Genomic DNA, 144,179 nt, shown 5'->3' with positions numbered 1-144,179 from the left:
GGTCACAGTGGTAAACAAGTTTATTTAAGTCTTTCAAGGTACTGTTATCTCCATGCTCCTTGCCCCAGTCCTCACCCCACGTGGTGAGTGTGGTTGTGTAATGATATGTTGGGAGGAAGCATGTGTGGGGGTAACGGAAGAGAGAGAAAGAGAGAGAAATCAATCTATATAATTCTTTATTGAAAATGAGTGCTCTTAAAACTGGTTTAAATGCTTTATTCTTCTGTGGTTTTTTGATGCAAGTGAATAATGAAAACCTTCCAAGTTATTGCCAAGATCACACAACATTTATCTCTGAAGTTTTCCCAAGGCCACAACAAGAAGGCGATCAGAACACCAATATTACAGGGTGCCACTCTCATGGAAGGTCTTAGACTTCAATTGGGGAAACGTCCATTGCTGGTTCACCAGATCAGTACTAGCTCCAGGATAGAAAAGGAGGAAGATCAAGGTCAAGCAGGGCCAAACGAGCAAACTGCCTGGAAGGGAATTTCCTTCCTTTCAGAAAAGTGGGCACTTAAGGTAGAGATACATGACTATAAAACAGTGTGGATCTAGTATTTGATCCTCAACTTCTACAGCTCAAGGATTTTAGTGGTCACCTGCCCCAGATGACGAGGAGGCCCACATTTATACCAAAAGCAAGCACCCTCACTACCTTGTAGGTCAGCTGAGAGCAGGGAGAACGTTCCAGCTATCTTCACACCACACCCATAGCCAAAAGAGTTCCTTCAAAAGAGCTCAAGCAGCATGGCTTGAATTGATAATCCAGAGAAAGTCCAATAATTTCCCAGGAAAATTTTTGCTTTAAAGCAGACAGGTTGTTTGTGTTTTTGGTTTTTTGTTTCTTATCCATGCTAGGAGACACCAAGAAATTGAATTTAAATTCAAAGGTTGCTTGGTAAATATGGAATCAGAGAAATGGAAATCGCATGGCCTCAAGAGATGATATTTTCACCCAACTATGCAGCCTAGTGAGTCATTCCTCTCCACTGAAGGGTTATGTTTGCCGATTTAATCACATATTTGTGTTCTCTAGTGAAGTTACCCTCTTTCTTTTGAATGCCATTCTTTCCCTGGAAACACATTCATTCTCACCCCACTTTTTTTTCTGGATTCCATAAAAATTCTATTATTTGTATTTATTATCACTAAGCTTCCCATTTTTATTTCATCATTTTTTCCCCGAGTCTTTTAGAACATTTTCCCAACTAACTTGTTGATTTTTTGAAGTCTAGCTTAGGGCCTTTCCTGCCTCATCTGCCCTGCTGACATTTTCAGGGACTTCAATATCTGATTCAATTTTATATACACGACCATCACAGGTAGGGCAATGGATTATGTTCTGGAGTGTACATAAACATTTATGAGATATGGTCCTTGTTTTCTCCATGTCACGTCAATGTGGCATTGACGAGTCTGTTTGACGACTTCAGTCAGGGAGTAGGGAGCCCTTGCCCATGGGCTCTGGAACAAGGACTGCTTGGATTCATGCCCTGCCCTGTCACTTGCTTATTTGAGCATCACTTACTCAACTCCTTTGTGACTGTTCTTTCTACTCTGTAAGGTCCTAGTGACAGCTAACTGAGTTCATATGATTAAATTTCTTGCAATAATCCCTGGTAAACAAACAAAAACAATGTGCTTGCGAGTTTTATGCTCTGCTTTCTCAGCTGCTAAAACCTTTACTTCTACTTCTTTTCAACTACCTATAGACACAGAGACACTTTGTATTTATTATTGTGTGGGTGGTCTTCTTTGTCTCTTCATTTTCTGACACTGTTGTCCATAATTCTGACATTGTTGGGTAATATTTGCCTTGTGTCCATTCACTCATTCATCCATTTATGAAACGAGTCTTTGTTGTGTAACTTTGTTGTGCAACCTCTCGATGCCAGGCTCTTTTAACATTAGAGATTCAAAGATAAACAAGATAGGAATAAAGCACCTAGCCTCATGAAGCCCTTAGAGAAGAGAGAGGTTTATACAAAGGAAACAATAAATAGGCTAATTACCCAAAATATGTGATACAAGAGCTATGGAAAAAAATGAAGAGGATGCTGTGGTAACTATCAGAGCAGGAACATCACTTGTGAACACACGTTTGTAATGCATTGTAAGGTGGGAGGGGTGGCAGCAATCTACTAATGGAAGAGCTTGGAGGCCATGTTTAGGAGTTTGGATTTTGATCTAATCAAAACCATATTCTCAGTATGGTCTCTATATTGAGAGGAGAACAGATGGTAGGGGCAAAAAATGAAAATCAGAGTCCATCAGGAGGTCACTTCCATTGTCAAGGCTGTTTAGATGATGAGAGGTAAAAATTTTAAGATCTATTTTGGAGGGAAAGCAGACAGTACACCTTCCAAGTAGATGTATGAGCACCATGGCAGGAGAGGCTGCTATCTCAGTGAACCAAGAAGTGAGGCAGGCGGATGAGAGATTGCCTGGGGTGGAATAAGGGGTGCTTGGAACCAATTTATTTATTGAAATTATATAATAAATTAATTAAGAGAAAAAAATTAGATCTTGAATTTAAATCCACTAACGAGTGATGATACATGATCAAAAAGGTGGTTTCCCGACAGAATTAAAAAGTAGGTAATGTTTGTCCTTGGCTTCACAATCCAGACTTCAAAAATATTATCAATAATTTTTGAGGGCTTACTATACACTAAGTGCCTTTCAACTGTCTTCTCATTTAATTCTAAATGCCTACAGGCATTTACTATGATTATGCTGAATTTTATAGATGAAGCCAAACTGAATCTCAGTAAAAAATCTTTTCCAATATGATGGAACCAGGGGCAACACAGCTAGAACCAAACCCAGGCAGCCTGAGGTCCTAACCACTAAATAGAAACAGTAAATAGAACCGCTATTTTATACCATTCATGATATCTCTGTCTTTCTCTCTCTTTCTCCCCCCATCCCCTTTTATCCCCCCTCCCCCACCAAACACACACACACACACATACACACACACACACACACACCCCTCTCTTTACAATAAAAAATCTTTCCTTGGGAAGAATCTGTTACTCTCAGTCTTTCCAAACCCACTAATGACCTACAGAGTTTTGATGAATTACATCTTTCATTTCAATAGCACAATCACTAATTGTGAATATCAAGCTTGAGCAAGGCAGTAGAAAGATACTTCTCAGGGAGACAGAGCAGCCGTACTGGTGCCTCTGATAGCACATCATAGCCAGCACTGTGGATAAATGTGGCCTAAGCCAGGAAAGGATAAATGATACATGATTTGGAAGAAATAAATGACAGGAGTGTTAAAATGTTTTAGGGCATGGGACATTCAAATAAATGCTATTGGATGATTTATTTTCCAAAAGGTGTTATATTCTCTGCTGAAACACACCTATGTGTCTGCCAGAAATGTGGCTGTAAAAAATCTATGTGTATAAAATATTTACACTGTAGTGAGCTGACCTCAACCTTTCATTTACCAAAGCCACTGCCTTAGCTCCAAGAACACATTTCCAACTTCCTCCTAGACTTCAACACTTGGCTGTCCCACAGCTATCTCAAGCTCATTACCTTCTCTCCAGATGTTTAATATTTGAACTCTCAGTTAATGCATCATTACAGTCGTCACCAATCCTATAAACTTCGGAGTTTTCATAATTGCCTCCTTTACCCTCTCTCAGTCCAACCCAATGCAATAGCAAATGCAGGAATTTATTCTCCCTAATCATCTCACACATCTACCCATCTTTGCCATCTGCATTGTGACTCACGCAGTCTGAGTCTTTAATGTGTCTCAAGTGCAATATCTTAGCCCAGGTTTTCTAAGAATCAGAGTTTAAGGCAAAGCAAAAACATGAACATTTTATTGAGGAGAAGGATAAGGAGCAAGGAGAAGAGGAGGTTGGGAAAAAAGAAAAGCAAATACAAGATGATCTGTTATGGAACTGGCACAGCTTCTCAAAGAAATCCAGGGAATTTTTCATTGCGTGAGGCAGAATGAAAACATTGCTGGGAAGGATCTATGGGAAAGGATAAGAAAGGCAAGCAGAATCTTCCATCTTTTTCACTGGCCAAAGTCCACTTCTTGGACTTTAACTTTCCCACACTTCCATCTTGATTACTGGATCAGTCTGGACAGTCACTAGAGAAGTTGGAATCTCTAAGTATCCACTCAGTAGGACTAACACTACAGCTACTGTGATGCCCCCATTGCAATAGGTGGCATGACATTTATGAGGAAGCTCAGACCTCATCTCCTGGGGAAGGTGTAAGCAATTGGTGGTGATAAGAACTAAGGCAGTCAAGATTGCAGCAGTGCATGATTTGACCTGTTCCTCAAACCCACCTGGACAGAAAGTGAGGTAACTCACCAAGGTTGTGGTGATGAAACAAGCTGATACGAGGACACAACTGACCAAGTATGATAAAGCTCACTCAGTGCAGCTCAGTTCTGCTTCCATCCTCTAATAATATATGATCTTACATGTAAACAAGGTATCCTCACTTCTTCCCCCAGAGGGATGTACAAATCTGGTTTTATCCAAGGTTGTGCCAGTTGCCATCTCTTAGAACAACTTGAAGAAGTTAACATCCCAAGCTACATTCCCAGCTGCTTTGGCCAATCCTATAGCCATATTTATGTATCATACCTCTCTTCTCTCTCCATTTCAATTTTTTTCTTCCTTGACCAGAACTCTAGCTGGTCTGTATCTCTTATCAAGTGGGTGACCAAGACCTTCCTTCTGAAAGGGACTGAGCTCTAATTTCCTTGTCCTTATCCTTGTCCTTGGGTTGTGGTTGCTACGATTGCCCATTCACAATTATAGGGCACACAAGCACCAAGGAAAGGCTCAATAAATCCCCTCAGTTCTACACATGTTCCTTCCTGCTCTCATGCGTAGTAGAAGCTCTGGACCCTAAGAATAGTTAGAGTCAATCACCCTGCCCTATAGAATAATCCTTTTTTTTTTTTGCCTGATGGTCTACTGCATAGAAACCACATAGGAGCCAAGCAGTGTTTATAGATTTCAGTTTTAACCCCACAAAGCCTAAATTTTCTAGGATAAGAGGTAAGTGTGAGAATGAAAGTGTCATTAAAATAAACAAATCCTATTCCTATCCTTTCATTCTTCATCCTAAATATTTTTGCTATCAGGGACATGGCTCCACCTACTTGTAGGCACAACAAATAGACTGGCCTTCCTCCTCAAATATTGCCCCTAAGCTATTGTCCTAAATATGCCTTCAACAGGCTATGCCATATTTTATCAAGTTTCCTACTTGTGAATTATGAGGAACACACATGGATATCTGGGGAGTGAGCCAAATATTGTACCTCCCTTACAAAAAAAAATATATCTCTTAGTCCAAGGCAATATCTTGTGGGATGTTGTGTCAGTGGATAAACCTTTTGGTAAAGGACTGGAATGTAATGCCAGTATTGGTACTGCAGGGAAGAAAAATAATCCCAGTATTTTAGTTTCCTATTGCAGCTATCATGAATCACCACAATTAGTGACCTGCAACACAGACTAATATCTTACAGGTTTGAAGATCAGAAGTCCAACATGGATTTCACTGGTCTAAGATCAAGGTATTGGCAAGGTGCATTCCTTTCCGAAGGCTCTAGGGAGGAATCTGTTTTCTTGACTTTTCCACTTTCTAGAGGCTTCCAACATTCTTTCGCTCATGGTCCCCTTCTTCTATTTTCCAAGCCATCAATGTTGAGCTGAGGCCTTTTCACACTGCCATCTTTCTGGTTCTTTTGCCCACATCTAAGCACCGAATTAGCATTGGGCTCATCTAGAAAATCCAGGATAATCTCTCTATCTTAAGGTCAGCTCATGAGAAACTTTAATTCCATCTGCAATTCTAATTCCCGTTTACCATGTAAGCTAACATATTCATAGGTTTCAGGAATTAGGACATAGACATGTCTGGAGCGGGGGAGTATCGCTCTATCTGCCAAACCCACAACCAGAATAATGCATAAAATTGTCTTTTACGTAGCACAAGAATGCTCATATATTGAAAAATTCATATGCTTCAAACTGTGACCAGTTCTGGTAAGGATGATTCACTGTCTTCTCCAAAATGGAAGGCGTTCAATGTAATTGACCTGTGATCATGTGGCTGGGCCCCCAAAATGGTGGCTTATAAGGGGCGCCAGTCATAGCTGCTGCCAAATTGTACATTTCACCGTGTTAGTTGCTAGATTGCCTTGGTAAGTGGAAGACTCTACTGTTGAGCTCATCTGAAGAGTCCATTGCTGCCACCATGGTCACTCTATTTATAGGTCTATTAGAGAAATACTGGAGTATCAAGGCAGTGCTAGATGAAAGTCACAGTATAGCACAACTAATCCACCTTGTATTTACATCCTCTGCTATTATAGCGTGAACCAATGGTACATGGAGACTTGGGCTTTGCGGGCAACTGTCCGGGGGGCCAGGTAACACCACCCAAAGTAAATGGGAAACAACACCCATAGTATTTTGGCCAAATAAAGACAGAAGATGGGGAAGAATTGGCAGATCAACTGTTTTCCATTTATTTTTTTTTAAGACTTTAATTATTTATTTGACAGACAGAGATCATAAGCAAGCAGAGAGGCAGGTGGGGGGGTGGGGCAGGCTCCCTGCTGAGCAGAGAGGCTGATGCAGGGCTCCATCCCAGGACCTCAGGATCATGACCCAAGCTGAAGGCAGAGGCTTTAACCCATTGAGCCACCCAGGCGCCCCTGCTTTCTGTTTTTTTTTTTTTTTTTAAGACTTTATTTATTTATTTGACAGACAGAGAGATCACAAGTAGGCAGAGAGACAGACAGAGAGAGAGGGGGAAGCAGGCTCCCTGTTGAATAGAGAGCCCAATGCGGGACTCAATCCCAGGACCTGGGAACATGACCTGAGCCGAAGGCAGAGGCTTAACCCACTGAGCCACCCAGGCGCCCCTACTTTCTGTTTTTGACAAGTTCTGAGTAGAGCTGCTATTCAGCCTTGCCAGTTAGCTGTGGGGTTTTGGTTTTTTGTTAGACACTATAACCAGCTCACCTTACATTTGCTTAGTTTCGTCTCCTGCTTCACTTTCCTTTTCCTTCGCTCCTACTTTCCCAGGCTCTCATGCCTCATCTCCACCCGCTCCTCCCCCCAAAATGAAACACCAGCATGCATATTTTGCCTCAGTTTCTGAGACAAGCTAGCTCAGCTAGATGAGGGGTAATATGAGGTAGCAGACTTGGAATAGGATTTTGCTATAGAATTGCCCACTGGTCTGAAGTGTACTTATGAGGATCCCTAGATGCTGGTAGTTTCCGAGTTCTTAAAGCTTATTCCTGGTTAACTGGAAAAAGAATACATATGCAAGAAATGTCTGTCATACTTGAGGCATTCATAATGATGAGGATTGTTATGTAGGCTAGTGATTTCTGAGGGCATTGGAGGCCTGAATAAAAGAAAATGATAGGCGTAGGCACCTACTTACCAAGTTAAAACACACTGTTAAAGCCACAGACAGCTTGAAAGGAGGTCTGTATCTCACACAGCTATGAAGGGTATGCCGGGGGCTGACATTGCTCCAGAGGAGACCCAGTCAACTGGTGATGTTAGGAGATGAAATGACTGATTGTGACTGTCAAAGAGGTTCATGAGCCTGCTTAGTGACACTGCTGGGTCAGTTCAGGCCAGGGAGAGAAGCAAATAGTAGAGGTTGGGTTTGGGGACAGATGGAGCCAGGGGGATCTGGGCTGATGCATAAGCTGGGTCTAGTACAATAACCATAATATCAGCCTCCAATGGCCTCCCTTCAAGTCCATCCTTCTGGTCAGAACTGTTTTTGCCAAAACATGTCAATCTCCTACAAGTTTTTCTGAAATGTTAAAACTTTACATGCCTAGAAGCCTATTCAGGTCATTTTCCTAATCTATCTACCTTCCTTAATCTCTTCCCCCCAACTCTACTCTGCTCCCCTTTTCCTATCTTTGAATGCAAGAACTGTTCTTCCTCCTCCCTGGAGTTTCCCCCCAATCTGCCTAGTCTGATGGACTGCAAGTTTGTGATCAAAGCGGCTAACAAATGGTAGTTTTTCAGTAAAACCTTCTAAGACATCCAGACAAAAGAAGTGACTTCCTCTTCTGCATTTCCCAAATACTTAACATGGACCTTAAGGCCCAAGTCCGAGACACCGATTCAGAAAATGCAGCTGTGATGTAGTAGAGAGGGCACAGGACCTGAGTGGTCTGGGTTAGAGGTTATATTCATTTGCCAGAGCTACCAAAACTAGTACCACCAACTGGGTAGCTTAAACAACAGAAAGTTATTTTCTTGTAGCTCCAGAAGCTTGAAGTCCAAAAATCAAAGTGTCGGCAGGGTTGGTTCCTTCTGAGAACTCTGAGGAAGAATCTGTGCTATGCCTCGTCCCTTGTTTTTAGTGGTTTGCTGTCCGTCTTTGGAATTCCTTGGCTGATAGAGGCATCACCCCTAATTTTTGACTTTATCTTCACATAGCGATTAACCTGTATATGTGTGTCTGCTCCCAGTTTTCCCTCTTTTATAAGGACTCCAGTCATAGCAGATTAAGGGGCCCATCCTATTCCAGTATGACCTCATCTCCACTTAACTAATTACATCTGCAACAACCCTATTTCCAAATAAGGTCACATTCTGAAGTACTAGGAGTTAGGACTGCAGGATATGAATGAAGGCAGGAGTGTAGGGGCAGGGAGTAGGGAGATACAATTCAACCTGTAATCCCAGAATTCCAGTGACTCTGGAGAAGTCTCATAAATTTTCTGGGCGTCATTCCACTTATCAGTAAAACACAGATAATAATACAGTTATAAAGCCTAGATGCAAAGAAGATCAGTAACTATGTTTTGGAGCTGCTAGGTAGAAGAGCAGAGAAAGAGAAGGGATTAAAACACAAGAAGTTTTGCCTAACTTAGATAACAGTGTCTGTCACTGAACAATTTGCTATATTAGAGTAGAACCTGGGGTTAAAATGTTGGTCAGCATATAGAATAGAGCGAGAGTAGAGAGTAGTAAGTTCTCCATTCATACCTCGTTTTTCTTTAAATGGTGAGAGAAGAGAGAGCAAAAGCTAGAGCCAGCAAGGAAGAAAATTAGAACATATTACGTGATCTTTCTAGGCCTGTTTCCACATCTAAAAAAATGCTTATCTCCTCCAGGTATGAAAAGAGCACCATGAGTAGTAAGCTAGCTATCTCTGGAAATGGGTTAGTGGATAGAGATTAGCATCATTTATTTGAATGTATGTGTTGTTCTACTTCCTCCTCATGCTTCCTTTTCCTTTTTTCATACATATCTTTCATCATACAAGTACTGAATTCAGATTTTCTGTCTGTATCCACAAATACTCTGCCATACTCCTAAATATTTTCCCTAAGATATATATGTATATAAAATATTTCTTTATAAAATGTTTATTATGCAAGTGGGAAACAAAAAAATCTTTAGGGTCAAATCATTCTCAGAAATCACTGGCATTGAAAATAATTTGCATTCATTAATTGATACTGTTGGAAAATTGTATAGTAGAATCCCTAACAAAGGCATTTTGCATTATTCACCAACGTGTAAATGAGGCTGTCAATCTCATTACACAATAAATAAGAAGGTTATAATGGTTTTGCATAGTTGCAACTATTAATGCTTTTAGCAGAGACTGCCTCATCTTAATTTAAATATTTAGAAGACCCTCAAACACACACACATCTACACACACACATACGCACACACACACACACACACACACACACACACAGAAGGAGACAGTAAGAAAGTGAGAGCAAGAGGGATTCTTCCATCAGTCATCTGGCAGATAACAACTCAACATCTCTCCTATCTCTCCCATCTTCTGCCTGGGATTTTCACGTCTCTCAATATCAACTCTGTGCAGCACTCAGTTTTATCTTTTGTAACTGGTATTTATGGTCTTATGTTATGCAGACTGCTGTGAGTGTAACTAATCCAAACCAGAGTCCCTCTACTCAAGGCTCAGCAAACCAATAAAAACTGACACTGAGCTTTGGCGATGAACAGAGATAGGCTATTTCTTGCTGTGGCGCCACCCAGGAGAAGGGGAGCTAATGCTCGAAAGTCCCCAACTCTCTGATGACTTGCAAGTGAGTTTTTTTTTTTAAAGATTTTATTTTATTTATTTGACAGAGAGAAATCACAAGTAGATGGAGAGGCAGGCAGAGAGAGAAGGAAGCAGGCTCCCTGCTGAGCAGAGAGCCCGATGCGGGACTCGATCCCAGGACCCTGAGATCATGACCTGAGCCGAAGGCAGCAGCTTAACCCACTGGGCCACCTAGGCGCCCCATGCAAGTGAGTTTTTGAGGGCAAAATTTGGGGCAGAGATCTTCTGAAAAGGTGGAACCCATTGATTGGGGGCCCGTCAGGTTATATAAGCAGATGCTCTGGTGCTCCTTTGTCTGGTCCCTAGAGGGCTTTTCCACCTCAGTAGACCTGGAATCCGAACAATATCTCCATCCTTTAGATTCAAGATTTCATTAGGTACCTCTGGTGACTCTATCTTTAGGGCAGTGTTGATGAACACCTTGGAAGCTAGTGGAGTTCCATTCCTATAGGTTCCTTGATTGATCCATTTGTGCCTGGATGATGTGATCTCTAGGGTTCATTCTTTCATCTAAGCTGACAAGACGGACATTGGTGAGAAAAAAAGACCTGAAATTGAGTACAATAAGAGTCTCATAATCAAACAGATTGAAGCATACATGTACATGAATAACAATAATGCAAAACAGAAGACACGATAGAAATCAGTTACAGTGTGGGCTCAAGTAGGGAAGGATCTCCCGTAGACGGGGCTGAGGGAGGAGCAAGAACAGCGCAGAGGAGTGTCAGTAGACGGCTATCCACGAGGAGCAAAGTTTTTGAAAAAGACAAAGGCAATAAAGGAGTCAAACTTGGCTAAAGTTGAGCCTCTTTATGAAGTGGGAAGAGACAAAGTTGTGTAGTTGAAACGTATAAAAATGCCATTTTTTATGAAGATTTTATATATTTATTTGACAGACAGAGATCACAAGTAGGCAGAGAGGCAGGCAGAGAGAGGGGGGGGAAGCAGGCTCCCTGCTGAGCAGAGAGCCTGATGTGGGGCTGGATCCCAGGACCCTGGGATCATGACCTGAGCCGAAGGCAGAGGCTTAACCCACTGAGCCACCCAGGTGCCCCAAAATGCTTTTTTTTTTTTTTTTTAGTCAAAATTGCATGTTACCGTCAAACTGTAGAAGATCTTAAAAGCCCAAATAAGGAGACTGGGTTTAGTTTCTTAAAAAATCAGCGACCTTGGAGAGGAGGACATAAATGGTCAATATTCTGAGAAAAAATGCACTTGATAATGACGAGCTCAGGCTGAAAATAGGAAGAGCAGGTAGGAAGCCCTTGAAATGCTGAGTGCTAAGTTCCCAAGCCTCCAGCAGACCTCATACCATTCAATAAGTATCTCCTCTTTCTTACATCTACGTCCTATTCCCCTATTTAATCAACATCCTTGACCGATTCCTTTGGCTTCCTGCCTATCCCTGTCCAGTCATAGGCTTCTTGCCTCTCCATCTGGATAAGTGAAGCCCGGCTCAGCAGGGAGATGGGGTCAGTCAGTCTAAAACTGTAATCACATTTATCCTGATGCTTACTCCATTTAACCATAATATTTGTTCGCATGTCTCTTTCTTTTCCATGTGACCATGCTCTTCTGAAAGTCAGTCATAACTCCCTGTCTGTGTGCCTAGAACCTAGCAGGAAGATAGGCACACACCAGCTACTCGATAAATATTAGTTCAGTCAGCCCAATACCCACCGTATTGACTCAGGGGGAAAAAAGTTCTTATTGTATTAAAATTTTCCCTGACCTCCTAGTCAACATTCTGACTCACGTGTGCTTTGTAAGCCCAGGGCCCAGGTTTTTGGGGATACCCCTAATCTAAGATATTATAAGTATCTAAAGTAATAAAATATAATCTAATCCCTATGAAATGTTTCACAGAGCCTTATTAATGCATTTGATAAGTTTTCCTTAGGGTTTGTCATGCAGCGTTCTGGTCATATATAGACGTCAATAAGTATTTGTATATTGATTAATTAGAAAAGCATTTTAGAAATATTGATGACCAGTCCCTCAGAACCATCTTGTGAAATTAATCTACCATGTAGTCTTACTATGTGAGACACCATAATAGGTGCCAAGGGGACCTTGGATGGTCTGAGGAATGTACCAGAATCCCAAAAGAAGTTCTTATGGCATCAGCTTGTTTGTACCTCTAACCAAATAAAACTTGAAAACTGACCTGATGAGGTGATCTAAAAGTCTCTTTAGACTCATAATTTTCCAAGCTCATTATACAATTTCACATTAGAGCTTTCAGCTCTTTAGATCAAAAAGTAATAGACCAAAAACAAACTAAGAGTATAAGCAATATTTAGACCATTGTAGGAAAACTCATCCCCCTCTCAACTAATTGACTGAACCAAAAAGCCTAATTAGTGCCACAATCACTTTATCCTGGAAAGCATTCACTGTACATTAGAACAATCTAATGTTAACCAACATTGTACATTAAACCTAGATCATGTTCACTAGCAAGGAAATCATTTTTAATGGAAAGAATTCAGTTTTAATGTTCTGTAATGGGCCATTTATTAGTATACAAGAGGGTCAGAAGAACTAATTAGAGACTATTTGAGCAAGTGTAAGTAATATGGTTTTCCCAGGTTGCCAATTGGGATTCCAAATCCCAGAGCAGAATACTTACATGCAGATATAATATCAGATTTTACATGCCTGTGGGATTATTTGAGTGCCCCAAAGCTCACTTTAAATGCCAGGTTGTGAAAATTTGCTTCAGTAAAGCAAGTTTAAGTCACATTTGTCCTTTTGATTTTTATGGGATCTGAGCAGCTAAAAGCCTACTTACTTTTTTTTTTTTTAAATTAGGTTCATGGCATTCTTTTTTCATTTTATGTACTTCAGTATATAAACACAGAAAAGCAAGATCTTTTCTGTTTTTTTTACACAGTCCAACATTCATGACAATAATTATCTGAATTGCTCAATTCCCACTATGTTGCTGTTTGCATGCAACACACTTTACCAGCATTTCCTCAATGTGAAGCCCTCCTAACAGTTTCTTTTTTCAGCAGTTGTGAGAAAAGCTGTCTGAGGAGAGGGAGTAATTTTGGAATTTGATAGCAAGGCCCCCGAGGATATGAAAACTTGCTCAAAATGCATTGTACAACTGCCTTAGGCAAGTAAGGTATACCCAAGCTATGAACATCTGGCTTGCAACTATTATTTACATAATGAACTGATTCTTTCCCACCCTCAGTATTTACCTCAGGATCCTCTGCTCTCTCCCTCAGGGAGTGTTCCAGAACGCAGCTGAGCCATCCTACACCAATCTGGGCCAGCTGGTAGCCAGCATGGCCCCTACTGCCTTATCTCCTTCTTCAAGATCAACCACATACTTCACTCCTCATGCTTTTCCTTTATGACCTGCACTTTCATTGTTTCCATATAAGGTATTTTCTTTTCCTGAATGTACAAATTTCTCCTTGAATCAACAACCAAAACTCTTTTCCTTCTTTTTTTTTTTTTTTTTTTTAAGCATTCTGTACTGATTACCTCTTTACTTGCTCTGTTTTATTTTGGATCAAGATTAAAACCTCTATAAAACAAAAAGGCATAAAAGTCAGGCTTATGATAAAGTTACACAAAAGAAGTGTGCTGGGTGCCTGCATGGCTCAGTCGTTAAGCATCTGCCCTCCGCTCAGGTCATGATCCCAGGGTCCTGGGATGGAGCCCTATGTCAGGTTCCCTGCTCGGTGGGAAACCTGCTTCTCCCTCCCTCTCCCACTCCCTTCTTGTGTTCCTTCTCTTGCTGTGTCTCTCTCTCTCTGTGTGTAAAAACAAAAACAAAAAATTGTGTTTACCTAAACTTAAAAACAAATTAAGAACAGGAACCAAAATTATTCCCCAGATTAATCTATAAGAACAATGGAATCTACAAATGCAATGGAACAAGATGACAATCTGATTCTGAAGGTAAGATAGAATAGCAAAGAAACAAGACTTTTCAAGGTAATCTTCTATTAGAAGAGGAGGAGAAGAAGATTTGTCCTATCTAACACCAACACTTCTATTAAAGTTATAATAGGAACATGTGGCAATTTCATGGGATTATATAAGTGAAATAATGGAAAAGAGAGTTCTTAAAATAATCCCACACAAATAACACGAAGCAGGAATTACAGATTGGGGAGAATAATCGTTATTAAATCAGTGGGTCTAGGACAATTCATTATCTACATGGAAATTAATTAAATTTGATTCTTAACCCATATCATATCCAGAAATCAGTTACTAGTTGTAGATTTAAGGAAAATATTAAAGGTAAACCTATGGAAATTATAGAATAAAATATAGAACACCTTTGCAACCTCAGAGTCCAGAGATTTCTTAAATGATACTAAAACGGTCACCAAAACTTTTCCTTTCTTTTTTTTTTTTTTTAAACCATTCTTTACCGATTACCTCTTTACTTGCTCTATTTGATTTTGAATCAAGATTATAACCTCTATAAGGGGCACCTGGGTGGCTCAGTGGGTTAAAGCCTCTGCCTTCAGCTCGGTCATGATCTCAGGGTCCTGGGATCCAGCCCCCCATCAGGCTCTCTGCTCAGCAGGGATCCTGCTTCCTCCTCTCTCTCTGCCTGCCTCTCTGCCTACTTGTGATCTCTCTCTCTGTCAAGTGAATAAATAAAATCTTTATTAAAAAAAAAGATTATAACCTCTATAAAACAAAAAAGCATAAAAGTCAGGCTTATGATAGTAAAAGATTGGCATATTGCTACAGTGAATCGAAAAACTTGAATTCATCCAAAGACATAAGGAATTAAAAAGAAAAATCACAGAGGGGTGCCTGGGTGGCTCAGTCAGTGAAGCGGCTGACTTTTGAGTAGGGGCAGAGTCTCGATCTCAGCATCCCGAGAGCGAGCTCCTACTTGGGCTCCGTGCTCTTGTGCAGTCAGCGGGGAATTCTTTCTCTCTTCCTCTCCTCCACCTCTGCTCCTCCCTGCGTGCTCTCTCTCTTTAAAACAAATAAGTAAATAAAATCTTAAAAAAAAAAAAAAAAAAAAGGAAGACAAATCACAGAACAGGAGACTCTCCCTACACGCTTTTAACAAAAGGTTTTATGTAGAATCAATAAGCAAAAGACAACATGATAGAAAAATCAGCAGACACATGAATGCGCATTGCGCAGCAAAGGTAAATAGCCCCAAGCCTGTGCAAAGATGCTTGTCCTTGGAGCGGTTCGGTTCGGGGGAAGGCTCAGTTGGATAAGCAGGTTAAGTGTCTGCTTTTGGGGCTCAGGGTTCCTGGTCAGTATCTCACGGTAGGGGGAGGGGGCATAGAGCCCCCTATAGGGCTTCCTGCTCAGCGGGAAGTCTGCTTCTCTTTCTCTCTCTCTGCCCCTCCCCCTGCTTTTGCTCCTGTGCGTACTCTGTCTCTCTCTCTCAAGTACAGTGTTTAAAAAAAATTCCTATCCTCACTGATACTCAGAAAAATGTACATTAAGATCTCAGGAAAAAAGTGAATAATTGATTTTGTGAAAATTAAAATGATGATAAATTAAAAAATTAAAATTTAATCAAAAACAAAGTGAGAATCTCCAGCACACTGCTGGTGATGATTTAAATTGTTACAGCCACTTAGGAAAAAGTTTATTCTCACAGTGCTAAGGAAAATTGAACATAGACATAGCTTATAATTCATCCATTCTATTCCTAAATATATATACCACGGTCTGAATGTTTGTGTCTCCCCCCACATTCATATGTTGAAACCTAATTCCCAAGGTGATAATATTAGGAGGCAGGTGATTTAGGTCATGAGTCTGGAACCCTCAGTGATCAGTACCCTTATAAAAGGAACTAGAAAAATCTCCCTTGCCCCTTCTGCCATCTGAGGACCCAGAGGAAAGGTGGCCATCACGAAGCAGGGTCCTCATCAGACACTGACTCTCTTGTCACCTTGATCTTGGATTTTCCATCATCCAGAACTGTGAGAAATAAATGTTAGTCTATTAGCCACCCAGATGACAATAATTTTGTTATAGTAGCCCAAACAGGCTAAGACATAACATACATTGGAGGAACTCTTATCTTTGAGAAAGAAGACACACATATATAAGGATATTCTTAGTAGCCCCAAATGGGAAATGATTTAAATGTCCTTCAACAGGATAAACCATGGTGTATTCACATGATAAGACATAGGAATGAACACTAATGAATTACTAGCATATGCATCAGATGAGGCCATTGGCCCAAGGACACTTGTCCCGGAATACTGTCCATGTCCTCAGGGTTGGGACAAGATTACCAGTATTATACCCATACTCCAGCACTTAGGAAAGGGGAAGAAGGTGCAGAGACAGCAATTTCCTCTAAGGAAGTGACTGGGAAGTCACAGACATCACTTCTAATCACGCTACTAAGAACTTAGTCATATGAGCATACAGTGGCTGCAGAGAGACTGGAAAACATAATCTCTAGCTAGGCAGCCAAGTGCCCTTTTAAATTTGGGTGAAAGTTCTATTCTTACAGAAAAGAAAGGGAGTAATGTGATATTTCAGATAGAGCTATATAGCCTGTGTATAAACTCTACCCAATCCCATTCCCTCTACCCTCGCTCTGAACTTTAACTCTATCCCAAAATTCTTGTTATCATTCCCATTCCTATGTATGCATCCATGACAATAACTTTTTTTTTTTTAGTTTTTAAACTAAATATGCATGGTGTCACACTGGATATATATTTTGCACATTTTCCCCATTCATCCTTAAATTCTTGAGGTTTTTTTTCCTTGTTACTACATGTAGTTCTAGTTTGCTCAATTTACCTGCTGTATAATGTTCATATGTGAATGTAATACAAGCTCTTTATTAATTCTCCTGTTGGTGAAAATTAGGTGGCTTCCCATGTTTCTCCCAAGTCCAGAGCTCAGAAAAAAAGGTGTTAGAGATGGTCCAACTTGGGGATAACCACACTCTGAGCTATCTGCTGTGTCAGTACTATGAAAATTAAGAAGGTGGAGCATATTCAGGAAAAGGAAAACTTGCTTTTAATCTCCTTCATGGGCACTTTTTCTTCCTCATTTTCTTAAATGATAGTTGCCCTCAAAGTTTTGTCCTCTTATTGTTCGATAATCTCCCCTGATATAATATTGTCTGCTCCAGTGAATCCAAGTATATAGACAGCCTTTGCAGGATTTCAGACTTTCTCACCTCTTAGAACATCTCGGAACTCCTTCCTTCCCTCCTTGTTCTTCCCTTCCCTCTGCCTCCCTCTCAAACCACCCCCCACGCCCCCACAATACACCAATAGGGAGCAGTTCAGCTCCCTACCCCCACCTTATTTAAATCTATCGAATTTTGGGACTTCTGGGTGGCTCAGTGGGTTAAAGCCTCTGCCTTCGGCTCAGGTCATGATCCCAGGACTCATGATCCCGGAGTCCTGGGATCGAGCCCCACTTCAGGCTCTCTGCTCAGCAGGCAGCCTGCTTCCTCCTCTCTCTCTCTGCCTGCCTCTCTGCCTACTTGTGATCTCTGTCTGTCAAACAAATAAATAAAATCTTTAAAAAATTTTCTTAATTTATCTAATTTTTCAGAGTGGGGCATATTTAATAGTTTTTTTTTATTTTTTATTTTTTTTAAAGATTTTATTTATTTATTTGAGAGAGAGAGAGACAGTGAGAGAGAGCATGAGCGAGGAGAAGGTCAGAGAGTGAAGCAGACTCCCCATGGAGCTGGGAGCCTGATGTGGGACTCGATCCCGGGACTCCAGGATCACGCCCTGAGCCGAAGGCAGTCATCCAACCAACTGAGCCACCCAGGCGTCCCAGAGTGGGGCATATTTAAAAGCTAAAATAATAATACAATTTGAAAAACTGTATATGGCGGCTTTATTAAGTTCTTGACAAAGACTCTCTGTTCCTCTAGCCTGAGTGTGTTTGCTGTTATTTGTGGCAAATAACAACTCTTTGGGTGGAGGGGCTGGGCAGGGAGGAGTGGAAATGGAGTGGTCATGTTTCTACCTACACACGTGAGGGTATCTATTTGTGACATCCTCCTTTGTGCGTGCATGTAGGAACACTTGCTTTATGTGTCTCCTCTAAGCATGAATTAGCACTAATTGGTTTATATACCTGTTGTGTGTTTCAGCCACTTTCACTCTATGAATCATGGACTTGAATGTAGTTGACAGAGGTAGCACTAATTAATTAATGCTACTTTATTTTGCATACCTAGAGTAGGGTCTTGTATATTAATGCAGATTTATGTAAAAATAACCAAATTAATACTGCTGTGACATTTCTTTTAATGGGATCAGAGCTTATTTCTAGATAGAAACAAGTTAAAGTAAACATCTGCCTCTAGGAACTATTTTTCTTCAGCCAGGGCTGATTTTGATCTGTCTCACAGAGTTATTTAAGGGGAAAAAGTTAGAAAACCTCTTTAAATATAACATGCAACTTAAATGCTAAGGCAGCAAAAAAACTTTTTTTGGGTGGGAAAACAAATCAGAGAGCAAAAAAAGGATGGATTCTCTTTACTGAATCATAACTTAGCTTGAAACACAATCTAGGAATCCTTGACACCACCAGGTTTTTTATAGCTCATATACTAAATACCACAATCCACTCAGCAGTTCATCCTCTCCAGGGTGTCCTATAGGACCTCAGTCAAACTGACTTCCTACAGTCTTGGCCCAGACTCCTGAGAAATCCATCTGGTAATGTTAAGGCGGGACACTCCTGCTGGGCTCCATACCACACCCACCTCAAGAGTCCAAAGAATCCATCATCTTTTACTTATGCAACAAAGTAAGATATATAGTAACACAAAACAAATAATAAAGCTTCACATACATCAAAAATCACCCTGGAGGATGATGGACACTTTGGAGACAGGATCCAGTTAATTGGCATAATGCTTCCTTCTTTCACTTTTTGCTCAACACTCCTGTGCACCCCCAAAACAGCATACACATGCATCACACACACATACACACACACACACACACGCTTTCTTCAAGACCTTAGTTAATATTATTGACCGGTTGATTGTAAATAAGGGGAGGGAAGGGCCTCCAGAACATATGAGATGACTTTTTATAAAGATTCATGTACTTACTATTGATGCAAACCGACAAGATTGAGATGCCCCAAATAATATTTGAGGATATAAAAGATACACTGGAAAAAAGTTTAAAGGGATTTGTTGGTGAAGAGGAAACTATTAAGGGATGTGATGAATCATGAAGTGGATAATATTAGCAGTAGCAGTAGTATTTTAAACTTATATGGAACTTTCGATTTAATGACATTTGTGGTAATTTATTAATAATTAAACATAAGCTGTACCTTGATTTTCTAACTCTATAAAATAGATTTTAAATTTATCCCAGGTAAATTTATCTACTTTTTCCAACACATCCTCGTTGATTTATGTAGTAGAATAGTTTTCTTAGCAAGACTATGGGAAGGGAGAAAGAAATAAAAATTTTATTGAGTATCTACCATGATACACCACACATGTTATTTCATTTAATCCCCACAACAATCATCTGAGTATTATTTTACCATTCCCAATTTTTAAATGAGAAATCAGAGATTTAGAAAGGCAAATAACATTTTTAATGTTTCACTAGAAGGTAGAAGAATTGGGATTTGAATGAAAGTCCATCTGGTTTCAAATTCCAGCAAGCTCCCTTTCCCCTGTCTTAAACTCCTCCCTAGTGAATGTAGTATGTAACTGTGAAGAGATTTTCATGGGAAAATTCTCCCCCATGACCATAACCTAATTTCAAGAATTATTTTAATGGAGGAAACTGACATCAAGTCTCATAGCAAAGCCTGCTAGTAGCGAAAACCTTCGGAGAAATTCTTTGGAATACTGATACCTATAGGGAGTTAGGCAACAGCTTTGCATCCTACTACTAAGTCATTCTCAGACTAAAGCTTTCACTGAGATGTGGCTGATTGCAAGTGACTTCCAAACCCAAACAAGCATTTTAGGTCTATTTAATAGATCAATACAGCAATTCACTCCCAGGCCCCTGAAATCATTTGTTTGGACCTGATGTCTATGTAGTCAGATTGAGGTGTACACATTAGCATGTGCAGGGAATTACACAAATAACTTGCATTGAAAGATGTTAAACCAATTTAGATTGTGTGAAGGAGGCAGTATTTAACTCATTTCCAAGTGACTGGGATTAAATGGGTCATTATAAAGGCGATGCCTTCAATGAGCATCACAAAGGAAAATAAACCTTTTGGTCAAAAGATACACTCTATCATGTTCAGATGCAACCTAGCAGAGGCTAGAGAGAAAAAAGTTAAGAAAACCTAATATAAGTTGAAGGGTTTTTTTTTCTTCTTCTTTTCCTCCTTCTTTTTAATCATTTCTATTTGAGAGTGAAAGACTCTCCCAAGGGAAATAGCAGAGGACCTGTTGCTTGATTCGCTTAAACTCACTGGACAAAACACCAGAGGGGAATAATTTTGCCTTAATTCCCCAGAGGAATGGGGCTATGCGGAACTAATAATAATTTTCCATCTCTAATTTTGATGACACAAAAACCAGAGTTATGTGCTTATTTGATCTAGTGTTGGATTGGATTTTAGCGGCAACATTTCATACCAACTGAAGTCTGTTAATTATGTGTGCTGGGACCCCAGCCAAAAAACTATTACAATAGTCTGAAGGGAATAAAGTAAAAAGTTTTAACATGGATCCTTCCATGAGGAACAGAGAATTGGCAGTAGAAGGAAAATTTCATTACAGCTGAGGTGTGACTCATTTGTCAGGTGTCGAAGTAAAAGAAGATTCTCCATGAGAGAAACAAAAGAGATTCCTTTGAAAAGAGAGTTAAAAGGAAGTCCTTTGCCAATCAATGAATGAGCTTGCCCATAGATGTAATGCTGATAGGAGTGAAGCCATATAAACACTCATTCATTTATTCTGTCATTCAATAAACAGTTGTCTTATCAGCAAGTGCTTTGCCAGATGCTGTCAATTTAAAGAGGAGTAAGACTCCATCCATGTCTTCAAGAGAGGACAAACTGGAGAAAGGAGATATAAATAGATAGTAATAATGTAATATCTTCAAGAACAGTGAAATAGAAGCACAGAGAAAGAGCATGTCACTTGCCATTGACCGAAGCATAGGGACATCTTCCTAGAGGACGGGAAAGCTGAAATCTATCTGGAAATGTGAAGAAAACTTAGCCAACTGGAGAGGATAGTGTTGACAAAATAGGAAACTTCATGGGCCAAAGGAAAGAAAGGCCATAGTTGTGTTAGGAACTGTGAGTAGTTCGATGTTGAAGCAGAAAGATCCCTGAATGGAGAAGTAGAGACCAGAATATGGTGAGCAAAGTGAGTCTTCTTAAGGAGCAAGGGCTTCATCCTAGAGAGTGGCCCGGTAAAGAGGAGACAATGGCAGCTAAACAGAGAAGGGACTGTAATGTCACCGAAGTAGAGACAGGGTAATCAATAGGAAATCTCTTACAATAACTATGCCAAGGGATAATAAAGGCAGACTAAGTGACACTACGGATAAAAAAGAGGAGACAATCTGAGAAATATCTGAAGGTGAAATGGAAGCAGCTTGATGACTGAATGGGTGTGGTAGATAGTGAAGGAGGAGAAAGACCCAAACCACAGAAGTTTAAATGAGAAAGGGTTAGGGGAAAAATGAAAGGTAATTATGCTTAGCCACAGGGCCAGGACATAAGCTAAGAAGAAAACATAATAAAGACGTGTAGGGAGAGACTATCTGAGTAAACCTGATAAAGCATGCCATTTCCCTGGGCTAATGTCTCCATTTTTACTTGTAGTATTTGCATTGATGACATTGAAGGGATTCTGAGCAAGAATCCCCCAAATCTGGGTTATTTTGACCTGAAGTTTCAAATGGAGATCTTGTGGTATTAAGAGAAACTTTTGTCCCTCTTTCCTACCTAGAGGAATATAAATTGGAGGTCTTTTCCAGATTTAGAATTATTACCAGAGATAAATTTATCAGAGTGACCCATCTGTATGGCTGAGTGAATATCTAATCACCAAACATCTGCTCTTCTTATCGCCCTGTGAATTGCCCTCCTCCCCCTTTGAAGCCCAAGGCCCTTATCCCATTCCTTAGTACAGGATGGCATATATACCTCATTTTGCCTTTCTGTTTTGAATCCCTAATGGAAGTAGCATTCCCATACACATGAAAACAAATTTGATTTTTTTTTTCTGTTAGTCTGTCTCATGTGAACTTAATTCTTAGACAAGCTGGAAGAATCTTTGAAGGGTAAATGAAAAATTTTTCTCCCCAACGCCATCTAAAACACACCCAGGTTTCTTATATTTGTGTTCTGGTGTTTGTTTTGCTTGGTTTTGTTTTGTTTTGTTTCACTAGGTAACATATATCTGTATGCTACATATAAAAGTGCCTAAGCACATTTTGGTTGATTGAATTTGAATCTCAATCTGCTAGTACTTACTGTTCCATGCCTTCTTTAAAGTCAGATGCCAAGCTAGTTCTGCAATGCTCTTTTAGGCCCATTATTTCCTTCTCTTTTCTTTGTTTTTCTATCAGTGTCTCCAACAGACTGAGACACACTGAAAGTTTCTATCCAATCTGATTATCCTGTAGCACAACTCTGATATGAATCAGCATTTTCATTATATAAATCTCAATTTTCAGTTCAAACTCCCTGTGTTTAAGGCATTACATTTGGAAACTCTGACTCATTCAGAGTTTACCTGTAAGTATGAGCTCGAAAAATGATAAAAATCAGAACATAATTCTGGTAGCTATTTGAACAGATGGAATATCAACATGGCCTTTCTATTCTAATTTTTACTAATCTGCCCTGACATATAGATTTTTTCATTCATTTAACAAGTATTTTTTTGAGCACTACTTTGAGGTCATGAGATGTTTCCATGGGTGGTAGGGTGGGGTGGAAATAGCAAAGCATCCTGCTATTATGGGACTTAATTCTTCAATAGGGAAATATTCAGTTAAATGTGTGTATGTGCGCGCACATGTGTGTGCACATTCACACACATGTTTGTGTGGTATCTGTGCAGATGGATGGATGGATGGATGAATAGTTTAAAAACTTGGGCAGTGTAAGGTTTATTGGGCTGAGGGTATTTCTAGGATGTTGGACCTGCAGTGTTAAAACAGGAAAAATCCCAAGCAAACCAGGACAAGTTGGTCACCCTAATGTGTGAGTGGGGAAACAGAAAGCAATTTTAAAGAGGAAGCGCTGTGCATGCTTACTTGAGAAGGTATCTGAGCAAAGTCTTGTTGGAAGTAAGGAAGTTAGACATATGGATATCTAGGGGAAAAGCTTTATAGACTGGAGAAAAAGCTGAGGAAAGGGCCCTACACTGGTGACATGTTGGTGTTTACAGACACAGTGAAAATATGTATCATGAACAGACTATGTCTATAAGGTAAAAAATGTCTGTAAGGCAACAAAATTAAAAGAGTGAGGATTGAGCCAGAAGAGCAATATTCAAATCTAGGATCTACTGCTTCTTAATACTCTGATACTGGACATCTTCAAACTCGCTAGAGGAATATTTATACATTTTTAGAAATATAAAAACAATAAATGTTAGTGATCAGACAAAATCACATTTGTGCTGAATCAACTAAATGAACTTGGACTCAAAATTCACTGTAGCTGTTTTTTAATCCCCTTTGAGTCATTTAGACTCTGTCAGTATAAATAAACCCAACATGAAACCAATAGTATAATTTTTCTTCTACATATTTCTGCCTTTGCTTAATAATAAAATATAGGTGTGGAAATCTCAAAACCTTCAATAAATGTTTGGTATGATCATAATAACCCCAGCTTTAACCTGTACGAAGACTAAGGCAGTATTTCACTCACACACACACACACACACACACACACCCCTAGAAACTTGCATTTTCTCATCATTTTAGTTCTTGTTGACAGCTTACCTGGATAATTCACATTGAAGAAAATCTTTCACTGAGAAGGACTTTATATGAATTAGCACTATTGTTTTCAGTAAACCATGCAATTATATTAAATTTCATACTCATTTTGCATTTTGTGGACAGCATTTACCTGTTCAGCTAGAGTAAATACTTCAAATAAAACTAGATTGACTAGAAAGATCCCAAGTCTTTCCTTCCTGGTCATTTTCTACCCAAGGATACATTTTGGCCTAACATGAACCAAATCACAACACAAGTCTCTTTCTTTTCATTTTTTACCACATCCTAAGCAATTCCTCCAAGGACTTCCTCAGAGTTCTCTGCAGATGGGAAAGGCAATTCACAATGCAATAAAATTTATAGCTCATAAAATTATGAATAAGCCAAACGTTAAAAAAGAAAAGTTAAACTAGGTTTAAAATGATTTTTATAATATCAGCCACATGAATTGACACAGAAAATGAATTGCAAATGTAAGGGAAGGCAACAACTAAATGTTCTGTGCTCTCTGGGTGTTAAATGGAGACTGTCAGCACAGCACAAAGAGATTCAGGAAATAGTCATTGATTTCTCTCAGTAGAGGTGGCCAAAGTATGGCCCAAAGTAGATTCTTTAAAGCGAATTAACTGGGTATGACTATCGGTACACAAGCCAAAAAAAGAGGAGGTATTTGGAAATTAGGCAATGAAATGAAATGAGTCAACCCAAATCAGCTGTGTGGCTATTTTTGTTAAAAACATTAAAAATACAAGCAAATAAAGAATTAAACAATCTAAAGGTTTCTTTCTCTCAGTACTGGAAGTTCTTTTTAAAAAGAAATATTAGAATACTTAACAATCTCAGAATAACCTCAGTCTTTCACTTCACTAACATTCTTACCATGAATACCCTTGGCAACAAAGACATCAGTATCTAGAAGGATGGCTGATGAAAGCAGGTATTATCAATATCTGATCCAGACTTGTCAAGCCCCTCACAAGGAAGTGTCCTTGGTGGTTTTTTCTTCCTATACTAACACCTTTCCTGGATCACTTCATCCATTCTCTTCACTTTAAATGACAATCTATACATTGATGATTCCCAAATCAACATCATTAATAGCTCATGTTTTTGTGCCCAGGCCCATATTTCCTCCATTGATATCCGAGTGTTTCTCAGGAACTTTAACCATATGCCTATATTCAAGCTCAATATCTGGCCCCAACCTGCTCTTTCTTCCATATTTTCTATCCCAGTCAAACATCATTCACCCAAATGTGTGTGGGCACCCAGGAAAGAGGGAGTGAAGTCACCTTTTTTGCATCCTTCTGGAACCAGTATCGCTGGCCCATTCCAACCAGTCAGCATTTTGGGCATCAATACAAAGACCTGTCTTTTGAGTTACTCCTCCTGTCCATCTCTATCATTACTTGTTCATTCCATGCTTTTCTCCTACTTGGCTCTGTATCACTGGGGTCTGCCATCTGAAAACTCTGTTTCTGAAGCTCCCTTACCAATTGGCTTCTGCTTCAGCTTGATTGGGGTGAGTGGCACATGTGAAAATAGAAGGCCTAGAAGAGGGGGAGGACCAGGTTATTCCCAGCCACACAGTGACCCAAATATTCCAGGTTTATCAGACGTCAGGGTTTTGCTCATACTCTGGATAGGATTCTTTTTCACCATTTCCACAAGGCAAGTTCCTATTTTGTTCAGGCCCAGCTCAAATATCAACAGTTTCCTGGCTTCCTATATAAGCATCTTATACAGGCATCAAGTAACATGCCCTGAGCACTTTTAAACACCTTTGGTATAGCACTTAATGTACCGATGAAATTGGTTCCTCATCAAAGATATTAAGTCACATTTTATCTCTTATCTAACTTGACATTTGACAATCAGTTCTTTTTACTCTATTGTGAAATCCCTCCCCTGCCACCACTCCCATTTTCTTCCTATATTTCAATTACACAACTCTTTTTCTGTCTTAAATATTAAAATTCTCCAAGATGTTCTGTATTGCCTTTGTTTTTCTCTCCCCATCCTTCTTGAATTGCATCAATCACTTTTATGTTTCCCTCTAGCATCAGTAAATAGATGACTCAATCTATATCTCTGATCCATGTTTGCCTCCACAACTTCAGATACAAAGATACTGGATATCTCTTTCTGTATGATCCATAGGCTTCTCCAAAGCATCATAACAAACTTAGTTCATTATTTTCTGCAAACCCATCAAGTTTCCCACCACAAAGTCCCTCCACCAAACTGTCTCAGGAAATATCATTGTGAAATTTCTCCAGCCAGAAGCCTGGGAATCAACATTGATTTCTCCTCCCCCAGCACAAATATTTAAATCAACCAGAAATATTTGCAAATTTTCACTTTTTAATGACTCACTAATGTGCACCCTGTTTTCTATCCCCATCAAAATACCCTTAAACAGACACATGAAAAGATGTTCACTGTCACCAGTCATCAGAGAATTGTAAATTAAAACTACAATGAGATATCACCTTACACCTGTTCGAATGGCTAGAATAAAAAAGACAAGAAAAAAACAAGTGTTGTCGAGGATCTGGAGGAAAAGGAACCCTTGTGCACTACTGGTGGGAATGTAAACTGATGCAGCCACAGTGGAAAATAGTAGGAAGATTTCTTTAAAAATTAAAAATGGAGGGATACCTGGGTGGCTCAGTTGGTTGGACTACTGCCTTCGGGTGGGGGGATGGATGGATGAAATAGATAAAGGAGATTAAGAGTACACTAGTGATGAGCACTGAGTAATGTATAGAAATATGGAATCATTATATTGTACTCCCGAAACAAATATAAACTGTATTTTTAATAATACTTCAATACGAAAAACGAAGTCTTGGAGATCCCAAAACACACTGTCATGGGTTGGAATGGGGACAGGGAGAATTTTCCACACTGAATGTTTCCACTGCGGTATCTCTCCAGTAGGTCTGGAGGAAATGAAGCTCTTTCCTCACTGAACATACACTGTAGTCCTCCAAAAGTATGTGCAGGTGCTCCCTAGGGCTCAGTAATGGTGAGTTTGCCTGCCCTCTGCTGGCTTTCAGGCTAAGCACAGAGCACTCAGAATTCAGTATTTCTGTGGACATGCGCCCTCTGCCTTCTATACAGGGAAGTGCAGGATGCTCTGGGTTCACCAGAGGTAGATATGCACCTCCCCACACGCAGCCACTAATACTAATATGTATTTAATATCAAAAGAAGAAAAACAATATGCTGAAATGAAAAGCACATTTTGTATAAATAGATGTTTTAATAATACCCTTAAATAGACTCTCATCACTTATCACCAAGATTGCTTCTCTACTAACCAGTTTCTATGGCCTCCTGTCCATTCTTCCTACTGTTGCTGGAAAAATGTTCCCCATTGCTCCCTAGAATATAGTTCAGACTCCATCAATACATAGGTGGAAACTTTTTATGACATTCTACTAATTACAGAATAAAATCTATATTCTTTATCATGACTAAAGACTCTCCACAATTTCACCCCATCTAATTTATCTTTCACCACCCCTTCTTTTCACTGTGCTCTAGTATTATCAAAATATCTGCAGTTCTCAAACTCTCTCTTTGGTTTCACATATTATTTCCTGTGGCTCACTCCTCCCTCTTCCCAGAATGCACCTCCCTTCTTTCTTTCTTTCTTTTTAAAGATTTTATTTATTTATTTGACAGAGAGCACAAGTAGGCAGAGAGGCAGGCAGAGAGAGAGGGGGAAGCAGGCTCCCTGCTGAGCAGAGAGCTTGATGTGGGGCTCCATCCCAGGACCCTGAGATCATGACCTGAGCCAAAGGCAGAGGCTTTAACCCACTGAGCCACCCAGGCACCCCATTTCCCTTCTTTCTTGGCCTGGATAACCCCTTGCTCTTCATTGAGATTTCATCCAAGCATACCTCTTCCAGAGAGCTTTTTGTATATAGTCACATTAAAGTGTATTTTATCTGTTATCCCATAGTGTCCTGTGCATACATCTATGAGAACAGTTGTCACTGTTTTCTAATTTTATTTTTATTTCAAACTCAACCATCAGACTGAATTCCTTGAAGGCTAGATCTGTGTCTTTTTCTCTGAGTCCTCTCTACTTATTATAGTTTTTTTTAACACAAACAAATATTAAATAAATATTTCTTGGTTGAATTAAGTAATCTAGTCATAGTGACATATATATCTATATATATATATTAGATATTCTATATATACATATGGAATATGTATATATGGAATATATATGGATATATATGGAATATATATGGATATATATGGAATATATACATATGGAATATATATGGAATAAATACATATGGAATATCTAAATGTAAACTTATTGGGGGAAATTGAAAGTTAACGATCAGCTCTTACTCACCTTTGAATCCCTAGCATCAAGCAAAATGCAAGAAGTATTCAATATATGTTACATACAACAAGTATTCAACAATTGTTAAATTTTTATTGGTCCTAAAGGCTCTAGACTGAGTTGATTTGGTGCCTGAGTTCACTGGAAAACCATGCCAGTCCTCTGCTCTGTTGTGCTATGCCAAATTTTTGAGTAAGTTAGCCTGTCACTCTGTCCTTTGAGGACCTATGTTAAGCAAACATTGTGAAAACCTTAAAAAGTTTGGTCTTTGTTCTCTTGGAATCTTATAATCTAAATGTATACATAGTTGCATGTAAGAGTTTAATACCAGAGTCCATAATATGGACAAGACACACATGATCTTACTGTTCCTATAAAATAGTTCAACACTCTCCTTGCCCTCCATGGATTCACAGATAACATTGTTCCCTTTTGTGGATGCAGTTTTACAATACAAAAACTTTTCTACAATCCATATCAAGAGCTAGGAAATGAGTCAGAAAAAGACATCTCACTCTGTGAGATAACTCGCTCTAATTTCCTCATTAGTGAAAACGACATCATCATAAAGAATATCTGCCAACAATCTGATATAAAAATGTACATGCATCATGAAAAATAATTGCTGTTCAATTACTACTGAATTATAAAGCCGTCGTACAGGTGCAATAATGCAAGAGCTTTGAAAGTATGAAAAACTGCTTAGCTTAGGTAATTACATGTGTTCGAACAAAGTCCCCAGAATAAAATTTGCAGAGTTTGAAAAAACAATAAAATCAGAACCAAAGTGCTATTTATAGCTATATATTTTTAAATTTTCTGGGTTTTTTTCCTCTTGTATAAATTTTGAAAGGCCAGGGATAATAATTTTTAACTCTGGGGTCCAGAGAAAGAGAGCGATGCCATAGCTCTTCCTTTGCCTTCCACCTTCCCCACTTCTCAAATTGGATCCACAGGGACTGTACTATGAAGATAGAAATCTAGCCATAACCAAGGTAATTGTATCTTTTAAAATAGTTAAATCTTACTTATGCCCTCTGCATAGTTTACATATACAAAAGGAAAAATTTATAGGAAGACAATTCCATTACTATTGTGAAAGGGATATATTTCTTGTAAATTTCCAAGGTCTTTAGCAAGGGAAATTAGAATCAGAGAACCAGAAAGGGACTTAAATCTCATCTACCCCAAGGCCCTTAGTCAATACTTAAGAAAACAGAGGTCCTAAAAATTTTATTGTACACATTTGTGTAGATAGTAGAAGAACTGGATCTAAAAGAATTTCTACAATATTATAGATCTGATTAAGCATAAGCTCTATTGTTCCAGGTCAGTTTCTAATTTTCAAAATACTCAAACTTCAAAGCCCTAAGACATATTTTTACCCAGCTGCAATGTTATAAAAATAAAATTAGACTGGCAGCAAAGGACATGAATTTATGGCAGGACAGGCTATTAATTAGTTAAAATAGCTTAGGCTAGTCATTTCACCTCTCAGACCTACCATTGTAAAACACTGTGAAGCAAGGAGCTTGGCCAAAATGCCCTCTTCCAGATCTAAAATTATATAATTTTGAAATTAGAGGATAGTTGACCTAAAATTATGAGTGTCTGAAAGGAGATAACCCCAGTCCTCTCTGTGTATCCACCATCTCCAGTCCTCCCCCACCAAGGGTAAAACGTCTTCCTTAAGGGGGCCATCATTTCTTTAAAGCCCATCTGGTCTGTTAACTTATGGCCAAGCTCATATTCTAAGCAAATGATTGGTTTAAGGGCTGGGTGGGGAGGTCGAGGGGGCTTTAACATTCATCATTATTTTAAGTTTTCAAGACCAGTGCTATATAAGTTAGTTATTTCCTCCTGCATATTTCCCCAAAATTGGTGTAGGCAAAACCCAAATCTGAGATGAATGACAGGGAATTTAGTTTCGCCTTCTTGTTGATTAACATAGTACGTGATCCAACTGCTTTCATTTTTCTTTTAATGAAAATATAATCTAGAGTTAAAATAACAGCCACATTGTTTAGTTTACTCCAAGAAATAAGTGGAAGTGACTCAAAGAAATTAAAACTAAATTAAATTCATATTTTGTAATTGATTTTAAAACAACTAAACATATCCATTTTCCTATTTTAATAAAAACTAACTTTTTCTTTAAAAAAAGATTATTGTTGTTCTACAGCTTATGTTTAGCATTGGCTACAGTCTCCTACAGCCTCCTTTAGGCCCCGTCTTTGGGGTGGCATAGGGGCCCCCAAATTCTCATGAAATGTGAATTAAGAGGTGATTAACTAGAAAGCAATGTTCTAAGCTTTCTTTGCTTTGGGAATGTTTAATATTGTTACACAAAGTTTCATTGGAAGATACATTTCACTGGGGCTCAAAGCAGGAAGTAACTCTTTCCATATGCACAAAGAAAGCAAATTTGATACCCCTCCTTCTTGGCCTATTGAATATGCTGTTTGGGGCCTCAAACTCTGATCTGTCATATAGTAAATCAGCTTCCTTTACTCCAGATCCCTTCCGTTGTGCTGCGTAACACCTCTATCCACCAAGATATCTATACTAGAAAACTGTCCATCATCCTGAATGCCCTTAGTTCTTCATGCCACACATCCAAGGAACACTAAAGCTTTGTGTCTGATTTTCTATCAAATCCTATACGTTTTTCTATTTATAATTTTTGTCTAAATTACTATATTTGTTCTCTAGGGGGTGGTGGTAAGAAAAGAAGATTCTAGAAATTATTGGGTCTTGCCAGTACCTCTTCACTCATGCCCATATTTCTGATCTTGAGTAGGGGGGGGGAATGATTTGATGTCAAAAACTTTAGTCCTTTATCCTTGCTTTTGGTAGAAATTCATTCTACTCAAATTCTGGCATACAGAAGAAAGATGACTTCGAGAACTGGTCAAAATTCCGCCTCATAAAGTCATTTAAGATCTGTTTTGTTTTTTTGTTTTTTTTTTTTTAATCTTTTCAGCTTCAGCACTCATATCTCCCCAAATCCTGTAGCTCCCTGATCCAGACCTTCTGAATCTGCTCCTGCCTCAAAGCATTAGAAAAAGCTTCTTAGGTCCTTCAAGAGTAGGCATTCTGTATTACAGGGACCCTGCTCTGTGAGGAGAACCCTCCCCTTACATATTTTCCCCAAGCTCAATTCTTTCCCTCAAAAGAACCCAAGCAGAGTTATTGCTTCAATGGGAACACTTCTGTGAACTTGCTGAGGTTGGGATAGAATCTCTGCTGTATGCTCTGAGGCCCTTTCTTTTCCCTCCATCATGGCGCACAGCTCACTGGACCATAGTTCTTGCTGGATTGTTGATATTCCTTTCTACATCGTAAGCCCCAGGAAACCAAGTCTGGTATTTTGTCCTTATGGGATCTTCAGGGCCTGGCTTCTACTGCGTGCTTAATAAATATTTGGTCAGAGTCAGATAAGGTCCTGGTATATAGGAATGCTTCCCTTCATAACATCCCAAAGACATCTCATCCTAAACCATTCTTTCATTTATTCATTCAGGAAGTCAATTACACATTTATCCATTCAAAATGTTTAAATATATAGGCTTCCAGTGGATTTTACCCAGTTATTAGAGTCAAGATCCTCGTAGCAGACTGGGAAAAACTAAAGGAATAACACTCCTTGCAGAACTCTGATGGAATCAAGGTTGTGTCTGAATATGGCAAACGGAACAGCCGCCCTCCGCCCTTGGACACGTGCTGAAACAACGAGTACATTCCAGGCAGTGTGCTCGGCCGTGGGGGTGGAAGGATAAGTAGGAAACTGCTCCTGTTCTCCACTCTCTCACAGTCAGTGAGGAGAAGAGTTCTGCAAGCTAATTAATATAACGTAACACATGTATTAAAAGAGAGAGAGAGAGAGAAAGAGGTACAGTGTTTAAGAGCACAGAAAAGACTATCTGAGAATCAGAGCCGCCTTGACTGAGGATGTGATGCTTCTATTGAGTTTTAAGGAATGAAAAGAGGCTCCCTGAGTGGAAAAGCGTTCCAGGCAGAAGCGACAGCATGTGGAAAGCATGAGAAGATAAAAGAGCATAGCCTAGTCATGAAAGTGTGAGCATGTCATCCAGCGCCATGGCAGACTGGCAAGGGAAAGTTCTCGTCACAAGGCGGCATGTTGATCATCAGAGGCCTTATGTGCCTGCAAAGGATTTTTAATTTAATCTCTTAGTCTAAAGGAGTTGTTCACAGACTTTAAGCATGGGAGCAAATGGATCAACCCCCCCCCCAAAAAAAAGGAAAAAAAAGTTTCTGAAGGGTTTAGGGAGAATTACATAGAAGATTGTTTCTCAATATCTTGAAAATGGAAATGATTTTAGGTGATACATAGTTTGGACATTAAATAATATAGAATTTTGTGGGGGGGGAGTGATTTTTTTATATAGTATCTTTCCATATTTTTATTATATAAAAGAAAAAGCGTCTGTTAAGTGTAGGCTCTGGAGTCAGAGCACCTAGGTTGAAGTCTCTGATCTATAATTAATTATCTTGAATAAGTTAATTTATTCTGTGCCTCAGTTTCCATAACTGTAAGACAGGATTCATGAAAATAGCATTTACATCATCAAATGGTTTCAAAGATAAATGAATTAATTCTTAGAATGGAGCCTGACCAAAAGAGCACTTAATAAATGTTAGCTATTATTTTTAATTAGGATTATTATATTTATTTTTACCATCTATTATGGCAACTGATGCCATTTACAGTAATAACTTAAAATGTCCTGTTAAATAGACTTACTCGATTTTAAAGAACAATTTGTTCTAAATAATACTACTAAGGAAATAATATAACATGAAAAAATCAGGACAGGCAGAGGGACAAGAGAGCCCACAGGCATGGCAAATAGGTGAAAATAAATGTACACATGATTGAGGTTGAGATCAGAGGAAGCCATACTGGAGACCGTGAAAAAGGAAGAAATGTGAAAAGTTCAAATTTATATCAGAGTAGAAAAGGTGAAGAAGAAAAAGATGGATTTGTGAAATATTTAGAAGATTGAATTGACAGTATTTCCCTGCTCTCAAAGTCTAAATAGTACCTGGCATGTGGTAAGAACTCAATAAATATTTTCTGTGAAAAGGTAGACAAAATAGGTAAGGAAACAATAAAGAAAAAATCTAAGACATCTCGTGGTTTTCCAGTTTGAATGTTTGGGTAGATGGTGATGTTAAAGAAGGTAGAGCAAGAGGAGGAGGACCTGGAAAGAAGATGACGAGTTAGCATAGGCTGTGATGAGATTGAGTTTTTCAACAGAAATCTAGACGGAGATGTCCATCAGTTTATCAGAAACTCAGGACAAAGGTCTTGGTTACACTCATAGATTTGGGAGCTCTCAAGTCCATATTCTTAAGTACATCTCTGTTTCCCCTCCATGATCAAAACAGAAAGACAAGACAGAAAAAGAGGGATGGTATGGATGGTGTCTATCAGTCAGGGTTTTCTAGAGAAACAGAACCAAAAGGATACACATTTATACAGTAAGAGATTTATCTCAAGGAATTGGCTCACATGACTGTGGAGGCTTCATGGGTCAAAATCTGACAGAGGACTCTGGGAGGCTTGAGACTCAGGAGAAAGTTACAGTTCTGGACCAAAGGCAGTCTGCTGGAGAACCAGGAAGAGCCAATACTGCAGGGAAGTCCAAGGGCAATCTTAACTCTTTAAAGATCACCTCTTGCTCAGGAGAACCAGTCTTTTGTTTATTCTGGCCTTCAACTGATTGGATAAAGTAATCTGCTTTGCTTAAAGACAGTGATTAAAATGTAAATCTCATCCAACAATGCCTTCATAGAAACATCCAGAATATTGTTTGGCCCAATGATCTGGGCACTATGGCCCAGCCAAGTTGACAGATTCAATTGTTACAGAGCACATGTGATAAATCACTCTCCTCTTACTTTATACAAATATACCTTCTATATAGGGTTCAGTGTAATAGCAAAATTCATAGTAGTCATTAGTGGTATGGAAGAAAATCCCCGCAGGAGTACAATGGCCTTCATTCTTAGTTATCCACAGAAAAAAAGAATGGAACATGTTCTGTGTACTTGGGACTGCATGAGATATTATCTGCTGGAGTCTGAAGTGATTCTCCTTTATACTAGATAGAAGGATTGGGGTAGAAATACATACAATTGCCAGAGCATCTGCATAATGCAAGAGAAAGATTAACACAGAGAACTTCGTTCCTAAAACAAAACTGCAGCCTGATATGTACCTTTGCATTTCCACTTTGCAGCTTGAACAATGCAACAAAAATTTTACTCCAACAAGTCTCTGATACACCATTTTTGATAATTATAATTAAGACCAGTCCTTCATGTTCTTGTCAACACTCAAACCAGATTTTTTACCAAGCTTCATAGTCGATGGAATAAAATGGAATTAATAGGCCTAAAAGAATAAATATCTTCAAATGACCTTTGTGCTTATCATATACAGAGAATTATTGAGCTAGAAAAACCTGTCCCTTAAAAAGCTTATTAATGTTGAGAGAACCTATGAAAAGTCAATCCGCAAATGCACATAAAATTTGAAAGTGTTACAGTAACACATTGTAAGACCATTTTAGAAACTACTACAGTTTTCTCAAAAGTTATAATCAACTTGGAGATTATAAAAATACTTTATAATCCTTCATTACTAAAAACAGCCTCCTTAAAAGCAGGGCTTCCATTTCTGGCACATTCCTGCAGCCCTCACGGGATCTAATGCTTTCACACTCCAGATGCTTAGTAAAAACCATGGAGGATCATAGTTCATCAGATGAGCTCCTGACTAATTTTCCATATTAAATAAGATACATTTTCCAATACCTGTAAGTATCGTCAACATTATTACCCCACACATGATGACTTCTGTTTTGCCAGTGAAGAATTTTAGTGTTGGGGCAACTGGGTGGCTCATCTGGTTGAGTGGCTCGGGTCATGATCCCAGGATCCTGGGACTGAGCCTGGCATTGGGCTGCCTGCTGGGTAGGGAGCCTGCATCTCCCTCTCCTTCTGCCCTTACAAGCCTTCTTGCTTGTCCTTACTCACTCTCTCTCTCTCGTCAAAATAAGTAAATAAAGTCTTAAAAAAAAAAAAAAGAATTCTAGTGTTAAGTATAGCCTTTGCATCCCAAAAACAACAAAGGGTTTCCAATTAAAAAACAAAACAAAACAAAACAAAAAAACAATACAAAACCTGAAGTTTGTATTGCAATTGACTTATGTCTGCATGCCTGAAAACTTCCTCACATTCTAACTCCATAATACTGTTATACACTAGTCTACGAATAAAACGTGGGTTTCTTAAATTCTACATAAGAGTGAAATCATAAGGTATTTGTCGTTCTCTGACTGACTTATTTCACTTAGTGTAATACCCTCATCACATCACTGCAAATGACAAAATTTCATTCTTTTGATGGCTGAGTGATAGTATGTGTATATATATATATACATATACACACACCATATGTATATATATATGTACACACACACACATATATACCACCTCTGTGTGTGTGTGTGTGTGTATATATAAATATACACATATATACCACCTCTTTTTTTTTTAGATTATTTATTTATTTATTTGACAGACAGAGATCACAAGTAGGCAGAGAGGCAGGCAGAGAGGCAGGCAGAGAGAGAGGAGAAGCAGGCTCCCGGCTGAGCAGAGAGCCTGATGTGGGGCTCGATCCCAGGACCCTGGGACCATGACCTGAGCAGAAAGCAGAGGCTTTAACCCACTGAGCCACCCAGGTGTCCCACATACCACCTCTTTATCATTCATCAGTGGATGGACATTTGGGCTCTTTACATAATTTTGTTTTGTGGAAAAAACAAATAATCATAGGGGGAAACAAGAGAGAGGAAAACTAAGAAACAGACTATAAACAATAGAGAAGAATTTGAGGATTACCAGATTGGGGGGGGCGGGGATGGGTATAATAGGTGATGGGGATGAAGGAAGGCACTTGTAATGAGCACCAGGTGTCATATGTAAGTGTTGAATCCCTAAGTTGTAGACCTGAAATGAATATTACACCATACACTAACTGGAATTTTTTAAAAACATGTTAAAGAATATAATATGGGAACATGGGAAATTCATGGACAAATACCCATTCCAGCATTGTTTATAAGGATGTTTTTTCTTTTAGATGTGCATTTATAATGAAAAGTTAAAGAACATCTGGTTTATAACTGATCTGAGACAAATGTAACCAACCAAAAATGGAGGAATAGTTAAGTGAGTGATATATCTATTAATACAACCATAAAAATTTATGTTCACAAAGACTTCATAATGGACTGTTAAATTACCTACGAAACGGATAAAAATGCATTATACAGTAGTTGCCTATAACTATATAATTTAAATATTTAAAGTCTACTAATAAAAAATAGTCATGGGGGAAAACATCAAAGTAAATTCTGCAAAAACTTTCACTTCATTTCTATTTCTAGATATTTTCCACGTTGGGTCCAATGTACATATATTGTTGTCAAAATGGAGGAAAAATATGATTTTATTAACAGAGGTGGAGGGAGAAAGAGAACAAACCCAATGTTTGGGGTGGGGGTAAGTTTGCATGAAGCTGAAGGATGCAGAAGCCCTCACTCAAGGGCTCAGGTTTGTATAAAGATGATGGCATTCAATATTCCCTGTCAAGTGTCATTCTCAGGCAGAACCGGTAGTTGTCTATGCTCCCTCTGAGCCTAGTTTTGAGAGATAGCAGTAAAAAAAGAGGTGTTTTCCTATTGCTTTAAATCTACTCAGCAACTGCTGCTGTTCTCCCTGAGTCAACGGTCTCCACACCACAGGTTGCCACTACCTGTGGTCTGTTTGGGGACAAGGATACACACTACAGCTGAAGGATTCCAACATACTTAGGATCAGGCCCTGGAAAGGGTCAGGACTACCCAATTTATGATACAATCCTGTGGGAGTCCTCTGTCAGGGGCTGGTTATATGCATACCCAGGGGCTCGGGAAAACTTTCCTTGAATCTGGGGCAAACAACAACACAAAGTATCACTTAGGGTTCGCTACCAACCACAGAAATCAAACACGGCTACTTCAGTCAAACTAAAGTTGATTGGAAAGTGAGTCCTTTACAGAGGAAAAACTAATCGTGTCTCCTGAAGGATAAGAGCCAGGATGGTACTGAATTTTCCATCAGAAGCTCTCGAACCATCCGTTTTCTGAGAGTTGCCATTGAATGACTTAGCTCCCTTGTCCAAACTGGAGTCATTCCGCTCCATGATTAAAATTCTTGGGGAGAAAATGTAAGAGGATGGTCTTGGACCATGTATTGATTCCTCTGGCCAGAAGAAAACCCCACCAGGATCCCATGGCATAGATGGAAGTTATTCCCTAAAGGGAAGACATATGTTGGGACTTGCCCTAGATGGTCCCAGTTTATATGTGTTTTTCAGGAATAACTATAAATAGCTTCATTTTCACTCACGGAAGTGTTCGAATTTAGGTAATAAATTGCATGGTTACTCTACGCAAAGGAAAAAAATGGGGCATTGTTACCGAAGACAGGGGGGTAATGCTGAGCAGATGAAAATAGAATGAAACTATTAGAAGAAACTGAAGCAAAGTGTTTGCTCCCAATCTCTCAGGTCAAAAGATAAGAATCAGAGTCAAAAGCCCTTATCAGTCTTTTGCTTCTGACTCCAACATAAAATTAACATTCCTATACTCACTCCCTGTGTGTTGAATTATTATGACATTAACCCAATAGTTCCATCTCCTTGTCTTCCTATGTCCTTGCAGCTAAATCCCTAAATGTTCAAGTGTTCTCTTTTGCTGCTGCTTTTTTAGCTTAATTGGTGCCCTCCTGCTTTCCAAAATAGAATGCTAACATCCATTCACCCAGCTGGAGGAGGGTCAGGGTGATACCAGATCCAATATTCCCCAAAGCTTGTGTAGGATGGTTGCTGTGTTCCTGCTGCTGACTAATAATAAGGACTCAAATATCACCTTTTGATTCTGATTTCCTCCGAGAGGCTGTTCTACAAGCATGGGGTCAACTTAAAGGAAAAGGGTTTTTGTCTCCTTTCATTAGTGCACTTAAATTACTTTCTTGCAAACTCTGCTTGTTACCTAAATGTACTAGCACTTATGTTACCTAATTAGCTTTCTTATCAGAATTCCAACCAAAAATAACAAGAAATGTAATAATGATAAGGGATCCTGCCCCCTCAAAACAGATTTCCTTTCGCGCTTTATCTCTTGGTGCTGTTCTGGCTTGTTTAATTAAAGTATCAGAAATTATTAGACTCAAATTATTTCTTGATCTAGTGCTCAAATTCTCCTGAAAAACTGCTTCTTTTGCCTCAGTATTTAAACCTTTATCAGTGTGAGGCAGATGAGTTTCCACACGTAGGCAACAGGATTCATGCAATACAATATAAGTTTGGAGGAAGAGCCTAATTAGCCTCTAAATAATTAGACAAACAAGTCAGATTTGGCTACACTGGGCTACCGAGAACATTTAAATACTTGTGTCTCCTCTCCCGTGCTCCCCCACGTTAATGTGCAAAAAAACCCCATGAAACTTTAGCATGGAGTTGTGAAATTCAAAGCAAAGATCTTATTTATTTTTTCATTAGAAGGGTGGGAGTAAAAAAAAAAAATCACTAAGTTCAAAACACTGACATAAGTTGCATTTAAGGAGGGTAGTCATGTCTGTTATAGACTTTAAAACCACGGATGCGAAAGTATCTTTACATCACAGCTGCGAGAAAGAGAAAACTCAAAGACATACTGGTTATTTCTCTTCAACATATGCTGTGAAAAAAATTCGGGTTGGAATCTGTTTGCTTCTGGTGGAGATGTGTGAGAGGTTCACTTTCTTTGAAGTCGTCTGCAACATGATCCCCTTTTGCACTGTCAAGCTTGGCTATCCCAATTACCAGGCAGCCATTTTGAACTTGTGTTTTATTGGAACTTCAATAATTAGCCCTATGTTTGCGGGATGGCTTGCTGATGTCTGTCTAGGAAGAAACAAGCTGGTATGTGCTTGCTTATGTCTACATTTTCTAGGTGAGTATCCTCTTCTGACTGGATCATTTTGCAACGTAATTGATTTTTGTTAGGATTTTTACTCTTATCCTTATCTTGCTCTGAGTATAAAATGTGATAAATGAAGTAAGAATGTTGTCTCAATTTACTTAGTTCTCTGTATTATTGGAGGGATGCTAGTAAATGCATGTGCATGTGTGTGTGTGTATCCTTTGATACCTATATTGTTGCACTGATTATATTTTATAATAATTATCTCTTTACATATCTGTCTTCTGTATTCCTTCAAACACCCTCTCTTTCCCCCCTCCTACCCCAAGCCCAAATTCGTGACAAATTCTATGTGTAACATGAAGTTCATCTGCTTCACAACTAAGATGAAATGTGCTAAAAAGGTTTCTGAAGTTCATGTAGAATAATTGAAGAATGTTTTCATGAGAAGGTGGTTTTTAATTAGTCATAGAGTAATTAAGATTGAATATGGAGACATGATTTCTAGATTATGAACTATGGCTACATGCTAAATAAATGAATGAATTTAAATGCTGCACTAAGCTCCTTCACATAGAAAAAAAAACAAATATATCTACAAAACACTGGGAGTGAACATATATCTACAAAACTTTGGGAGAGACGTGCTCGTGAGAAATGGGGAAAAATCAAGATTGCTTGATAAGGTATATAAAGTAAGTTGATGAACAGTCTAGAATTTTGGGCTAAAAAGTTCAAGTTGTTCTTCTGGACATCAAGGAGTCACTGAAGATATGATGAAACACATCTGGGAAGTGTTTTTCTTCAGTAAACAGGAGAGGCAACCACAGTGAGAGGTTCAATAGCAGGAGACCAGGATATCCCAGGAGGATGGTCTAGGAGAAGTGTCAATCCAGGAGAGAATATATGAAAAACTATGAAAAACTTGGAAACTAAACAAAAGAACAAATATGGTAGAGAAACAAAAATTAACTCCAAGTTTCTGAGCTGAGGAACTTAGAAAGTTAGTATGTAGTTCACCAATACTACGAAATGGAGCAAAAATGAAGGTTTGGGGGGATAGGGGAGGAGATAAATGAGGAATGGATGGATATCAGGTATTCAATATATCCCCCAGTTTCAGATGATAAATTACCATTCACCATTCATCACTTAGAGTGTGATTCAAACTTATAACTCTTCACTGTGTCAGTTTTGTTAAGTAAAAACAAAGTCTCTGTATGGCAAATATTCACTCAACATTCAACAAATACTCTCCAGTGACCGCTCTGTGACACACATTCTCCCAGGATCTGGGAATGCAACAGAAAATAAAACAGTCTCTCTCTGTCAAAGGTGACTTTCTGGGGCACCTGGGTGACTCAGTGGGTTTGGCATCTGCCTTTGGCTCAGGTCATGATCTCAGGGTCCTGGGATCATCAGCAGGGAGCCTGCTTCCCCCTCTCTCCCTCTGCCTGCCTCTCTGCCTACTTGTGATCTCCCTCTTTCTGTCATGAGATTACAGGCATCTCTCGTTTCTTATATATTTCCCAATTTTGTTAAAATGGACATGATTTGCTTATATACCCTGCAAGAGAAGATAGATCAAATCAAGGGGGGCAAAACTAGCCTCTGGATAAATTAAAACCCATAATGAAGAAAATGTTCACATTTAGAAAAATTATCCTGTCTCCAGAATTGCAGTGACTAACAAGTATGTCAAGAAGACAATCACACAATGCTGCTCCTTTCAGAGGAAAAACCTTATTTAAAATGTGGTTTGGTGATTCAGGTGGTCTATGCCATATTTATTCTCCTTTTTTCTCTGTCTACAGGCACTGCTTTGTTATCTGTGGTTGCTTTTCCCTTGGGAGATTTCTATATAGGCACTCACCATATGATTAACCATATACCAAAAAAGGAGCAGAAGAGGCTGTTTTACTTAGCGTTGCTGGCCATCTGCCTTGGCACAGGAGGACTGAGAGCCATCGTCTGTCCACCGGGTGCTTACAGCCTTAAGGAGCATGGATCCCAAGAACAAATGTCTTTTTTTAACTGGTAAGCACCACTGGCTAGGAGTGCAATGAGCCTTACAACATTCCTCTCCCTCCTGGGATTTCTCTTGTTTGCCCTCTGGTCGCATGTTGATGGCAGTAATTCAGTGTCAAGTGACAATGTGACAGTACCTTGGACAATGATTCAGCCAATAAGTGTGGGAGCCCATGAGTCAGGTACAGATGAATGCAGCTTACCAGCACCTTCTGGAAGCACGCTGATACATTTACCTTCCAAATAAACCAGTGTGAAGTGGCTTGTCATACCCAACAGAAGGTGGCTTTGGAGCCAAACAGCCTCAACTCTACTTAACGCAAGCTGTCTGACCTTAGTAAAGTCGTTTATTCTCTATAAGTTTTAGTTTAATCATTTTTTTTAGATTTTATTTATTTATTAAACACACACACACACAGAGAGAGAGAGAGAGCACAAGCAGGAGAAGTGGCAGAGAGAGAAGACTCCTCACTGAGCAGGGAGCTGGATGTGGGGCTCGATCTCAGGACCCTGGGATCATGCCCCAAGCAGAAGGCGGACGCTTAACTGAACGAAAACAAAGGTGCCCCCTCAGTTTAATCTTTGTGAAGCCTTATCATAATCCCTCTTCTTGGGTTTTATTAGAGGCAATAATATGTGTCTTGCAGGCAGAAAATCTGGCACATAGTAGGTGATCCCAGATGGCAGCTGTTACTAGCCCTGTCTACCCTGTAAGAGGAGAATTGGGCAGAGATTATAAATTCACAGGCAGTGCAGAGAGAAGATAAAAAGGACAGAAAAAGTATTTTACAATTTGTGGAAACATAAACCAGCCTTCTGTTTGGAATCCACTTCACCCTTAACACCTAAAAGAGTTTGTACTCCGTGAAAATCAAACCACCTTCCTGGAAATCCGTTTCTCTCCCAGTGAGTTCTTACACAGTTTTATGCAGTTTTAAGGAACCAGTTTTTATTATCAAATACAAATTCAAGAAAAATTTTTGATCTTAAGGTAGAATATTTGGTTATTATTCATCAGTGAATGTCAAGTACATTTGAGATACATTCTTTTGTTCCCTCTTCTCTGTGAAATGAGTTGTCAACATTTTTCTAAATATTCTGTCTTTCCACCAATGTTAGCAATGAAAAAAATCAAGGCACAGAGAGAATCAGACAAAACGTTTAAAGAAAACTCATATTTAAAGCATTAAATGAGGGGCGCCTGGGTGGCTCAGTGGGTTAAGCCGCTGCCTTAGGCTCAGGTCATGATCTCAGGGTCCTGGGATCGAGTCCCGCATCGGGCTCTCTGCTCAGCAGGGAGCCTGCTTCCTCCTCTCTCTCTCTGCCTGCCTCTCTGCCTACTTGTAATCTCTCTCTGTCAAATAAATAAATAAAATCTTTAAAAAAAAAATAAAAAATAAAGCATTAAATGAAAAAAAAAACTTAGCATAAATAATCCCAGTATATTTAACTATCCAAGGCAGTCCGTTTCTTTCTCTCCTTCTTTCTTTCCCTCTCTCTTTCTCTCTTCCTCTTTCTCTTTCTTTCTTTTTTTTCTTCCTTTCTTTCTCCTTTTCTTTCTTTCTCCCCCCCCCATTATATTACTATTACAAAGCACTCAGGCCAATTTTGGATTCAGTCCAAATGTCAGAAAATAATGCAGTTTTACCAAAGGTGGAAGGGACTCTTTACTTCCTTATAGCAAATTCTGCCTCCTTGACCTGCCCAAAGGAGAAAGAAAAATCCTTCTTTTTTATTCTATTCGGAGGTTTTAATCCTTAATTAGCAACATCATTTTGATTAAATAAGACTCTGGAGGATTAAGACTGGAGAGCAATCAGTTGTTCTGAAAGATAGCTCTGGAGAATTTATTGTACTATGGTCTTAGTCATTCAGAGTTGTGTTTAATCAAAGTGACATTTCTCAGTGTTGATTACAAAGGAGACATTATATGAATGAAATATTTCCTTTGGGAAAAGGGGGGGACTCCCAATGGGTTTGTACTTTAGACCTTTAAGGGGGGATGGGGAGTGGGGTGAAAATGAATTTCTGCAGTGCGAGCAGGACAGAATTTAGGATGAACACATTTCAATGTGGTTTTTTTTTTATTTCCTAATTTCACTAAAATCTCTAATAAAAAGAGATCCAGGGGCGCCTGGATGGCTCCGTTGGTTGAACATCTGACTTGTTTTTCTGCTCAGGTCATGATCTCAGGGTCAAGAGATCTAGCCCACATCAGCTCTGTGCTCAGTGGGGAATGTGTTGAGATTCTCTCTCTCTGTCCCCTTCTCTTCGAATTTCCCCCCCAGAGTCCTGGGATCCTGCCCCACACTGGGGTCCTGGATCAGTGAGAAGTCTGAGTCTCCCTCTGCCCCTCCCTCTGCTCATGCTCTCTCTCAAATAAATAAATTAAATCTTAAAAAAAAAAAAACACCTAGAAATGTGCATGAGGAATCTAAAGTCAAGGTGTCACTCTTGGATGCAGAACTGTCTCGATGGTAAGCTTCTTGAAGGCTGAATCTGGTTGTTTCAGTTTTGGGGTTTTTTCCTAAGTTTATAGTACCAAGCTACAGGGCAATTTCTATGGGCAGCTGCTTTTTGTAATTTACGGAAAAATATATTAACTCTATTGCTCTACATACTTCAGGGGTAGGTGGTTACATGGACAGAGACCTTACGGGGCAGCCTCAAGGCTGACAGGATCCTGGCTCTGTCCCAGAAGTGTTTTGCTTTTCGGCAAGTCCCTTAACCTCTCCGGGCACAAGTCCCTCATCCACAAAATGGGACTATGCTGGACGGCGGCTGCATAGCTCATATATAAAGGATCCTAGTACATAATAGGTATTCAAAATAGGGTAATTATTGTTATTAAATGACAAATCAGCTAAAATCATTGTCTAAGTTCTGAGTGAGAGGGAACCCATTGAGGAGGCTGCCATCTTTAAATGGGCAGCACCATCATTTAAAATCTATTTCTCCATGTCAAAAAAATGCCTCTAGAAAGTACAAACTTGGCTAATATAATGAATTTCCATAGTGTCTTTAAAAACAGCATACCACTTGAATCCGTAACCACTCGAAGGCTGATCCAGTTCTATTTTCAGCACAGATGTCAGATGTTCCTAGTTACAGGACCTTTAATGAGATGTGTCATTGCATCTCTACCACCTAAAGCTTCCCAGTGATTATGTTAAATAGTATAGACTGGAAGTCTCGAGCATTGAAAGCACCACTTCCGAGTAGAGCTGCCAAGTGTAGGTGAGAAAACCACTCCCAGCCAACATTACCATCTGGTACTGGATCTTCCTCAACTACATACCTTCCTGAAAGAATAAAGCTAAACTCCCTGAAACCAAGAGGCATAATAATCTTCCAACATCCTTGTGCCGTTATCTAGATTAGAACCTGGCTCTTCCAGCACTTTCCAAAATCTAAGGTGTGCAATTAAGAGTCACCATGCTAGAGATCATCTAGGTAAATACACCTGTGCAGAATCTTTTCTGGAAGCAAAAAGAAAGGTGGATAATTAAGTCTGTCTATAACCATAATTTTAAATTCTACTGCAATTAACTTCAAATCTTGCTTCCACATTTCTCTACTTACTTCACCTGATAATTTGCATCCAATCTGCATATCATTGTCTGTTCCTAACTAGTTACCAGAGTGAATTATACGTGATTGAAAAGTCCAAATAGAGTATTGGTAGAGTTCTTGAAAAAAAATCTAGAGACTAACTTATTTTATCCCAGAAATTTTGAATATCTGGTACTCAGATTACTGTACACAGTATTTGTCCTACACTAAAATATTCTGATGTTAATACTTGCTTGAACTTAATAACTTTTCTCTTAGGGAAACGCTAGAGGTAAAAACTTACTATCCCACGGAATGTTTTATCAGAAGCTATTTTAACATTCAGTTGAGTGTTGTTCGAAAGCAGAAATTCTCAATCCTAGATTGACATAAAAGCCACCTGAGGACTCTTATAAATACTGATTCCTGGGCCTTGGCATCAAAAATTCCATATATATTGGTATGAGGTGAGATCCAGAGACCAGGATTTTTTTTAATTTATTTATTTATTTATTTATTTAGCTGCCTAAGTAGTCAGATTTAAGAACTACTGCTCTCAAGCTGTTGTCTGGTTTTGAGAATCATTTACAGGCTTTATTTAAAAATGTTTCCTAGGCCCCACCCACAACTGCCAAGATCAGAATATACTGGAAGCATAGCTGGGGAAGGTTTACCACTTTTATCAAGTGCTTCAGAATTTTGAAAACAATTGCAGAGATATAAGGAAAGGGGATACTAACATGGTCTAGAGATAACATTGAAAAGAAATGGGGGGCACCTGGGTGGCACATGGTCATTGGACGTCTATCTTCAGCTCAGGGCATGATCTCTGGGTCCTGGGATCCAGCCCCGTATCGGGCTCCTTGTTGGGAGAAAGCGTGCTTCTCCCTCTCCCATTCCCCCTGCTTGTGTTCCCTCTCTCGCTGTCTCTCTCTCTCTCTGTCAAATAAATAAATAAACTTAAATATAAAGAAAAGAAAAGGAATGGAACTGGACATCATTGGGGTGCACATACTGGATATGAGGCGGCTTTGGAAAGTTTTGACAATTCATAGTGATTTTTCATCCCACTTGGAAACCTATCTGTTTGAGAAATTCCTTGTGAAGAGAAATGAAACATGAATCTACTTAATTCTGTAATAGTAAAATCATAATTTATAAGGTACATTTCAGCCAACAAAATCAAAGCAGTTCACGGAATAATTGTATTAATTCTCAAAATATCATCTGAGTTGCACACTGAGGAATAGCCTGTAAATAGCTTTAAAAAAAAAAATCACTAAACCTTCCAAAATTCTATTTGCATGGGCTCTACCCAAGCTTAACATATCCTACCCACCCACTCTAATAACAACAGACAACTCCTTCTTTACTTTTGCCAAAGTTGTAAGCTTTCAGGAAATACACTCGGAATTCCTGCCTAACATATACTTGTGGAAACCAAAGAACACTGAGGAAAAAAAGAAAGAAAAGCAAATTTCTTATGTGTCTTACTGCTTTTTTTTAAGCCCCACTTGGTCGTTTTTCAACTTGGTAGGTATATGACTAGGGACTTATTTTCATCAGTAAATACGCAGTGAACTAAAGACCTTAAATTGAGGAAATAAGAAAATGATATACAGGAATAACTGTTATGGTTGCAATGTTGGGGGGAAAAAAAGGAGGGAGGATCAGAGAGAGAAAGCGAATGATAGTAAGTTAAAAGAAGAAGAGGCAAGGAGAGCAAGAGAGAAAGAGTGAGACCTATTCCCAAATTTCTTAATTAAAAATTAAAAATATACCTTTTCTAAGGGCACCTGGATGGCTCAGTGGGTTAAAGGCTTTAGCTCAGGTCCTGATCCTAGGGTCCTGGGATCGAGCCCCGCATCGGGCTATCTGCTCAGTGGGGAGCGTGCTTCCCTTCCTCTCTCTCTGCCTGCCTCCCTGCCTACTTGTGATCTCTGTCTGTCAAGTATATAAAATCTTTAAAAAAAAAAAAAATATATATGTATATATATATATATATATACATATATTTTTTTTCTAAATCATGCTGTCTGTTCACCAAAACCAACACTCTTCTTTTATTAGATGCCTTTTCTTTATCTGTACTGTTGAAAAAAATTATAGATAAAAAGCATCTAGAACTGCAAAATTTCCACTTGCTTCTTTTTTCTCTAAATTCATGGCCACCGGAGTATTCTTTGAAGTACTTCTATAGGTCTATAGTGATGCTGGAAGAAGCAACCATTGTCAACCATGACCCACCAGGAAGTCAGCACCCAAGTGTGTCCTTGACTATTCTAAACAGTTCAGAGAACAGTTCAGAAGAACAGTTCAGTTCTTTTTGAAGAACCACAAATCCCCTAGTGAATTATCTCAATATTGTTCAATGCAGAATAAAATATTTTCCCTGAACTCTGTACATTGTCTCCTGCTGCCATGAAGACCCAAGAGTTTGCCTTCCCTCTTGGCATCTTCTCAGGTTAAGAAAAACCAGTTTAAACCATTTTACCTAAAATCACTGAAAATAAATCTGAAGTATGTCAAAATGAGACAGCCTAAGAGATGACAAACTATAAGAGTGAGTTCAATCATGATTACTAAATAAGTAAAGGTGAATGTTTAAAAGAAAAAAAATCTCAAAAAGATTGCTGAGATTTGCAGCAACAAGTTTTCTTTCCCTTATTTGTATTCAATGCCATAGAATCACGGAGACCAAAAAAAAAAAAAAAAAAAAAAATTAGACTTACATGTACTCCCAGTTATTTGCAGTTCCCAGTCTGTATTTAAAAGTAGACTAAAGAAACATATTTTTACTGCTGCTTTCAATTTTCCTTAATCACTGGTATTTATTTTGTGTTAGTGCTTTGCTCTTTGACTTTCTGTGTGAGAGGTGCTTTATATACTCAATTTGCTAGTGAGCTATGAGATGAAAGGAGTCTTAATGGTGAGTTTGAAGACTGTGGGTTTTTATTTCTTTTATTTTTTTTTACAGTTGATACATATACAATTTCACCCTTAATTATCTATGGCTTATCCTGTCCATGGATCAATAAAGACATATATAAAACATGCCTGTACTAGGTAATTCTTCCAGAAAATTACACAATCAAATAGGTTGGATGGCATTTGTTAAAATACATTTAGTACTTGGTGTAAAATCTCTTCCTATATGAAGCTATTCAACACTATCATTCTTTTGTTTCTAACTGCCTTTTACAAGATTGAAGTCTTGGAGTAATTGTAATTTTCCTTGACCCTCTTTAGAGTGATTTAGTTTACATCACCATGTGGTGTTCCGAGGAGCCACACAATGTCCTTTGGATTTTCTCAGCAATATTGAACATTTAAGAAAAGTGTTTTCCCGGCGATTGAAAGAGCCATAACACTCCTGCAGCTCCAGCTTCTCTTAGTTACATGAGCCGCAACTCAAGTGTGCAGCTTGCAGCAGCACGACAGGACGGCCCGAGACTGAGCCCAAGAGCTCTGTCCCCTTGTCCTACAAAACTTGAGCTTTGTGTCTCACTGGCACTGTGACAAGTTTCTGGTGGTGGGTTGTAGTAAACCAGAGTCCTCAGCATGGCCATGTTGGATGTTTGATTACTTTCCTAGGTCAATTATGGAAAATGTTTTTATACGTTGTTGTTGGATCACGTGATTTTTGTGAGATGCCATGTTATTCGTCAATTACTTATTTACTATCCCTATATTGTGATCCTAGAACCATGTTATGTCCTATGGAGACAGAGAACAAGGCGTTCCTGTCAGGAAGCCTGATAGTTTGTGAGAAGACAAAACTAACAAAAGTGAAATCATTGCAGAATGGATTATCTTAGAAGTTCATCGAATTTCTATTCAAGAGAATGTTGAATAAAGGAAAAGAGGCTAGACACGGAACTTTAGTTTAGTGACAAAAGGTATAAGGATGGGGTGCCTGGGTGGCTCAGTTGGGTATCTGCCTTAGGCTAAGGTTATGATCTCAGGATCCTAGAATCAAGCCCTATGGCAGGCTCCCTGCTCATTGGGAAGTCTCCTTCTCTCTCTCTTTCTGTCCCTCCCCCAACTCCTGCACTCTCTCTCTCTTAAATAAATACATAAATAAAATTCTTAAAAAAAAAGTTTTAGAGGTGAAAATGAGCAACTATGTTTATAGGACAGAGAAGGCACAGGGCTAGCTGGGCACATGTCTCCTTTCCAAATATACGTCACAAACCTCTCTCCCTCTCTCCCTTGATTTTGCTAACCGCAGTCCAGTTCACTTCTAACCCTCCTCCAGGCTACAGCAACTGTGATTAGTCTTACCAGGCCCTGACCATGCATAATCTACATGCACAGACCTCACATGATAATCCTTTCTTTTTTCCATTTAAAAGCACATCATTTCAGCCCCAATGTCAATCGCCTTCAAATGGCTTCCCAATATACTAAGAATAAAAACCAAACTCTTTACCATGGACTTCAAGGCCTTGCGTGATCTGAATCACACTTAGCGCGGATCACGTCTCCAAATGGTCTATTCCTTGCTCACCACGCTCTAACTTCCTTGCTCATTTTGTTTCTGGAAACAAGATTGAAGAAAAGTGAAGAATATGACAACGTTAGCTTAGCACAGTGCAGCTCCAGTGTGTGTTCTCCATTCAGTCTTCACAAGAAACCTGTCTGGAGGGTATGATCCCTACTTTAAAGATAAAGACCCAGAAATCCAAAAGCCTAAGACACAGATCATGTGATTATCAGAATTTTCACTCAAATTCATGTCTTTTTTTTTTTTTAAGATTTTATTTATTTATTTATTTGAGAAAGAGACACACAGAGAGAGAGAGAGAGTGAGCCCAAGCAGAGGGGAAGGGCAGAGGGAGAGGGAGAAGGAAGTTTCCTACTCAGGTGGGAGCTCGATCTCAGGACCCCGGATCATGACCTGAGCCAAGGCAGATGATTAACCGACCAAGCCACCCAGGTGTCCCGAATTCATGTCTTTTTGAGCATCATTCCAAGAGAAAGAAACAATATTTATAATTAATAATATATAAAATTTGGCTAGAAGCATGAGTGAAAGGTAATTTCTAATGTTAAAGCTTGTATTTATGAGGAAATGGCGGTGTCATGAACTTGATAATAGGAAAGAAGTGTAAAAAAGACAAGTTAACCTCTTAGAGGCTGCACCAGAACAAGGGCTCCTACTCATGCCTTTGCAACAATGCAGCTGTGAGAATTCCCTTGAAACCATAAAGGTCTCCAAGGCTAAAATTTCTCCTCTGAAACAGAGATGGAAAGTTTTTGTGATCTTGGGTTAGGGAAAGATTTCCTAGATACAACAATAAAAGCACGATCCTTAAGAGGGAAAAAAATAATAGTAATAGGCTTTTGTCAAAATTAAGAACTTAAAGCTCTTCAACAGACACTGCTAAGAACTGAAAAGACAAGCCACAGACTGAGAGAAAATATTTACTAATCATACATTTGATGAAAGACTTGCATCCAGAATATATAAAGAACTCTTAAAATTCAATAATAAGGGTGCCTGGGTGGCTCAGTGGGTTAAAGCCTTTGCCTTCGGCTCAGGTCATGATCCCAGGATCCTGGGATCGAGCTCCGCATCGGGCTCTCTGCTCAGCAGGGGGCCTGCCTCCCCCTCTCTTTCTGCCTGCCTTTCTGCCTACTTGTGATCTCTGTCTGTCAAATAAATAAATAAAATCTTTTTAAAAATTCAATAATAAGAAAATAAACAACCTAGTTTTATTTTAAATGGGCAAAAGTTTTGAACAGCAATCTCACCAAAGAAGATATACAGATGGATAAAAGCACACGAAGAGATGCTCAATATCACCAGTCATTAGGGAAATGCAAAATAAAATCACAATGGGATACGAACACACATCTATTAAAATGGCTAAAATTTAAGACTGATCATATACCAAGTACTGGCCCAAGATGTGGAGGTATTAAAACTCTCATATCTATGTTGTAGTTGATGCAAAATGTTACAATTACTTGAAAACCATTTGGCAATTTCTTAAAATGTTAAATGTTCATCTACTGTATCATCTAGCCCTTCCATTCCTAGGTTTTTTTCAAACCCTAATTGTGTTGTTACATGGCAAAAAGTGAAGGGATTTGGCAATGTGACTAAAGTCTCTAGGGGTGCCTTAGTGGCTCAGTCATTAAGCATCCAAGTCTTGGTTTTGGCTCAGGTCATAATGTCAGGGTTATAGGACTGAAAACCTTGGGCTCCTTGCTCAGCAGGGAGTCTGCTTGAGGCTCTTTCTCTCTCCCTCTGTCCCTTCCACCACTTGTGCACACACTCTCTCTCCCTTTCTCGCTCTAAAATAAATAAAAACTTTTTTTAAAGTCTCTAATAATTTGATTTTTAAATTAATCAAAGAAGAGATTATCCTAGAATCCTGGATGGGCCTGATCTAACAAGGTTGGCCCTTTAAACCTTAGTGATAATGTTATGTTCTAAAACTTAGGTCTTATTAGTGTTTACCCAACTGAAAAATTTACCAAAACTCATAAAACTATATATTTAAGCAGACATTTTATTGTATTTAATTTTACCCTAATAAATTTTTTAAATTAATGTTAAGACCCCTCCTCTGCCATGGGACTCTAACAGCATGGGCTTAGACCCAATGAAAGGATGAGAGATATAGATTATTTCCCCCAAATTACAAACCAGACTACTGCTATGGGTACGTAGTTGTAATACTATTCATCAGGAAGAGGTACTGAAAGTTTTATTCAAACGACACTCATTTCTTTGGTTTAATGCATGGTCTGGGTATAACCAAAGTATTCCTCAGTTTACTCATATTTTGAAGAGTGGAATAAATAGGAAGATTCAGCTTTTTAACCATGCAGCCTTTCCCAGATTTATTAGGCATGTTTGATTAAGTATTGTTTATGGCTTCTCTAGTGCCACAACACATAGTTGAGCAGTTGCTGTAGAGATGGTATGACCCTCGAAACCTCAAATATTTACTATGACGCCCTTTGCAGAAAAAGTTTGTCTTTAGATAACGCATTCTCTCCACACGTGTTCGAAAAGGAATGAAACAAAGATAACAAAACTGATAAGACTCCATAGCTGATATGTGCACAGTTATTAAGAAGTCTAATAAACAGGTGTGCCTGACTGGCTCAAGTGGTTAAATGTCTGCCTTTAGCTCAGGTCATGATCCTGCAATCGAGCCCCATGTTGAGCTCCCTTCTAGTCGGGGAGTCTGCTTCTTCATCTCCCTCTGCTCCTCCCATTGCTCCTTGTCTCTCCTTCTCTCTCTCTCTCTCTCAAATTAAAAAAAATCTTTTTTTTTTTTTTAAAGAAGTCTAAAATAATACTGACAAATTCTAGTTCAGCTAACAGGCCACCACTTCATAGCTTACATCTAGATCAAAGCATTAAAATTAACTATTGTTCTCTGAAGTAACTCAATGGTCTTTTTATTTCTGTCTGTCTGTGTATCACAGGTTTTGCTGGATCGTGAACCTGAAAGCAACTGTTGTCTTTCTGGGAATATCTTACATCCAGCACTCAGGGCCTGGGGCCCTGGTTCTACTCATTCCCTTTATGTCTACACTTATGGCTTTGATAACCCTTCATATGATGCACTGTGACTTGATTTATCAGCCAGAAAAATGTAAGTAAATCACCCTTCACATTAATTATTTGATTTTGATGATTTTCTTGATCTACTTGATCTTCTTCATCTTTGATCCCCTGTAACTTCTCTTTCAACTCACAGGGTTTGTAGAGTCTGCCAGTTGCTACACTTGAGAGCAGCAAAGTCTGTAAGAATATCAACAATCTCTAAGATCTTTTAGGTTTCCCTTGTTCAAATCAGTTTAATAATTGGATGTTTTAAACAAAAACAAAAGTAGGACAAAAATCCCATATGCACTCTCCGCTTCAACTATCCTCAACTCCACTCACTCTCTCCCCATCCCACCTGGTGATTTTGAAGCACTAATTAAGTATTACAGCATTTCTATATGAATGAAATGATTCAGTCAGAGAAAGACAAATACCCCATGATCACATCCCTCAGATGTGGAATTTAAGAAAGGAAACAGATAACCAAATGGGAAGGGGGAAAAGACAAAAGGAGGGATGAGGACAAACCACAAGAGACTCTTAAAGATTGAGAACAAATTGAGAGTGGATGGAGGGAGGGGGTGGGGTCAGGCTAGGTGGGTGATGGGTTTTAAGACGTGCTCTTACTGGGTTGAGCACCGGGTGTTTTATGTAAGTGATGAATCACTGAATTCTATTCCTGAAATCTATATTGCACTTTATGTTAGCTAACTAAAATTTAAATTAAAAAAAAATTATAGCATTTCATTTGTGTGCAAGTGTGTAAACGACATACTTTAAGAAAAACCATATTCACAATGTCATTATTACATACACACACACAATGAAAAGGGAGAGTAGCGGCTCACTGTTAAAATCTGTTTCCATTTTTGAAATGTGTGTATTTTGTTTACTTCTAATCCACATAGGTCCATACATTCCGAATAGCAGAAATGCCCCTTACATCATCTATATTCCTTTCATTTCTATCTCTTTTCAATTTTTTTTAAAGAAATCTGAACATTCCACAGAGCATTTCTCGTAGTCTGAATTTCATGGATTACATCCACATGTTGTCAATGCAAGAGATGTTCCTCTTTCTTAATTCCTTTTAATTGTCTGAAAGACCTACATGCTTGATCAGATTAAGATTTTTTTTTTAAACAAAATTCCTTCATAGATGGTGTTATGTACTTCAATGAAGAGGAGAGATGTCTGATTATCTGTTTTTACAGTATCAGCACCCACTGATGATTTCTGCCTAAGTCCATACTCCACTGTGGGTTATAAGGCAGTGATAGTCCATATTTATGCCTCCTTTATTAGCTGAAATAATTCTATGAAGAGAAATCTCTCCTCAGTAAGTATTCAGGTATACAGAGGTACAGTTTATATAAGAAAAAGAAAACAAATGTTTAATTCTTTTACTCTATTTTTAGGCTTTAGTATCTTCCAGAGGTAGACCTGTTGGATGATTTCTTTAGAAAAATTATTATTATTAATTTATAGACTTAAAATTTTTAGTAAGTTTCAATCCACCGCAGTCATCAGTGCTTGGATTATTCCATATTTGGGCAGTGAGATTCTCTTTGAGTTGGTGTCTGAGTCTTTCAGACACGTGTCTGTTGTCTTTTGTGGCTTCCTTGCTTTCTGATATGCCAGCATATTCTATGGTCATCATTTCTTTCCCTGAACTTGGAATCATCTCCTCCAAAAAAAAACGGTGTTTCCTTTCCACGGATGTTGGTAATTAGAGACTATAATTATGGCCATGGGGATGCTCAATGCTACTTAGTCTATCATGGTTCCTAGACTTTTCTGTGGACAAAGCGAGAAAATGTTATTTTTTTTTTCTTTCTAGAATAACATACATTTTGGATTATACTAATAACTTAATCAAAACCAGTGCTGAAGGATTTTTTCTTATCCTATCAAACTCAGATCTTTTTCTCTTATTTCCTAGGCCAATAATCCCAGTTCTCAATGACAACAATAATCCACACATTTGCTTTATCTCAAAGACTCAGTAATCTTAGCCTGACACTGGCGCCCCCCATATGGTTATCGAAAACAGTTTCAAGATTCTTGCACTTTTTCTTTTCTTTATTTTATAATCCCTAGGAATGTACACCAAAATTATTATGTCCTAAAGTTACTCATACTTTCTCTCTGTGTGGTTGTGTCAGTAACTTTATGTAAAATTAAATGTATTTATTCCATTTTTCTTTATACTTAGACATATTTTTAAAATTTAATTAAGTCTTGGGAATAGTTTCATGTATCTAAAATTTATGTAGAAAACAAAGTCTATTTATATTCCTATATCCTTTCTTATTCCCTTAGGTGTCCATTTACATATTTTAAAGAATTATCTTTCCATTTTTGTAATAAGGGAAACTATTAAAATTTTTTATGTGTGTGTATATATGTCTCCATGTATGTATTTACTTCCCTCCTTATATAAGCAAGAGCGTATTATTCACTCTTCTCACCTGCTTTTCTCATTTAATGTATCTTAGGGATTGCTTCATAATTGTATATAAAAATGTGCCCCATTCCTTTTTATAGCTGCTTGGCTCTCCATTATGTAATGAACCAGCTTCATATTGATGTTTATTTTACCAGCCTCATATTGATGGACATTCAGGTTGGGGTTTTGGTTTTGTTTGGTGGGGGTTTTTTTGCCTTTTTTTTTTTTTTTTTTGCTTTTGCTTTTGCTATGTTAAGTAGTTTCTAATGAATAGCCTGCTGTAATCCTCTCTTTGTAGGATTGTTAAGTGAAAAAGTAATTATACACACAACTTTGCTATATTTCAGCAAATTTCCTTCCATAGTGGTTGTACTGTTGAGTTTCCACCAAAAATGTATGAGAATGCCTGTTTTCTCATAGTCTTTCCAGCAAAGTAATTTTGTCAAACTTTTGGATTTTTGACAACTTGAGGGTGGAAAATGGTATCTTGCAAAAGTTTTAATTAACATTTCTCTTATTATGAGAAAAGTTGAACATCTTTTCATTGCTTAGAACAATTTGTATGTCTTTCAGTGAACTACCTGTTCATACATCTAGTCCATTTTTTTTTTCTGTAGGACTGTGGACTTTTTCTTTTGATTTTTAGAAGATTTCTTTATATTGTAGATGTTAAACTTTTATTTATGATAAAATTTGCAAATATTATTCCCCATTTGTCATGTAGTTTTTAACTTTGATTCTCGTGTTTTTCTTCTACACACAAGATTTTTAAGTTTCTTTTTTTTTTGATGAGGGATTATGCTTATAATAAAATGTATCAGTTGTCTCCCTAATTATGTCTAGATTTTGAATTATGTTGGAAAAATTTTCCTTACTCCCAGAATATAAAGATATTCACTCAAATTTTCTTTCAGTACTCATATTCTTTCATTTTTTTTTAAATCTTTACATCTCTGACCCATTGGAAATTATATTAAAATAGGTTTTGGAGCACATGAGTGGTTCAGTCGGTTAAGCCTCTAACTCTTGATTTTGGCTCACGTCATAATCTCAAGGTTGTGGGATCAAGTCCCCATTGTGCTCCAAGCTCAGCATGGAGTCTGCTTGAGATTCTCTCTCTCCCTCTCCCTCTGCTCCTCCACCTACTCTCTCTCAAATTCATTCATTAATTAATTAAATCTTTTTTTAAAATAAAACAAAATAGGTTTTAGGAGTGAACTTAATTTTACCTTTTTTCAATGTAGCTGTCAAGTTATCCAAACTCACTTATTTCAAAGTCTGGATTTTCCCCACTAATACAAGATGCCACCTTCATTGTACATAGACACTTGCATTTCTGGAGCTGTTCCTTGGTTAGTCTATTAATCTATCTTTTCTAACTCTGACCTTAATTTCTCATATATTTTCTTTTTACTACTACCACTGTTTCTCTACTTCTCTATACAACTACTACCACTAAGAATGATGTGATGAGCTGTATTTTTACCAGTTGAGGGTCTTCACCAATGTTACCTCATTTTCACCCCCAGCCTGTGAAGTAGGTAGGAAGGGTATCTTGTATCCTTTTATAGCTCGGGCTCCATATGCTTTGTTCTGCTTCTCTGGCAACTTCAGCATATCATTTATGATATTTTTTTAATTTAAATTAGAGTTAGTTAACATACAGTGTAACATTCTCTTCCAGAGTAGAATCTAGTGCATCATCACTTACGTACAGCACCCAGTGTGGAGCTCATTTTACTATAGCACATTCAGAAGTATGGAAAATTTCATCCATAGGAACATCTGCCTCCATTTCTCAGAGCTCTGTGGTATGTGGATCACAGCTAAGCAGTACACTTCTTCCTGGCAATCTGTAGAATGGGTTCAATATGCAGAAAGTTCTATGAGGGTTGGTCTTTGTCAGCCCCACAGAGCAAAAAAGAGAAAATTGTAAAGCATAAAATTTCATGGAAAGACAAGTTTAGTCATTTCAGGATTGTGTAATTAGCAAATAATTCTGGGGTTTTGTGAATATAAATTCATAATTTATATAAATTATTTCTTATTTAAGAATATATTTATCTGAATAAAGAGATACAATTCTTCATGTAATACAGACATATATAAGCTACTGTTCACCACCAACCTATTGTAGCCCTTATGTTACATATTTAAATATATGATGAAGTAAACTTTCTTCAGAAATTCATGAGAAAGAATTTTATAATTGTAATTAAAAGTATAATATAAAATGTTCTGGAGTCTTTTACTTTACACAATACTCCATAAACTGAATACTTCACAGTTTTCAGTTTTGTTTTGTTTTCTATTTCCAAGTAATAAGATCACCCAACTACAATGAAGTAAAATGCTGTCTTCCCTCTAGCCAAGTATATAATCCTTATTTTGGCTTCTTCCTCTCTGATGACTAAATTGGAAATTCCTCAAAGCTGTAATTCAAAGCCATAGGTGACCTTAAAGAAATGATTTTTTATATGCTACCTTTTATTTTAAGGTAACTTTTCAAATGTGGACCATGCATTCCATTATGTTTAGCTGTCAAGCACGGCCTTCATTTGCATTTCTTCCCACTGCTATAATTTTGAGAACTGGCAGGTGACCAAAGAAGAAAAAATGTGCATCTACCATCTAGAGTGCAATGTAGGCTTTTTTTATTATAATTAAGTAGCATAGATATTCATGATTAGATCAAGGTCAGAGGAGCAGAACATCAGAGCCAAGGACTTAAAGGTACAAAGAATAGAAAAATTGCTTTCTAAAGTTTTTTTTTTTTTTTTTTTAGTAATAGCTACAATCTTTAAGTTTTGCAATAAAACATTTAAAATAGCTCATCTGTTTTATTTTAAAATGTATACGCCTGGTGTGTTTGCCATGCACATTTAAACTAGAGCTTGAAGTCTCAGTTGCATTTTCATTCCTTTTTTTTTTTTTTCAACTTCCCATTTCTGCTCCTGGTGCAGAAAAGCAATTTGAAAATCATAATGACAATGGATTTTTTAAAAAGTGAAGTCTACATGACACCCCAAATTATTTGTACGGAAGGCATGAATTTTCTATTAAGTCTAATGGATTAATCCACGGAGGTGGTGTGATGTTTAGAAGGAGATGTTTTCAAGAGGGTATCTCTCCTAACATTCAGGGATAACACCCTGGTTTGATGGGGCATCTGTTGCTCTTCTTGGGCAGACAGATGACTGTACATTTCCTTTTCTTGCCCTCTCGAACTAACTTGTGACTCCCTCTCAGGTCCTCTGATCAATTTAGGATTACTACTTCTCTGCCTTCTTTTCCCTCTGACTTAAAACCCATAGAGCACACTGTTCACTCCTTCTCAATCTCCTTGATAGTCCTTCTCTTTTCTCCTCTGATAGTCTTCTAACTGATGCCAAGCCCTAGAATTCATTCCCTGAACCTCATCTCTTCACACCCTCTTTCCTCAAGTAACCTGTAATCCCACTTTTAATATCAACTATATACCAAACACTCAAGTTCATATTGACTTCACCTTGAAACATACATATCCAATTTCTAGTCAACCTTTTTTTTATGGTAGAAAACTTTTATTTTTCAATTTAAAACATTTCTACACAGTTTACCTCCCCCTCTCTCTTTATAATATATATAAACATATGTATATATATAGAATATATATATATATTTATTTAATGTTACCTTTCCAAACCTCATTAAAATAAAAATACAAGGACAAAAAGGTGTCAGCTTTCAAAAATGAAAAGAACAGAAAACAGGCTATTAGAAGACAAAAGCTTTTCCTACATTTCTTGGAAACAGGCATGGACATTTTAACTTGGTTATCTAAGGTCCTCTCAAACTTAACTTGACCAAAACTCAAATCCTGATTCACCCAACTGCAACCCAGCCCTCTTCTTGTCTTTTTCATCTCAGTGTCTATCACCAACACCCAGTTTTCTAAGGAAAAGGTAAGTAGTCATCCTCAAACTTCCCCATTTCTTCAAGCTCACCCCATCATAAAATACTGCTGGTTGTTCAAACACATATGCCTACCTGTCCACTTCTCTTCACTGCTATCACTATGTCCAAGTCACCATTACTTCTTGCCCTCTCTCAGCTCCCCCTCTTGTTTTCCAAACCTATTATCCACACCACTACCAGACTTCAAGAGTAACTTTTTAAGTGTATACATCCTACAGTTATCTCCCTTCTGCATAAAATTTCCTAATGCTTTCCTGTAACACTGAAGGCAAACTCCAAGCTCCTTACTTCAGCCTGTGAAGTCGGATCCCTGACCATCTCTGGGACCTCCCCTCCTTCCAATCTTCTAACTGAGGTACTGCCTCAAATTGACCTTTATGGATACTGAAGCACTCTCAGATTCTTTTTTTTTTTTTTTTAAGATTTTTATTTTATTTTATTTGAAAGAGAGACAGAGACAGGGGGTATAAGCAGGGAAAGGGCAGAGGGAGAGAGACCAGCAGATTCCCCACTGAGCAAGGAGCCTGATCCGGGGCTCAATCCCAGCACCCTGAGATCATGACCTGAGCTGAAGTCAGATGCTTAACAAATTGAACCACCCAGGTGCCCCTCAGCTTATTTCTACCCTGTGACATATCTGGCATATGCTTCCTCCATGTCTTTTGCCTATTTCCAGTCATTCGAGCCACAGTTCAAATTTCAACTCTTTCTGCTGTCTCTATACTCTACCCCACAATGGGTGTCTATCTTAGAAGTCCATTTTGCTTTCATCATTGAGCATGCCTTACATTTTTCTGCTAAAAAGTGTCTCCCCAACCAGAAGGAAAACTCAGAAATTTGTGGGTCTTGTTCACTATTATTATTCTTAGGCTCAAAAAAACCTTTGGCATATAGTAGGAACTTAGTATCCTGAATGAATGAAAGATTGCATATTCACAATTCTTTGGAATCAATTATGTGCCCTCCTTATCCTAGGTAAATTTTAGACCTCATTCATGCTCAATCATTTCTTGTTCTTAACCATTGTTTTTGTTGTTTCATGTCACCCTATCAGATATAACTTTACTTGCTTAAATAAAATTCATTTTTCAAAATGCGTATTTAGTTGAAGCCAGTGCTACTCAAAACCTTATCCATGGAGCATTGCTGATCAATTAACTGTTTGTTATTGGTATGCAACAAAATAAATACAGACACTGAGAGAAAACATGTAGAAACATTTACTGAAAGTTAGATTCTATGTCTGTTGAATCTAATAATAAAAATATCAGGACTTACATTATTTATATCTTTGTTTTATTTTATTCTTTAGGTATTATGTTTTATGGTTATTTTAAAAATGTATTGACCATATTGGTTCAAACTTTTTAAAAAATTTTTTAATACAGCTAGTTTAAGAAGCAATAATCCAAACTATTCCTCCTTAGAAATAATATGATAAAGATATTTAAATATTTATTAAGTTTGCAGGTATCAATTTACCATGCATTAAGAGCAGATGACAATTCATCTTGCAACAAATGGTGATTCACTCAAACAAAAACAGAATGATTGGTTCAAAACATATATTCAATATAAGCACCTGAATTTAAAGAAAGAGAGGGGAAATTGGGGAGAATATCTTTGGAAATAGTCTTTCATCCTATGAATAGTCATCATTTCATCATAAAGCCTATTCAAAAGCATAGAGTAAGTTGGATTAATGCCAGTAATAACCCTCCATCTACACAGCACTGTTTTGCAAAAGTTGAGCAGAGAACAGACTGATGAGCAACAGAGACAAGTTCATAAAGAAATGTCAGGAAGTTAAGCCTCCTAGCCCAGACCTGTTCAAATTCGGTTTCCAGACTGTTCATCAAGGCATTCTCAGTTCTCATTTCACTAAAGTCTTAAGTAAACTAATTGAAATAGCTAGGAAAGTCTCATAATAGAGCAGTTCTTCCTGCAATAATAAAAAGATGTCCCTCTTCTTTCCTAAGAGACACAACCACTCACAGGGGCTTCTTTTCCCTTGGTGTTCTTAGTCCCTGGGCTTTCCTCTGTGTTCTGGCAATAGTGACTAAGAAGAGGCAATAGTGACCACAGGTATGAGCCCATAGGAGATGCAATTATTTCAACATACTTCCACTTGACCTCAACATACTTCACAGAGGCCGCCAAAGAGCCACTGCTATAATCATTCTTGGTCACTACCAATTTGGGCTGGATTTGATTCAGTGACTTAGGGGTGAAAGGTTCCATATTCAATTACCAGGCCCCCAGCTTCTTCAATTAATCAAAGGCTGACATAATAGGTCTATTACAACTCTTAAAAGAGATCAAATCAATATAATCACTCTATAACCATAAAAAGAAATATTAATAAATATTCTTTATTTAAATATAAAAACCAATGCTTGACCACATTTATATGAATTTGTTAGAATGTATTTGACATAGAATTTTATTATGGGAAATTTGAACATAAGCAAAATGACCATCAAACTATACTTTGAATTTCTATAGTGGCCTTCCTTGGAGAAACTCAAATATTTTTACATTTATTATACCGTTTATCCTGCAACCATGGCTTGGTGTCTATGTAATTTGCAGAAGGACTTCTTTGGTCGAAAGAGTACTATGAAAAATTGTAACAATTATGGTGGCACAGCTGAACTGCTAACTCAAAGGGGGGGAAGTGTCACTTATCTGTCATTGTGTCAGAAAGTCCTAATGGAGTCAAAGAAAAGGTGGTATCTGAAAGATCATGAAAGAAGCAACAGTGAGGTTGCAAATCACAAGCAGTAAGTGACTGCTAACATCTGAGGCAATAAAATGCTTTGGGTGCTGAAGTGACAGCCATATAAACCCAGAGGAAACTACTGGAAAAGTCAAAAGCCAGCTAATCCAATCTGAACTTTTAGTGATGCTATCGACATGTATAAAGTCATTTGAAGAGTTCAAAGTTTAACCTTACATCTGAAATTCAAGGATAACGTCAAAGCAGAGAATACATTTCACTTCATCTCCATGTCAAAATAAGAAACCACTCTCCACCTGACAAGTGAGGATTACTGATATAACCATTTATATTAAGAACTAGTACTAGTCCTTTGTGTTAAGACTGTAAAAGAAAGTTTTGGTTGTCTTACTCATTAATGAGTTAGGCTTCTAAGAGATTGTGGAATTTCTTACTTTGGTGTTTTATTTTGTCACCTTTCTTCCTTTTCTAATATGTTTCCATTGATCTTGCCTTTTTCATTTTTTACATTAGCTGTCAGCCATCACCTTGGGCTGGTCACCAGGATGCCAGAACCCTTGTCAGGAGCATGTTCCTTTGAATTCAACCCCCTGGGTGCTAAAACCTTCTCAGTCACTTTACTGCCCTTCATCCTTGCAATTGTCATCTTTCTGATGGATGTCCTGGAAAATTGAAGAACAATTCCTTTACTAATACATAATATCTCAAATTACTTGCAGGTTGCTCCCTCCTGACAACCTTTGGGGTGTTTATTAATGCTCTGAAAATATGCTGTCTGCGCTATTGCCATCTTGCTGGAGATGGGACAAGCTGGTTAGACCATGCCAAGAAAAAAAATGGCGGTTGCTACAGTGAACTCCACGTGGAAGATACAAAATTTTTCTTCACCCTTCTCCCTCTCTTCATTTTTCAGCTCCTTTACAGAATATGCATTATGCAGGTAAGGAAGGTAGTGAGTACTATCCCACGATAGTAAATTGATTGTATGTGAACATTACAAGTTAAATATTTATTTTCACCCCATCAAACTCTTCTCATACACTTTGTCAGGGAGTTATCCTATAAATGCTTCTCAACATTACAGGCTCTAATTTCAAGAGACAAGAGGGGTCAGACAGAGAGAGGCATACCTGAGGAGAACCTAGTATGCTGTTTCTCTTGTAAAACTGGAAATGTCTTTCAGAAGATGCAGACGATATTTCAGAGTGCATAGTCACAAGGCATTAGAGCAATGCACGAAAATACACAATCTGTGGGCGATTACCCAACCTTTTCTTCCTCCTTCATTAAACCTTTAAAATCTAGTACGAACACGTAGCTAACTTGACTGATTGAAGTACCACCTCCCCTGTACTGAAGTATATGTTCTAATGAGCAAGAGATTATTTCCCCACCCACCCTTAGTTCCTTGGTGAATCTGTCCCTGTGCTGTGGAGAAATTAGAGGGAAAACAGCAAGTCCAAAGTACCTTTTAAAACATATGTGATTAAAGAGCAATTTTAATATGATAATGGTCAAAGACAAACTTACAAAGAAATACAAGTGACTATAAAGACTTTGAAGAAATTCAGTACTATATTTGCTGCTAACTTGGAAATTAGATGGCTAATGAATGAGTTAGATTTACAAATCTCAGAACAGTAGAGCTGAAAAAGAAACTTAGAGATTAATTTACTCAACTACTTCATTTGTTGAAGAGGAGACTGAGGCTCAGAAAAATTAAGTGATTCTGGAAGAACAACTAAGTCACTCCGTTAATAATAGCAAGAGGGAAGGCAAATCTACCTGCTGACTCTTAGGACAATGCTTGCTCTAATTGACCAGGGGTCAGCAAATTACTGCCTGCAGGCCAAATCCAGCTTGCTGGTTTTTTGTTTTGTTTTGTTTTGTTTTGTTTTGTTTTGTTTGCACTTCCTACCAGATAAAAAAGTTTAAAAATTTTTATATACTTGAAAAAAATCAAAAGAAAAAATATTTTATGACATACGAAATCATATCAAATTCAAAATTCAGGACCAATAAATAAAGTTTTATTGGAATATATCCATTCTTGTTTATTTGTCATACTGTTTCCTGGTGCATGAAAACAGCAGGCTCGAGTGTTTGCAATAGAATCAGTATGTGGAAATATTTTCTATCTGGCCCTCTGCAAAAAAGTTTGCCAAGAACCCTTGCTGTAAACGTCGCATGAAAGCAAAGTTAATCTAGCAGATTCAACTTCTTTCCTGACTGCACTATAGCAGCCAGCACAAAAACACAAAATTATTACCTGTGTATATAATCTTTAATATCATAAGGAACATCTTAAAAGGGCAAAATTAATAGTAAGTATAAAATTACTAAATAGTCCATAGCTAGCCTCGAACCTTCTGTGAAAAAAGCACAAATTCCTGACTCTTTATTTTTGTAATGCAGTAATACTTACTATTTCTTTTGACTAAATTTCTCTTCTGAAAACTATCGTAAATTTTTTAATTTGACATAAATTACCATAAATTCCAATAAACTGAATTTTAACTATCTCACCAACTCTAGATGCCCAGGTATTGCAAAGAACAAAAATTATTATTCATTGATCACCTATATGGTCATAACTCCTAAAAGATGACTTCACGGTATCTAATTTAATCCCCACAGCAAGCTTACAGTGGTTGTTATTCTGATCCTAAATACGCGTCTCAGAGACATGCAGGATTCTGTAATTTGCTTGCAGTCACCCCACTAATATATGGCATCCCAATTCAGTGCTGGTATGAACACCCAGAGTTTACTACCCACAATGTCTCTCTTGCAACCGGGTTAAAAATCCCTGATACAGACCTATAGACTCCAAAATTATGCACAGTAATGTTATGCCAGAAAATTCCCCACCTGCCCCCCCAAAAAATTTAGAATGTGCTTCTCAAGAGAGGCAGAGGAAACCTCCAATGGGATAGGATGAAAGTAGATTTTTACCTTCAGATGAAATACTCACCAGCATAAAGGCGATCAAAGTACCAAGAATAAAACATCCTTGAATTCCGTATTTTAAATTTAGTAGCCTTTATTGACCTTCAGTTCCAAGACATACATTTAAAATATGTTGATATTAAGGCTGATGATGTTACCATTTGACATTACTGGCCACTCAAAGGTGAAAATGAATCTCTATTGACAGCAATTATTTCTGAATACTCAGAGGCTTGTATGAAATAAAAGTATTTAAAATTTTAAAAGGGGATGATTTCAGAACTTGAGGCAGAAGCAGAAATGATTTCAAGCTTTCAAGACACTGGAGCCTTTTCTTAGATTAGGCAATATATTAATATTGCTTCACTAAAGATTAATAGTACATTCGCCACATTATTAAGTTAACAGGTTTCTGTGTCTGTGATTCATGCCGATAATAACTTTATTCCTATTAACAATAATTCTCATTTGAAATCAGTAACAGAAACTTCCAAGTTCTGCTGGGAGCCTTTCAGTCTTTGAGCAGATCTGCTGCCAGCTCTCTTTGTTAAAAGCATCACTCATTTTCCTCTGATTGGGGGATATGTGCTTAATAATTTTACTGAAGTGAGGCAGAACTAGCTAATGTTCCCTTCAGTCTTGCCATCTGCCCCCAGCAAAGCAATCCTTGTTTATAATCCTAAAGGTCACATTGAAGACTGGAAGATGAATTATCACCAAGACACATTTTAGACAGATAGAGAGAATGTCTGTGAAAATGGGGTCTATCCCTGGGTTTAGGTAGTTAACATAGCAAGAGGCTCATTTTACAAGCGATGGGTTCATTAACTGCTGTGCTTAGGACTCAGACTCTTCTTTATTTATTTATCAGAGAGAGAGGGAGAGAGAGCGAGCACAGGCAGACAGAGTGGCAGGCAGAGTCAGAGGGAGAAGCAGGCTCCCTGCGGAGCAAGGAGCCCGATGTGGGACTCGATCCCAGGACGCTGGGATCATGACCAGGACTCAGACTCTTCTTATACTCTCTCCAATTGTACGATTGATAGCAGAGGAGTCCGTGAAAAGACTTGAACAGGAAGTGATCATCTGGATGTTTGAGGTGGGCAGCTCTCCCAGTATGGCAATAAGGCACAAATCCTATCGTAGTTCACGCACAGCAAGAGAAAAATGGTTTGGTGAATCCAACCCTTACGGACAAGACTCAGGTTGACTTAGCAGTTTTGTGCTCTACTGGAAATTTGAGAAGTACTAGGCTCTGTGACTGATAATCCCGAGTGACTGCAACCACGTTCACAAATAGAAAAGCAAGTAGGTGCCCTCTTTCTTGTGACCCTGTGCTTTTTAACAAGAGGTTTGGAATACCTGAAGAGTCTCCAAGTTCAGGTTATGCTTTTAGTTAGGATTAGGGTTATTTTAAAAATGAAGAAATTCTGACACTACACTGAGGATTTGGGATGTGGTAGAGGTCTTCTTTGTTTGGGCTTTTAGTTTTGGGGGGATTATGTTTGCTTTTCATTTCTTATCTGTTAGTTTATTATGCAAACCTTTTGCATACAGCTTCCTTTGTGGTCCACTGATGTCACACACTGAGTTTAAAATGAGAGTGTAAACACAAGTATATTTTGTTTCTCTTTTTTCGATTACTTGGCTCATTTCAGAAGTGAAGCCCATCCAAGGAGCCAACAAAGACAGCCTCTGACAAGTATCATGTTTCTACCCTGGGCCCCTCTTCTTAGTAAAAATCCTTCCTATCTATTTTGCCACTACACTAGCTGCCATACGAAGGATTTCTTTCTTGCCCCCAATTTTTTTTCATCGGGGTAAAAACAAACATCCTTAATACCTTCGACTGGTTTTTAATTTAGGAATTGATTTAATTAATTTAAATTTAATTAATTAATTCAGGAAACTAATTAATTAAATTGATTTGAATTTGATTATTTAATTCAGGAAAAAGTCTGTTTGCTTATACACAAAGCTGTATTTTTTCAGTAAGTTATTTGACTTCTTAGGTGTCAACCTAAGCACAAAATGAGGGCCACCTTTACTTTGCATAGGAAGATTAAGAAGTTAGGATGACACAAGATTCCTCCTCAAAGAATCAGTAGTATTGTCGATAGACTCCACAGAGACAACACTGCCCTGTGCCAGCTCATAACTGGGACGTGGAGGATCAGAGGAACATTCTGTTCGTCTGTCACAGACAGAGCCCTTGCAAAGGGCAAGGCATCTCCTGCAAGATGCTTCCTCCAGAGTTAACCACTCTCTTAATGCCTGGCTGCTTTCCTCCCTCAACTACAGATTCCTTCAGGCTATTATGTGCAGACCATGAATTCCAACAGGAATTTGGATGGATTTATTCTGCCAGTTGCAGTAATGAATGTCATCAGCACCCTGCCATTATTAATTCTGGCGCCTTGTATGGAGTATTTGAGCACCTTCCTCTTTCCCTCAAAGAGAGATGGATCATTTCTGTGGCCATGCATTAGTAAGTACAACTTAGCATCTCAAGTGAACTGTTTGCAACTTTTTGCAATAAAAAGAAACCACTCTGCTAAGATCTAAGCTAGCTATATTTTCTAGAGTAGAGACCCATTTTGACAAGTTGGGAAGAAAATGACTTTGAGAGGAAGAACATCCAGCTCCTCGAGTCTCGAGCAGACACGAGTGGCCCATTTTCTTCCCACCTTTGATGCTTCCTCAGAGGATGCAGCTGATAGAAAGACCCAGTGAAATTTCCAGTGCTATCAAATGGCCTATCTTTCCTCAAGGGAAGTGGTCCTTACTTCCAAGACAATGCTGAATATGTTCTTGAAAATTAACACAGGTTGGGGCATCTGGGTAGCTCTGTTGGTTAAGCATCTCCCTCTGGCTCAGGTCATGATCCCAGGGTCCTGGGATTGAGCCCCGTGTCGGGCTCCCTGCCCAACCAGGAGTATGCCACGCCCTCTGCCCCTCTACCACCACTGTGCTCGTGCTCTCTCTGTGTCTGAAATAAATAAAATCTTTATAAAAAAAAAATTAACACAGGTTAATGAACCCCCAAAATAATGCCTGACTATACTTGAGAGGTATTAACTTCTGAACCAGTAGCAAATTTACTAAAAATTAGTACTGTGATTCAGTCTCTACATTATACTTATTCATACAGTAAGGTACATAGCAATAATTTTCAAGCATTTTTTTCCAGCTTTATTGATCTTCCAGCTTAATTAATGCTTAACTGTGGAAATCTGAGGTGTACGATGTGACAATTTGATACAAGTATACATTGCAAAGTGTCACCACATTAAGGTTGGTTAGCACATCCTCAACCTCATGTAATTGGGGCTTTCTTGTTACGGTGAGAACACTAAAACTCTACTTTCATTGTTGAGAGGGGGAAAAATTAGGTCACCTTACTCAGAACACAAGCAATAGACCATAAAATAAAATTTCTCCAGTTGCAATGACAGAGAAGGAGTTGAAGCCCATTCTGACTACACTCTGCCTCAGCCTGGCAGAGATGCCTCAGACACCACCATGGACCAGGGGACAAGTACTGGTACAACCAAACCAGGCTCAACCCAATAATCAGAGATCTGGGCCTCAGCCTCTGCTCTGCCGCTGAGCTGCTGCTGCGTGACCTTGAAAAGCCACCTAACCTTCCTCATCTTCTAGTTCCCTTATTTCTTTCACTGAGGGGCATACCCTCAATCAATTTGGAGTCCTTCTATTCTGGAAGACTTTCAAAAGCATGCCGGATGACGTCAGTGCCTGGAACATGGTCCAGACACATGGTGAAAGCTCTATTATATTAACTAGTATTGAGCCATCATGTGTAGGACACAGGTCTAATTGGTAAGCATAAACAGAAAGCAAAGGGAATTTGAAACACTTAAGAAATAGCGTATAATGATAAACTAATGTCTTATGGTCTGTGTGAGAAATAACTCCGTTGAAATAAGGTCAGGCATCTAGAAGATTCTCTCCTCTTGGTTAACCTGGTCTTATTCTTAATTCCTCCTTTTCAGAGATGAGTAGAGACTATACTGCCTTTTAGTAACCTGTTATTGTAGTTTTTGGTTGTTTCTCTGTAGAAGTTATTTTTAGGGAGCATGCTTCTCGTTATTTACCAAAGCCATCAACCAGATCACCTCTGATCACCTCACAGGGCTGATCTGTTTTTGGAAAGAACTCAAAGTGACTAAACTTACCTCAGTGCATGTTGTTATCTCCAGTGATAGATGCCTTTAGCAAATAACCTTTTTTGATTGAGTTCTTAAGCCGCTAACCCTAACTTTATTTATCGTAATTGGTTTAGGTAAACTGTAAATCTTACTAGGTTTTGATAATCCTTAAGTCTTAAAAAGTGCTTTTTGGTCTGACAATGTAGAAATTCTAAAACCAGTATTTAGTGAATGCCCAGCACTTGGTATAAACAAAAAGCAAGGCATATTACATGCCCTCAGCAAGCACACTATTTTTTAAAAGATTTTATTTATTTGTTTATTTGAGAGAGAGAGAGAGAGAGAGAGAGAGAGAGAGATCGAGCATACATGTGGGGAGGGGCAGAGGAAAAAGGAGAGAATCTCATCCAGGCTCTGTGCTGAGTGTGAGCCCAGTGCAGGGTTCAGTCTCATGACCCTGAGACCATAACCCGAGCTGAAACCCAGAATTGAAGCTTAACTGAGCCACCCAGGCACCCCCAGCAAGTATACTATTAAAACATAATAAATGCAGGACAAAATGGGAGTAATTGATAATGCAGAATGCCAAAAACTTCAGCAGTCTTGTACAGAATAATGGAAATCCAATGTGGGCTCCCAAATTATGCTTAATCACTAATTTTTTTTAAAAATTGGTTCTTTTTAGGAAAATATGCTATAGAGAGTGACTGAAAGTACTACATTAGAAGTCTTTCCTGAGAATAAGGTACCTTAAATTCATTTTAAATATGAGCAACTCTCTCTTGGACAATTCTCCACTCTTACATATTTAAAATCCTTTCTATTCTTTAAAAGAGATTTTTTTTTTATGGAGGGAAGAAAGTTAGGCAGAGTTACCTAACATATCTCATATATATGAACTAAATATTCCCCTTCAAGATTGGTAACAGACTTGTTGGACAGGAAAAAGGAAAAACTAGACTCATTAAAAAAAAACAAAACTGAGCTATGTTCCTCTGAGTACAGAATACTGAATTCAGTTGTGTCTAAGCCAGACTCCATTCATTTGTTCATTTACATACTTGTTCATTTATTTGCATAATATTTTGCTATGGGAGTATAAAAAAAGTGTGATGATATGCATCTTTTAAAACTAGATGTTTGCTTCACTTCTTCACATTCCACTTATGATTATGGAAGATTAACAAGTTTTATCAGGACATACAAGCACAAACTTCAGGTAATTTGTTGGTAGTAATTTACATAACTGAATTAGTCCAATATTAAAATCTCCTTTCACTTCGAACACAAATGCCCTGAAAATGTGAGAGAAATATATAAGTACATAAATTCATAAATTGTGAACAAATATTTATGAGTTCCTAATTTGAACCTAGGCGCCTTCTTATACATATCCCATTTAGCCTCATCATAAACTGTCATTTAATAGGTCAAGGGTCTAAAAGAGAGTATGTGTCATTTGAATCAGGTCATTCTCAGGCCATTGCAGCAGTATTATTATTACTATTATTATTATTCCACTTACCAGCTATAAGTGTTAGATGATAGCAGGTAAATAAAATATTGTTAATTTGGAATCCCTACTGTTATTTCTTTTATTATTTAAGACTGTATTTATTTACTTGGGAGAGAATGAGAGAGAGAGAGCACAGAGGGAAAGGGAGAAGCACACTCCCCCCTGAGCAGAGTCCATTGCAGGGTTCAATGCGGGGCTGGATCCCAGGACCCAAAGTTCATGACCTGAGCCAAAGGTAGATGCTTAAGTGACTGAGCCACCAACGTGTCCCCTTCCTACTATTTCTTCCTCTTCCTTCCCCTTCCTTCCTTCTTTCCTTCCTTCCTTTTGAAAGATTTTATTTATTTATTTGAGAGAGAGAAAGAGTGAGAGAGAGACCAAGAGCCAGGTGAGGGACAGAGGAAGAAGCAGACTCTCCGTTAGGCAGGGAGCCCAATGTGGGACTAGATCCTGGGACTCCAGGATCATGACCTGAGACCAAAGACAGATGCTTAAGTGACAGAGCCACCCAGGAGCCCCCTTACTATCATTTCTAATTAAGGCTCTGCAATTAATGAAAAAAAATTCTTTCATCACTATAACAGGCAGTTACTGCTTAGACACCACCCCCCCTTCCACATTCGTCATTCCCCTTCCAGGGACTGTCATGTTTCAGGAGGCAGATGGTGCAGATGGTGCAGATGCCTAGTATTTGACATGGATAATCACAGCCCAGGCCAAGAGTGAGGGATGGGGAAATCTCACTGAATTGGTCAAACCAGAAATTTAATAAAGGAAAAAAGAAACTTACTTTTTCTGTCTAGCTCATAAACAATGCAACGAGAGAAGAGTTTCTGACTCAAGATATGACAGTCTTGACTTTATCACCCAAAGAAATCAAAAAGCATATCACAGTACCAACTATAAAGAATCTCCAAACCTTCCAGAACTGTGAAAGGCAAAGGCTTGATAGGCTCAGAATTGTGTATCAAGACTGTATCTTCCTAACATTACATGTGAGCCGATTTATCTGTTTCAAAGTTAACCTTAATTCACCTAGAATCTAAAATCAGTGATATTGTGATTTATCCTCAGTCGTAATTGGACATACTTTGTTTTAGCCTTTTCCAGTTCAAAAATGTTTATAGTAGGAGTATTTCTTTTCCTCAGTGTTAATTAAAATCCTGCAGTATGTGGTATTTAGTAGTTAATGCTGACATACACAAGTATTAATCTGACTAAAATTAGCCTAATTAAGATTGTTATTAAGTCTTACATAAAGCAGAAGTGTATAACACAGTAGGTAGCAATTATCTTGGCTTTTAAATAACATTTAAATTGAAATGCAGATGAAGTACATTTAAATATCTCCCAGACCTTCCTCCTTAAAATAAAAGCTTGAAGATTCAAATTTTAACCCCAAGTCCTTTACGATAAAGTGACAACCAAGTGTTGGTCACTTCTTACATTACCAGTAACTGTAGTTGTTCTAATAATTGACAGTAATAAAAGATTCCTTTCTGAGGGCGCCTGGGTGGTTCAGTCAGTTAAGCAGCCAATTCTTGGGTTGGCTCAGATCATGATCTCATGGGACATCAGAATGAGCCCTTCCTGGATCTCCACAACTCAGTGTGGAGTTTGCTTAAAGATTCTCTCCCTCTGCCCCTACCTCCACTTGTGTGCACACTTTCTCTCTCTAATAAATAAATAACTTTAAAAAAAAAAGTTCCTTTCTTGATTAGAGCCAAAGTGCTTGATAAATTAAAAATTGAGTCAGGGGTCCAATCACCTTCATTGAAAATAGGGTTATTTTAGGGTACGCCAGTGGCTCAGGCAGTTAAGCGTCTGCTTTTGGCTCAGGTCAGGCTCTCGGGGTCCTGGGATGGAGCCCCACATCAGGCTCCTTGCTCAGCGGGGTGTCTGTTTCTGCCTCTCCCTCTGCTCCTCATCCTCACCCTGCCTGTGCTGTCTCTCTCTATCAAATAAATAAATAAAAATTTGAAAAAAGAAAGAAAATAGGATTATGTTAACAAAACCAGTTTTTTTGTTATCACAGTTTTAGAACTGATACATTTTTTCCAAAAAAATCACAGTGCACACCCACTGAAAATACCTGATCGAAGGAACTGTAAATATTAAAAGAGGAAATGTGTAAATATCCAGCCTGAATCATTCATTCCTTCAATTGTCCCTTTGTTTCGTAAAAGCACGTAAGTGTTCTCAAGTTCTCATTTTTAAAGCGGACATCAACAATGGATTAAATTTGAGGTAAAGTAGACCAGCTAGTACGCCAACTGAAGCAATCATTGTATCTGCAAGATACACTTGTTTATCTGATCTCTATGTAAATGAGTTACCTGCTCTATATTTAGAAATTAAAACACCAACCGAAGCTGACTCTCCGGAAAGGAGTTCTGGTGGTCTACAGAGAAACAAAAGACTGGATAGGAATAGCTCAGTTCAAATATAGGAACACACCACTAATAGGAACAATAAAAGTAAAAAGCATGCCATTCTAGTAGCGGGTAAGTAATACCTTCTGCAAAGGCAGCAGATACATCTGACAATAAAATCATAGCTGTCTCTGTGAGAGTGGTTTATGAACACCTGCGTGTTCTCACACGAGCAAATTTCCTATTCTGGGAATTGGCCAAAATCATGGATCATGGCTCAGTAGAATTTCATACGCACAGTTGTGTTACATATCAGAGACCCGTACATCAGACTACCCGTAAAAAAACCCATAGTTTTCTCAGTCAGTAAATTTAAGCAATAACTGAAGCATCTTAACCTATCTATTTTTTAGGATTAGAGTTTGCTACAGTATGAAGTGGCAATGCTTGAATAAATTCTGACTTTCCTTTATTTCATTGTGGTCTAATCTGGAAAATTATTACATGGCAGGATAATAGAATGAACTATAAGAGCTTGAAGACTCTTATGTTCTTGGCTAAAACCACACAGCCAATATTAAAACATACATTATTTATCCGAATATAATATCTCCTTTGGAACCATGTGCTTTATCTTGTAAATACAGATCTGATAGGAGTTTAAAATGTATACATTCTGATAAACTGTGCTCTGCTTTGGACGAGTTATGATCTCATAGAAGTTAAGAATAAAAGCAGAATGGATTAAATTTAGGTTGGAATCAAACTTTGTTTTGAATTTTAAGAAAGTCATTTTTCACTAGCATTAGAGTGCAGTAGCAAATAAAAAGCAAATGTAGTTATCTAGATCCTTCCGGTAAAAATATGCTTTGCCCTAAAATATCTGGGTAAATGAGTTAAATATTTGTGCTTCCCTTGAAATTGTCTGGAGAACCGTTTTTCATTGGATTTTGCAAGATTGGGTATCATGGTGCTTTATGTTGGAATAGTACTTCTCAAGTTTAATGTGTACCAGGAATCTCTGAGGCTCCTTGTTTCAATGCAGATCTGAATTCAGTCCTTCTCTGGTGGCACTGGAGACTCTGCAGGTCTAGCAAGCTCCCAGGTGATAACTGGTCAGGGACTAACTACGCTTTGAGTATCGAGGACAGAGAAAGAGTCCATGAGACTGCTGTGTCATGTTTCATGCCTGTGAATAGGCAGCAGGAGCCCAGGAAAAATTGCCACTATTTCTTAACCGGTCAGAGCTACAATTCAGGAGTAGGCACTAAAAGCTGATGGCTAAGCCAGGGCCAAATCTGGCCCACCATTTGTTTTCACACTGCCCCGGTAAACGAAGAATTATTTTCACAGATGAACATTTGCTCTTGAGCCGAGGGTAAGAAGCAGTAACTTTAAATACCAGTTAAGGGAAATTCCATCACTTCCCCAAAAGAATTATTATCTTGAATTCCATCCATAAAAAATGTGTAGAAGCATATTCTACCTCTTGTTACATAAATTACCTTCATATCTTCAAAATTTTGCCCTTTTGTCCCACAAACTCAAAAATGTTCAGTATTGGGCTTCTACAGAAAAAAATTTCAGATATCTTATCTAAGCTACTGCCTCTAATGCTACAAACTTTTCAGAATAAAATACAACCTTGTTTGCATAGTACAAGGTGATAACCCAAAAAAAGGAGGGGTGCAGGGGTGGACATGATGTTTTTTGTCTAAATTAGCCTTAATTAGTTAGGATGGAGGGCATCATAGGAGACTCTCACAGAATTTGAATTTTAAAACAAGAAAGTTTGAAAACTTATTCTTACCTATCTCAACACTTTTGTTAGAGTTCATATGATTATCATAGACAATATAGTTTGTCCAATTTGTACAACTTAATTTTTACATAATGCCTAAACATACCTTCATCTTTGTTGAGGCTGCCATAATAGAATACCACAGACTTAGTGGCTCAAACAACAGAAATTGTTTTCTCACAGTTTTGGGTGACATAAGCCCAAGGTCAAGGTGTGGGAAGACTAGGTTTTACCTAAGGCTTTTCTTCTTGGCTTGCAGACGGCCATCTTCTCGCTAGGTCCCCTCATGGCTTTTCCTCTGTGCGTGCACAGACCTGGTGTCTTTTCCTCTTCTTCTAAGAACACTAGCCCTATTGGATTAGGGCTTCACCCTTCTGTCCTCTTTTAACCTTAATTACCTCTCTAAAACCTCTCTCTTCAAATGGTCACATTGGAAGTTAAGACTTCAACATATTATTTTCAAGGAGTATAACTCGCTCAATAGCAACAGTATATGTATGTAGAAATTCATCTCTGAAATTGGGTTACATATTGTAATGGATTGGCAACTCTTTTTTCCTTTCTCAGTGATACATAAAAACATGTTTCTTCTTAGAGTTGAATTAATCTTAGATTCAGGAAACATGTTACGTTAGTAAACAAATAATGTTGAAAGCCTTTCAATAGTAAGTAATGGTCTCCAGCTCTGGCTTTCTCTGCCATCTGCCCAGAGGCAAATCATTTTCAAATTTTAGGTTTTGTTTATCTAATTCTACTAAATAATATGATTATAGAAATATTATTTAAATTGGCAATCAATCTCTTTCTCTCCCTCTCTCTCTCTCACACACACACGCACTCTCTCTCTCATGGCAAAACCAAAGAATTTGATTCAATTTTCTCATATAAAAATTTATTTTCTGTACTTAAAAAGTATGTGCCTTTCTCAATTATTTAATTAAAAATTGTTTGTTTTTTAAGTTTCAAACTGCTCTACCAGTTTCACCGTACTAGCTTTGTCTCAGTGCTAAAATACATAAGGTCATCTACTAGGGGCTCCTCTGCTTCGGGAGATTTTAAAGACTTTTTGGGTCTTGACCATGTCCCTCTACCCTGGCTGAGTGGTGCTCTTTGTGTTAGCTCTCTAACAACCTCTTTTTCTTCCTTAACTTACTTCCTCTTTCATTATCATTTATTTTTTAGCAACTTCCTAAGAAAGGGCATATGAAAAGTATAATTTTCCAAGAATTTATATAATTGAAAATCTTTTTACCCTTTTACTTGATTAATTGATTGTACATTGAATTCTAGGTTGACAATAATTTTTCTTCATAATTTTGAAGCTATTGCTCTGATTGTGATCCACAGACTTGAAGGACGGTTCAAAAGCCCAGTCCCCTTCTTCTGCTCTTTCTGTCTTTATGACATCTTTTCCTAGCTGGAGAACTCTTCCTATCAATGTTATTCTAAGATGCCATGTTACTGTGCCCTGGTAAATGTCTTTTCAACCACTGCACTATTCACGGGTACTCTCACTGTTCTCTCAATCAGAGAGATTTTCTTTTATTTTTAAAATATAATTTCCTCTCCTTCATTTTATCTGTATTTCAACACCTATTGATTAGAATAGGGGTTGGACCCTCTTAGAATAATCCAGATAAGTCTCTTTAAAAATTTTTTTGAGGGGAGAGAGAGAGAGAGAGAGCACACTTGAGCATAAGCGAGTTGAGGGGAAGGGCAGAGGAAGAGGAAGAGAGAAAATCCCAAGCAGGCTCCACCTACAGCATGGAGCCCGGATAGCACAACCCTCAGATGATGACTTGAGCCAAATCAAGACTTGGTCACTTAACCAATTAAGCCACCCATGTGCCCCCAAATAAGTCTCTTAAAAAACAACAACTCTATTGAGGTATGATTGATCTACAAAATCTGTACATATTTAATGTACACAACTTGATGAGTTTGGATGCCTTTTATTGCTTCTTCTTGCCTAATTGTTCTGGCTAGGATTTCCAGTAATACACTGAATATCAGTGGTGAGTGTGGGCCAGTAAACGTTTCAGAAGAGCAAAGCAAATGCTCTAAGGTGAGAATGAATTTAAGATAGTCAAGAAAAACAAAAAATGTGGCTGAAAATGGTCAAGAGAGGAGAAAGTAGCAAGCAATTAGAGTGAGAGGATAAGCACAGGCAAGATCATAAAGGCCGCGTTAAAGATTTGAGATTTCATCTTAATTGTATAAAAACCTATAGATGGAATTTAAGCAGGAGAGTAACATTGAATTTGCATTTATATAAGATCTCCCTGGCTGTTAGGTGCTTAAGGGGGCACAGGTGAGTAAGAGTGAAAACAGGAAGACCATTAAATATGTTATTGCACATAGCCTGGGTTAAAAATATTGACTTAGACTAGAATGATGGCAGTAGCTATGAAGTGAGGCAGGTTAATTCACAATATATTTTGAAGTAGAATCTGGATAACTTAATAATATATTTGGAGATGAGGGAAAGACAGAGGATCCCAGATTTCTGCCTTGAGTAGGTGGAGGTACTGGAGGAGATGGGGAAGAGTGAATAGGAAGCAGGGAAAGATCAAAAGTTCTGTTTTGTGTCACCACCTCTTTGAAACCTTCCCTTAGAGATTACTTATCTTTCTGACCTTTCTTTCCATGGTTTTAGCTTTCGTCTTGACACCAAATGCAAAAATGTTTAAAAGCATTGCCTAGATGTTCTCTTCCCTCACTCCCCATCATTTTTTTAATTTCACCTGACCTTTAATTTCCATTCTTTGCAGATGACTCATTAATCTTTATCTCTTGAGTCAACCCACCTTCTGACCTATGATTCACATTTTCAATTGTTCTCTGAGCACTTCTCTTTAAATTACCTTTGTGCCTTTACCTCAACTCAAAATCAAATTCATTTTCTCCCTGTCATGGATCTTCTTTATATTATCGGCAATACCATCTTTCCAGTCACCAAGACTTATACTCAACTTTGACATCTTCTTCCTTGTTGCTCTTGCTATGGTTTTATCAGTGGAATCTATTGCACCTCATGTTTCTATTCTCTATGTTTTCTGGAAGTGGGAGCCATGACTGTAACTTAAGTCCCCGGTATACTTTATCAGGATTATTTTTTAACTTCCTAACTATCTTCCCACTTCCACTATCTCTCCCATTCTATCAACCAGCACATAGCCTTTAGTGTAGTCATCCCAAATGACAGTTCTAATCATTTCACTTGTGTCTCAAATCTTCAGTGATTCCATTACCTTCAGAGCAATTTACAAATTCTTTAAAAATATATTAAATGCCTCTTATGATCTATCTTGTCCCCCAATTCCCAAATAACTTGTTTCTCACTATTCTGAAAATCTGTCTGATTCTTTCACAACTCTGTACTTCTCATGACAGTGACGCTGCCCTTACCTCTTCATATGGACTCCCTTCTTCTTTTTTTTTTAAGATTTTATTTATTTATTTGACAGACAGAGATCACAAGTAGGCAGAGAGGCAGGCAGAGAGAGAGAGAGGAAGAGAAGCAGGCTCCCCGCTGAGTGGAGAGCCCAATGTGGGGCTCCATCCCAGGACCCTGGGATCATGACCTGAGCCGAAGGCAGAGGCTTTAACCCACTGAGCCACCCAGGCGCCCCTACCTTCTTTCTTTAAAGCATAAAATTATTTCTCTCACCTCCCCAGCTAGAAATAAGTTTTTCTTCTTAGATTCCCCAATAGAGTATAAGTCTGCAATGACTGAGAACAGATATTTTTTAATCTTCTATCTCCAACTGTGCCTAATATACTGCCTTGCATGGAACAGGAAGAGAGTAAATACTAAATTGAATTGACATATTAGCTCTTTTTCTGATGAGTCTATAATGTGCCAAGCAATCTAAATCAGTGCAATTGTGTGATGAATGTGATCTTAAAAGTAGATAATATTGAAACTCGAATTTTTTATATAAGCTGTTTAAAGAACCAAAATCTTGACCCCGCTAATGAAAGAGCCTTCCTGGAACCAAATTTCAAATAAAAATTTAAAATTCCCCAAATTTTCTGTTATTCAGATCCCCCCCCCACTTTTTTACATCTTCTATTTCTTAGAGACTCAGTAAAGAGCAGACCTTACAGATACATTTAAATACTGAGATATAATCAAAAAATTTACCTACCAGTTTCTCTATCAACCAAAACAAACACTAAGCTATTTAAACATTAGATTGATTTTTTTGAATTGAAAGCTTTGCCTTATCTGAAATTTTATGCAAGTTAGCAAAATGTGACTATCTCTAAATTTCAAGTAAATTCCATCGAGCTCAAGTTTGCATCTGCTCTAACAATGGGATTAAGTCCAGTAATATGAATGATAAATTGGGAAATGGAATGGTTGCAGTGGATATAAACTGTAACAAAATCATGGCAAAATCCCTACTCATTTTCAAACAAAATTTTCTAGATAATTCCTCAAGAATAAAAGAGAAAGAAGAACAAGATGACTTTTTGAATAATTGCTTCCATTTATACTCTTTATCTAGCTAATTCACCTTTACTATTTTTTTTCTAAACAAAAGTTTCTAGTCCTTAATGCTCTACAAAGATAGAGAAATGTCCGAAAACTGAGGACTGATAATGCAGATTATTTCAAACCATTTTTAAATGATTAAAACTTTGTGAAGAGATCACTCCATTTTAAATTTGCCCCAAACTATTTTTGACTCCTGTAAATCTTAAAAAGTTACCAAAAATAATTTATCTGAGGACAAAAATTCAAAACTGTGGCTTTATCTTCAATAATTGCTCCCTATTGCTATCAGGAGCTGTTATAATAATACCAGTACAGTATCTTACTTAAATCTCAGAGTCACCCTACAAAGGTAAGCATTATTAACCCCATCTTAAGAGCTGAGGAAAGTGATCACTAGGTTAACTAACTTTCCAGAGGCCCTCTAAGCAGTAAATCGGGAAATAGGGAGTCCGTGCAGTTGTTTCTTAGAGACCAGAGTCAAAGCAGCATAGTCAGATAACACAGTTAGCTGGCATCTGGGTAGTCTCAGGGCAAAAAATATTGAGCAAACATCTCTGAGTGTCAATGTGTAAAAATGCCATGGACTATTACACTGATTTGGGGCTCTTTTGTCTTTCTTTTTTCCTCTGCATTGTTTTCTTAAGTCGCTGGAAATCTTTCTGCTGCATTGTCTGTGATGGTAGCTGGCTTCTTTGAAATACACAGAAAACACTTCCCTCCAGTGGAGCAGCCTCTTTCAGGCAAAGTAGTCACCGTTTCTTCCATGCCCTGTTTCCACCTGGCTCTTCAGTATGTTTTACTTGGAGTGGCTGAAACACTGGTCAGCCCAGCCTGTGAGTAATGATTTCATCACCTCATGTAAGAACACACCACGTCTTTACACAGAACACATCACCTCAAGCGGTTGGCGACCTATTCACTCCCTGGAGATTTCCCACAATGCTTCAGAACAAGCCTATTTATCACCCTCATTTAAAAAAGCAAAAATGTTTAATTTCTCTTCATTCCTCTGCCAGATACAGAAAAATTATTAATTCTACCTGAATGTAGATGGAAAGAAAGATTTATGAACTTAGTTAAAGGCAGTAACTATTTGGTCAAATACACAACAGGAGGAAAAAACTGCTAAAACCTAGAAGACAAGTGCAGTATACCCAGATAAAAGCTCTCCTGTCTTTCTTCTTCCGCCTCCTGCCTTCTCACTCATAGATAAACTCACATATATACTCCCTCCAAAAGTGACATTTATAATGTACCCTGAGAGTATATAAACATGCAAATGAAATGAAAATTTGAGCCAATTTTCCAGATAACTCATTGTCTTTAAATTAAGTTACACTAAATTAAGTGTGATCACTTGTGTTTCCTAAGACAGGTTCAGAATAACTTTATTAAATATCAAGGGTTTTCTGGATTATCTAGATTGCTGATATTAATTAAGCCAGCCATTTTAAAATTCATCAAGATAGTTCAGTGACTTCTTGCAATACAACAGTGTGTGTGTGTGTGTGTGTGTGTGTGTGTATTTATCAGTGTAATCTATTGCATCTTATATTTTACCTTCTTTATATTTCCCTGCAGTGGGAGCCCTGATTGTAACTCAATATACTTTATAGAGATTATTTTTTAACTTCTTATCTTCCTACTTCTAATATCTCTCCCACTCTATCAACCAGCACACAACCTTTAGAGCGTTGATTCAGCTGATCTGGTTGGCTAGGCATGTGTCCCCTTCCTCCCTCACCACTCCATGTGCATCCCTCCCAAAGTGGCACACTAGGTGGAAAAAGATGACTTACTCCATAGAGAAGGAACATTCTTCAGTCAAGGTATATGAGTAGCTACATTCCCATTGTAGAACCACCAAACAAACTCTCAGCATCATCTGTAGGAGAACGTAGGGTAGTCAAGTTTCCAAGACCCCAGACACATCTAAATGAGGGGCTGCGTGTGGCAGTCTGCCTTTCAAAAAGAAAAAAAGAAAAAAAAATCTATGGAATTATAACTATATATTCCTATTAGATCTCTTTTTAAAAAATATTTATTTATTTGGGGCACCTGGGTAGCTCAGTCAGTTAAGCATCTGCCTTTGGCTCAGGTCATGATCCCAGAGTCCCAGGATCAAGTCCTGCATCAGCTTCCTGCTCAGTGGGGAGTCTGTTTCTCTCACTCTCTGTGCTCTTCCCCCAGCTCATACTCTCTCTTTCACTCTCTCTAAAATAAATAAATAAAATCTTTTACAAACAAACAAACAAACAAAAAAGATTTATTCATTTTGAGAGAGAGAGAGAGAATCTTAAGGGGACTTCCTGCTGAGTGAGGAGCCTGATTCAGGCCTCCATCTCCCAACCCTGAGATCATGACCTGAGCTAAAATCAAGAGTGGGACACTTACCTGACTGAGCCACCCAGGTACCCCCGTATTAGACTTCTTTTTATAATTTTAAATCATTCCACTCAATTCATTTTATATAAATAAATTGTCTTATGAGATTCTAAGATGGGCCTATCACTGTTTGACACTACAAGAAATACAGAGGAACTATAAAAGAATGCCATTGCACAAATGTTTGTGACTTCCCTGATGTGGTTTCCAGAATATTGTCAAAATTTTGTAAGGTAGAAGTGAAGCAAGGGAAGAGTAATGTGGGTGATGAGTGAATGTAATCAGGAAATTCCCAGACAGTTTAGCAATAGTGGTTCAACATACAAAAGCCAGCAAGGGTCTGCGGCCATACCACCCTGAATGTGCCTGATCTCGTCTGATCTTGGAAGCTAAGCAGGGTCGGGCCTGGTTAGTACTTGGATGGGAGACAAAAGTCAGAAAGATACTTACAACCATAGACTATTAAAAAGGCAGATTATGTAATATAAACCACTTAGTCTACCCTTCACTGATTTACCCATGAGGAAATCAACATCCAACTAAGTCAATTGTCTTATCTGCTATTATAGATCATGGGGTAGGGACCAGAAGACTTTGTTTTGATTTCCAGCTTTGTCACTTATTACATTTGTGACCTTGAGAATTCACGCAACCTCTAAGCTTCACTTTTATGATCTTTTAAAATGGAAATAATTACAATTCTTCCTTAAACCTAAAAGCTCCCAAAATTGAACCAGGAAGAAATTGACAACCTGAATAGACCAATATCTCTTAACAAGATTGAAGCAGTGATCAAAAACCTCCCCAAAAACAAGAGCCCAGGACCTGATGGATTCCCTGGGGAATTCTACCAAACTTTCAAAGAAGAAATAACACCTATTCTCCTGAAGCTGTTTCAAAAAATTGAAGCAGAAGGAAAACTTCCAAACTCTTTTTATGAAGCCAGTATTACCCTGATCCCCAAACCAGGCAAAGACCCTACCAAAAAGGAGAATTTCAGACCAATATCACTGATGAATATGGATACAAAGATTCTCAACAAGATCCTAGCAAACAGGATCCAACAGTACATTAAAAAGATTATCCACCATGACCAGGTGGGATTCATCCCTGGGTTACAAGGATGGTTCAACATTCATAAATCAATCAATGTGATAGAACAAATCAATAAGAGGAGAGAGAAGAACCACATGGTCCTCTCAATTGATGCAGAAAAAGCATTTGACAAAATCTAGCATTAAAACGCTTCAAAGTATAGGGATAGAGGGAACAATCCTGAACTTCATAAAATCTATCTATGAAAGACCCACAGCAAATATCATCCTCAATGGGAAAAAGCTTGCTGCCTTCCCGTTGAGATCAGGAACACAACAAGGATGCCCACTCTCACCACTCTTGTTCAACATAGTATTAGAAGTCCTAGCAACAGCAATCAGACAACAAAGAGAAAAGGTATCCAAATAAAGAAGTCAATAAATAAAGAAGTCAAACTCTCTCTTCGCAGATGACATGATTCTTTATATGGAAAACCCAAAAGATTCCACCCCCAAACTACTAGAACTCATACAGCAATTCAGCAACGTGGCAGGATACAAAGTCAAAGTACAGAAATCAGTGGCTTTCTTATACACTAACAATGAAAATACAGAAAGGGAAATTAGAGAATCAATTCCATTTACTATAGCACCAAGAACGATAAGATACCTGGGAATAAACCTAACCAAAGAGGTAAAGGATCTGTACTCGAGGAACTACAGAACACTCATGAAAGAAATTAAAGAAGACACAAAAAGATGGAAGACCATTCCATGCTCTTGGATCAGAATAATAAACATTGTTAAAATGTCTATACTACCTAGAGCAATCTATACTTTTAATGCCATTCTGATCAAAATTCCACTGGTATTTTTCAAAGAGCTGGAGCAAATAATCCTAAAATTTGTATGGAATCAGAAGAGACCCTGAATTGCTACGGAAATGTTGAAAAAAAAAAAAATAAAACTGGCAGCATCACATGATTTCAAGCTTTACTACAAAGCTGTGATCACCAAGACAGCATGGTACTAGCATAAAAACAGACACATAGACCAGTGGAACAGAGTAGAGAGCCAAGATACGGACCCTCAAACCTATAGTTAAATAATCTTCGACAAAACAGGAAAAAATATCCAGTGGAAAAAAGACAGTCTCTTCAATAAATGATGCTGGGGAAACTGGACAGCTATATGTAGAAGAATGAAACTTGACCATTGTATTACACTGTACACAAAGATAAACTTGAAATGGATAAAAGACCTCAACGTGAGACAGGAATCCATCAGAATCCTAGAGGAGAACATAGGCAGTAACCTCTTTGACATCAGCCACAGCAACTTCTTTCAAGATATATCTCTAACAGCAAAGGAAACAAAAGCAAAAATGAACTTTTGGGACTTCATCAAGATCAAAAGCTTCTGCTCAGCAAAGGAAACAGTCAAGAAAACAAAGAGGCAACCCACGGAATGGGAGAAGATATTTGCAAATGACAGTACAGACAAAAGGTTGATCTATAAAGAACTCCTCAAACTCAACACACACAAAACAGATAATCATATCAAAAAATGGGCAGAAGATATGAAAAGACACTTCTCCAATGAAGACATACAAATGGCTATCAGACACATGAAAAAATGTTCATCATCTCTAGCCATCAGGGAGATTCAAATTAAAACCACATTGAGATACCACCTTACACCAGTTAGAATGGCCAAAATTAGCAAGACGGGAAACAACATGTGTTGGAGAGGATGTGGAGAAAGGGAAACCCTCTTACACTGTTGGTGGGAATGCAAGATGGTATAGTCACTTTAGAGAACACTGTGGAGATTCCTCAAGAAATTAAAAATAGAGCTTCCCTATGACCCTGCCATTGCACTCCTGGGTATTTACCCCAAAGATACAGATGTAGTGAAAAGAAGGGCCATCTGTACCCCAATGTTTATAGCAGCAATGGCCACGGTCGCCAAACTGTGGAAAGAACCAAGATGCCCTTCAACGGACGAATGGATAAGGAAGATGTGGTCCATATACATTATGGAGTATTATGCCTCCATCAGAAAGGGTGAATACCCAACTTTTGTAGCAACATGGACGGGACTAGAAGAGATTATGCTGAGTGAAATAAGTCAAGCAGAAAGAGTCAATTATCTTATGGTTTCACTTATTTGTGGGAGCATAACAAATAACATGGAGGACATGGGGAGATGGAGAGGAGAAGGGAGCTGAGGGAAATTGGAAGGGGAGGTGAACCATGAGAGACTATGGACTCTGAAAAGCACCCCGAGGGTCTTGAAGGGGCGGGGAGTGGGAGGTTGGGGGAAAAAGGTGGTGGGTATTAGGGAGGGCACATATTGCATGGAGCACTGGGTGTGGTGCAAAAACAATGAATACTGTTACACTGAAAAGAAATTTTTAAAAAATATGAAAAGAAAAAAAATTCTTCTTTATATCTCAGCAGCAATATAAGAATCAATGGGAATGGGGACTACTCCTCGAAAATTAAATGACAACACGTGAAGGGTATTTTGAACTATAAATTGAAGAAATACTAAACAAACAAAAAAACAAACAAACAAAAATTACTCTTCTGGGAGGCAGTGCAGCATAGTGGTTAATATCTAAATCAGAAAAATATGACTTTAAACCCAGGACTTTAAACCCAGTTCTGCCATTGACTAAATGTGTGACTCTAGATAAATTATTCTGCACTTCTGAGCCTTTCTCATCATCTATAAAATGTGGAATGATTGTTATCAGGATTAAGTGAAATGTTTTATGGAGAGGAAAAGGCAGAGTATCAGTATATGGACAACACTCAATAATTAGCAACTGTAATGTATGCTGCTAGTATTAGTATTCTAATCTCTCTTTTTTTAAAAAAGATTTTATTTATTTATTTATTTGGCAGGCAGAGATCACAAGCAGGCAGAGAGTCAGGCAGAGAGAGAGAGGAGGAAGCAGGCTCCCTGCTGAGCAGAGAACCTGATGCGGGACTCCATCCCAGGACCCTGAGATCATGACCTGTGCCGAAGGCAGTGGCTTAACCCACTGAGCCACCCAGGTGCCCTGTATTCTAATCTTTCACATGAATGAATAGGGAAAGTCTCAGGACTCAAGCACATATATCCTGCTCATAGCTCCTTCTAACACACCTACCATAAGCTGAACACCAGGGACCTGGTAGTTGAGGAAAATTGTATCTTTCTCATGTGAGTCATCCTAAATCCCCCCCTTTTTTAAAGATTTTATATATTTGTTTGAGAGAGAGAGAGAGACAGATAGTGAGAGATAGTGATAGTGATAGTGAGAGAGAGATAGTGAGAGAGAGCACGAGTGGGGAGGAGAGGGAGAAGCAGCTCCCCACTGAGCAGTGAGCCCGATGCAGGACTCAATCCCAGGACCCTGGGATTATGACCTAAGCCAAAGGCAGACACTTAACCAACTGAGCCACCCAGGTGCCCTCCCCCCATATCCCTTTTTCTCCCTGACTTCTCACCTCCAATCCAACAGCAAGACTTAGTCTTTACTCTGAAATATAATCTAAATCTCACCATGTCTCACTATCTTCTTCGCTCTCCACTAGTCTACACTAATTATCTCACTAATTCTGTCAGAGCTTCCTAACTTGTCTCCCTGCTTCTTCTCCTGACCCAGGACTCCATTCTCCAAAACAGCCATCACACTCTTTCCAAAAGAATTCCTACCATTCCCTTACTTCAAATTTCTCAATAGGATTTTGGAGATAAATTCCTTAAATGGTGAATAAGACTGTACATGGTTTGGCCTCTTGTACTGCTCCAACTGCATTTTATAACATTATTTCCTCTGACCACTCCATTAGAAATTTAATGATCTTCATTCTGTGTTTCTAAAGAGTCAAACTTATTTTCACCCCAAGGCCTTTGTGTTTGCTCTTCTCTCTACCTAGAATCCCCTTTCCTCTGTTTTAAAGTGTCTGTCTTCTTCTCAACATCAAATTTTCTCAAAGATTATCTCTTCAGAGAGGTTGTCCAGGTGATTCTATCACTTCTACTCCATTACCCTCTTCCATTTTTTCTAATAGCACTTTTCAGGACCTGCAATTATCTTATTTATATGTGTATGTTTACTGCCTGCCTCTCACTATGAGAATGTGTCGTCTTTAAGTCAAGATTCTTATCCTTATTGCCCATCCTTATGTTCTACTGTTGTCCTTCCTTAAAAGTGCCTGTACAGAGCAGATGACATAAATATACTGAAAAAACAAATTAATTAATATAATATATAGCTATTTCTATATGAGTACAATAAAAATAATCACTCAAATTGCCGACAATGTCCTACATTGATGGCATTAAGCAAGGAAGCACAGTGAGTTACTTCCCAAATTTCAGTGGACATTGTTTACCATACTAAGTCATGTTATAACTTGGAGATGATCTGTAAGAAAAAACAACACACACACACGTGCGCGCACACACACAGACACACACAGAGAAGTTTTCAAATTATGTCTTAATTATAGCACTGTATACCTCTGCTATCTCATAATCTGCGTTTGTTTTATTTATTCAAAAGATACTGTGTTGGTATCTCTAATAGGCCTAACACTACTCTAGAACCTTAAGGTAAATTAATTTAAAAAAAATAGATGAACATTTCTCCATTATAGAACCTACCCTCTACTAAAGGGAGAAAGATTGACTAGGATACATCTCAATGAGAAGTAATGGTTACACAAAGACTTGAAAAAGTTGAGTCAACCACAAGGATATCTGGAAAGAACATTACTGTTAGCAAGGGAGTCATTAGATGCAGAGATGAGAGTGTATCTGGCAATGAAGGGTAAGGATCTCATGCAGCTGGAGGAGAGTAAGGAAGAGAAAAACTAGTAAGAGATGAGTCAGAGTGGCTGTTGTAAAGACTCTGACTTGGGCTCTGAGTGAAATGAGAAAAGGGATGACATGACATTACTCACACTTTTTTTTTTTTTAAAGATTTTATTTATTTATTCTACAGAAATCACAAGTAGACAGAGAGGCAGGCAGAAGAGGGTGGGGGAAGCAGGCTCCCCGCTGAGCAGAGAACCAGATGCGGGGCTAGATCCCAGGATTCTGGGATCATGACCCGAGCTGAAGGCAGAAGCTTAACCCACTGAGCCACCCAGGCGCCCCAACATTACTCACACTTTTAAAGAAGCCTTCTCTCTGCTGTCTAGAACATACTACCCTGAAGAAAAAGAGACATTAAGAATATACTACAATAAGGAAAAGGATAGAAGATAGATGAATTAAGGGAAGAAATGATTGACTCAGACCAGGAGAGTAGCAGTGTAGGTGGTGAGAATACTATTCTGAAGAAGGAACAATAGGGTATGAGAAAAAGAGAAGACTTACATCTAAGTTTATGGCCTGAGCACCTGGAAAGTTGCAGTTGCCATCTACAGAGAGACAAAAGGCTACAGGGGGAATAAGATTTAGGGAGAAGATGACCAGTTTCATTTTGGACATGAATAAGATGTCAGATTGAAGTGACAAATAGGGAATTGAATATCCAAGTCTGTATTTTCATATTGAGCTAAGAGATCTATGCAAATTTGAGAGTCATAAGCATATCGGTGGCATTTAAAGCAATGGGACTAGTTGAGATCACCAAGGGAGTCAGGGTACACTGGGAGTCAGTGTAGACAAAGAAGAGGGTTCAAGAACTCAACCCTGAAACATATCATCATTAAGACATTAAAAGAAGATGAGAAATCTGCAAAGAAGAGAGAAAAGAAGCAAGAAAAAGCAAAACCAAGAGAGCAATATCTTACCACATGAAGAAATGGTATCAAGGAGGAAGGAGTGTTCACCCATGTCAAATGCTGCTAATATGTTAAACAAGACGAGGACTGAGAATTGACCATTGAGTTGAGCAATTTGGCAGTTACTAGTGGTTTGGAAAAGAGCTTTCTTGTGTGGGATATGGGAATGTAGAAAACCCTGTTTAGAATGAGTTTAAGGGATAATGGGGAGAGAATTATAGATAATTCATCTTAAGAATTTTGCAGCACAAGAGAGCAAAGAAATGGGACAGTAACTGACAAAGGAATGAGGTTAAGAACAAGTTTTCATGTTTCAGGAAGGAAAGATAATGGCATCATACCGCATGTTGGTGGGAATTATTCAAGTGAGAGGGAAGATTTTTAAAAAGAGGGAAAATCGATGGTATTAGGAAGGGGGAAATTACTGCAAGGAGAAAGTCTGAGATCTCATTTGCAAGTTGAGAATATGGCTTTAGATAGAAGCAAGGATGGTTTATCAATGGTAACAATGTGGAGAGCAGAGTGCATAGAGGTGGAAACTCATGGGTGCATAAATAAGTGAGGAGATTCCTGTGGAAATTCTGTGCTGGCTGACTGATTATTTTCAGTGAAGTAGAGTGTCAGGCCATGAGCTCTGAATGAGGATGGAAGAATAGAGTTGGGGGGTGTGAGGAGAAGGGAGAGGTAAGAAATTGTTGTCTAAGACAATGAAAGAGTGAATGAACTAGGGAATTATAGAAATTGCCAGGGAGCATTAGGACACCATTTGAGATTTGTGGTCAGGAATTTAAGATGAGTTGGTCAACATGGTTATGGTTACATGTTTTTCTTCTAGAAACATTAGACTGCATGGATCTAGGAGCAGAGATGGTAGGGAGTGAATTGTTGGGCCAATGAGTCTCTAAAAGCAAGTGAAAGGCAATGGAATGAGGATATGTGAAAGAATATGATCATAACAATTAACCACGGAATTTAAGTTGGCTAAAAAGAGTAGTAGGAATATAAAGGCATGAAAGATGTAAGACTAACAAAAGGAGCAGAGTGGTGCAGTGGAGATCCTAAAGGAGTCTAAGCATTTTTGTGATTGAATAGCAGACAGTAAACTGGGAAGACAGAAGGTTGTAGTTAGAAGGGGATGCACAAAGTTGAGATTATGGAATGTTTACAACTACTGGCCTACAGCATGGGTTGGCAAGCTTTTCCTGAAAAGTGTCAGATTGTAAATAGTTAGGCTTTTCACACCAGCCAGACCCTGTTACAACTACTCAACTGTCATTATAGTGTATGAGCCATCATAGGCATATCTAATGAATGGGTACAGCTGTGTTCCAATAAAACTTTATTTATAAACAGGTAGTGGGCCAAACCTTACCTGATCATAGGTAGTTCACCAACTCCTGGTCTGACGGACAAGTTTCAGGGTGTGACCGTGGTAATGAATGGCTAAGATAGAGTGGAGGATGAGAACATTAGAAAGAAGGTCATGGAACTGAGAAACCAAGATCTAGCAGGATGGAAGTTTTGATGGGTGATCTCTGTATTTGATAAAATTGCCAGGAACTAAGGCAGGACTAGAACTGGAGAATGTGAAAAGGTGAGAGGAGCTGATGACTTCGAATAACAGAGGAAAATGTCCTAGAGGTTGACAGATGACTGCACAAGAGAGAAGTATTAGATGATGCCATCGAATGATATGGACGTAATCAGAAACAATTAGGTGATGCCATCGAATGATATGGACGTAATCAGAAACAATAATCCAAAGCTTTTGGGGATGAGGAAGGAATGATGATCTGAAAATGGCTAATAGGATAAAGTTCTGTTTTCTGGGACCGGGATACTTCTTTTACACATGTTCGAAATAACTTCTCACCAAACATAATAAGCACACCAAACAGTTGATGAACAATTGGAGTAAAAGAAATTTCGGCAATGAGTCCCCAGCACCAGGGGCTTCAGGAAAGTGGTTATAGCCTCCCAGTCTGTAGATTCCACAGATGCTGTGATGGGGCATCTTTGCAAACACTAACCAGACTCCACCTGGAGGCACATTTCAGCTCTCCTTGGCAGGGCCAGCTTTCACACGTACCGAATATTTTTTACTGTATCTTCACAGTAAAATGAGAATTTGGGGATTGTGGCAGACTTGTGGATACTATCTCTGCTATTATGTGCGAAAAGAAGTACCACAGAGCCTAAAAAATCAGGTTGATGATCACTAAAGTCGAAAGAGATCAGAACATGCAAGTCGATGCCTGAAAATGGAGATCCGAGGACTTGAAAAGCTAAGTTCTCTAAAAGGGAACCGGAGGCTTTCAAAACGACTAAAATGACACCAAAGAGAGATTAACCAGCAGGCAGAGAGCTGGCAAAGTGTGTTCATGAATTATATACCGCACCAGAAGTTCTAGCAAGAGAAAAGCATAGGATTAATAATTAACTAGCAGAGTAATAATGGGCTTGTACATTCTGCTTTTTCTCAGTGAAAGAAATCGGCCTACTTAGTCTTTCTGCCCATTGTTTGTCTCCTCATATTTATAGAAAGGAAAGTTCATAAGCCAAATCCTTTTTATAACAGTGAATCATTTCTTCCCAAAGCCTCTTCAGCATTTCTCTCATACGGTCCTCTAGATCTTCCAGGAAAAAAAAAAAAAAAAAAAAAAAAGCACACACACACAAACTTGTGAGCTTGGCCTCGGGCTCCTGCGGGGTGATTTGCACTGCACAAGAGAGCCGTGGCACCCATGGCCCCTTGACGCCGATATTTGAAACCCTTCTCCACAGTGTTTTATTTATCATCATCATTATCTTCACTTCCAGTAAGTATTTGTGGTATTAAGAGCCTGTTAACACTGCCCTTAGCATCGCACATGTCTCTCTGCTCTCTGCCCGCCCAGAGTGGAAAATCCTGGAAAGATACCCCAGTGCCTGAGCCCACGGTGGGCTCAGCCTCAGCACGCAGTCCATTTGCTGAAGTGCAGATAGAGATTCCTCTGAACGTTTATTGGAGGAGAAATAAAAACATGTGCAGGACATGCAGAACCCCAAACAGAACTGTTAAATGAATGCTAGGAAAGTGCATGAATACATTTATAGGATGTATTAGTAAGTTTATTCAAAAGGGCCAAACAAATGCAGTTTTTCTGAGGGAAAAGGCACGTAAACCAGGGCTGACATTTTCCTGAAAGAGAAGGGAGGAGATAGTAAGATCTTTTTCTCGAAAAGAAAACTAAGGGGTGCCTGGGTGGCTCAAGTTGGACACATGTCCAACTCTTCTGAGTCCAGGTCATGATCTCAGGGTCATGAGATCGAGCCCGGAGCTGGGCTTCATGCTGGGTGTGAAGCTTGTTTGAGATTCTCTCTCTCCCTCTCCTTCTGTCTCTCCCCTATCTAAAAAAAAGAAGGAGGAGGAGGAGGAGGAGGAGGAGGAAAGAAAGAAAAGGAAGCTGGAGGTTTTTAGCCTCTCTAGTATACTGGTTTTCTATCACCACTTTTCTTTTTTAAACGAATTTTAATGTTTATTTATGATCTCTCACTGTAGACAAATTTGTAAAGTACAAAAGAGTATGGAGAAGCAAAATTAAAAATCCAATAATTCAACCAATCAAAGCTAACTGTATTCCTGTTATTTTATATATTTTCTTCTAATTTTTCACCACACATAATACAAAACAGAGAGATTAGTGCAATAAACGCCTGTGTATTCACATTCTAGCCTCAGTAATTTTCAAGCCAGCCAAACTTCTCTCATCTCCACCCTCGCCTGCACACTCTCTTCCTCCTCGTTGTATAATTTTGAAGCAAATCCCAGATATCCTAGTATGATAAATGTTGTAAATATTTTACAATGTACCCCTAAGGTTGCCATGCATATTTTAATATAGTTAATATCATATGTACAAAATCAGATATATTCATTTTCATCTATGTCTGATACCAGAAAAATTTGGGAGGGAGGGCCTTTTTAAAATTGACATATAATGTATTATTTGCTTCAGGGGTACAGGTCTGTGAATCATCAGTCTTACACAATTCACAGCACTCAACATAGCACATACCCTCCCCAATGTCCATCACCCAGTCACCCCATCCCTCCCCCCCAAACACCTGCAACCCTCAGTTTGTTTCCTGAGATTAAGAGTCTCTTATAGTTTGTCTCCCTCCCCTGTCCCATCTTGTTTCATATTTTTTCCCTCCCTACCCTCCATGGCCCCCCACCCTGCCTCTCAAATTCCTCATGTAAGAGAAAAAATATGAAAATTGTCTTTCTCTAATTGACTTATTTTGCTCAGCATACCATCCTCTAGTTCCATCCACGTCATTGCAAATGGCAAGATTTGGGGTTTTGATGGCTGCATAGTATTCCTGTGTGTGTGTGTATGTGTGTGTGTGTGTTTGTGTGTGTATATATATATATATTTATATATATATATATATAACTTCTTCTTTATCCATTCATCTGTTGTTGGACATCTAGGTTCTTTCCATAGTCTGGCTATTGTGGATATTGGTGCTATAAACATTCGGGTGCACGTGTTGCGGGGGCAGTTTAAGTTTTTATTTGAATTTCATTTATTTAATATACACATAATATTATATTAGTTTCAAGTGTTTAAACAGTGATTCAGTGAGTTCAAACCTCACCTGGTGCTCATCACAGGTGTCCCCTCTAAACCCCATCACCTATTTCACCCATCCCCCAACCCCTCCCCTCTGGTAACCACTGGTTTGTTCTCTATAATTAAGAGTCTGTTCAAAAAAGTTATTTGTAACTGAAATTTAAAAAAAAAAAAAAAAGATTTCCTTCTTGATTTTTTTTCAAACTTTTGCCACCATTACCCCAACAATGACCTGGGGGAAGAAAGATAACTTTTTAGGAGAACCAAAGCTTAAGCTATAGTCTCTCTTTAGGTAACCTCTCCTTAAATAGGATAATTTAAATGCATGTAAGGGACTTTGCCAAGTAGGAACCATGTGACTTGGTAAGATTATTACTGTTATAAATAGACAACCTGATTCAGTTCCTACAAGTTAGAATTTTACATACATTATAATATTACATATACATTATTGCAAGTAAGAGCCACAGCACCTCTGCAAGTGAGTGAAGATATTATTCCCATTTTGTAGAGAGGAACACTGAGGCTTGGAAAGTTTAAATAACTTACTTAAAATTGCAGAGGTAGTAAATAGTTGACCTGGGATTTTAGCAAAATCTTGTCTCATTCCAGAACATCCTCTTAGCCTCCATGCTGACTTTACATGATAAATTCAAGTTTTCTAGAGGGAAACTAATGATTTACGTAAAAATCACAGGATCATAGACCTTATTACTAGATTGTCATATTACCTCTCACCTCAATCCAAAATTAGTAAGAAGTATTCACATCGGGGTGAAATTTGGGTGAATATATTGGGACACTTAAACCACCAAGTAATTAAATTTTCCTTGTAGCTGTTAAAGAGTATGTTTTGCCATATTTTACTCCTTTTAGAAACATGTAAATTGTAACATCATAGTATGCCTTACTGTAGTAACTTTAACGAAGTCAAACCCCAATTTTGCCTTTATCAGTAAGCTTTCTTTGAGGTATGATCAACACTAATTTGAATAATATTCTATGGAATTATTTTACAGAGTATGTTCTAAATTTTTACCTTCTCTTTTCCTTTCAGTCTCTGTAATATACAGATTTGTTCCAAATACCATCAGAGGAACCTCTATGAACTTTTTGACACTATTCAATGGATTTGGTTGTTTCATGGGGGCATTGCTGGTGGAGATGGTATATGTCATCTCAGAAGGTAAAAATAGGTTCATGGTATGCTTACATATATATATTGATTTGATGACTAGAGAATTGGGAGACAAAATCTTAAAAGAAGGGCTTTGCCAGTGTAGTCTTTTTTTAATTGATCCACTTTTGCAATTAAGATAGAATTAAGATAGGAAATAGACTCTTGCTGTATTCATTAATTTCTGGGAATTGTTTTTCTTTTGATAGGAGGAGGTAATTACAGAATGTCACTTCTCATGAGACCCTGTCTGCTGTCTTTCTTTAGTGTATTTTAGAACAAATCAGTCATTATATTCTTATTAGATCTTTCAGTGAGGTCATATTCAATAATGCCTCATAACTGGCAGAGATAATCTTCAGGAAAGGTAAGTCCTATGGAAATGTAGGCGAATGGGGTCTATGGATGATCTTTTTTCCCTGTGATTTTCCAGAAATCATGTCTATGCAAACCAAAAGGAGCTGTGAATTGAATATAAAATGGTCTTGAAAAATTTTTCCCATAGTAATTGATCAGGAGATACACCCCATCTGAAAAATTCACATACAAAAAAAAATACTACTCATACGTGTGCTGACAGAAAAATCAACAGAATGACAATATTAGATGTCATGGTGAAATGTCTCTGGCTGTATTTTAAATCCACAAACTTTTTCCTTTATTTGTTCTAAGATGTTAACATGGCTTAACATTTTTTTAAAATTTACTTTTGCTTATTGTATTAAAATACTACAAGCTTGTTCTCTACTTTCAAAGGTATTTACAGTTGTGCACTCAAAATAATGTAAAAAAAGTGTTGGCTTGGGATCTCCTGTAACAAATTTAATTTACATAGTTTCCAACTATGGAAAAATTAACTTCTATGAATGAGAAACTCCTTTTAACACTATCTACATTCAAAAAATATTTATGGATGACCACTCTGTTCCAGGGACCATGTTGGATAATGGGGATACTATGACAAGGAAATAAACACTCCCAAATCCTCACAAAATTTTTAGGGGCATAGGGAAGAAGTAAAATTAAGAAGGATAAATTTGATGATAGGTAGAGTAGAACTCTAGGGAAAAAATGCACACTCCTTGATTGATTATTAATAAGATGAATTATTGCCCTTGTCTTAGTTAACTGAGAGAGTGGAGCAAGCGTGTATTGCAATACTTCTTGTGTGCCGGGCTCTGTCCTACGTGGAATTTGTGAGATATGGTTCCATCTCTCAAAGGATGAAAATTCAAACTGTCATAATAACTCTGTGAACAGCAGCAAGTTGTTCACTGCTCTGGTGGTTAGATTCTTTATGTATAAACAAGGAACAAAGCCCCGGTATTAGAGTTTTATAGGATAACAAGGAAAAGTCTTACCTATATCTCTACCTAAACATCTTTCATGTTCAGCATACATTTATTTTCTTCAATAGTACTCAATGAAGATGTTTCTGAAATTTTGCTTTTTTTTTTAAGATTTTATTTATTTGAGAGAGAGTGAGAGTGCACAAGCAGAGGGAGCAGCAGGCCCCCCACTGAGCAGGGGGCCCCCCACTGAGCAGGGGGCCAGATACAGGACTCTGTCCCAGGACCCTGGAATCATGACCCAAGCCAAAGGCAGACACTTAACCAATTTAGCCACCCAGGGGCCCTGAAAATTTGCTTTTAAGAATGTCTATAATCAAACCATATTTGACATATTCTAGAAGAACTACAAAGTCAAATATTACTATCAGCTTATCTTTTATATGAATCTACTTTTTTTCTATGTATGTTTGAGGAACATACCCAGTTAAACTGAGCATCACAAGACTATGCTCACTTGAATCATTAGCCATAAGTTCAAAGGTTCCCCAGAACGGCCGTCACTTCTGATAAGCTGGCTATAAATGTGGAGGTCCCCCCAAACCCCCTTCGATTTGACAATTTGCTAGAATGACTCACAGAACTCAGGAAAGCACAGTACTTATGATTACAGCTTTACGGTGGCAAAAAAAAATAGAAGTCAGAACAAGGTCTAAGAAGGTTTCCAAAAGCGAAACTTCTCTCTTCAAGGATGCTGTGCCCAGCTGGTGCACCAGTGTGTTACAATATGCAGAATATGGCCAACCAGGGAAGCCTCCTTGAACGTCAGGGTGTGGAATTTTCATTGAGGTTTAATGATGTATGCAGCATTGATTGCACCATTGGCCATGTGATTGAACACAGTCTCTGGGCTCTTTGCTCCAGAGTTGGGATACCGCATGGTGCAAAGCCTCAACCCTCTAATCCTGGGCTTAATGTTCCTGGCTGGCCAGGCCCTTTCTGGGTCATCTCTGTAGTATTAACCATCAGGTGAACGTGGAGGGGCCCACCCTGTATAACAAAGGCATTCCATTTACTTAGAAAATTCAATGGATTTAGTGTTTACCAAACAGGACCCAGGACAAAGGCCAGGCAAATTCTCTATTACACACAATTATTCGTATCATCCACTTCATTGAAAACCTACATTTTTCTTGAGAATCTGAATAATATGATAGGAACTCTTACTTACATTATTGCATTTATTGCAACAATCATATAAAGGCAATGTTATCCTTATTTTTGAAATGTAATCAAAACAGAAAAAAAAAAAAAAAAGCAAAGTGGCCATGTCATCACAACTAGTATCTGACAGAGATCTGACCCTTTCAATATTCTGAAACCAACATCAATATTGCTTTTAATACACCAACAGCTATTATGAGTCACACAGTGTGAGGGCTTTTTTAATGACAGTTGTTAGTTCTGAAAAACAACCTCCTCGGATGGGGGTCTGCATGTTGGATATTACTGACAATATTCTAAATATAATAAAAGATGGATAAACAAAAGTCTATATAATTTTGGTGGAGTTCACCAAGGACAAATGGTGAGGACATCTTAGCCACATGGTGGAATGCTCTGTGAACTTGTATTCAAGAGAACACCATTTACATTACTACTTATTATTTCAATTTACTTATTCTTTTAAAGCCTTTTGTTGTTGGTGGTGGTGTTCGTGATAATATTGTTTTACATTAAGTCTTCTCCCAATAAGTTAGAATCTTTTTTTTAAATTTAAATTCAATTAGCCAACATGTAATACATCATTTGTTTCAGATGTAGAGTTCAATAATTCATCAGTTGCATATAACATCCAGTGCTCAAAAAATATGGAAATCTTCACAAATTTGCATGTCATCCTTGTGCTGGGGCCATGCTAATCTTCTCTGTATCCTTCCAATTTTAGTATACATACCGCTGAAATGGGCACCCAATAAATTAGAATCTTACAATTGGATGTTAACGTTGGAGGCCATCTAGTCTAACATTGTACCCAAAACTAGATGTACACAGTGTCACCTAATACCTAGAAAATTTCTCTGCTTTGTGCGTAACCTTGTCTGCCCTTCTGCTAACAACCATGTTCCACAGAATAAGTCTAATTTTCTATCCACATACCAACTCTTCCAACATTTGATAAGTATTCGGAGAAACATTGAGGTAGTGTTCAAATCCAGATGGCCTAGAAATGTGTTCCCGGTTTCTGTGCCGGTAACAACAATACAGAGTTCATCATGCTGTTATCAGGATTAAGTAATTAATACACGCAGTAAGTGCTCCATAAAGATGGCTAGTACTATGATCTAGTACTATGGCTTCTAGGATTAATCTTTATCAACCTGGTGTCTCTCTCCCTTTCTCTCTCTCTGTATGACAACGGAGATTGTGTTGACTATTTCAGTAGTTGCATTGTGCTTATGGTCATATAAAACCTGAAGCTTTTTAAAATTTTGTTATCAGTTGCTCTCAGTTAAGTTTCACTCAACCTATCACATTTTTTTTCTGATTAAATGCAAGACTTTATCCTTGATAAATGTCAACTCACCATCTTAAGTAACAGACATTTTTAAAAACTTGATTCGGTCACCCAGTGAATTACTAATCTTTATTGCTTTACTAGCTTTGTGTAATCTGCAAGCTTAGTAAGCAAGTTCCTAGACTTCGTCCAGGTAATTGACAAAATTGGTGAATTGGACAGGACCAAAAATAGAGCCTTGCGCAAAGTTCCCACAGACTTCACTCACTGCCAGTTATCAACTAATCTTCCCCTTTTGGATGTAATCAGCTCCCACTTCTTCTAATTGCTATCATTCAGCCCATGCTCTTCTCCATCTTTCCCTGAAAGACGTCACGAGAGACTTTGTCATATGTTTTTCTGGGAGCAGGATATATCTATGTTTGTGATAATCCCTTTAGCCATCAGAATAGAATTCATCAAGAAAGGAGATGATGTTATTTAGAGGATTTGGTTCTTGTGACCCTAACTTGGCTCACGTGACTAATCGGGCCCCTAAAAAAGAGTGATTCTTTGACTTCCGGTAGGTCACCATCTTCCCAAAGACTGTTTTCTCTTATTTGAAAAAGAGAATGCTGCACTCCATTTTTCTCAGAGATGACGAGAGGATAGAATTAAATAGTACATTTGATCATTTTCATACCAGAAGTTCTTTTAAATAGAAAATTAAGTCATATATGATATAGTAGCCTCTCTGGTTAAAAACAAGACCAGTCTTTCAGCCAAACAACCAGACCAGTTTTTTTGACAGAACCCACGAGAGCAACACGAGCGCTGCAACTATGTACTTAAGCCTCCCACACGCCTCTGCATTCCATTTAGCATATAAGATATTTTAAACCTTTAAGGATTCATGTCAGCTGAGCATGTGTGTATGTGAGTGTGTAAGTGTTGGTCTATGATTGGGAGAGACGATCAGCTCTCACAGTCTCCCAGTCTCCAAGCCGCATTAGTCATTTTTAGCACCATGATGGAGAATGGTGTGAATGCGGTAAATTCAAAAGATTTCTCAAAACTTGACTGTGCAGACAGATAACTGTTAGAGTGACATTTTCAGTACAAGTGAGAAAACTGATCCTTCTGGGATCTCTAACTCTGAGTGCTTTAAAGGAAAAGATACAAGACTAAACCCATCTTCCTACACTAATCATTTCAGGAACAGTTTCTCTAAAAGTAGCAATGCTAATATGAGGGAGTGAAAAAGTCAGGCAAGCTGCTTATTTCCATTATATCCCATTAGCAACCAGATCAATTTTCTCACACTCATGGGTTCAAGCTTACCTTTTGACAAAAATAACAAAACAGAATTCAGTGGAAAATGACATCTTAGTTATGGACGTGCAGGTGATTGAAAGATCCAAAGCAAAAATGTCTACGGGAAAAAGAATAATTGGGCAGAATCAAGAAGGGAAGGAGTACATCTTCTTGTCCCTGTTAGTCCTTCCTCCTAGAGTTCAGGAGAGGAGCAAAGGATTTAGCTGTTTGATTCCCATCGAGATCATTTTAAATTAAAAATGAGATCGTTTAAATTCCTCATTTGAATATCTGTGGTTATCGAGACCATGGACAGCCATGTCAGCCTGAATCACAGAGTCACTCTTGAAAGAGGAATTTCCAGTTGCAGTAAACTTGAAAGAAAATATTTATACACCTGGAAAGCTATTTAACTGGATTCCATGGGTCCGCGTTTATTTTCCCAGAGATATTTCTTTCAAATTCATGCCAGTGCCTCAGGTCCAGCCTCACCTGGGTTTCGAGATGAGATTTTTAGACCTAAGTGTTAGGGCCAATTTAATGTTAAAACCTGTTTAACTATTAGGTTCTGCTTAGCCAGAGCAATTCCATATTGCCTAGGTAGCCATATTGTTGTTTACATCCACGGACTTCATTCCGGGAATAAATGCCCCAGTAGTTCCTGGTATGGTTCCAGGTATCCATTCCGGGGGTAAATGCCTTAACAATAGAAGCCGCGTACCGTGGGTCTGCGGTTATGCCCTATAAAACCAGCCTGTGAGATCGGGAGAGGGTCGCTCTCTTCAGAGGTAGCCCAGGCCAGTCAGTCTGACTTCTAATGCTTGGCATAGAACAAGGCTTTGCATAACTTTAACTTTGTCTCAGTCTCATTCCTTTGATAACGGATCCCAACACTAAGCAGGGAAAGCGGCCTGCTACTCCATCATTTACCTTTAGCTAGGCCATACTCGACCTGCCTGTCAACTAGATCAACTGACAGGTCCCTGCTAACTCTCACAGGCAAATCCTGCTCGCTTCCTCAGTCAGAAGTAGATTCAGAATCTTCCTCACACAATGAGGTTATGAATCTCAGATATAACTTATCCTACACCCCCCCAAACTTTGGCCCCACAGAGACCCTTGGAGCTGCTCCGATGCCTCAGGGTTCATAACAGTACCAAAGCAGATTTCAAAATACCCTTAGACTATGGGAAACAACTATCTACTGCTATTGGCTCACAAGAAGAAAGAGCAGATTTTTGAGTCAGACAATCCTGAATTCAAATTCAACTTAGCCCTTAACAAGCTGTGAAATCTGGAGCCCATTACTTCTCTGAGTCTCAATATCTCCATCTCTAAAACTGTGTCACTAAATAACTTAAATTCCAAGATTTCTATAAGGACTAGAGGAAACAGATATAAAGCAACAGCTTAATAAAAGTGCATAGAAATAATGATTTATATTGTTGTTATTGTAAATTGATTGGGATCTCAACTTTTTCCAAGTGAGCTAGGATTATCATGGATATGATGATCTGCTGTACCACTCCAATAACTCTTCAAAAAAGAACGTGTTCCATAAATGAGGATATCGGGTATCCTATTCAGCTTCAATCCTAGCTCTGGATTGGGATGAGATGAAATAAAGCCATACTCCTAGATTCTTCTTGGCCTCATGGACCCATGTCATTAGCGGAGCTTCCTTTTTATTGAAAACATACAATTCAAGATGGAATTAGATATGCATTAGTGCTCACTCTAAGAGTGCCTGGAAATAGTATCGACGTTGACACTAGAAGGATGAGTGCTATTTGACTTGGTGAGCATAGGAGTAAGTATTTGTGGCAGAGAGTACCTATACCAAGGCCTGGAGGTAAAGAATTACTAGGCGCATCAGAAGAACTCAAAAATCAGTGACCTGAAAATAATCAGCAAATGGGAGGAAATCGCATGAAGTCAGATTGAGGAATTAGGTGCAAAATTATGCAGGACCTTGGGCTTATAGGAATTTTTTAATACTTGAATGCAATATGAAATCATAAAGGCACCAGGCAAGTGACATGATCTATTTGTTTTGAGATCACTGTGAATGCAGTATAATTTAGAAGGGGGAAAGAATGGTTTGGGAGAAGCATACAATTGAACTAACCCCAGCAAGTCTAGAGGAAGGATGAACTAGGGAAGAAATAGGGAGATGGAGAGAAATGAATGGATATAAGCTTGATATTAGAGGTAGAATCACCAGTGCCTAGTGGAGTCAAGAAGTGGTAGGATACAGAAGAGAGGAATGGTATCAAGGAAGCATCCAGATTCTGCCAAGGGCGACAGGATGGACAAAAATTTCATTTACTAAATGGAGAACACTAGAAGACAAACAGATTGGGAAACTTGTCACCTGTTTTAACATATTAATTTTAACATACCTGTGAGACATCCAAATAGAAATATCTAGAGCTTCGTAAAAAGATCTGCCTTAAATACATAAATATGAGAGTCCTTGGCACAAAAATAGCATTGGAACCCATAGAAGTAAATTAAATTACCTAGCGTAAATATTGAGAATGAGAGCAAAAAGGAGCCTAGTACTTAGACCTGAAAAGCCCCATATTAGAGTTTAGTTGGAGGAGGAATGGCCTGCTGAAGAAAGAAAAGTAGCAGCCAGAGAAGTGTGCATGTATATGCATATATTTATTTACTGAAGATAAAGGAGAGGATTGTTTCAAATAGGAAATGATAAACCGGGTAAAATCCTACTGTGAGATCAAATAAAATGAAGAATGGAAAATATCTATAGATTTAGCAACAGTATGATCACGGAAAACTTTACCAAGAGTCATTTCAGTGGTGAGAAGGGAATGAAAACCAGTTTGGAGTTGGGTGAAGAACATTTAGGAAGTGAGTAAATAAAGGTTACCACATTTAAACAACTTTTTAAAGGAACTTGGCAATGAAGAAGATTTAAGAGATAAAGCGGGGGCTAGATGGGAATGTGGGTAGGTTTGCCGGACTTAGCAGATACAAGTATAGGACACCCAGTTACATTTGAATTTCAGGTAAACAATTAATACTTTTTTTGGTACATGCATGTCCCATGCAATATTGTGGACATACTTTACACCAAAAAATTATTTGTGCAATGTTTAAGACACGGTTACCCTAAAAAAATAATTCATTATTGTTCTGAAGTTTAAATTTAATGGTGAGTCCTGTATTTTATCTGGGAGGTTAGGTGGGAGTTCGAGATACTTTTTTATTTCGAGAGATACTTGAGCGTATTTTTTAATATATATTTTTTAAATGTTTAAATTTTTTTTATAAACATATAATGTATTAGCCCCAGTGGTACAGGTCTGTGAATCGCCAGGTTCACAAACTTGACAGCACTCACCATAGCACATACCCTCCCCAGTGTCCATAACCCCACCACCCTCTCCCGACCCCACTTCCCCCAGCAACCCTCAGTTTGTTTTGTGAGATTGAGAGTCTCTTATGGTTTGTCTCCCTCATGATCCCATCTGTTTCATTTATTCTTCTCCTACCTCCCAAACCCCCCATGTTGCATCTCTACTTCCTCATATCAGGGAGATCATATGATAATTGTCTTTCTTTGACTGACTTATTTCACTAAACATAATACCCTCTGGTTCCGTCCACGTTGTCGCAAATGACCAGATTTCATTTAATATTTTTTTAAATTTTTTTATTGTGTTATGTTAGTCATCATACAGTACTTAAGTATATTTAACTGAGGAAAACATCTGGTGATGGGGAAGCTAAAAATGTAAGAGAAAGAAACGGAGATTAAGATCTTACTGGAGGGTGGATCCCTCTTTCTGGCACTCATACAGAAGAGAGAATGGGGAAGATGGGTGCCCGGGGAAGCAGAGGTGTGGTTCTAGTCTTGGAAAGATGCTGGCACCTACCTTTCAAGACTCCTGGGTTTCTTTATGATGTGGGCAGCCAGCCATTCGTGAGAGCAAAAGGGGGTTCAGATGAAAATGAGGAATAGAAAGAGCAAAGAACTAAGAATGTGTTTCACACCAGCGAGAAAAGAGGATTTAGAAGAGAAGCATTAAGATTGCCAGCAGTGTTGAAGGCCCAGTTGATGCTGGTAATCACGAAGAGTGATACCAAATGACCGAAAGCACGATTTTGTCCAGTGGTATTCATTCAGATGTCCAATGCAGTTATGAAGCTGTCTGGTAGATTTTTAAATGGCCTAAAGAACCCAGAACAGGAAAAAAAGCACAAAATCTACTCTTGAATTAAAGTAATGTGAAGTGAATCTTACATGTGATTTCCCTCCATACCTGCAAAAGAGGGGGATGGATCTCTTTTCAAATTCTGAAATAAACAAGTCTATGTCATTAGCTGACTGAAGTTACAAATTAGAGAACACACTGTACAAATAAGCAGATATTGGGCAAAATCAGTTCCTGCTGTATCCATGGTGTTATTTAAACTCACCATTTTACTATTTTAAATAGCTCCACTTTGAGGTTGACTTATAAATTCAGTTCACAAATCCGTACTGGGTTCCTACTATGTGCCAGCCCTGGCCAGATAGTGAATTAATAATACCAAGGCTGATGTTTAATTAACAAGAAGAACCTTATAGAAATATTTGACACTCAAATTAATATCAGATATATTCATTTGACTAATGCTATTACAATTACAGTTCATAGCTAATGGCATTATCGGGCTATTATCACAAAGCATTACCTCTCTTCTAAAACTCATTTCCATGATAATTCATTGAAATCATCATGAGAACACACTATCTTGATGGGTTTTTACCTCCCAACGCTCTTCAACAGAATGAACTCACCCTTATAAGAAAGCCTGTTATCCCAAATATCACCCATGCTCATTCTTTCTGCAGTTCAGGTGAACAATGCACAGCGATTTCTCCACAGCTTTGAAAGACACAGTGTCCCTTCCTGGAAACAGCCACCTAACTTCATTTTTATCCACAATTCCCAGGAAGTACAAATGCAAATTAAAGTCTCCACACGCAGACTTGTTATGAGAGGAAGGTATCAAGCTGTGCAGATTTGGGGCCCAACCTCAGTTCACCTATTCAATCAACAAATAATTATTCTGTCTCCTTTGCATGACTCCAGGCAAACAGCTCAGCCTCTCTGTGCCTCTGTTTCCTCGTCTGTAAATTGAGGGTAATCATAATTTGGGTACTTATTAGACGAATACGAAAAAGTGGTAGAAAAGCCAAAGTTAGCATATAGTTGTTAGATATTATTTCCTTCAGGTATCATGAAAATTAATGTGTTTTAAAAATTAACTCAGGTAGGAGAGCTATGAATCTCAAATGAAGCATTTAAATCAGGTTACTGAAAGGAAGAAGGAAAGAAATTAACATTTATTAAGTGTCAGTTATATGCAGACCTTGCTGTATGTATTTTGCAAAGATATTATTTCATTAAATCTTCACAACAATTCTTTGGGGGTGGATGTTTGTAGCCTCATCATGCATAAGAGGAAAATGAACGGAGAAAGGTATGTCAGTTGCCCAAATCTTATAGCAGAGGTGGATTCCTGATTCCCAAGCTCCTTTTGCTACACTAGAATTTATTTCCCATGGCACAGAAGCACATCCATCCTGGAGAATGGCTGTTACACGTTTTTAATTACATACTTCTTCGCACATAGGAAGCGAGGGATAAAGTAAGGTATAAAACCCATTTCCGTTCTGTCTCAACAACTTTGGACGTTTGCTAGATCCCCAGCATTACAAAAAATAACTGAAAGGAAAAAAAAAAAAAGATCTAACAAAGTCTGAGGGGTAATAATGGCTCACTGTGCCCAAAAATCATTTGAAGAGATTCCAAAAGGCACTTTTTAATATTTTCAAAGTCCCATTACATTCAAAATAAAACAGTGCTAGTAAAAAGAGGAACTACAGAAACTTCCTCCGAAAAGACATAGCAGAAATACACCTCCAATCAAAAGCAATATGCTGTAGCCCTTAAAATAATGTATGTATATTTGAGATATTTGGTAATCCTAGGGTTTCAGTAGGGAAATATAGGGAGCTATCATGGAAGTTGAGTGAATCTTGGGTTTCAGAATAGACTATTTATTGTTACTTGGGATGTTGTGATTTCCAAAATGATATCTTAGGACAGTTGTAGAAACAGCACCTAACTTCCAAACTGGAGCATCAAGGTTGCTATTCAATACTACAGCTGCGGAAAAAGAGTAGGTTGTGATAGAAGACCACCCTTTTCCATTGTTTTATCAAAAACCGGAAGTGATTTAGGGAAGTCAGCTTTTCCAAAAGTATGCTTGATGAAATGGTTTTCAAAGATTATTTTTCGCCGTAAAGGTAATATGATGAAATAAATCCAAACTGTGAAGGAGCAGGGGAAAGACCAGTAAAAGGATGACAATTACTGTTTGGGTAAATTCTTTCCCAATATTTTTTTTAATTTGTGTGCATGTGTGCATGGGTATTAAATTTATAGAGATTTTTAAATGAAATTGGGGTCTGAATAAACTCTGCTGAATGCTCAATAAAATAATTATATCAAATTCCCACTTTTTTCCCCTTACAAGTATTGTGAGCATATTTCCATGTTACTTCAAATTCACACACACAAAAATCCCTCATTTTTTTCCCCCTAGAATCCTGGAAATGGGATTACTCATTCAAAAAGGATAAACCTTTTTTTAAAAGAGTTTATTTATGTATTCGACAGATTGAGAGAGAGATTGATCACAAGTAGGCAGAGAGGCAGGCAGAGAGAGAGGGGGAAAGCAGGCTCCTTGCTGAGCAGAGAGGCCAAGGCAGAGTTCGACCTCAGGACCCTGGGATTATGACCTGAGCTGAAGGTGGAGGCTCAACCCATTGAGCCACCCAGGCACCCAAAAAATAAACATTTTTTTAAAAAGATTTTATTCATTCAGTTGACAGAGAGAGATCGCAAGTAGGCAGAGGCAGGCAGAGAGAGAGGGGGAAGCAGGCTCCCCGCCAAGCAGAGAGCTTGATGCAGGGGGCTTGATCCCAGGACCCTGAGATCATGACCTGAGCCAAAGGCAGAGGCTTAATCCACTGAGCCACCCAGGTGCCCCTGGATAACATTTTAAAGACTATTGAGAAGTAAAGACAAATTGTTTTCTAAAAGGCTGCATCAATTATGCACCACTGCAGTAGAATAACACTTGTTTCAGTGTGTAAGCTGCAGCCCTGAGCAGAATCATATTTTGGTTTTTGTTAATATGATTGGAAAAAATTATATTGCATTACTACTTTAATTTGTATTTTTCCAAAATGGAAAATTGAAATTTTTAATGTTATGAATACTTTGATCTTTTCTCATTCATAGAATGCTTGATCATATTCTTTGCCCATTTTTCTTTTTGGTGTATTTGTCTTTTTTCTTTTTGATTTTTAAACAGTTTTTTAACTTTAGGGATATTATCGTTTAGTCAAATTTATTGCTAATATCTTCCTAGTTTTAACTTAACATTTTAATTTCATAGATGAGTTTGTTTTGTGCAAGTATTGCTGATACATGTGATGAAATCTATCAACCTTTTCCATTGCGATTAATATCATTGCATTTATCTGTGGTTGTGGAAATTTCAGTAGTTTCATATTTCAAATATAATATTCTCATCCTTGTGGAACTTTACCCTGTAAAGTGTAGTGGTGGTGTAGGTACCCACTTATTTCCTTCAAATAACAGAATTTCACAGCATAACTCGATTTTTTTGTGTGTGAAAAATTAGTTAATCCGTAAGTACTCCACAGCCATAGGATAATCAGAATGAAACTAATCAGTAATATATACTTTAATATATTCTTAGTTCTTAGGAGATTCTTGGGCTATTTCAGGATTACCTTTGAGCTGCCTCTTGATTTATGATATATATTACCTATCAACTATTACTAATCATACTTCTCCTATGGTTAGTCTTCATTTGTAAAAATCTTATTTCCTAGGGTGTATATTTCCAGATGGATTTTAGAATCATTTTATCAGTTTTCCCCAAATCTTGTTTTTATTTTAATAAAATACGTAAAACTTGTTCGTTAACTTAAAAAAATAAAACTTTTATAATCTTTTGTGTTCCACCTAAGTATATAACACAATTTTTTCTTTATTCAATGTTAAATAATTCAGTTCAGTAAGATTTTCTTTTCTTCATATATCCTGAACATTTCTTGTTGGACTTATTATAAGCATTTTATGCTCTGCTTCTTTTTGCTGTTATGAACCGACTCTTTTTCCCTCATTACAACTCGCTGACATAATCACTATTATATAGGGGGATTATTAATATTTATGTCTGTGCCTTGCATTCAACTTCTTAAACTTTCTTAGTTAATGTATGAGAGTATTTTAGCTTATCTTAAGTTTACAACAAAATTATCTAATCTTAATTATAATTTTTTAAATCATTTTTTCCAATATTAACTCTTATGTTTTGCATCTTTACCAGGACATAGAACTTCAGAGCAATGTTAGTACCAGAAGACAAGTCACATTTTATCCTGTTCATAATATTCATTTGAATCTCTTTTATTTTTTATTAAGCCTATCTGTAGGTTTATCAAGATAATAGTGAAGGGTATTCTTTATCAATGTACTCTTAATCCCCTTTACCAACTTCACCCATCCACCCACCTCACCTCTGGTAACCACCAGTTTGTTCTTTATAATTAAGAGTCTGTTTTTTAGTTTGTCTCTCTTTTTCCTTATTTATTCATTTGTTTTGTTTCTTAAATTCCGCATATGAGTGAAATCATATGCCATTTGTCTTTCTCTGACTGATTTATTTCACTTAGGATTATACTTTCTAGCTCCTTGCAAATGGCAAGATTTCATTCTTTTTTATGACTGAAAAATGTTCATATATATATGTATATAATGTCTATACACACACACACACACACACACACACACACCCCTTCTTCACCCATTCATCTATTGGTGCACACTTGAGTTGCTTCCATGGTTTACCTATTGCAAATAATGCTGTTATAAACGTGGGGCACATGTATCCCTTTGAATTAATGTTTTCTGTTTTTGTTTGTTTGTTTGCTAAATACCCAGTAGTATGATTACTGGATTGCAGGGTAGTTTTTATATTTAGTCGTCTTCAAAAGAAGAGTTTTATCGAGAGACAGTATTTACCAGTGAAGAATGTATGTGGATTCCCTTAGTCTCTGTCCCTTTCCCTATTTTTAATAAAGTCTTCTGTGAAAGTATACCTATTAAAGCCCCAAATTACTCTGAGGAGCAGACTGCTGGGCTGGAATGAGAATTTTACACCATTTTCTGGTTGTCCAACCATCTGATCAAATGATATGATTGTAAACTGGTCTCAAGCATACATGACTCTTGGGTGCTCCCTAAAAATCACACTCATGTGTAATGTGTTTCTTGGAGAGCTATGCTACATGAATGCAGTGTGCCTTGCTGGTCATGCTCCCACTACTTCATGTCTTACGGGGGTACTAGAAGCAGAGGTACTTGGCGTTGGGTACTGATTAGAATGGAATATGGAAATGCTATTTCTCCTTCCCAAAGCAGTAATTATGCATTAGAACAACAGCAGCTACCCAGTATTCTGTTTAGAACGACCTTGATTTCTGTGTGGGGGTATGTTCTGATCACCTCCTATTCACCAGCTTGGTGTAGGAAAGAGATCCTCAACCTAATTGGGCTCAGATAGCTGATGGGATATGACACCTGATGCTGGGCGATGGACTGACAGCAGTTTATTAGTCACATATACTCATAGCCCAGGGCAGGGGAACGTGCCATGCAGGGCCGTATGAGGCTGCACTTGGAAGTAGAGTAAATGAGGATCTGTGGAGGGCAGGCTTGGTAGGAACAAAGCAGTGAAGCAGCTCCTGGGTCCTGCAGGAGGATGTGATTGTTTGAATAACGTTGAAGGCTGATAGGGAGGCAAAAGCTTTAGGGCTAGGACCAGTACCAGGCACCTGGTCTGACTAACAGGGGAGCTAGTCTTGTGGGGGATGGTGGGGGAGGGGGCACTTCCCACTGGGTGGGGAGGGCATCTGAAAGAGCAGAGAAGTATGTGCTTAGGACTTTGGAGCCCTGTGAGGCTTCAAGACATGAGGGCAGCACATGAAATTTGGGGCCTCACAATGCAAGACATAAGGGACAAGGATAAAGTATATTCCTTTTTCATACTAGCAACTTTGTGTTGTTTACAGCAACATAATTCTACTAGCATCAATGGGGGCTTTAACAGTGCAGTTGTAACAAGATGAGAGTTCTACCGAGCCATGCCTCGACTTATCTCTTTTGCCTTTGCTCTTTAATCCGTAAAATACAAGAACTAGTCTAGATAATTCCATAGTCCTTTTGTCTTTAAAATGGCCATGATAATTTAAAGTAAGTAAAAACATTTTACTTAGTATCTATAAGGCCTAATACTCCAGAGTAATTATCTTTTTGCATGCCTGCCCTACCAACCTCTCTGAGCTCTTTTTTCTTAAGCAATTTGGAATGCCCATCTCCTGGTACATGACAACTTCCTAGCAAATGATTTTCAGATGAACAAATAGATCTAACTGAACAAAAAATATTTGGGGAACTTCTGAGTCTTGTGAAGTATTTTGTGAATGTTCTATTACTCAGTGGCCCAATGCTCATTACTAAGTAGGCTGGATATACTATTAAAGTACTCAACTAGGGTTCACTAAGGCACTTCCTGTCCTCCACTGTTGAGGCATGCATGTTTTCTTGTGTTTTTAACCTTCCTACCCACCCAAACTAAGATCTGGGGAAGTTTAGTTTGTTCCATTCTAGACCTTAAGTCTTCTCTTTGTCTCCTTTTGCAAGGATGCCCCAGATTTCAATCAGCTACTAGAAATGTCTGATGAAAAATGGCACAAATGTGAATTACGACAATAAAAGTTTATAAGCTACTAAAATAAAGTTATAGTACCTAAGAGCTGAGTCAACTGACAATGTTAAATGGAACATTTTACAACCAGTCCTGGGATAATGATAAAAAAAAAAAAAATGGCACATGAAGAACATGAAGAGATATTTGATAGGAAATGGGTCCAACACCAAGCTCAGGCTACAGGATTTTGTATATGCCACTTATAAGGTGTGGTGGGTGGTGATAATCTCAAGTTTTGGAGTGCCTCCTCTGTGCCCAACTCTTGACATCTATTATCTCTTTCACTTCTCGTAACAGCTCGGTGAGAAAGGTGTTGTCATTTTAGAGAGGAGAAACCGAGGCTGAAATGGTCTGATTGGGCAAATGCCCCAAAACAAAACTATTAAATAATGGAGACAGTATTTGACTTCAAAAGTCTCTCTGCCATGCTCTTTCTTTGTCTCTTCACCCCCAAAGCTATCTCTTTACATAGACTGATAATCTCTATATTAATAAAGCAAATTTTAGGTTTCTGGAACTATCTCTCTGTCCAGCTTGATGCCAGTGTATATTCCAGTCTATGAATTCAGATGATTTTTCTCCTTACCTGAGAGCTCACCTTGTAAATTAGCTACATAGGAAATGTAAACTTATAGCTAAGTAAGGCAAAAATACGGAGCTAGCATGAGGATCAGCATTAGGAAGGAAGCTGAACACTGAAAATAATATTTGAGAAGGACTATAGAATTTGAATAGGTGATATGTCAATCTTTCATTTTATTTTTTAAATACTCCACTCACAAAATGTTTTGTGTTGCTCATAAATTCCCACTGCCTTTCTCTAACCTTTCCAGCACGACATCCTCCCTTCACCCCTCATGCCCATAATTCCATCTCCCGGCACTTCTCATTTGTGCCCACCAGAGCACCCCTAGTGACAGTTCCAAACACATGGTCATGGGCAGGGCGAGCTGGTACCATATCCAGATAGGCTGGTATGTGCTGTAATTGCACAGCTATTTTTTTTAGAAATATTGTGTTTTACCTATAAAGATCTTACAAAATTTATATGCTTCTCCCTCATCTAACTTTGTTATAATATAAAGATAGCCTTTTCATTTACTTATTATGGACCAAAATTCATGCTCCAACAAAAATTAATGTCATGTTAATTCTGAGGCTTCACATACTCTGTGCAAACTCCTCTTAGTCTAGCCAGAGAAACACAGTGATAAGATGGTCTAATCACATCACATGCAAAGTGCTGATGTGAAATGAAAAGGACAGAAATAAGATTGGGATATTAATTCAAGAGAAATAAGGAAATAGGACTGTTTGAATAAGCTTAGCAAGGTGGTTTAGTTCTTCCTGAAAATATGTGTGATGTCATCTCATCTTACCCTGACTTCCACCCCAAATCCCCTCATTCAAGTACAATCAAATGTGTAGTTTCTAAACACACGTGCACACCCACCCACCCAGACACACACACACACACACACACACACACACACACAGGCTACATAGGCCCAGACACAGAGGGAAACATTCTATGAAACTACTCCTGTCAAAGGAAGGCATTATGTCAGTATAGCAATAACACTTTACATTTCTATTGTAATGGAACACAAATGAATAAAATGGGGAAGTAGAACTTACTGCATAGATTTCAGCTCAACACCACATTTCAGTTATAGGTCCAAGACACAAGCTAATTTTCATGGTTGATCCAAAATAATAGTCATTGTTAAAGGACAGAAGAGAAACAGGTTTAAATGGGAAGTGGCACCATGAATCACAGCTGTCATACTTATGTACTTGCTGACTATCAACCCTGAACAGAGCATTTAATTCAAATTTCATTTAAAAGTATGCACTGTCAAGGGAAAGGCCAAGAACCATTTTCTAGTTCAGGAAGCAACTCACAACCCATGTACCAAAGATAGCACTGGAGATCAAGTCTTTTGGCACATAGACTGATTGCTCTAGGCCCACACCCCTTTTCACAACCCTCTGTAGTAACAGCTCCTACAAAAAGCAAGAAAATGCCAAAACCTTGGCATCTGACTGCTCAAAGAAGATTAAGTCCTGTATTCATAATGCATAATTTTTTTGGTAAATATTGTGCCCATTCAGAACTGCAATTGACTATAAGTTCTCTCCGTGAAGATAGATTTGGCTTTTTGAACAATCTTTTTTTAAAATGTTTTTATAAACATATAATGTATTTTTATCCCCAGGGGTACAGGTCTGTGAATCGCCAGGTTTACATACTTCACAGCACTCAGCATGGCACATACCCTCCCCAATGTCCATAACCCCACCACCCTGTCCCAATCCCCCGACCCCCAGCAACCCTCAGTTTGTTTTTTGAGATTAAGAGTCTCTTTTGGTTTGTCTCCCTCCCGATCCCATCTTGTTTCATTTATTCCTTTCCTACCCCTAAAGCCCCCCACATTGCCTCTCCACTTCCTCAAATCAGGGAGATCATATGATAATTGTCTTTCTCTGATTGACTTATTTCGCTCAGCATAATACCCTCTAGTTGAACAATCTTTTGAACATTATGTGATACTATATATCTGTATTTGTTAATACTAAGATCCCCTTGTTGTTTTAAAAGTACTGCATATAAATAAGTGTTGCATATATAATACATTATCTCATATTATGTATTAAATAGTAATACAAACCCACTGAGGGAAAATTGAGAGTGTGTAGAAATAGAGATGATACATAAAGGTATGGATCTGGATATGGAAAGGGAGAGAGAATTATAGCAAAGATCCAAAGCCAAAGTCAAAACTTAGCAGCAAAGTAAAAGCAATTACCTTGAATCCTAAATAGTTTCATATATATTCATCTAATGGTTTTGTATAGAGCAGTTTGACATCATAAGAAAGTGGGGTTATCTTATTTGGAAGCATTAATTTGAAGGCATTACTTATCAGGTCAAAAAAATACCTTCATGTCAACCAGAGATTGCAAGTAATTTGACCAACAGGGTCTGTGATATTACAATGAGGTGAAACTGGATTTACCCAAGTTGCCAAAATAAAGTAACATCTGGAATCTACATGTATTATGTCACTAACCTTACAATTAGAATCTGCAACAGACTGTCTAGCTGTGGCAAAAAGTTTTCATTCTTTCGGTTTATATTTACTGACCGATTCTTATGTGTCAGGCACTGTTCTAGATACTAGATCAATAAGGATGAGTAAGATACACATGCTTGGTTCTGGTAAATTCGCATAATCAGGGTTACTTTTATAGCTCAGTTCTTCTGAACTTATATTGTGTTATGCAGATTCAGGTTTTGTGACCTTCAAAATATTTGGGGTGCTTTGCTTGTCATTTTACTGTTAATTAGAGAATTAAATGAATTTTAACAATGAGTTTCAGATGAGCTTTTTTGCTTTGTAGATATTACTGAAGCGAATAAATCTCTATGAATAGTGGAATGATAAAACATTCCCAGAAACTTATAACTCTGCAGTTGAATAACAATTACATTTTTTTCCAAACAGGCAATTGGTTTCCAAACACATTAAACAAAGGCAATTTAGAAAGCTTCTTCTTCTTTTTGGCATCATTAACGTTGTTGAACGTCCTGGGATTCTGGAGTTTCTCACAAAGGTAAGTGTGTGGTAAGACAAGCAATTTCTGAGCCCATGAAATATTGATCTGGGAACCATCACCGAGCCAACAGGAATCCTGTATGCCATGACTGGACAAATTAGCATATTAGCGAAATTTAACAGATTATGCAGAGCAAGAAATTTCAATTTAGGCTTCACTTTTGCCATTATGTGTTTTACTCGATTCTAAAACATGTTCTGAAGGAAGGTATTTTTTCTCCACTGTATAGTACCACTTTAGAATTAGAAATAACCATATTGATAATAAGAATGAATGAGTCATTATCATTAAAAGCAAATATCATTAAACAAATAGCTAGAAATCTAATGATGCTTAAGATTTGGATTCCATTCAGGCCTTTAAATCAGCAGTGACCATTTCAAGGTCAATAACAAACTGCCAAATCATTTAGTCAGTCACCTGAGACCATTCAGTGGCTTAATATGTATCATCTACCATCCATCCATCGCCAGCCCACCTCTCCCTCACTGACATATTCTTGGATCGCTGTGTACTTTTGAGCAAATTATCTAACCTCTCTGAGTCTCTGTTTTTATACTTGTAAAATAAAATCAAGAATACCAGCATCTTGGGGGCTTTAGGGGTATGAATTTTGGTAAAGGGCCGAGCACCGTATCTACCACACTGTGGAAACGACAGAGATCTTTATTTTTCTCACTTTCCTCCAGTCACTTATCTATTTAGTCAGATTTTATCCCATCATTTTCCCTTCTTCTTTGCCTATGCACTGAATAAAACTCTGTTGGAACACTGGTCATGTGATGGGCACTGCAATAAACTAGAAGACATAAAGTCAGTACGTCTATAAATGTTTATGTATGCTCTTGCTTTCATGGAGCTTATGGTCCAGTGTAGGAGAGAGGCACTTAAATCTCACACAAGGCAGAACTAATGACAAAAAGCAAAAGTCTGAATTTTTAAATTTCTTATTTTCCAAAGTATAGAAGTTATCGAATTAACCCCTCACCATGTATAGTTTCTCTCTATCTCATTCTTGGATTGAAAAACCAAAGCAGAATATCAGGGAATCTTGCTGAAGAATCCAACAGGAATGTCCTCAGCTTTGTAGCAAAACAGAGTCATCAGTGAAAACGGAAGGTGAAGGCAACTCATCTTTGCCCTCCATCCGTTGCCTCCAAACACGGAAGTGGTGCCCATCTGCCAAGTCTCATAAACCTGCAGTTTCTCAACTTTTACTTTTTCTCCCACTGTAAGATTGGACCCTTGTCTTTTCATAAAGTAATTAGGCAATCTTTCAAGTTATCCCAAGTGAATCCAGTTCTACAATTTGGCTGTACAAACATGAGCAAGGCATTTAACTTTGCTAAGCCCATTTCTTCATTTGTAAAATAAAATAGGAAGAACAGTAATTATGCCATAAAGTTGTTGTGAGGATGAGAAAATGCTCAAAAATGTTAGCTACAGTAATAACAATGACCTTGTTCTTTGTTTTATGCCCCCTTTCTTCCTCCTTTTTAATTCTTCTTCTAGACTCATGAAGAGGTGTGGTCAAGATGACCAGGATTATGGGCTGAATTCATGGACGAAATAGCACTGGACCTAGAATCTATTAGCTCAGGGATTTACTCATTCATTCATTCATTCAACCAATATACCAAGCATTGTTCCAGGCACTAGAAAATATAGAACTGAAGAAAGCAGTTCAGTCCAGTCTACATGGAGCTAATACCTAGTGCTCAAGTTAAATTATTTAAGTGTGATTCTTTCTCTGTGATTACCGAACATGTGAGTTACTATAAAGAAGTGAAAGATGGTGGAATGGGTGCAGAGAAGGAGGCAAGAACAAAATTGTACAAAGCACCAAATATTGGAGGACCCAAAGATGAGAAGGGACTAAGTGATACAGAAATAAATTTGATTCTTAGCATATCTTCTCTAGTTTCCTATGCTTTTTCCTCCTTTTTCTGTATACTTTTAAGGGAAGGGGGAGAAAAGAGAGAGGATAAAACAAAGCAGGAAGGGAGGAAATTAGTTTTCCAAGTGTTGAGCACTTCTTATCTTGGGCAGCATGCAAGACAGATAACATTTAATCTCCACCTACGTCCCTGTTACCTAAACCCTATTACTTTGCTTTATAAATAAGAAAACCAAAGTGAGAATCCAGGTAGGTAAACTAAGTTCACATACCTAGGATTCAAAACCAAATGCGTTTGTTTATAAACACTTTCTTGTATAGCATGCTATTTCTAAGTGCCTTAGAGGAGCACTGATTCCAAACCTAGGCTCTGCAGACTACTATTCATATAAACCCCAGGGAAGTTATGTAACCTCTTAGAACTTTAGTTTCCCTATCTGTGAAATGGGGATAATTTCATCCTTCCAGGGTTATAATGAGAATTCATTAAGTTAGGGTGGAGATAGAGCCTTAGCCTGGTGCCTGGCCCTTAGAAGACACTCAGGAAAACCAGGTGCTCCTTGGGTCAGGAGTAAAGGGCAAACATTCTAGAAAGTTATGCATGGATTTCTTCTTTGATAATGGTGTTTTCCATATAGCTTCAACACCGAATTTGCAAATCCCCCATGCACTAGATGAGCCCTTCCTGAGTCCTGGCCTCCACAACGCTATCAAGTCCGATAAGGTTTCAGACTTTCCAGTTTGTCTTTGTCACACTCGTTGCAGGTTGTAAATGAGCGCCATCTAGAGGTCTTTATGAGACACCTTAACAGGTCCTAAAACTCCTTTTGTCATTTTATAAAGACTGTTCCTGGTGAGCAGTGCTCTTAAATAATCATCACTGTTGTGCCAGTATCTATGGGCCCATAATAAAAGGTAGACAAGCACAGGAAGAAAGCAAATGATTTATCAAGTCATCTACATCTGGTCCTAAAAAAAGCTTTCTTTCTTTCTTTTTTAGGTATTGTAATCTAAATCATTTTAATGCCCAGAACATCAGTGGAAGTAATCTTGAAGAAACACTTCTCCTCCATGAAAAGTCTCTGAAATTTTATGGCAGTACGCAGGACTTTTCTTCAAGTATCCATCTTTGGGAGACAGCCCTATGAAACTATATTTGACTCTACCCGTCTTATGAGCAAAGTAGTCATTGTTTTCTTCTGCTGAACATCTTATGCTTTTTAGTTTAAGAACTAATACGAATGGGAGGGACTTCATGAACAGTATCTGTGTACTTTATTTATAAAGACTAATTATGACTCCTCTAGTAAACTGTTGTGCCTTTTGCATTAACACATTATACATTACAGTTAATTTCAAAGTCTGTGATTACTCCATAACAACAAAATGACAGTTTCATGTGCATTACAATATTTTACAATTTTTTGCAATAATGGTTCAGCCACTAAGAGCAATAGAAATGATATTTGTTAGTTTTAATGTGCTAATATAATCAAAATAATTGTATGTTAACATTCCTTCTTTCTATATGTTTATTGAGCACTTATTACATGCCAAGCCTTGTATCATATACTATGTCTGACTAAATAATAAATCTATATGTCATTATATTGTATTTGATCTCAATGTCACACTATCAAGATATGAAGTAAGGAAATTTTCTCTGAGTTGAAAAGCAATGTTAACTAAAATAGAGGTCCTTAACAAAGAAAGAATATTCACATACTGAAGAAGTTATAAAATAAAGGTAAATGATAGAATGATTGAAGGAAAAAGGAAAACTGGAGAAGGTGAAACGAGTGTTGAGAAGGTAAGTGATAAATCAAATAGAGAAGATTAAAGCAATTCCCTAGTCTAGAGATGTCTGGGTGGCTCAGTGGTTAAGCAGCTGCCTTCAGCTCAGGTCATGATCCCAGAGTCCTGGGATTGAGCCCCAGGTCAGGCTCCCTGCTCGGTGGGGAGTCTGCTTCTCCTTCTGCTTGCTGCTCTGCCTTCTTGTGTGTGCACACACATACACTCTCTCTCTGTGTCAAATAAATAGATAAGAAATCTTTAAAAAAAAAAATTCTCTAACCCAATTCCCATCTTTTGGTCTTCAGTGCTACCAATTCAGACCCATTCACAAAATCGTCTTCCAAAAGAGGTTCTTCCTATATAAACAAAGAAATGTGGAAATTCACATAAAAAATAATGAATGGGGGCACCTGGGTGGCTCAGTAGGTTAAGTGTCCAACTCTTGGTCTCGACTCAGGTCACGGTCTTGAGGTCATGAGATCAAGCCCCGCATCTGGCTCCAAAGTAAGTGTGGAGTCTGCTTAAGATTCTCTCTTCTTCTCCCTTGGTCCCTCCCCAACTCCCTGTCTCTCTCTCTTTAAAAAACCAAAATAAAATACATAGTAATAATAAACTAATATAAAATAAAACTCGTGGGGCGCCTGGGTGGCTCAGTGGGTTAAGCCACTGCCTTCGGCTCAGGTCACAATCTCAAGGTCCTGGGATCGAGTCCCGCATCGGGCTCTCTGCTCAGCAGGGAGCCTGCTTCCCCCCCCTCTCTATTCTTTCTCTGCCTGCCTCTCTGCCTACTTGTGATCTCTCTCTCTGTCAAATAAATAAATAAATAATCTTTAAAAAAAAAAAAAAAAAAAAAAAAACCTCGTGCCCCAGTCCTTTGTAGCAGTGCTTGTCAAAGTTTGGTTGAGGGTCACCTGCTTTAGGCAAATTTTCTGGCCCCTCCCAAAGACTGCTTTAACCCTACTCTTTTCCCAGGAACTAGTGGTTTTAACAAACACACCCAAATCATTCTTGTGCTCCCTAAAGTAGAAGCACCACTGCTTTCTAGGACAGTTCATCTAGGATAGGATAGGTAGGTTTATCAGCTGATTGCAAATGGTTCTGCAATTATGCACCTCCCTTGTGTATACCGAAAATATTTTAGATCTGTAGAATAAAAGATTTATTCAGCTTGATTAGATATGATATGCATTTTTAATTGCAAAAGAGCAGCTGTAAAGCACCAGGTGTTTCTCTTACTCAAACAATTTTTTGTTTGCTTGTTTGTTTGGCGGACAAATAAAGAGACTAGCTCGTGCACACATGAATTCTTGCCCTGTAACTGTTCCAAATCTTTCTTAATTTTTGTGTTTGTTCTATGGCAAAATAGTGAGGCCAGCCCCTGGATATGTCTTAGAGGCTTTCTCTGCTGCAAAAAATAAGGTTAAATGCCACGTTTGCAATTTGGGTTTAATGAACATCCAAAATATCAAGAAACCTTTAAACACTTCACCTTAGTACAAGCAAGGAGCTCTGGCAGTCTCTCTCACCACTAGAATAAGGGTCTGTTTTATTTTGTTGCGTGTGTGGTTTTTTTTTTTTTTAATTTGCCTTCATCTCCCTAATTTCTACATCATAATAGAAAAAAGTGCTCATTATGCTTTCACTCGTCCTTAGAGATGAAAAGAAATCTACAGAATTTTAAAGTTGACCCAAAGCAAACACCAAAAGAGCTTAGAATTCTCACATCGGGGTTGACACTTGTGATTAGCTAAATTGCAGTAACTACACATGCCTCCGTTCGGAACAGGACGCGCTCACACTGCAGTTTCTTCTCTAGAGCCTAGCAACATTATCATTGAGCACCTGGAATAGTTTAGGCATTAAGTGTAATTGGTTTTGCTTTACATAAATCTGTAGCTTTGTAAATAAGCGAAGCATTTCAGCTTCTATATAACACCAATTAACTTAAAGGGATGTGTTGTTTGCAGAAGCCTGCTGGGTCTGTACTGTATTTCTCGGGTAATATGCTCCGTGGCGGGCAAAGTTCTGTGTCCCTGCAGTGTTCCATTGACTCCCAGTCACTTGGTGCCAAGGGTCTGTACCCAGACACTCATTTGCTCCATTTTTCAGTTGTGAAAGATCGGGAAAATGAAGTCTTCCCTAAGAAGCACTTTCTGTGCTCTATTTTTGTCCATGATCGAGACCTGAAAGGCAAGGTATTTGAAAATGTTTTCTGTGACCCAGAGAGCACAGATCTGACCCCATCTGATTCTGTCCACAACTGACAGTGACATCTCTTTCCTCTTCCTTTTTTTCGAGTAACACCTCAATCCAAGGCAGCCAAATGTCACTGCATTGAGCCAGTATACAAAATTAAGAAAACCATAATCTTAGTACGTGAATTTGCTAGTGAAGATGTTTCCATCAGAATGACTTTTTTTTTTAATAGTGCTAAAAAATATGCTCTTGCAAGCGGTAAATTTCCCCAAGCTCCTTGTATATTTTCCCCTTGTTATCTCTTTACTCAACTTAATCCCTTATCTCTCCTATCCCCTCAGGTAATCTTGGTTTATAGCATTCATTCCACCCTGGCCAACCTCTAATTCTCTTGGTTTCTGAAATTGTTTTCTCAACTATCAGAGAAACAGTATCACGCAAAAACAGCTCATGATTCCAAAAAGTTTCCTATTAATACAGTGTGATTCACAAACGGAAGAGAGAGAGAGCATCACCCCTTCCGAGCACCATCAGGATTCCTTGTCTCGTGGAAACAGAGCTTCCAGCGCACGTTCCCTGAACCAGTCCGGCAGTGGGCGGGTACCATCTCCACAGCAAGAGAAGCCCGGGTACAATTACCAGTTACAGGCTTACAAGAAAAGCCCTCAAAGAAAATCACCAGCCAAGTGATGACAGCACGCAGGTGCCGCTGCTGAAAGGCAGGTCTGCCTGTAGAGAACAGGGAAGCTAAGGGAACCACGAATAGTAACGGCTCACATCTCTGTCCCCCTTCACAGTTTACAGGTTGCTGTCACACATATCACCACATTTGATCAGCACCACCCCTCTGGGAGGTAGGCACATTTTGGCATGCCCGTTTGGTAAATGAGGGATTGCTACTCTGAGACGTCAAGTGATTTATCAAGATTCACAGAGAGAATAGATGTCACAGACAGAACTTGACCTTGGTCTTTCTGTCTCTAAAGTGCCAGCAACTTCTACAAACAGCACTCACAGTGTCCCCAACACTGGCTCATCCCCAACCACTCAGGCGATTCTCTCTCTACGTCATCCAAAAGGAAATTAAGAAGGAGGGGGAATATTATGGCAGGCTTAGAGACCCCGACAAAACGGTTAACAAAAAAAGCAAGGATCTTTCTAACATTTTGTGGAGCTGTGCACTGTCCTCATGTGGACCTTAGGCTGTCAGAAGCACCCCATTGAGAAGAGCCACCCAGAATGACTGAGGTGGGGGTGGGGGGTCTTGGGCTCAAAACATCTTTCCCTTCTCCTTTCAGCAAATGTGCTTGCTGAAGCACTCCAGAGTGCTACAGTCAATTCCAAACTGCCTCGGAAAACAACAATTTGAGAAAAACAAATTTACCCCCTATGATATTAATAATTGTGAAGGATCCTGTAGTACTTGCTCAGTGTAAGACACTGTTTTAAGTGAACAGTCTGGTATGTTAGCTCCTTTAATCACCACAATAACCCTATGAGCTAAGTACAACGGTTAATCCATTTTACAGATAAAAAAATATGAAGCCCAGAGAAAGGTAATGACTTTCCAAAGATCACACAGGCACTATGGGCAGAGCAAAAGTTTAGGCCTGGGGTCTAGCCCTCTCTATATACTGCCTCAGTAAGCTGTTCTCTACAGCAGATTGTTATATAATTTCAGGGGGTTCCAGGGAAGCCAATACCTTGGCCCAATGAATTCTAATCTTTTTACGTCCCAACCTATAAGAATATGACTTCTTCCATAAATAATGACTAGACTGACTCTCAACAAGCAATTCTTAACACCTCAGTTGTGCCTCCCATCCTTCCCTTCTGTGAATAATTACTGTCTCCTGCTTAAAGCAAAGGCATGACTCTAAGGACAGAATTTCAGGCTCTGTGGCAGTGAATGGGTACAACTAGCCAATAACTATTGTATGGCTACTTTCCCAGTGGTCCTTAAATCACAATGTAAGCCATCTGTTCCTCACATAAAGCACTCATTGCTAGATCAAGATGGGAGCCTGAGGTCAACTAGGCTCTCCACTTCCTTAGCATCTCTGAAGACATTTCCTGGGATTCCTCCAGGCCCAGTTATCCAGTAAGTGTGTAATTGTCAAAGGTTATCAAGGATAGTGATGGTAAAACTCAATTCTCTGTCTTTCTCTGCCTATCTCTCTTTTTTTTTCTCTCTCTCATTCTCTCTTTCTCTGTCTCTTTCTGCTGCCTCCCCCCTCCCCGCCCCTGGCTGAGTGCCCCATTAAGATTGTCTACAGTAGAATGGATGCTATTTGACAGCCAAGATCATTTCCCCAGGTGATACCCTGTCACCAGTCCACTCGGAGACCTTACTAACTATTAAATAACAATAACACCCAAACCCTAATCTATCATCCATCTTAGACAGGCTTGAATCATTTTATTGGCTGGGAATCGGTTGTTTCGTTAGCCTGCAAAACCACAAGTGATCAAATCTTTTATAAATACAGTAATGAGTCTATGACAAGCGTCTATTTCCATGGTAGCAGCAAGTAAGGAGCACATTTACTGACATTTATGCAAAGAGCAAAGCGGTCGTCCTACCAGAGATCAAAGATGGAGAAAAAAACGAAATCGATGAGAGAGAGAAATTTGGCAAAAATCAGAAGGACGTCACCATAACATCGAAGATACTACCAAGAAAGTGCACAAGTCATTATCATGGGCAGTTTTCATTCCCCCAAGGCAATCTCTTAAAGCAGAGCGAGAGAACGGAAAGGGTATGTGAAATTTTAAACTAAGAGAAAGAGCTCTCTTTCGGAAATGCCAGAGAGAAAGCATGGGCTTCAAAAGCAAGAGCAGCAAGAGGCCATCTGGAAACTCATTTCCCATTTCGGCACAATGGCTTGTGCATAGTAGGTGCCTTGGTTCGTCTGAATTGATTATCACCCCCGTGAGAATGCCAGAATGCTTTGCATCCTTTTCCCAAGCCTCTCTTACATGAGTTAAAGCTCTCTGACCAGTTTCCACGGTGTCTCCAGAAATGCAGACTTTTGTTTCCTGTGCAGCTTGTGCAGCTCTGTCTTATTTCACTGCAGCCAACCGTGCCTGAAAGACAGGAGCAAACAAGATGGACAAGTGTGGCAGTGAATGAACCATTTTACTGCAATTAGAAGTTCACGGAGAATAAATTATCCTCTAGTTCAAGCTGTCCAGCAGTAATCCTCATTAATAATAACACTTCAACAACAGTCTGCTTCCCACCACGGCAGTGAGTGCTACAAACTTCAGCATTACTCTTGAAGCAGGAGTCACATCCCAGACGGCTAGCCCAGATCGCCATATGCAGCACACAAGAGAAGGCTTAAATTACAAAGAAGCTTGAATGCATAACTGTCCATGAAGTTCACTGGCTAGATGAGCAGGTGGAAAAAATCCAAGGGCTTCTCTCTTTCCAGCTTTCTCTTCTAATTCATGCTAAATTGTAAATGATTTTTCACATTAATGAGTAAATCTATCTAAAAGGATGCTTTCCTCTTTTGTGGCTGCATTGAAGACATCTCTTTTACTACAGTATCCTTTCTTCCTACACACGGCCACAGGCTATAGGGAATACATGGTTCATGAAGGCAGAGATTTTTGTACAGATATATTTTGTGGAGATATATTGTCTCTACATATATATGTACATTCATATATATGATTGATATACATATATACACATCATCTCTCTATATATTGTATCTTGATCTCTATATATCTGTATATAAAGAGAGAATATATAAAGAGACTATATATATATATATATATATACACATATATTTGTCTGTGTGTATATATGTATACACACACAGAGAGGGAGAGAGAGATTGAGATCCAGCCCTCAGTGGATGCTAGCTATTGGCTAAGAGCCTCTCTTCCTCTCCATGTGTCCTTCTTCATGGGCTACTTTGGGCTTCTTTGGAGCCTAGTGATTGATATCCTAGAGCAAGTATTCCCCCACCCCCAACAGATACACAAACAAAAAGAAAGCCAAGTGTAAACCCTACTGCCTTTTAGGACCCAAGGGTCTACGCTGGTTTGATTTGTTGAGGATGTCAGCAAGGGATGTCTAGATTTAACAAGAGAAGTACTAGGCTCCATCTTTTGGTGAGAAGTAGTATGATCCTAGAAATTCATTCTGGGTCCAGAAGTGTCACTGTGGACATTTTAAGTTTCAAGATGAACAGATATGTGTTAGACACACAAAGGGCAGTGGTAGGAGCATTTCAGGTAACATTAAAAAGTGGCACAAGCAAACTACCAAAGTGTGAAACAGCACAGCCTATTCTGAAAACGACAAGTCATTTGGACTTTTGGCTGGAATAGTTGTTTGATTGGAGTGCAAGACTTAAGGGCAGAATCAGATGACAAATTAGTGATTCAAAAAGAGTACTCAGAACCACTCTCTAAAACAGTATGGAGGTTCTTGAAAAAATTGAAAATAGAGCTACCCTACGACCCAGCAATTGCACTACTGGGTATTTACCATAAAGATACAAATGTAGTGATCCAAAGGGGCACATGCACTGGATGTTTATAGCAGCAATGTCCGCAATAGCCAAACTATGGAAAGAACCTAGATGTCCATCAAGAGATGAATGGATAGAGAAGAGGTGGTACATAGATATATACAATGGAATACTATGCAGCCGTCTAAAGAAACGAAATCTTGCTATTTGCAATGATGTGGATGGAACTAGAGGGTATTATGCTTAGCGAAATAAGTCAATCAGAGAAAGACAATTATCATATGATCTCCCTGATATGAAGAATTTGAGAGGTAATGTGGGGGGCTTGTGGGGTAGGGAAGGAAAAAGTGGAACAAGATGGGATCAGGAGGGAGACAAACCATAAAAGACTCTTAATCTCACAAAACAGAGGGTTGCTGGGGGAAAGAGGGTAGGGAGAGGGTTGTTGGGTTATGGACATTGGGGAAGGTAGGTGCTATGGTGAGTTCTGTGAAGTGTGTAAACCTGCGATTCATAGACCAGTACCCCTGAGGCTGATAATGCATTATATGTTAATAAAAAACTAAAAAAAAAAAAAAGTGCTCAGTCAGAAATACAGAAGAAAATTGGTGGGAACTAGACAAGAGTTAGCCTAAATTGGTGACTACCTGTAAGTGAATATTGGTAAAGTAATGAGGTCTGAGGTTATAGTGGCAGTACTGGGCATGGGGAAGAGGGCAAGAACAGAAGAAATTCAAAGGCGGTATACTAGGAAGAACTCATTGTTTGGATTTCTACTGTACATTTAATTATCTCATTGTATTTTTGGCAAAAACCCTATGAACTTGGAATTATTATTGTTCATTTTGGTTACACAAGAAAACTGAGACACAGGGAAGTAAAGTTACATGCCCATTTTCCTACAACCAGAACTAGGAGTTCTAGAGTCTAACACTGAAGCCCACACATTTAATTACCACATTTAATACTGACTGGATGTGGTGATGACTAGGGAAAAGGAGTCCAGGATCATCAACAGTTTTCTGACAAGCAACTAAGTGACTATTAGTGCCCTTTAATAAAATAGGGAAATAAAGAAATACAGGAGGATGGGAGAATAGGAAAGAAACATGTTTGTACATAATGAATTTTAGGAGTCCTGTAGAAAATTGAGTGGAGATTTCAGACACTTTGCTTATGATCTACACAAGGCACAATGGATTTTGTTCATGTTAGAAATGAATCAAAGTCATCAATCATTTATACTTTAAAAAGACCTTAAGAAGTACCTGGACAATTTTTTATTTCATAAATGAGGAAATCCAGGCTCAAAGAGGTGATCCAACTTACTCATAGAAAAACACCTGGTTAACTAGGGAAGTTTCCATGACTTTTGACTCTTAACCTAGCTTAGTAAACTATGGATTCTCCAAATACTCATTATGAAAGAACAAAAGTGTCTATAGTCAAATGCTAGATTTAGCAAACAATTTAGTTTAATTTCCTCAGGACTTCTCAGAAGTTTTATTACGTACATTGGGAATTGCTAAGAAACAAATTCCCTATCCAGAGTTTTCTAAATTCATGTAGTCACACAGTCTTTTACTCAAAGAATACTTCTTGGCATTGATCTTCTTTGCTACACACTGGAAGTGCTGGTAGGGTAAAAAATACATAGGCTTTGAAATCAGGACTGGAACTGAATTAAGTCTCCCCATGCTAGTAGCTGCATAGTCTTTGACAATTCATTTAATTCTCTGAGCCTTAGTTTCTACATCTGCAAAATAGGGTAATAACATATTGTTCACAATACTTTGTGTGTCAGCATATATAATGCATGTGGCAAAGACCCTCAGACACAGAGATGTTGGGTAAAAATGAGTCAGCTACTATTTTTTCCTCCTCTTTAACCAGGAATTATTCACTGGGCATCTTCTATATTTCCCCAAACCATTCACAGATACATATTAATTAATATGATTTTCCTCACCATTATTTCAGGAAAACTAAAGAGTCTGTCCTTCCTATTTATTTTACTCCAGATAAAATTGTTACCTATTAATACTAATCACCTTGATACCAGACCCTGAATTCTTCCAATTTGAGGCTAGAAGAGATGGAGAAGTAGAAATCTCATTTATCAGAACAAAAAGTCCCTGTTGATTCATCATAACAAGACTTCACTTCATGGAATTTGGAATTTCTCCAGATACACAATTAGCAAGTCTTCACTTCCTTGGTACTCATATTGAATTATAAATGGAGTTAGAAATTCATACATATAATCAGTATATAAGATGGAAAGAAACTGTGATGGTTAATTTTATGTGTCAACTTGACTGGGCCACAAAGTACCCAGATTAAACATTATTGCTAGGTGTGTCTATGAGGATGTCTCCAGATGAGATTAGCATTTAAATCAGTGGGCTCTGTAAAGTAGATTATCTTCCCTGCGTGAGTGGACATCATTCAATCCATGGAGGGCTTGCATAAAACAGAAAGCGAAGGAAGGGAGGACTCCTTCCCTTCCTACCTGCCTGCTGAGCGGGGACATTGGTCTTCTGCCCTCAGACTGAGATTTGTACCATTGTTCCTCTGGTTCCCAGGACTTTGGGCTTGGACTAGAATCACTCCACTGGCTTTCCTTGGTCTCCAACTTACAGAAAACAGGTTGTGAGATTTCTCATCTTTCCTAATTGTGCGAGCCAGTTCTTCATAACAAATCTCCATACGTATATCCTATTGGTTCTGTTTCTCTAGAGAACCTTGACTAATACAGATTTTGGTAGTAAAAGTGGTTCTAGAGGAGCAAGACGTTAAGAATAAGTTTTCTGAATTGGTTCCAGAGTTTCTGGCTCTCTAACCTGACTAGATACAAAGATGTTAATGACTCTGTTTCCAATAATAAAGAGAATACTGGTAGTCCACAGCATGACCTAGCCAAAACATCTGCATGGGATATTCTTAATCAACCACTTACAAGAATCAAGAAACTAGGTAACTCTGTAATTATATTTTTGAGTATTTTAAAAAAATTAATGAATATAGTGACATTGGCTGGTTACTCCTAACATTGCTGGACAAAGTAGTGCAAGAAAAAGATGAGCCAAGAGGTTTGAATTCCCACTCCAAGCACCCCATAAAGGACCTAAGAGTTTCTTTATGTTCCCCAAAGGAGACCTCTATCTTCTGTACCTGCAAAGATGAAATTGCTGATAATCAAATGCAGGACCATCCTGTGATTTTGGTGATTGAGTTATAACCCAGTTGAAAGCAGAGCCTTGCAGGGTATCTACTATTAAAGTGAGGGCATTGATTGGGAAAGAATGGGATCTTGTAGGCTGAAACAGGGACATGTGGGAAGACTTTGAAGAAACTGGGGACATTGAAACTAAATTCTGCTGAGTCTTTGCCAGCTTGAAAAGTGTATGAAAACTCCATAAAAAACTTTTAGAACTGATAAACGAATTCAGTAAATTTGCAGGTTACAAAATCAACAAATGAAAATTAGTCTGTTTCCATATACTAACAACAAACTATCTGAAAAGGAAATTAAAAAAACAATCTCATTTACAATAACAAAAAGAGTAAGATACTTAGTAATAAACTTAATTAAGGAGTGAAAGACTTGTATACTAGAAATAAAACATTGATAAAAGAAATTAAATAAAACAAAACAAATGGACAGAAATGCCATATTCAAGGATTGAAGACTTAATATTATCAACTGTAATATCAACCAAAATTCCAATGGCAATCTTTTACAGAAATAAAAAAAAAAATTATACAATATACTAACACAAAAGACCGTGAATAGCCAAATCAAACTTGAAAAAGAACAAAGCCAGAGACATCACACTTCCTGATTTCAAAATATATCACAAAACTACAGTAGTCCCACCTACAAAATTGAATAGAGAGGCCTGAAATAAATCCATAGATCTAGGGTCAACTGATCTTTGACAAGGGTACCAACACAATACAAACACATGATGGTAAAAGGATTGTGTCTTCAACAAATGGTGTTAGGAAAACTGGGTATACATTCAAAAGAATGAAGTTAGACTCTTATCTAACACTATACACAAAAATCAGTTCAAAATGCATAGACACTTAAATGTAAGACCTGGATCTGTGAAATTCCTAAGAGAAAAACAGTTTAAATGTCTGTTTTGGCAATGATTTTATGGATATGACATGAACCACAGGCAACAAAAACAAAAATATATAAGTAGGACCACATTAAACTAAAAAGTTTTCTACACAGCGAAAGAAACTATCAACAGAATGAAAAGGCAATCTACAGAATAGGAGAAAATACAAAAAATAGTCAAACTCATAGAATCAAAGAATGGAGTGGTGATTACCAGGGCTGAGAGAAGGGGAAATAGGAAGTTACTAATCAGCATAAGGTTTCAGTTAAACACATGTATATGCTCTGGAGATCTGCTGTAAGACCCTGCATCTATAGTCAACGATCATGTACTGTACACTTAAAAATTTGTCAAGAGGGTCGGTCTCGTGTAAATGTTCTTATTATAATGAAGTAAAAGTTTTAAAAAGAAAGTTAAAAATCATATCAAATCCAATGTTTGAACTTATTTAGATCCTGATTCAATATACAGATGTGGGGGGGATACAGTATATTGAACACTGGTAATATTTAATAATATAGTAATTATTATTAATTTTTAAAGATAATTTGTATCATTTTGAATATCTATATAGAAATACAGATGGATGAAAGGCTATGATGTCTAATATTCTCTTCAACATAATTTAAGGTTAAGGAAAATGTTAAAAATTGAGATAAGTCAAATTTGGCTGTGAGTTAATAAATGTTGGAGCTGGGATTGGGTACATAAGATGTATATTGGATGATCCACTGGCAAAACTAAGGGAAAGGAAATAAGAAAGAAAAATTGAATGCATGCTTGCCCCAGTGAAAGAAGCTCCAGATTTCAAAAACATAGTTCAATAATCTTTCACAAGTTTAAGATAAAGGACTGATGTCTTCTAACTCCCACCCTTCATGTTGGCTGTGCTGTCTCATTGTGATTAATCCAAGGTAACAAAGATGGAATATTGCATGCACAATGATAAATATTTGTCTTGACTCTGAGGATGCATAATAACTCTCTGTGTTTGGTAACTGATAAAAGGAAGGCATATGTCCAGAGGAAATCCCAGACAACTGGTATTTTTTTTAAATGAATTCTTTAAACTTAAAGAATTTTAGCTCCTATTTATGCACAGCTGAATTAGATATAGACACAGTTTAAATAAATGGAAATAAGCACTATTCTCTCCCCCACATGTGCTGATCATAGTAGAATTACTTCTGTGCAAATATTGTTAACTAGGTTAAAGACAGGATGGCTAGAAATGTAAAAAGGGAAATAAAAATAAAGAACAAGGGAACAAACAAAGGAAGAAATGGAGAGAGGGAGGGAAGCAGGAAGAAAGGAAAGAAGAAAAAGAGGAACGAAGGAAGACAAAAGTTGACCCTTCTTAGCAGAATGCAGAACATTTCAATTTAGTAAGCTTGGTGCAGCTGTTCTCATAAACCCATGAAGAGTGGAGCCAATTGTCCATTAAAGATTTACCAGCCATTCCTAATCTTCACTGTGCAAAGTGTCCATTGGAGATTTCCCCGTCCTAGTTGGTGAGGATTACTCTTCCTTTCAAAGTCATTTATGGTCACTGAGGAATCTAGAATATAAGAAATGGATTGTTGGTTATATAACCAAAAATTTACATATGATTACTGACTTTGTCAAATCTCAAGTTGTCCCAAGGCATTCTAATAGGACTTTAAATGTGTGCAAAAATAAAATTTTTAACTAACTATGTAAAAAGTTAAATAGGTGGTATCTTAAAACCAGATCGTGTCCTTGAGTTTTGGGCTCAATATGGAGTATTAACTTGGGAATAATGACATTTCCCTCTTAACCCACTATCTCCAGATTTGTAAAGACACAGCCAGGACTAAGACAATAATTCCAGTCGTCTGAGATAACTGAACCACCAAAATCTAGAAAATACCAGTAATCTTCTGAAACGTCCAAATACACTGGTTCAGATAGCTCAGTTATTTACACTCACATTAATTATTTCAAAGATACATATTGGCTGCATATATGCCAAGTACATTACCTGGTAATACGAAGGTGATAGAAACAGAGAAGACTCCTCATGGAGCACACAGTCCAGAGGAGAGTAAAGAGTAGGTCTCATCTAGACCCTAAAAATAAGTATAATTTAACCAAAGAAGGTGGGACACTCAGCAGCCTCCTCAAGTGACTACACTGATACACGAGTCCTTGGAGATCTAGAAGTATTCTCGCCAGTTTCTTAGAAGGCCCCTCATCCTTTTCCCTTCATTCCCACTTCAGGAATAGTTTCAAAGAGAGTGCAGAAAAGAAAGGAATCTTTTTTTAGCTTGGGGAATCCAAAAGAGAAAACTATTCCCTACTTCCCTTCTGGAATTCTGGGGAACAGTATCTGCATTCATTCAGTCTGTAGATCAACAAATATTCATAGGGATCCTGTTTATGCACCAAACACATCTTTATATAGTGGGTTTTTTTTTTTTTTTTCCACACCACCAAAGCAAGGTAGCACAGGAGCTGAACAGCTTTATGGGATGCCTAAGGTACAGGATCCAAGATTTCTCCAGTCTGCAGCACTCCAAAAGGAATGGGAGGTACACTGACTCTCTCTCTTTCCTCACCTTTTCAGGATGCAGATGTTAGCTCTGAAAAGAGAGAAATACAGAGAATAAGTGCCCTAAATGGACCCTACAATCATGATGAGGGGGGCACATAAGTATGAAGCAGCATGGAGGACCAAATGAAATAAGAACTTATCCCAGGAGAGACCAGTGTAGGACAGGTAAAGACCAAGGAGTAGATACTATCTCTTCGCTATTGCTATGAGACTATGAAAACACCACAGCTTAGATTAGACCTAGGAAGAAGCAGAAATTTTGACTTGATGGTGCTTAAACCAGAAACTGAGAAAACTCAGAAGTGCCTTAGTTTGTAATGTTTATAACCAGGGAGTAATGGTTTCTTGGAATGTATATTTAGTTGAATCATATAAAGTTATATTTTTTTACACGACCAAGGCAACTGAAAATAGTACAACCTGTATGCAAGCTCTTTGCATACTCGTATGTATACGTATGTGTTTGCAAAAAGAACCAGATGTACTTGAATATGAGACCCTTCATAATAACCACCTTCAGAAGTTCTATTTAAGGTGTTGTCATTGTTCAACTCCTTCTTAACCCTTCAGCATCACTTTATAAACAATACAAGAAAATCAATTCCATTAGTTCATATTGACTCTCCATGTTTGATTAGCAACTGCACAATAAAGAAAAAGAAAAAAGAAAAAAGATGACTTGCTTAAATCATGGCTTTATTCACCAAACTTGGCACTTCCAATCTTCCGGCAGTTTCCAGAAATCAGCAGACACATGTTTACTAGCTCTGAAAATAAAGGCAATCCCAAGATGTTTTAAGCAATGCCTACTGTGTTTTAATACATGCATTATCAAGGTGGCTGTTTTGAATGAAAACATGTATTTGGATGTATTAGCATATTTGTGGAAACCAGAATAAAGCCAAAACAAACAAACAAAACAAAACAAAAAACAAAAACAAACAAACAAAAAAACCCACCCAGTCAAATGACTTTAAAATCAGAGGTATTTAGGACAGTGACAAATATTCAACTTTGACCAAATAGTCATTTCCCTTGAAATCACATTCTATCACTGTCTCAATTTCTACAATGCCTTATATTTTCCCCACACTTTAGAAATAGCTTTTTAAAGGAGGCCACAGCATCAGCTCTATGATGCAAGAAGAGAGGGGAGCCTGAGAGTCCGTCACCCAGCCTCTACTGTCTCTCAAACAGGTATCTTAGCATTTTTACAAACATTACTCTTAATCTCATTTTTCATTCCCATCTTGCAACTTTATGCCTTCCTATTGATCTAAGTGCTGCTGCTTAGAGACACCAATGAGAAATGCTGAGAACATTCAATAAATAAAAAATATCCATCCACCCTGTACGTGATTCCTCTTTAGAAAATTGTGCAAGTAAAATAGTGTTTTTCTGCTCCCTGTTCGTTCTGAGACCAAAGCCTATGCCCTGCATGTAGAATTAACTCCAGGGGATGAGTAGAGGATGTTCTAAATTTCAAATCTCAATCCTGGTTCCGCAGCCCAATATTGCCTTAGAGAAGTTGCCTTCTATAATTATTGATTACCTTGCACATACTGTAATTGAAGTCACATCTACAAAGATCTCAGTTCAGATTGTAGCATTTGTGATTTTTCCTGAATGAGAAATGCATGCATTTGCATTACTTCTATAAAAGAAGTTGTTTGAAAATGAGAGAACACTTTTCTGTTGCACATATTTTGCTAGTTTGAATTTAGCCAGGGATCTTGGTACATTTTTGTACACTGGGTACATTTTTCATTCAAATGATCATTTGTTTAAATAAAAAAAAGTCACAAAGACCACCTGAGAGATGAGGTTTTTATCAAACAAGTGAGCCAATTCAGGATCGGAATTGTGCACTTCATCTCGGTACCAGCTATGGGCATTGGGGTAAGTATTACTGAATAGAATGGAAAGAATTCTGACCTAGATGTCAGGAGATGTGGGTTATAGTATTTGCTTACCCAGCTAACCAGATTTCTGTTGACTTCCCCAAGCTCTCATTCTACCATCTACATTCTCATTCTCTTGCTCGCATTCTACTATCTACAGAATGAAGGAGCTGATACCCCATCTTTTCTACCACTAGTATTTTCTGAGCTTCATGCACAAAATGTGAAGGTATATTTTCACAAACAGCTGGTTGCATCTTACGGCAAGATTGTCTGTCTTTCTTCCCTCATTCCCTTAAGAGCATTAACAATATTTTGTCTGCAGAGAACAGAATACTGAGGTGGAGAAGCCGAGAGGTTGCACTGGGAAGCGGTCTCAGTTAGACTCTTTCAAGTTCTAAGACCAAAAACCTCCTCATAGAAACCTCCACAATGGGATGAGAAAACAGCTATTTTACTGCATTTAGGCATTTACTGCATGACCTGCTCACGCCGAGAGTCTGGACATTCAGGTAAGGACCTGAGCTTAGGATTCCCACCACAAGTTCCTGCTTTGGTTTTCCCAGGGAATCTGCTGAAATAACCACTGTGGTTGAGGCCACAAAAAGTTAGCGACCTCTGCCCTTACCACCTTATAAGTACTAGGTGCTTGCTTCTCTGCTCTCTGTCTCCTGCTTGTTCATGACCTGGGTGGAGTCTGCCCTCCCCTAGGGCTCATTACACTCTGCCCCACTTCTGGGATTTCTGTGGAATAAATCTTGTGACTTTATTTCTTGTGAATGAGTGTATTGAAACTGCACCTTCAATCAAAATGACTCTGGGGTTACTTCCCCAAACGTGGAAGCTGAAACGCTGAAGAAGCGAACTGCCACCCCACAAGAGTAGCTGATGCCCCCTCATTCGGCAGGTCGTGTGCTCTATCCATTTTTCATTTAATACAGCAGCTGAAAGACCCCAAACACACTTGACATTTAAAAAAGGAAATTTATGTAATAAAATAAAATCTTTAAAAAAAAAAAAGGAAATTTATGTCTCGTGCCATTGAAAAGCCTAGTTATGGACTAAATCATAGCCCTTCAAAATTCATATGTTGAAACCCTCACCCTCGGTGTCTCAAAATGTGACTATATTTGGAGAGGTACTTTAAACAGGTAGTTAAGGTTAAATGAGCTCATTAAGTTAGTGGGCCTTAATACAACTTGACTAATGTCCTTAAGAGAAGAGGAAACTTGGACAAAGAGACATACCAGGGGTACACATGAACAGAGAGCCAACCATGTGTAAAGGCAGCAAGATGGTGGCCAACTGCAAGCCAAGAAGAAGCCCTCAGAAGTCAACTGTGACAGCACCTTGACCTTGGACATTTAGCCTTCAGAACCAGGAGAATATAACCTCTATTGTTTAAGCCACTGAGTCTGGAGTTTTGTTATAAGAGCCCTAGCAAATTCATACCAGTCCCTCGCAAGGCTGGATATAATTTCTGAAGCCTAGTGAAAAATGAAACTGTGGTGCCCATGGTTCAAAAAATAACAACAACAACAATAAGAACAAAATATCACAAATGCTACTAAAACATTAGGCTTTTTTCCCTCTCTTAGTCTCCATCCAACTTATCATGGTGGTTTTATTATTTAGGTTTTGGGGGCATTTTTGTTTTTTACTTTTTGCTATTTAAGTCATTCTAAGAGAAGAAAAATTAAAATGCTAAATTATTAGCTTGAATTTTACCATTCATTTCTATATTGTGCAGTGCCCATTTTAGATACAAATATAAGAGCATTGAACTCACATGCAGGATTACCACAATGGCACAACTCATATTTCATAGCCCGTACATGCATATCTGTATCAATCTTACAAGAATAGTGGGGAAAATGGAACGTGGAACAATGGAACGTGTGTGTGAACACAGGAATACACGTAAATATGTCTGCTCTCTTTGCCACCCCAGCTGCATGTAGCATTCACGATGAACCAGAAACACGGAATTCCAGGAAACTCCACAATGTATAGAGGCTCTGGAAGATTCCAAGAGAGCACACAGAAAGCCTGCTGTGTCTGTGACTGAGTAGGCAGGGGTGCCGACGGTCCAGGGAGGCGTACCTTCCCTCTGAATCAGAACTGACTTGGAATGCAGAAAGCAAGCAAGGGCATTCTGAAAAACCACAAAAAAACCAAGCAGCCCTGTGAGGACTGTTCTTGCTTGTGTATTACTTCCCTGTATTAGTGAACCATTAGTCTGAAAATGATCATTGGCAGGAAAGGGAAAGAAAGAGCAACTTTTAGCTGCTTTTCCTTTCAGTCATTCCATGCTCATCAATAATTGTAGGAGGGAGTGTTAGTAGAATTTATATGTCTCAAGAAGCGAAATAGAAAGAGATGAGTTAGTTTCTGCAGTGTTTCCACGATCCCAGAGCCCATCTCTGAAGCTGGAGATTGCAAGTACTCTGAAGTGAAGGATGGAAAGAGAAAGTCAGGAAAAGAGTAGTTTGCCAGAGGAAAATTGGGGTATAGTCACCCAAAATAGGGTAAATGGGTGAAAAAAAGCAAAAATAACATAAAGGTCAGAGATATTTTAGTCATCCTGATCTAGGAGGTCAGGGTAGAGAGATCAGTGCAATTAAGAAATTGTACATGGTTTTGAACCTGGTAAAGTCACAAAAACTAGGCTGATGATTTTTCTGTTCCAAGCTAGGATCACCAGGTAAGGTTGTGTAGCTCACCATATGCTATGGCTCTTTTCCAAGAAGTTATGGTATGTGTACAAGTTCTATTCCAGGATATTCCATTTGGATGCTTCTTTTAACATTTCTCCTGCATTTTACCATTATCATCTGAAATTTATAATCAAATGATCTTAAACCCCTTGAAAGCATTTCTATTTCTGACTATTATATAAGAACTGCTTTCAAACATGCAGTAACTAGCACTGGAACTACTTAACTCAGTTCTATTCAGACTTCCCATGAGAATTCACTTCTGACTGAGTGGTTTTCAGCACAGGGAACAGGGGTGGTTAGAGGGAGGAGGCTGGTGTGAATGGGTGCTGTCAGAGGAGGAAGAGGGTGAGTGAAAACAGGGGGGTCACATTTACACTTATGCACTTTGTCCAATTGTCCTCTGGGCCTGTGATTGGTGGAGCTCCTGCCCTATTCAAAGTCTTCCCGAAGGGGATCTCACAGGTTCTCATGGAAGAACCTTTTCCACCTCATGTGGACTTATCATTGGTGTGTGACATCTTCTCCATATACACATACTTCCTAGAAAGCCACTCAAGGGGATCTCACTAGCACAGCTTGTACCCACAGGGAGGCCACCAACCATAAGGATCATCCTTCCCAGAGTCCCCAAGACCACTCCAGGTAGCACCACTGTTAATCCCCTCGTCAGAGCCCCTGGTTACGTTGACAGCTCCTGACTGTGTAACTCTGCTACAGCCTTTCAGATTCTGTATTCTGATGACCTCATTCTCAGAAGCCCCAGTTCTGTTCCCCACCAAAGCGTTTGCCCATTTTGTGTTCCACCCTGTCAGACAAATACCAAATCAGAGCAGCCAGGCACCCTTACATCTCATGGAATTTTAGTGGGAACAGGAAGATGAAAATAATGGACACCACTTTGTATTCAAAACCTTTGAGGAGAGCAAGCTTGGGTGCCTACAACTCTGTTCTCCAAGAATTTCTACCATAGACAGAGAATACACAATGTTGACAGGCCTCCAGGCAAATAGGCTTCTAGTGAGTCAGTGACCTCAATGGCTTGGTTTTGCCAAAAGAAATGGATGTGTCCTACTGCCTGGAGTGACAGCAGCTTAGACTCAAGCTTTAGACTCACTAGCAGTAAATAATTCTGATGATGACTTCAGCGAGGAGAAAGGCCAAGCTGCAGATTTTGTTCAAAACTGGGGAGTCCCAGGGGTATGGATTACAGAAGTGTTTTTCTATTTATCTTAGAAACTTCTCTCTCTCTCTTTTTAAAGATTTTATTTAATTATTTGTCCGAGGGAGAGGGAGAGAGAACACAAGCAGGTGGAATGGCAGGCAGAAAAAGAAGCAGGCTCCCTGCTGAGCAAGGAGCCTGAGATGGGTCTCGATCCCAGGACCCTGGGATCATGACCTGAGCTGAAGGCAGAGGCTTAACTGACTCAGCCACGCAGGATATCTCTCACAAAAACCTCTGTCATAGAAAGTCATCTGGGATTTTTCTTGGCATATGAAGAATTTTTTTTTTTCCAGCTAATGAGTGGCAAAGCTGGAACTAGAATCCAGACAATTCTTTCTTTACTCTCCTCATGGAAAAATCACAAGAACAACAGGGCAAAGATTGCTGACACTCTTACAGCTTTGGTATCTACCATATTTGTCCCGGATTATGGAAAACTTGCCCTAATACAATCCAGAGGACTTCTTATTCTCTACTCTCATGAGAAATGTTAGAAAGAAACTGTCAAAATTCTGTGAACTTTGATTGGCATCTATTCCCCACGTTTATATGACAAAGCCAAAGTCTTACATCTTATTTTCCATGGCAGGTACCCTGGCTCTTTCAGGTTTTTTTTTTTTTTCCCCACTGAATTTTTTCTCATCTGTGATCCAACTAAAAGGATGTCCTCATCGTCTGAATGATTTTATCTCCCACACTTACTCTCTCTATATACCCCAGAAAACCAAGATAGGACTCTAGAATGCTAATGATTTCATGTCTCTGTAAACTTCACAGCTCTCTCTGATGTTAGCCTCCTCTCCAAATACCTCTAGAGGTACGGGAGAGTTTTCACAGAACAGAAAACAATAAAGGTTTAGGTCATTTTAATAATAGAGAAACTGAAGGAAAGTTAAGTAAGAGTCACACAAAGACACTCTAGGGACATGACTGGGACACATGTGATCTTGTCCCCAGGCTACTAGACAGAACCTATTTATTATTCAAAGAAAAATCCTGCTGACCCTCTGATCTCTGTGTATAATTAGGTAGAGCTCAGATTCTCCTTAAGTGTGTGTGTGTGCGTGTGTGTGTGTGTGTGTGTGTTAAGTCGTGTTCGGCTCATGGCATTTAGTCCAAATAAACAGTTTTCCAATTGCTTACAATAAATGCAATGCTTCCTGAAAACTAACAATAATCTCATTCAATTCTGCCTTCCTCTTCTTCAATCATGTGACTAAACAAGGACCTATGAGACTATTCCCCAGGTCACCACCATGAGTGATTGAGTTGTCAGCCTTTCTACTAAAGCTCTTACCTGGATCTCAATTAGTGCTAATTATTATTGGGACTCCATTACCCCAGTAAGGAAATGCCTCCCCTGATAAAAGCAATGTTATAAAAAAAAAAGAAATTTAAATTTGCCTGCTTCTGAATCAGAAGTGATCCCGATACCTGACCTGGGGGCAGGGTAAGTGGTATGACAACTTGGCAAGAATATACCCCAACAGTTCCAAGCCATGAAGACCCAGAGTGTTGGTAGGAATATTCTGTAGATAAACAAAGATTACTGCCATTGGCATCTGGCACTGTGCTGATAGGAAGCCCATCCTATTGTTGAAGGAACAGCTCAAAAGGAAAGGAGTGGCGATCTCCCTTGTCCCCAGCTCTGCTGCTTCTCACTTAGTACCCAGCTTTACCAGGTCTGCCTCCAGCCCCCAGCTGCGCTTCTATGGATCTTACTTCTAGGACAAGATTTCTCCATCTTGACACAATTGATATTTCAGATCGGGTAATTCTTTGTTGTGAGTGGCTGCCTATGCATTGTAGCATATTTTGCAACATTCCTGACTTCTACCGACTGGATGCTAGTAGCACCCACTACTTGTAAAGTCAAAAATATCTCAAGACTTTGCCACGTGCCCCCAGAGCAAGGAACAAAGCTGCCCTTGGTTGACCACCACTCACCTAGGGTCATAGAGAGTGGGGTCAGGAAGAGGTCACAGGTAAGTTGGTTCTCAGAGGATGAATTGTTAACCTTTCTAGTATCCCAGTACTCTCCCAGATTTTGTGGGGAAAATTTCTTTTTTTTTTTTTTTTAAGATTTTATTTATTTATTTGACACAGAGAGAGACACACACACAGCAAAAGTGGGAACACAAGCAGGGGGAATAAGAGAAGGGAAGCAGGCTTCCTGCCGAGCAGGGAGCCCAATGTGGGACTCGATCATAGGACCCTGGGATCATGACCTGAGCCAAAGGCAGATGCCTAATGACTGAGCCATCCAGGCACCCCAAGTAGAGAAAAATTCTTAGCCAGTGTCCACAATATCACGTAAGTATGTATAGGTAAAATTTTGTATCAGAGACTCCCTCAAGCCCAAGAATTAATGCTCTCAGGTATTACTCCCTTTACATCAACATTAGAATCTTTTCATACAGGACTTTCCCAAAAAGCAAAGCAAAACCAAAATAAAAAACAAATACTGCAAATGTAGTTCAAATACAGACAAGTTTACAAGATAGAGATGTCTTATCTTAAAATAACTGAAATCTAGTCACAAAATGGTTTGGCACAATTTAAGAGCTCAGAAGCTCTACATTTTTTTTTTCTTCTATTCTGGGTGAGTTTGTTTTTCCAGCTCCACCTGCATCTCCTTTCCTTCCCAGAAAAGCACTGAATTTAAAGCAAGAGTAGTAATAGCTAACTTTTATCTAGCACTTTCTAAGGGGCAGGCTTTAATTCTGGGCACTGTTCTGAGCACTTTTCCTGATACTTTTCTACATCCTCTTATGGAATGAGTACTACCCTCCAAACTATGTGTGGTCCACAGTCCTAAGGACCTAAGTCCTAAGGTCCACAGTCCTAAGTGGACAGTGGGAGGTACTTATCTAATGAAAAGGAAAGCCATGCATTTCCAGGATGTATGACTTTCACAGTCAATACTACGGACATCTAATCAACTACATTTCCTCTCTGTCCCCTTTCCCCCTCAGTTTTCCCGCCCTTAGGAGGGAGGTAAATCTTTGTTTCTTCATTGCATCCTGACTAGTTTCCAGTGAATTCACATGATTTGGGTATCATCTACCATTGTTCCTCAAAGTCTGGCCCAAGAACCATCTGAGGATGAATCACAGTAGTCCTTACTAAAAATGCAAATTCTTGGGTCCTACCATAGATCCACTGAATTAAAATTTTGGAGGATGATGCCCAAGGCTGTGCTTTAAACAAGCTGTTTAGATGATTCTGATACATACAAAAGTTTGAGCTCAGTTTAGACTTTATGATTGGTTAGCTCAGCTAGTTAGAGCTAATTAGACTGCAGTTCAATTCTCAGACAGAAGAGCCAACTTTGCTTGGCAGTTCTACTTCTACCCTTTCCTTATTTATTCAGCATTCTTCCCAACTAAAAACAGCTAAACAATATGGGGAATTGGGGGAAACAGTCTGGATAGTTAGAGTCAAGTTTATTACCCAAACTGGAAAACTAATTACAAGGGCATTATTTGTATTCACAAGGGGTAATGTATTTTTTTCCCCATTGGCATTTCTTGAATGCCTAACTAATAATCAAGACCTAGTACTAGTTTCCAAAAAAGGAAAACATCTGTGAGACTTCCCCTAGATCTTGGTTAACGCATGTCTGGGTCTTAGGTCCAAAGATCTTAAGGGCAGCAGAGCCAGTAATTCATTCTGTGGAGCATTCTGCAAGGTTACCTTGTAGGCGGAGTTTTTCTATAAAATATGGTCCATAAAAGTTCTCAGTGGAGGGGCACTCGGATGGCCGGCTCTGTTGGTTCTGATCAGGTTGAGATCTCAGGATCTCAGGATCCTAGGATCAAGCCCTGCATCAGGTTCCCTGCTCGGTGGGGAGCTGCTTCTTTCACTTCCTGTGGTCTCTCTTTTGCTCACTCTCTCGCTCTCAAATAAATAAATCTTAAAAAAAAAAAAAAAAGAAAAGAAAAGAAAAAAGAGCTGTCAATTGGATAACCAAAGCCAATTTACAAAGTTGTGCCATGGCCATAAACCCTGAGTAGTAGTATTTCTTCACCCATCTAACTCCTGAACTCCCAAACGTCTCAGCAGTTTACAATCACTCTCAACCAAACCAAAGCTAATAAAAGCCTTTGAATCTTACTTTCAGTCATTCAAATCAAACAGTATCTCTGAAATAACTTTTACTTACCCTGCCAATGACAGAAATACTATCTGATTTTTTTTTTTTTTTTTTTGGCCAAACTCTATAGAAACATTGGTATTATTGTAGAGAATACATAACCAAAAAAAGGAGTCAGCTTCTCCCTTTGAGAAATACTAATTAGTAGCCTGGTAGTCAGTGCTTGGAAGGGAGCACAAGGAAGTGTCTCCCAGGAGAGGAGCTCCAACACTGTTTTCCCAGCAGGAACTGTGTGCCAGGACTGCTCCTTAGTTACAAGCAAGTTTTATTGTTTTCCCTAAACGAAAATAAAATAGTCTGGTGGTAGAATGGAATTAGAGAAACGGGACTTCATTTGGGAGCCTTACCAACACTGTTCAGAGAGGGGAAATTCCCGGCTTTCCATAATTCTCTGAATGTTTCAGACCATGGTTCCAAGACAAATGTCGCAAAATCTACCGCATTTCATCCCCTCAGTTCGACTTTGACACAGTCACGTGATTAACGGTGCAAACTCCTTCCTGGACTTCGCACAGCTTTCTGTGCTTCAGCTTCTCCTCAGTAAAAACAAAACAAAAAGAAACAAAACAAAACACCTCATTTCACTTGCATGGCCCTCCCTCTCTATAAAATCCTAAGAAGTAATGAGGTATTTACGGTACTTTTTTTTTTTTTTTTTAAGAGGGTTCTACTTTCCAAAGCCTTTTTTTAGGTGAAGCATTAAGTAGCTTGCATTAGTCTCCCTCCCTGACACTTTAAAGGGAGAGTTAATGTGGTTAAACAAATTTTCATTAATTCCAAGTAGATCATAAAGTATATTGGAAGTAAAACTAAATCCTTCTCTTTTCCATTTTCGCTAGACCTAGATGTCCTGAAGATGTAAAGTCCTTTTGTAACTTTTCACTGCATCTCAGATTTCTAATATATCTGACATTTATTCTGTAACCACTATGTCCTGGGCTCCTTCATATATATAAAATATCATTTAAACTTCTTAACAACTCTGAAGACAGGACTCCTGTCTCCCTTTTACAAAAAAGGGCCTGAGGTTCAGGGAAACAAAGCAAATTTGTCCAATGGCACAGAACCAGATTCAAAGCCTGGTCTCTCCTAGCTCCAAATTTAAAGTTCAGTCTGTTGTCCGATAGCCATTACCTGGGTAGGTTCAACTGCTCAGAATAAATGAGGGATCAAAATTCAGCGTTTCCATTGCGCTTAAAAAAAAATCTCTTAATGCTTTCTATCCTGTGCTCCCAGGAGTCAGTTTTTCATGTATTTTGCAAGGTTGACACACTCCCATGTTCTCGCTCTTCCCTGGTCATACCTGTTTCACCTGCGTGAATTATAATAGAAGTATCCACAGACATACTTTTTTTTTTTTTTTTAAGATTTTTAGAAAAGCTAGTCATTGGAGAGAATATGGAAGTAAATATACATGACACAGAGAATTCCTTCCACTCAACTCAGTCTCTAAGTCACCATTTCTAGGCCACCCTGCTGTTGCCAGGGGCACACAATGCTGCTGGAAGCACACCAGAACTCTTGCACGAGCTTTCTAAAGGTTCCCCGTAAAATGCATTGTTTTTGTAACTGCCAGTTAAGTGATGCCTTGGCCGCATTTGAGGAAGAGTGGGGACATCCAGTGGCCACCTAGGTTGATAACAACCGAATTATCACCACAATGATACGTTACGATTTGACATAAACCCTTGTGCTGCGGAGAATGCTAAAAGATTTTTGGTTTTAACAGTTTTTAAACTATCGTAAGTGGAATCCTTTGGTACCCAGCTACTTGTGTTTAGAGTTCAATGGGCAAGTTTATCTCTGTCAAACAAACTCATTTTTGGACAAACTCTTTTTTTTTTTTTTTTTAAACAGAAACATCACTTTTATTGACAAGTTAGGGCCACGGACAGACAGCTTCCAGAACAGAAAAAAGACAGTCCCAAGACAACGGAGTGTAAAAATCATAGCAGACAGCCTAATACTCTTCACCCTCATCCTCTCCCTCAGCACTATCCGCTCCGACCTCCTCATAATCCTTCTCAAGGGCAGCCATGTCCTCACGGGCCTCAGAAAACTCTCCTTCCTCCATGCCCTCCCCCACATTCCAGTGAACAAAGGCACGCTTGTCATACATCAGGTCAAACTTGTGGTCCAGGCAAGCCCAGGCCTCAGCGATGGCTGTGGTGTTGCTCAGCATGCACACAGCTCGCTGGACTTTGGCCAGGTCTCCACCGGGCACCACAGTGGGAGGCTGGTAATTAATGCCCACTTTGAAGCCAGTGGGGCACCAGTCCACAAACTGGATGGTACGCTTGGTCTTGATGGTGGCAATGGCGGCATTGACATCTTTGGGAACCACATCGCCACGGTACAACAGGCAGCAAGCCATGTATTTACCATGGCGAGGGTCACATTTCACCATCTGGTTGGATAGTCCACTGCCTACCACATTATGTGGTAATTAATGTGACCTACCACATTAAACCAAAGTACATGATGACATTAACTACCAAAAAAAAAAAAAAAAAGAAGAAGAAGAAGAAGAAGAAGAAGATTCTGAACATCATAAGCTGTTGGACTCAGTCCATTTACATGAATGACCTTTTGGCCTCAGGGTGTGCACACTATACCAATATTGATGAAGTCTTCCTTTTGGCAGTAGGAAAAGGAACAAAAAAGTTGGAGGGGACAAGAGGTCTCATTGACCAGCTAGTGCAATTTGGGAATGGAAATTTTTTCAGTGAGGAAAGAACACATGTGTCTTTTAAGTTCTCCAGAATAATATTATTGAAAGGTGTTTGGTGTTACTCTGCCATGAGATGAAAGAGTTTGGCCAATAAAAAATATGTTACATTGTTCTCCTGGAATGTAGTTTAGTTATTATGCTTATAATTTTTCCTGCTGTCATAGGCAAAATTTTAAAACCATTCAAAACTCAACATTCCTATCCTTATCTGAATCGAACAGGTAAAGTTGGAGGACAAGGTAAAGAGATCAAGGACAAGGACAAGGGAACTCCTAAGACATAATCTTTGGAACACACATCATTGTATCTGCCCTCCGAATGGCTTAACTCAGGGCCAGTCACCCTCAAAAAAGCTGCAAATAGGTGCATGTGGCTTTGGGGTTTCCTCAGTGTTGGTCCATTCCCTGGCTTTCCACAATAGTCTCTATAGGTTTTAACAGGCTTGGCCTGTAAGCAGTTCTCCAGCCTTCCTTAACCTTCTCATTGATCATCAACACAACCATGGTGTACAATGACAGGACTCTGCTCCCAGTGAGATGTTCCTAATCAGAAAGGAAATTAATGAATCTTTGAAAATTTAAGGGTAAAAGAGAGATGCTGGCTCACAGTGTTAGTGCTCCAAGAGATTTTTTCCCTAATAGAAGACAATATTTTATTCCATAAAAA

The 144,179-nt window shown here is 38.5% G+C and overlaps 2 protein-coding genes, 1 long non-coding RNA gene and 1 other non-coding gene across 4 annotated transcripts; 1 reads left to right on the top strand and 3 right to left on the bottom strand.

The window, feature by feature from the left end:
* The first annotated feature begins 39,148 nt into the window (after nt 1-39,148).
* SLC15A5 (solute carrier family 15 member 5) lies at nt 39,149-116,743 on the top strand. Its single transcript, XM_044226872.1, has 9 exons — nt 39,149-39,509; nt 41,294-41,516; nt 52,509-52,678; nt 62,498-62,718; nt 67,026-67,212; nt 79,731-79,919; nt 93,971-94,099; nt 113,587-113,695; nt 116,596-116,743. The coding sequence occupies exons 1-9, from the start codon at nt 39,149-39,151 to the stop codon at nt 116,741-116,743; spliced, it is 1,737 nt and encodes a 578-aa protein (XP_044082807.1).
* Nucleotides 97,245-97,351, bottom strand: LOC122892775. The gene has a single exon (XR_006381464.1). It is a non-coding gene; the product is annotated as a U6 spliceosomal RNA (small nuclear RNA).
* Nucleotides 116,744-122,565: 5,822 nt separating the features above from the next.
* On the bottom strand, nt 122,566-141,230 carry LOC122891315. Its single transcript, XR_006381272.1, has 3 exons — nt 141,130-141,230; nt 129,661-129,766; nt 122,566-122,672 (listed from the first exon to the last, which is right to left on the bottom strand). It is a non-coding gene; the product is annotated as an uncharacterized LOC122891315 (long non-coding RNA).
* Nucleotides 141,231-142,628: 1,398 nt separating this feature from the next.
* On the bottom strand, nt 142,629-143,216 carry LOC122891273 (tubulin alpha chain). Its single transcript, XM_044226817.1, has one exon. The coding sequence runs from the start codon at nt 143,187-143,189 to the stop codon at nt 142,743-142,745; it is 447 nt and encodes a 148-aa protein (XP_044082752.1). The 5' UTR covers nt 143,190-143,216; the 3' UTR covers nt 142,629-142,742.
* Between the last annotated feature and the right edge of the window lie 963 nt (nt 143,217-144,179).

The sequence above is a fragment of the Neovison vison genome, chromosome 12, assembly GCF_020171115.1.
Source record: "Neovison vison isolate M4711 chromosome 12, ASM_NN_V1, whole genome shotgun sequence".
Classification (NCBI taxonomy): Eukaryota; Metazoa; Chordata; class Mammalia; order Carnivora; family Mustelidae; genus Neogale; species Neogale vison.
Note: the sequence above shows the minus strand (reverse complement) of the source record. Positions and strands in the feature narration are given on the sequence as shown.

What these genes read in the sequence shown, in the direction of transcription:
- SLC15A5 (XM_044226872.1), top strand. Translation starts at nt 39,149, where the DNA reads ATGTCTGTTATAGACTTTAAAACCACGGATGCGAAAGTATCTTTACAT. An exon ending in CTTATGTCTACATTTTCTAG is followed by an intron (nt 39,510 to 41,293) that starts GTGAGTATCCTC and finishes CTCTGTCTACAG; the next exon opens with GCACTGCTTTGTTATCTGTG. An exon ending in ACAGAATATGCATTATGCAG is followed by an intron (nt 62,719 to 67,025) that starts GTAAGGAAGGTA and finishes CCTCAACTACAG; the next exon opens with ATTCCTTCAGGCTATTATGT.
- LOC122891273 (XM_044226817.1), bottom strand. Translation starts at nt 143,189, where the DNA reads ATGGTGAAATGTGACCCTCGCCATGGTAAATACATGGCTTGCTGCCTG.